Here is a 144,179-nt window from a genome sequence, read left to right as displayed (position 1 = left end):
GAGACGAAGATGGGCGAATTCGCCTCTTCCCATAACACGTTAATCGACTCTCATGAGCTCCTTTCTGATGAGGTCGCCCAACTTAAAGCCAAAATTGCGGACTTAGAGGACCGTTCTCGCCGGAACAACCTCAAAATGTGGGGAGTTCCAGAAGATATACCCGCGTCTGAATTAACAGGATATATACAGAAGCTGATACACTTGCTCCTGCCTAATAGCTCTGAAAGTGATCTGATAATCGACAGGGCACACAGGATTGTCAAGCCTAAGCACCTGCCGGATGATGTACCAAGAGATGTGCTGGCGAGGGTGCATTTTTTCCACATTAAGGAGCAAATCCTTATGAGCGCAAGAAAAATGGGAACTCTCCCGGCCCCATATGAGGGGGTGAAATTATTTGTGGACCTCTCAGCAGCTACACTACAGCTTAGGAAGTCCCTGGCCCCTATCACTACTGCTTTGAGAGCACACTCCATCGCTTATAGATGGGGTTTTCCGGTAAAGCTTTTAATTCACAAGGAGGGCTCAATGATAGTAATCCGATCAGTAGCTGAGGGAAAAGCAACTCTAGCTTCATGGAACATTACAGTGGAACCTATTCATGAGCCTGATGTTCCTAGGCATCACCATAGTTCTGGAGATTGGCAATTGGTGGAGAATAGACGACGCAAGAAAACGCGTTAAAGGGGACATCTCCTCTGCTTCTAATGTTATGGAGCAGCAGTCCTAGTAGCCTTTGTTCTGGCTTTTGGCAGGACTCTTTCCCCAAAATGTGCTATGGCACAGATCAGTGCCTTACTTTGTGTTATGTTCTCCCAGTCATTGTTTTTGTTTCACCTTTCGTTTTTCACCTTTCCACCTTTTTTCTTTCTTTATGTTCTAGGCAGAATTTTATGCTATGTTATAATTACTGGTGTGCATCCTTGGCTGCCGGGGTTGTGCCTCCCTCCGCATCGGGATATACTTTTTGCGCCACAAGCTCTGACGATTAAAGATGGTACTAAAGCTTAGCACGTTAAACGTTAGGGGGCTAAATAGCCCTTACAAGCGCAACCTGATGTGGAGGGAGGCCCTCTCCCTGCAGTGCGATATCTTCTGTGCCCAAGAGACACATATACTAGCTGCTGATGCTAACCGTCTTAAACACAGATGTTTCCCAGTTATCCTCCAGGCTCACTGCACTAAAAAGAAAAGAGGAGTGCTGCTAGCAATCAGAAACACGGTGGCGTATACTGTGGTATCCTCCAGTGTCGACTCCGGTGGGCGGTATATTATTCACGTATGTTATCTGAACAACGTCTTATACACCTTGGTAAGTCTCTATGCACCCAACACGCATCCTCAACGCTTCCTTCAGAAGCTCCTGAGTAAGGTCCAATCCATCCAACAAGGGAGGGTCCTTATTTGTGGTGATTTTAATATAGTCCCAGATATATCTGTAGACTCATCCTCCCTTACAAGAAGGAACTCTACTACACTAACGGGCATACTCTCTAAGATGGCCCTATACGACATTTGGCGCCTACACCATGCCTCGGAACGTGATTACACGTATTTCTCTCCCTCACATCTGTCGTATTCCCGCATAGATCTTGTGCTGGTGGACAGAGCTTCACTCCTGTCTATCACAAATTCTGATATAGGTACCATATCATGGTCAGACCATGCACCTGTTTCAGTGACAGTCTCAGAACAGTATAACCGCCCTCCGAACCCGACTTGGAGACTAAATGACTATTTACTGGCAGACCTGGATTGCCAGCTAGAGGTGAAAGCCGCACTGTCTGAATATTTTCAGAATAATGTCAACTCAGTAGATAATCCTTCTATAACCTGGATAGCGCACAAGGCCTATATTAGGGGCATTTTTATTAAGCTTGGGCACAGAGCTAAAAAGAAAAGGGAACGCCTCACTAATTATCTACTGAACAAAATCCGTGCATTAGAGATTCTGAATAAAGCGTCTCCTACTCTTAGCCACTCGGAGGAGCTTTGCTCTCTTAGGGCTCAGCTGAGGGAGCACATGCTGCATAAATATGAGGGGTCCCTGAAAAAAGTGAAAGCTCTGTATTATTCCCAAGCAAATAAGGCTGGGAAATTACTAGCCAACAGAATCAAATGTAAGGCCCAAAATTCCCGGATCGCCTATCTCTGGAACCCTTCAAAAACCCACAAAATATATGACCCAAAAGGAATTGCAAACAGTTTCATGTCCTTTTACTCGCAACTCTATAACTTAGCTGATAATAAGGAGGTGGTTCAGCCTTCTGTACAGGACATAGATAAATTTCTCGACTCCCTTTCATTGCCTTCCATGTCTGAAGAGCAAAAAACTAAAATATGCATGCCCACCACACTGGAGGAAATAATGCGTATTATTAAGCGATTACCCCATCAAAAGAGTCCCGGCCCGGATGGCCTGTCTAACTCCTACTATAGACTTTTCTCAGAGATCCTAGGGCCGCACTTGCACTCATCCTTCCTGAGAATTATGTCAGATGGTCATATGCCCAAAGAGATGCTAGAGGCCACTATTGTCACTTTGCCAAAACCTGGCAAGGAGCCAACCGCCCCCCAAAATTTCCGGCCTATTTCCCTCATCAACACTGACCTGAAAATATACGCTAAATTACTGGCGAACAGGTTGGCGGAGATCGTCCCGTCCCTGATTGCCCCTGATCAAGTGGGTTTCGTTGCAGGTAGGCAAATCACTGACAACTCTAGAAGAGTGTTAAACCTTCTTGATAGAGTCAACAGTCTGCGAGTGCCCACGGTGTTCCTTACGCTGGATGCCGAGAAGGCATTCGACCGAGTTAATTGGTCGTTTGCCTTCTCGGTGCTCCAAAAGATGGGATTCCCTGCTGATGCCATCAGAGCTATAGGAGCTTTGTACAGGGGCCCTGCTGCTCGCGTATTGACCAATGGGGAACTGTCAGACCCCTTTATCCTTTCAAATGGAACTAGGCAGGGTTGTCCCCTATCCCCCCTCATATTTATTTTATCCTTAGAGCCGTTAGCACAAGCCATCAGACAAAATGGGAGTATCTCGGGAGTCCAGATTGGTGATAGGCAACACACTCTTTCACTATATGCGGATGACATAATCCTTTCTCTAACCAACCCGGCCGTATCCCTCCATGAGCTAAAAAAGGTCATACACACATATGGCTCCTTGTCATTTTATAAGCTTAATGAGAGCAAGTCCCAAGCCCTCCCCCTTTTTATACCCAATCATACCCTGAACCAGTTAAAACTCTTGGGATTGGCAAACATCAGGAGTTCAATACCTTGGGGTCCAACTTACCCCCACTATCCCAAAATTGTACGAGGCGAATTTTCCCAATTTCCTCATAGATCTCCAAAAAGAATTGGATAACATAATGAAAACTGAGCTTTCATGGTTGGGCAGGGTGGCAGCCTTTCAGCAGCATGTGCTCCCTAAGCTTCTTTATTTGTTCAGAATTCTCCCGTTGGACCTTCCCAGCTCCTTCATTAATACTGTTAACAAACTACTGAATAAGTTTATATGGAAGAAGGGCCCACCTCGCATCGCTAAATCAATAATGTCCAAATTTAGGAAAGTGGGAGGCCTAAATCTTCCGAATATTTTCGATTACTACCTTGCCACTAGAGTACACCAACTTAAGGAATGGTGGGTCGCGGATAGTTCCAAACATTGGGTCCATATTGAACAGACACTTGCCCCTACCCATAATTTGAAGGCTATATTGTTAGCCTCTCTTTTCAAGGAACCATCACCACACCCCCTCCCGTATTTACTCTCTGCCTCTTTGAAAGCGCTGGAAAAGATACCATGGAGGTGAGCACCAGACATCTGTTTCCATAGCAAAAATCACTCCAATAGAGGCGTTGCAATACCTTATCCCTGATCTCTCTCTAGAGGGATGGAAAAAGGAGGGAATAGAAACAGTGGCGGAGTTGCTAAATTTGGAGGATCTTGACTCCTTTGAAAACTTGCAAAAACGGTTCAAAATACACAAAAATGACTTTTACAAGTATTTGAGAGTTCGCCACCTCGTAGCCACAAATCCTACGCTACGGGTCCATTCACATATGGAACTCCTGTGCCAATGGAATTTAACGCAGCCCAAGTGGAAGGGAGTCCGTCCTCTATATACATTCTTAGGCAAGAAAAACTATTTGTAAAAACCACACCCATTATCTCGTGGGAACAGGATCTTGGTCGCAGCATCCCCCCAGCGCAGTGGTCCACAGCTATCACATATGCAACTAAACGACTGAAATGTGTATCTCACCTTGAAGCGTATTCGAAAACTCTACTCAGATGGTACTTCACCCCTCTGAAATTGAGCCGCATTTATCCTGGCTTGGCGCCGCTGTGCTGGAGGGGATGTGGGGGCAGAGGGTCCCTTATGCACATATTATGGAGCTGTCCCTTGCTAAAAGATATATGGTCTAGCATCTTCCAGCTAGTGTCAAAGTTAACGGGCCGTGAGCTGAACAGTGACCCGGCTTTGGCCTTGCTCTTTATTAACATTACAGAGATCCCATATGATTTTAGGACCATTGCCATGCACTTATTCCTAGCCACAAAGTTGGCCATAACTAGGAACTGGAAAAGTTCATCAATCCCGACCATACAGGAAATCATCAACTCAGTGGACACTACTAGGTCTTTTGAAAAAATGTTAGCACACAAAAACTTTGCGGTACGCAAATTTGAAAGGGAGTGGGCACAGTGGAGTGGTAACCCCAATGATCAACAGATGGTCTCTAACCCCCTATAATCATAAATGGTGTTTACATTGTCATTACTTACTTGCATTATCTTATGCCTTGATGTACACTCAGAAGCCTCTATATTCTACACAGAGTCTGCCTCTCTGCCTTTTCTTTATTTATTTTCTAGTTTCTCCGTCCATTTCTCCATGTTTATTCTGTAAGATCTGGTCATTGGATTGTACTGATGTTATACTAACCTATTGTACAGATGTAATCTTTGGAGTACATGATTCCACCTGGTATATGCAAACGACGCATATTAGTGTAATATAATATAACCCGTTGCACGGGTGATATGTACGATCCCTCTGATCTTGTATTTTCTTGAATTTAGAAAAAATCTCAATAAAGATATATTGAAAGATAAAAGGGACATGGTGTAAATAAACCAGTCGAGCAAAATCTGCCTTCCAAAAACCACAAGGCGCACCTTTCCCTCTAAACCTTACTGTGTGCCCGTACAGTAGTTTACGGTCACATATGGGGTGTTTCTGCAAACTACAGAATCAGGGCAATAAATATAGCATTTGGTTTGGCTGTTAACCCTTGCTTTGTTACTGGAAAAAATGGATTAAAATGAAATTTGAGAATTTAAATATTTTGGCAAATTTTCCTCTCCATTTGCCAATAACTTTTGTGGAACACCTAAAGGGTTAACAAAGTTAGTAAAATCAGTTTTGAATACCTTAGGGGTGTAATTTCTTAGATGGGGTCACTTTTATGGAGTTTCTACTCTAGGGGTGCATCAGGGGGGCTTCAAAAGGGACATGGTGTAAATAAATCAGTCCAGCAAAATCTGCCTTCCAAAAACCATATGGCGCACCTTTCCCTCTACGCCCTACTGTGTGCCCGTACAGTAGTTTACGGCCACATATGGGATGTTTCTGCAAACTACAGAATCGGGGCAATAAATATAGCATTTTGTTTGGCTGTTAACCCTTGCTTTGTTACTGAAAAAAAAAATGATAAAATTGAAAATTTTCACAAAAATCTCAATTCAGAAATTTTATCTCCATTTGCCATTAACTCTTGTGGAACACCTAAAGGGTTAACGACGTTTGTAAAATCAGTTTTGAATACCTTGAGGGGGCAGTTTCTAGAATGTCATTTTTGGGTGGTTTCTATTATGTAAGCCTCACAAAATGACTTCAGACCTGAACTGGTCCCTAAAAATTGTTTTTTTGAAAATTTCTGAAAAATTTCAAGATTTGCTTCTAAATTCTAAGCCTTGTAACGTCCCCAAAAACTGAAATGTCATACCCAAAATGATCTAAACATGAAGTAGACAAATGATGAATGTAAAGTAATAACAATTTTTTGAGGTATTACTATGTATTATAAAAGTAGAGAAAATGAAACTTGGAAATTTGCTAATTTTACCCAATTTTTTGTAAATTTGATATTTTTTATATAAATAAAAATGATTTTTTTCTTACTTTATTTTACCAGTGTGATGAAGTACAATATGTGACGAAAAAAACAATCTCAGAATGGCCTGGATAAGTCAAAGCGTTTTAAAGTTATCACCACTAAAAGTGACCACTTAACCACTTTCCGTCCGCCCATAGGATATAAACGTCCTATGGGTGGATCTCTATTTCTGAATGGACGTTTTAAAACGTCCGTTCAGAAACTGCAGCTGCGCGCTAATCGTGCAGCTGCTGATCGGGTTGCCTGCTGTCAGTGACAGCAGGGCAACCCAGAGAGAAGGCAGGGACAGTGCCCAGGTGTCCCTGCCTTCTAGATCGCTGCATACACAGCGCTCACCGAGCGCTGTGTATGCAGAGCAGGAAGCGCTATGCGCTTCCTGTTCCGGCCCGGCGGCCATGTGACCGCTGGGACCGGAGAGTGCAGGAGCTGTGTGAGGTCTTTCACAGACCTCGATCAGCCCTGCACTGAGGCTGTACAGAGCTGTATTGCTCTCTCTTAGAACATGGAGACACTAAAACATCATTTTTTTGGTTTCAAAAATGCTATTATTGTGTTAAAGTGAAACAAATAAAAAAAGTATACATATTAGGTATTGCTGCATCCGTAAAAACCAGCTCTATAAAAATATCACATGAGCTAACCCCTCAGATGAACACCGTAAAAAATAAATAAAATAAAAACTGTGTCAAAACAAGCAATTTTTGTCACCTTACATCACAAAAGGTGCAACACCAAGTGATCAAAAACGCGTATGTCCCACTAAATGGTACCAATAAAACAGTCACCTCATCCCGCAAAAAATTAGCCCCTACGTAAAAAAATCTCTCAAAAAATAAAAAAACTGTAGCTCTCAGAACATGGACACATTAAAACATAATTTTTTGTTTCAAAAATGCTCTTATTGTGTAAAACTTTAATAAATGAGAAAAAGTATACATATTAGGTATCGCCATGTCCGTGAAAATCTGCTCTACAAAAATGTCACTTGACTGAACCCCTCAGGTGAATGCTGTAAAAATAAATAAATAGAAACTGTGCTAAAACAACCAATTTTTTGGTCACCTTGCCCCATAAAGTGTTATAATGAATGATCAAAAAATCATATGTACCCAAAAATAGTACTAATAAAACTGGCACCTTATCCCCTAGTTTCCAAAATGGGGTCACATCTTGGGAGTTTCTACTGTAAGGGTGCATCAGGGGGCTTCAAATGGGACATGGCATCTAAAAACCATGTGGAGTTCCCTTTCTTCTGCGCCCTGCCGTGTGCCCATACAGCAGTTTATGACCACATGTGGGGTGTTTCTGTAAACCGCAGAATCTGGGTAATAAATATTGAGTTTTGTTTGGCTGTTAACCATCGATGTGTTAAAGAAAAAAAAAAATTTGATTAAAATGGAAAATCTGCCCAAAAAGTGAAATTTAAAAATTTGATCTCCATTTTCCTTTAATTCTTGTGGAATGCCTAAAGGGTTAACAAAGTTTGTAAAATCGGTTTTGAATACCCTGAGGGGTGTAGTTTCTACAATGGGGTCATTTATGTGGGTATCCACTATGTAAGCCCCACAAAGTGACTTCAGACCTGAACTGGTCCTTAAAAAGTGGGTTTTGGCAATTTTCTTAAAAATTTGAAGAATTGCTTCTAAACTTCTAAGCCTTCTAACGTCCTAAAAAAAATAAATGACATTTCCAAAATGATGCCAACATAAAGTAGACATATGGGGAATGTTAAGTAATAAATATTTTGTTTTAAAAGCAGAGAAATTGAAATTTTGAAAATTGCGAATTTTTCAAATTTTTGGGTAAATTTGGGATTTTTTCATAAATAAAGGTGAAATATTTTGACTCAAATTTATGAATATCATGAAGTACAATGTGTCACGAGAAAACAATCTCTGAATGACTTGGATAAATAAAGGCGTTCCAAAGTTATTACCACATAAAGTGAGATATGTCAGTTTTGCAAAATTAGGCCTGGTCAGGAAGGGGGCAAATGGCCCAGATGGGAAGTGGTTAAAAATGGCCTGGTCCTCAAGGTGAAATATGGCTGTGTCCTTAAGGAGTTAAACAGGCAATCTGCTGGCCACAGATTGCCTGTTATTCAGGTCCTACCTGTGTCTCCTTGGATTCCTCGTGTATTTACCTCCTGTTTATCCGACGTCTCCCTGTCTGTTCCTGCTGTGCTGTATTGCCTTCATGGTTCCTGATGCCGGCCTGCTCCAGATAATCCCTGGTTACTTCTTTTGTACTTCTAGCTGCTCCTGGCAAACGACCTCTGCTTTCTCCTGACCATTCTCTGCTTGTTCCTTTGTACTGTGCTGCCTTCCTGGTTTTGACTCGGTCCGTATTCGTTCTGTTTGTTGTCTGTTTGTCCTCCCTGCACTCACACAAAGTTAGGGACTGCCATCAAGTTGTCCCTAGTCATCAGGACTTGCGAGGCAAGTAGGCAGGGTCAGGGGCGAGGGTGGAGTGCAGTGGTCACTCCCTCCCCCCTCTCTGTGTATGTGTGTGTTCATGACCGTTACAGAGGCATTATCCATCCAAAAAACAACCCACCCCATAGCTCCAAAGCAAGCACAATGGTGAACAATTACAACAATGTAAAGTTATGGCACCAAACCCTTGCAGACCAGTCCGATGGCCATACGCAGTCTTCAGGACCGTGCCATAATCCAATGACCCTGCAGTATCAGTAAACTATTCGATGCTAGAGTTTGTAACTTAGAATGGGGCGGAGTTTATGTGCCCGGATTTTACCAACTGAAATGTTGGTAAGTATGGTAATGGCCTCTTGCATCCAATTTTTTTTTTTTTTTTTTTTTTTTTATTAAAATTTTTATTAATTTTTTCAAGTATAACAACAGGTAACAGGGATACCAGGGTTTCGGCTCGCAGGCCGTGGTGAAGCAGTACAAAGACAGAGACATCTCAGCGAAATAGTAGATACAGCCAACTACATATTTAAGTTCATTACAAAAATCAAAGCTACAGCAGTATGGGAGTGTAGGCTCAGCGGGATACACAAGTGCTATACCTAACAAGGGGAGTTCTCCTCGGACCTTCACTAGTTATAAAGGGCTATATAGGAGATGCGAGAGGATACCGTTCACGCAAAGGCCCTGTCGCTCAGAGTAGCGTAACTAAGGGCCACATTCTCATATTTTATGTTGCATTTGGATGACACTACAGTAGGTCACTTTTACGTGTTAGGAAACCTAAATTTAAGCCAAGGGGCCCATTTCTTGAGAAAAGATACATGGGTGCGGGTTTCCCAGGATGACAATTCCTCAAACTTGTGGATCTGGTCAATTTTTTGGATCCACTGTTCAATAGGAGGAGCCACTGGTTGTAGCCAGTATTTCGGGAGCTGTAGACGGGCAGCTAGTAGCATCTGCAAGAACACCAGTGGAGGTTTTCCCTCGCTCTTGTTACAGGGAAAGGATAAGAGAGCGATTTGGGGAGAGGGAGGAATTGCAGTGCCACAAACCTTATTTGCCATTGAAAAGACCTCGCCCCACCATTTTAGTATCATAGGGCAGTCCCACCATATATGCAGGAAAGTTCCTTTCTCCCCAAGACACCTCCAGCACGTGTCAGAAGCAGACCCGGCATACCTTGAAGTTTTATCAGGTGTGTTATACCACCTGGTAAGGATTTTGTAGCCATTTTCCTGGATTCTGACACAGAGGGAGGCCCTGTGGGGGGACTCCAGCAGTTTGGGTATGGCTTCAAAAGGAATCGTAGTGTCTAAATCTCGTTCCCATTGCGTCACAAAGGACGGCTTTGCGAGAATGGGTGGCAGCCGCAATCGACTGTAAACCTGTGAAACTAGTTTTTTGGGTGGTGAGCCTAGAGAGATCTGGGATTCCAGCCATACCTGCGGTCTAAGTAGGTCCCCGAAACTGATGTGTTGTTTCAGGTAAGCTCTAATATATGAGACTGCAAAGGAGTCCCGCGGGTGAGGATTTAGAAGAGTATTGGTACTCCCCAAATCCATCCACTCCCCATCTGGATGGGCAAGAGAGTACACCCGGGTGGTGGAAGAGATAAGCTCTGGTGATGTTGCGCTTCTCAGGGCGAAAGGAGCAGTATGTATGATATCAGAGATAGTTAATGTAGGAGAGGGAAATGGGACGTGACAGTGTGTAGAGGAGATCCACTTCCATACTTCAATCGTGGCCTTGAGAATCGGATACTGAGACATAAGACTCGGGAAAATTGTTTTATGACCTAGCAGGAGTGCCCTAGCTGATCCATTCAGGATATCCAGTTCTACCTGTACTGTTATTGGGGGAGGGGAAGGGCGTAACCATGCGATTGCCCGTGAGAGGAGAATGGCCTTCCCATACAGTTCGGGGTTAGGTAAGCTTATTCCTCCTGCATGCCTGGGCTTTGTAAGGAGAGCAGAGGATAGTCTCGCTTTCCTTCCGTTCCAAATGAAGGACCGGAATTTTTGCATGATAGTGTCATAATAGTGCTTGGGGACAGAGATGGGTAGGACTTGCTGAAGATAGGTAAGTCTAGGAAGTATTAAAGAGGACAGGAGGTTTTTGCGGCCAAACCAGGATAGTGTCGGGTTAGATCGGGCCAGGTTGTCTATTGAGTCAAGAAGTGATTCTTTTAGGGGAGTGTAATTGAGAGAAAAGAGTTCAGTTATCTCGGAGCTAATCTTTACCCCTAAATAGGTTATAGTGGGAGAGGACCAATTAAATGGGGAGTCCACCATCAGTTGGTGTCTGGTTGCCCTTGAGATGCCTGAACAAAGAACCAGTGATTCGCTGGCATTAATTTAAAGTCTGATAGGGCACTGTATGTACTGAGATGGGCCTGAATTCGGGGTAATGAAACTTTCGGGTTCACCGTCATTATTAAAACATCAGTCCGCAAAGGCGGCTAACTTCTGATCCCTACCTCCCAAACATAGACCCTCCACCTCCCGGTCCAATCTAATAGTGGCGAGCAGCGGCTCAAGGGCCAGTATGAATAGTAAGGGTGATAGGGGGCATCCTTGGCGTGTCCCATTCCCAATGGAAAATGGAGCGGACAAGGTACCATTAACTGAGACAGAAGCAGTAGCATGTTTATACATTGAGAAGGTCGCCTGGACAAAGGGTCCAGGTATGCCGAATCTCAACATCACCTGTTTTAAATAGGACCAATTAATCCGGTCGAATGCTTTTTCCGCATCCGTGCTAAGCAACAGCAAGGGCGAAGAGAGCTTTTTGGCGTGACAGAGGGTGTTGATTACCCTAGTCGTGTTATCTTTGCCCTCCCTGTTGCGGATAAAGCCGACCTGGTCCCCATGGATCAACTGAGGGAGGAGGATGGCTAATCTGTTTGCCAACATCTTGGCCAGGAGCTTGAGGTCTATGTTTAGGAGGGAGATGGGCCGATAATTGGGGCATAGTTTGGGGTCTTTCCCCTCTTTAGGAATAAGGGTAATGTTTGCCGCTGTCATATCTCTGGATAGGGGGGTGCCCTGAAGTGTCTGATTACAAACTTCAAGGAGGTGTGGGAGCAGGAGGTCTTGAAAAGTTTTGTAGTAGGTCAGTGGAAGGCCGTCGGGGCCCGGGCTCTTTCCTGTAGGCATTTGGTTCATTGCTATTTTGAGTTCACTCAGTGAGAAGGGGGCTTCAAGGGCTTGCTTCTGTGACGGAGACATTCAGGGAGGTTAGCGGCATCTAGGAAGGATGTCGTAGCCGAGGCACGAGTGTCTGGGTCTACACTATGGGGGAGGTTATAGAGGTCATTGTAAAAGGAGCGAAAAAATGCCGCTATCCGGGTCGACGAGAAGACGGGAGACCCATCTTGTGAGGTTAACTGGTGGACGTAGTTTGCGGATCTCCTCCCTTTGATCCTATTCATGACAAACTTAGTGGCCTTATCCCCATGAGCGAAGAATTTGTGTTGAGAGTTCATGTAAAATTTTGCTGCTCTGTGAGATAGGAGGGATCTAAGCTTGGCCCTATAACTTGATAGCTCCTGAAATTGAGGATCGGAGGGTTTAATTTTATGTAGCGATTCCAGTCTCTGGATGTGTTTCAGCGTATCATCTATGTCTTTTTCTCTAGTTTTCTTCAGGTACGTGCCTATGCTAATGCAGTGACCCCTAACCACTGGTTGTGGGCGTCCCAGAGAGTATTTACCTGAAGATCTGGGCTCTTGTTTAGTGAAAAATACTCTGTGATGTATTTAGAGATCGACTCGATTGAGTCTTGGAAACCCAAGAGGGATTCATTCATACGCCAGTGAAAACAAGTTGGGGCTTCCTGAGGGGCAAGGACTTTCATAAAAACCGGGGAGTGGTCTGACAGGTGTATAGAACCTATAGATGGATCCCTGCATAGATGTACATGTTCCTTGGAAACAAGCAGGTAATCTAGTCTATGGTAAGTGCCATGTACAGAGGAGTAGAATGTGAAATCCAGAGTATCGGGATGGTGAGACCTCCACACATCTATCAGATGCAACTCCCATAGTAGATTCCTAATTACTTTTAAAGATTTGCTGGAATGGGATGACTTGTGGGAGGAGACATCAAGTTGTGGCATTAAAGCTACGTTGAAATCGCCCCCTGCAATTACCAGACCCTCCTGGAAGGATTCTATGGTAGGGAATATGTCTGAGAACCAGCGGGATTGGTTCGAGTTAGGGGCGTATAAGTTGATAAAAGTGTAGATCTGTGGACCCAATGGAGCCTTTAAGTAGTATGAACCTTCCCTCCGGATCTAGTATCTGACTAATAAACTTGAAAGGGATTTTCCTTTGTAGCCCTATGCTGACCCCACTAGAAGCAGAGGAATTACCTCCACAATGGTACCAGTTGGAGTAGTGGGAGAAGCGCATGTCAGGGTAGCGGTTGAATCTAAAATGGGTCTCTTGTAGAAATATCACCCCAGCTCCGGCCTTTCTTAGAATGGCAAAGATTTGGCTCCGTTTTGAGGGGGAGTGAAAACCCTTGACATTGTAAGAAGTTACCAATAGGTCAGCCATTAAGACATGTGAGGGTGTAGTTACCTTGTAGCCGGTGATATTTTCCCCAAGAGAGCATTTCAAACTTGTGGAGGTCCGCTGTCTGGTGCATCACGGTATTCGCTAGAGAAAGGAGATCTCTCCATGGCAGTGGTGGAGACCAAGACCCTGGACGGGGTATAAGGGTAAAAGAAGAAAAAGTAAACAAAACATAACAAGTCAAACAAACATCACACAAGTGAACAGACATATCAGGGTATGTCATACAAAGTGAGGAGGGGTGTAGGAGGTCTTTAGACCGGTTAGGAGACCGTATAACGCCCAGGTAAGGGCCACGATCGGGTACTAGCATGGATACGTAACTTTCCCAATAAGAAAAAACATCATAAAGTCGCTACGGTGACTAGGCCCAGCTAAGGCGTCCCGAGAACTAGAGGCACACAGAGAAATGCCTACATCTGACACAGTCATGGCAGCGTTATACAGGACCCTCTACTGTTCCTGAGATAAGCTCCTCGGAGTGAGATGATGTCCTCTCTTCTTGGAGCGGGAGGACTTCGGAGTACGGAGGATTTCAAACGGGACCACGCTAGGAATATCTGGTAGGATGCCAAGGTCCTGGAAGAGTTCCCAGTTTTCAATCGGCATAGGGGACACATTCAGCAGTTCATATACCGCTGTGAGATCTGTGAAGGAGGAAACGTTGACCCTTTTGCCTGCGTACGAGAAGGTGAGTCCAAACGGGTAGGCCCACCGGTACAGGACTTTGTTAGATCGAAGCCAATCTGTCAGGGGCTTGAGGGATCGGCGTTTCTTCAAAGTTGACGGTGCCAAATCCTGGAAAACCTCGATCTTGGAGTCTTCATAAGCTAAATCCGGGTGGTTGCGCGCTGAGTCCAGAATTGCAGCTTTAACCGGAAAGTTAAGGAACCTGCAGATGATATCTCTGGGCGGCTCTGTGGGCTTTGGTTTGGGCCTCAAGGCTCTATGCGCTCTTTCTATGATGATCTCCTGCGGGTGATCAGGCCCCAGCAGTGAGCCGCAGATTTCGATGATGGCGGCTGACACTTCGCCAGGGGGGACCGTTTCTGGCACTCCCCTGAAACGCAGGTTGTTTCGGCGTCCCCTGTTCTCCTGATCCTCCAGCGAATTATGGAGGTCATTCAGGTATGTAGCGCAGCGCCGTAGGGAATCAGATACCGACGTCTGGTGATTAAGGATCGCTGCCTGGCGCGTCTCCAGGACCTCCACCCGCTCCCCCACGTGTCTCACCTCTTGCCTGCATGCGGACATCTCCGCTAAGATCGGCTCCAGTATTCTATTCAGAGCCCGGTCAAGGTATTTTCTTGTGAGCGGGAGGTCAGCGGTGGGATGGGAGCTTTCTGAGTCGCTTTCCCCCTCCGATGGTGCAGACGCGCGCTTCAGGGCTTTGGGTTGCGGGGTCGGCGCCATCTTGGGTTCTCTGGAGGCGATCGTGGAAGCAGCCTTCTTTAGGAATTTCTCCATATCTCCGCCAGATGCTTGGTTCTTGGAAGGTGCAGGAGTGTCACCTTGCCTTGCGTTCCCGATCTTGACCATTTTCTGCTGTAATTAGCTAATGTTAGCTGGCGTTAGGGACGAGTCTCCACACAGAGCAGAGAGCTATGCGACCATCTCCATCCGGCGCTAGCTCCGCCCCCCCTTGCATCCAATTTTAAAGAACTGGATTTGGTACAAATTTCACAAAAATTCTGCTGTCAAAGAATCCGAAGTTTCAGATAAATTATGCTAAAATGGCATTAGTGCCATTTTACTGTGAAAATTGGCAGGAAAAAATGAGGGAGGATCAAGATGGAAGAGTAAAGAGTGGTAGGGGGCTTGTCCTGATTGACTGTGAGACAATCAAGGGCAGGATTTTGGAAGATCTTTCAGCCTCTGGGCTGAATAGATGCCATTTTGTATGTAGCTTACAGTCTGAGTATATGTGTTTTGGCAGCTTCTGACTAAAAAGCTATTACAGACACAAGCCACTAACATAGCTGTCATAGGGAGAGTATGGGGACATAATTAGGTGGATTTAGAGTTTTACCAGGAAAAGTAATTAGGGAAGGATTGGTCATTCAGAGTTGTGTGTTTCATGCTGCTTCAATATATTGTGAAAATCTCATATTGCACTAAAAAATCTGCAATTAAATAAACTAAATCCAGCAACAACCTTATTTTTTATGGAAATAGCCAGCCAGCCTTAAAAATAAAATAATATACAAATCTACTGTACATCTATTTCTGGAAAAGGTTAATAATAACCCATAATTACAGCTTCCACAGGAGACTGAGTATTGTATACACAGCAGAAACTGTCCTTAGACAGAGGGTTGGTGGGTAAATGCACTGCAGTCACACCCTCCCACCTTATAGGGGAGAAGTCAGCAGTCGGTATACTTGTACACATCAGTGATGTCTTGTGCTAGCACGTTATACTCTACTTGTAGAATGGGGAGAAAGTTCAGAGTTATGTCTTACGTGATGGATATTCTATTCATTGCAGTTTGGTTTTTATCAGGTAAATGCAAATTATTAATCTCAATAGATACAGTATCTCTCACTATATTCCCATGTGTGTGTGTGTAAGTATACATGTATATAAGTCTATGTGATTGTGGGTAAGGATGTACATCCATTCCGATATAAAGATGTTTCTTTAATGCATTAAGTGTACTATATGTTCTCAATGAATAAATATGAATAAATAAAAATATTAAAATTTTCTTCAACTTCTTATAACAGATGATGTGCTAGGAAACGCCATCAACTCAGAAAGACATCAACTGGAGGCTAAACCTGGAGAAACAGTAACATTATCCTGTAACTATTCATCTAGTAGCTCTTCCCCATATCTGTACTGGTATCGTCAGTACTCCCACCAAATGCAGTATATCCTCAGCCGGGGGGCAAAGAGCTATTCAAGCTTCAAACGTGAGAATCCAGATTTGGAGCCTAAAAAATTCCAGTCAGAGACCAGCGATACATCCGCCTCTTTATCCATCTCCAGCCTGACCGTGTCTGATTCTGCCTTGTACTTGTGTGCTCTCGGTGATGGGGCACAGTGGTGAACATGAGCATATAGGCAATGTTAAAAACTCCTCATGCAATACACCTTCACAGGCACTAGGCGGCGCAATGCAGTCACATTTACATGATTGAAAATAACATCTGATTCTGATTTTGACATTTCTATACCGCATTTTTTTTTTCTTGAGTAGAACAACATAATTTATGTAGCTATATTAAAACACAGAGTTTGGGTTTAAGCTGACCACACAATTTCCATAGCTATAGGCCAAAAGCGATATCTTCCAACTGCCCCATACACAAATAATTTCAGTTAAGCCAAATGTGCATATATATATATATATATATATATATATATATTTCAAATCACCCCCGTTCTCCAAAATTTAAATATGTAAACAATAAAAAAATACACATTAAGTGCATTGCCACATGCAAAACGCCCATACTATTAAAATAGAAGTATATTTTTTCCCATATGGCAAATGGTGAAACGGAAAAAAAAGGCAAAATGGCAAATTTGCTGTGTTTTGGTCACTTTACCTTCATCCAAAAATTTTATGAAAAAGTCAAATGCACCCTAAAATGATATCATTAAAAAGTAAAGATCTCCCGCAAAAAAATAATAATAATTCAGTATTAAAATCAAAAGAAAAAACTACATATATGTAGTACAGGTCAGTTTTACTGTCTATTGATTTTTCCCACTTCCACCACATTTTATTCAATACTAGCTGATAAACCGGCGTTTCTCGGGTATTTATTTATTTCAATTTTATATTAAATAACAGTGACTTTCACAATGCCCGCCCCTTTAACAGTGACCGCCCCTATTACAGTGACTTTCACAGTGGCCGCCTCTTTAATGGTGACCGCCCATTTAACAGTGGCTGCCCCTTTAACCGTGACCTCCACTTTAACAGTGACTTTCACAATGGCCGCCCCTTTAACGGTGATCGCCCCTTTAAAAGTGACTTTCACAGTGGCCGCCCCTTTAACGGTGACCACCCGTTTAACAGTGACTTTCACAGTGGCCACCTCTTTAACAGTAACTTTCACAGTCGCCGGCCCTTTAACGGTGACAGCCCCTTTAACAGTGACTTTTACGGTGGCCGCCCCATTAACGGTGAATGCCCCTTTAACCTCTTGGGGACACAGAGTGTACAGGTACGCCCTGATATCCCGATACTTAAGGACACAGGGCGTACATGTACGCCCTGTGAATTTCCGATCACCGCTGCGCGGCGGGTGGTGATCGGAACAGAGTGCCTGCTGAAATCATTCAGACCTGCGGTTTGCTGCATTTCCGGGTTATTCAGGTCTCCGGTGACCTGATAACCCGGAATAGGATAGTGATCACTGGTGTGATAATACATCACCAATCACCATCCCTAGATCTAGGGAGGTGGCAGTGACATCACCTCCCAGGATCGCTTCCTATTGACTGCACGGGCGGGCAGGGGTCAACTTCCCTCAGCTCTGCTCTCGTCCTCCACACTGCATCCTGGAGCCGTGGAGAGAGGAGCCTCGTGGATCTTTGAGACCAGCACCCCTCATCTGTGCCCAGCACCCCTCATCTGTGCCCAGCACCCCCCATTTGAGCCACCACAGTGCCACTAAAAAGGTACCTAGGGACAGGTTTAGGGACAGATTAGATTAGGCAGGGAGACTTAGGGAGAGTTTAGGGGAAAAAAAGTTTTTTTTTTTTAGCATCACCCTGATCGGGTGTCTGGAGTCCACAGCACACACAGCTGTGTGACCCTAGACCACCCAGGTGTGCTGCAGCCTGCCCCCCTGCCCCCCCCCCCCCACCCCCACACACACACATTTTTTGAAAGTGCGTAATTCCTTGCAGTATCTGGTGCATTGGAAGGGCTATGGACCCGAGGAGAGGTCTTGGGTACCAGCTAGGGAGGTTCATGCCCATAGACCGGCATGGCCCACACTCCTTATAATACTATGCAAGCCCCTGCGCGTCTATGCGCATTTATGCTAATGGTTTTAAGGGTGAGTGCCGTGCTGATCACTCTGCGCTTGGCTGTGTAGTATGTAAGGAGTCATGTAATGCTGACCACATCACATGACCCCTCTGGCTCCCTATTTAACCTGTTCCGGACATAGCTCAGTATGCCCTGATGTCCCAGTACTTTAGGACACAAGGCATACCTGTACGTCCTATGTATTTCTGATCACCGCAGCTCGGCGGATTGTGATCGGAACCTGGCACGTGCTCAAATCATTGAGCAGGCACCTGGGCACAATGCGCCAGGGGGTCCTGTGACCCTTCCACCCCCCCCCCCGTGTAGGTGATCGCAGCAAACCGCAGGTCAATTCAAGTCAATTCTCTCTCAGGATCGCCTCCCATTGGTCGGCTGCAGGGGCGGGCAGTTAAAATTACTGCAGCGCTCCTCTCTTCCTCCTTTTCAGTCCGGGAGCCGAGGAGAGAGTAGCGCTGCACGTCGGATCTCAGAGCCAGCACCCCCATCTGTTCAGAGATCATCATCCAGCACCCCATTTATGCCACAGCACCCCTATCTGTGCACCCAGGTATTTAGGGAAAGGTTAGGGAAGGGTTAGGTTAGGCAGGTATATTCAGTGAAAGTTAGTGGAAGAAAAAAAACAAAACGTTTTTGATTGCATCACTCTAAATCGGGTGTCTGGGGTCCACAGCACAGCTGTGTGACCCTAGACACCCCAGGGGTGCTGCAGTTTGCCCCCTGCCCCCCCCCACAGCTTTTTGGGGGCGCAAGCAGTTTGTTTTTTGTGAGTACACTGACTGTGAATTCAAATTTTTTGCCCTTTTTTTTTTTTTTTTGTCTGTTAGGTTTAGGGTAAGTTCGCGAACACCCGTGCCCCCACACACACGAACACCAAATAAAGTTTATCATGCTTGCACACACACACACGCACACACACTCCCCTATGGCCCACCGGATGTTCTCGGCAGAGGAGGCATGCACCCAGCTTGCCTCCGAGTCCGAGAGCCCCAGTAAGGAAGAGGATGACCCCACTTTCCTTTTGTCATCCGCGTCCTCCTCATCATGTAGCGATGATGATGAGCCCCCACGGCGACGGAGATGCCGCCAGGCGGAGCAAAGGGACCGCCATGCTAGGGACCCTGTGGCCCACACGAGTACGAGCAGCTCTGGGGCTCGTACTAGTTTTCCGGCCAACCAGTTTAGTCCACCGGAGCCCCCTGCTGGTGAACTTGCCTGGTATACACCAGAGTGTTTTGAGCCCGTGATTCCTGATTTTGTAGGCCAACCAGGAATCCAGATTTCCACAGTGGGCTTCACTGAATACGACTACTTTAGTCTTTTTTTCAGTGACCACTTTGTAAATCTAATAGTGGAGCAAACAAACCTGTATGCCCAACAGTTTGTTGCTCAACACCCGGGCTCCTTTTTGGGTAGGCCTGGTGGCTGGACTCCGGTCAGTGCAGCCGAGATGAGGACATTTTGGGGCCTCGTGCTGCACATGGGCCTAGTCAAGAAACCTAGTGTCAGGCATTACTGGAGTGGGGATGTCCTCTACCAGACCCCACTTTACAGTACTGCCATGACACACTCCTAGTTTGAGGCCATCCGGAAATGCCTGCATTATGCAGATAATGCAGCATGTCCCCCCCAAGGTGATCCTGCCTATGACCGTCTGTACAAAATCAGGGCGGTCATCGATCACTTTGGGGCCAAATTTGTACAGGCCTATGTACCTGGAAGGGAGGTCGCGGTTGATGAGTCTCTCATTGCTGTCAAGGGGAGACTCCATTTCCGCCAGTATGTTCCCTCTAAGCGGGCTAGGTATGGCGTGAAACTGTACACACTTTGTGAGAGTATCTCAGGGTACACTTACAAGTTTTGTGTATATGAGGTGCGAGATTCCCGTATTTAACACCCAGAATGTCCCCTCACTCTGGGTGTTAGCGGGAAACTTGTGTGGGACCTTATGCACCCACTGCTAGATAAGGGTTACCACCTGTACGTGGATAACTTTTATACTAGTATCCCCTTGTTCCAGTCCCTCGCCGCCAGATCCATGTCCGCTTGTGGGACCGTGCAGAAAAATCAATGCGGCCTCCCTACCTAGCCCCTCCAGGTACCTATCCCCAGGAGTGTGACCCGTGCCCTTATCAGTGGAAACCTATTGCCGGTCAGATAAGTACAAGAGGGATGTCCTTGTACTGTCCACAATTCATGGTAACGGCATCACCCCTGTCCCTGTGCGAGGTACCGCGGCAACGGCCCTCAAGCCTGATTGTATCGTCGACTACAATCGGAATATGGGAGGAGTTGATCTCTGTGATCAAGTCCTCAAGCCATATAATGCCATGCGCAAAACCCGGGCATTGTACAAAAAAGTTGCGGTCTACTGGGTACAGGTTGCCTTGTACAACTCTTTTGTGCTGTCCCGGAGCGCTGGCAACACAGGGACATTTCTTCAGTTCTATGTGGCATTACTCAAGGCCCTGATCTTTTGTGACCGGAAAAGAGCAGGCCGGAGTACCTCGGGAACTGGAGGCGCCCCCGACACATCACTGGCCAACACTTTCCAGGAGTGGTCCCCCATACTGGAAAGAAGGGACGGACCCCAAAAAAGTGCAGTGTGTCACAGGAGGAGGATACGGAAGGACACCACTACTTAGTGTGACACGTGCCCCGATCATCCGGGCCTCTGCATTGACGGTTGCTTCAGGGAGTACCACACTTCCATGGAGTACTTAATTTATATCCCAATTTAGCAACTGACAATCAGATAAAAAACTATGGTTCTCAGACTTGAGACACTAAAACATATATTTTTTTTCAAAAAAAGTAAAACTAAAATAATAAAAAAAAGACATATTAGGTATCGCCGCGTCAGTAAGAATCTGCTCTATAAAAATACCCCATGAACTAACCCCTCAGATGAACACGTTCAAAAAAAAAAGTGCAAAAAAAGTTTTTTTTTGTCACCTTACATCACAAAAATTGTAATAGCCAGCGTTTAAAAAGTCATATGCCCCCCAAAATAGTGGCAATAAAACTGTCCTCTCATACTGCAAAAAATGAGCCCATACCTAAGATAATCTAAAAAAATAATTACTCTTAGACTATGGAGATAAAAAAATGTAAACAATATTTTTTTGTTTATAAAAAGATAATATAGTGCAAAACATAATTAAATATAAAAAAAGTAGATATATTAGGTGTCGCCGCATCCATAAGTATCTGCTCTATAAAAATACCCCATGACCTAACCCCTCAGATGAACACAGTAAAAAAAAAAAAAATATTAAAAATAAAACGGTGCCAAAATAGCAATTTTTGGGCCAATTTTCTATTTTTATCCGTTTTATTCCAATAACAAAACAAGGGTTAACAGCCAAACAAAACATAATATTCATTACCCTGATTTTGCAGTTTACAGAAACACCCCATATGTGGTCGTAAACAGCTGTATGACCAAACAGCAGGGCGCAGAAGGAAAGGAACGCCGTATTGTTTCTGAAAGGCAGATTTTGATGGCTTTTTATTTTGGGCACCATGTCCCATTTGAAGGCCCCCTGATGCATCCCTAGAATAGAAACTCCATAAAAGCGACCCCCATCTAAGAAACTACACCCCTCAAGGTATTCAAAACTGATTTAACAAACTTTATTAACCCTTTAGGTGTTCCTCAGCAGATTTTTTCAAATGGAGATGAAATGTCAGAATTTCTATTTTTGGTAACCTTGGCAACCTTTTGGTAAACCAAAAATAATATGTACCCTGAAAATAGTCCCAACAAAACTGCCACCTTATCCCATAGTTTCCAAAATGGGGTCATTTTTATGGAGTTTCTACTCTAGGGGTGCATCAGGGGGGCTTCAAAAGGGACATGGTGTAAATAAATCAGTCCAGCAAAATCTGCCTTCCAAAAACCATACGGTGCACCTTTCCCTCTACACCCTACTGTGTGCCCGTACAGTAGTTTATGGCCACATATGGGATGTTTCTGCAAACTACAGAATCAGGGCAATAAATAGAGCATTTGGTTTGGCTGTTAACCCTTGCTTTGTTACTGATAAAATAGAAAATTTGCCAAAAAATCTAAATTCTGAAATTTTAGCTCCATTTGTCATTAACTCTTGTGGAACACCTAAAGGGTTAATGACATTTGTAAAATCAGTTTTGAATACCTTGAGGTGTGCAGTTTCTACTAGAATGGGGTCATTTCTGTGTGGTTTCTATTATGTAAGCCTCACAAAATGATTTCAGACCTGAACTGGTCTTTTGTACTTCTAGCTGCTCCTGGTAATCGACCTTGGCTTTCTCCTGACCATTCTCTGCTTGTTCCTTTGTACTGCGCTGCCTTCCAGGGAGGCCGTACTGGGCCACCAATTAAGGGGAGGCCGACATGACAGGGTTTTGGCTGCAGAAGGGTAGGTGGTGCGTTGAGGGTTAACAGTTTTAAAAGTTAGAGTAGTGAAGGAATGAGCTGGGAGGAGTTAGGTATAGGCGGGAGAAAAGTTTATATAAGGTCAGGTCAGGGGCAGGTCAGTACCTGCAATTTCTAGTGAACTGTCGAGCACATCATGGAGCCTGTGGAGGAGCTGATCCAGCGTCTGCGCGCGGCTGCAGAGGAACATGGACCTGGATGGCTGCAAGAACAGGTGTCCGGAGTGTTGCAGGGGGCGGCGGTGAGTAACACCTAGCTCACCGCCACAAGCTAGACGGCCGCGGCGGGTACGGCCGCCGGCGCGCCTGAGCCCTGACATGGCCCCCAGGTCCAGACGCAGAGTGCGGAGCCCCTCCGGGGACCCTCCGCGCCGGGGGGCTGTAGCAGTGCCCAATACCAGGCCCTCCCGGCGCGGGAGGAATCCTGGTGCACATGCGGGGCCTTTCTCTGAGCAGGCGGAATCCTCCCCTGTCTCCAGGCTATCAGGGATCCAGGACCAGGAACGGCGGCTCCTCTCACCCGTGGGGAGGCCGCTCGGCGCCACAGTGGGACCCGATCTGCCGCGGCTGTGCGCACGGATTCTGGGGACGCGCACAGGCCGCAGGATACAACGCCGAGGAGAGATGCCGCCGCCACGTGCGCATCCAGCATGGACCACTGCTGGGATGCTGCTACAGCCCGGATCCTCGCCGCAGGATGGAAGAGGTGAAGAGAGGCCAGAAGTCAGGAGCGTCATTCTGGATCCAGGATCTTCAGCTGCGGGGTCCACAGCCCCCCGGCAGCTAGGTGAGGCCACTGGGAGCGGGCATGACCTTTTTAGATTAGGCCCCAGGGCAGTGGGGGGCCCACAGGGGGATTTAGGTAGGGATTTAGGACAGCTTTTTTACAACCTGGCGGGTTGGGTGTCCGGTTTTGGGGCGTCTGGGGTCTCACCAGTCACAGCATGGGGGGCAGGACCTGTTGGCAGTGGGGTGTCTGGGGGTAGGCTGCATGGGGGGGATGCTGGGGGGAGCGGTGACCTGCCTGGGATTGTGTCGGTGGGTGCCGGGGCGGCGGTTGGGGGTAATAGTGAGGCTGGGGGACTTAGCGCCGGTTCAAGCATGGAGGTTGGGAGGTCTGGCGAGGCAGTTTCAGTCTCGGTACAGGCGGGAGGTGAGGATGATAGGCTTAAGGTTGATGATTCTGCACGTGGCGAAGTATATGTCTGTTTTGAAGGGCCTTTAGGGGCCCATTTGAAACAAGACGTGCGTGAACGTATCTGGAAGGGGGAGTATGTGGAAATTTTTTCCCTGCTCCCCCTGGAGCGTTTTAATTTGGAAAGGGGAAAGCGGGATGATGGCAAAAAAGAGGAAGAGGAAAAACGTAGGTTCCGCTTAATCCCACGTACTTTTTCAAACTGGCTTCAGGCGTTCGCGATTTTGGCCAGCGTGATAGGGGAGAAAAAGCCGGAATGTTGTTCGGCTTTATTCTGTTATATGGACGCTATTGGGGAAGCGTGTCGGGTATACAGCGGATCTGGATGGCTGCGCTACGATGAGCAGTTCAGACAGAGGATGGCGGTGCGGAATAATATAAGGTGGGATCATAAGGATATTGGGCTATGGATGCGGGTAATGGCACCTGTGAGCCCGGCCCAGTCCTTTCGGGGGGAGGCAGGAGGGTCAGGACAGTCAGCTTTTACAGTTGCTTCCGCAAAGGGATTATGTTTCCTTTTTAACGAAGGGAACTGCAAATTTGGGGCAAAATGTCGTTTTAAGCATGAATGCTCCTCCTGCGGCGGTAACCATGGATTTAGCCGTTGTTTTAGGGCCAATAGGCAGAGGGGTGGAGATGCCGGTGGTAAAGGGCAGGACACCGGTGCAGGTAGCAAAGATGGCCCCTTTTCTAAGTAGATACCCGGATCAGGGTGTGGCGGAGTTTTTACGGGTGGGGTTTACGGATGGTTTTCATATTCCGTCGGCGCCGTTGCCAGCTGTTTCTGGGCGAAAAAATTTACGGTCCGCTTTACAACATCCTGAAGTGGTTACGCGTAAATTGGAAAGGGAGGTGGCGTTGGGTCGTATGGACGGACCTTTTGTCGAACCCCCTTTTCCTGACTTGAGAGTATCGCCGTTAGGTTTAGTTCCCAAGAAAGAGCCAAACTCGTTTCGACTCATTCATCACCTATCCTACCCAAAAGGGGCGTCGGTCAATGACGGTATTGATCCGGACTTGTGTTCGGTGGTGTACACTTCATTTGACGCGGCGGTGGCCTGGGTCCGGCGGTTAGGGGCGGGGGCGTTATTGGCAAAGACGGACATTGAGGCGGCGTTTCGCCTCTTGCCCGTTCACCCAGATAGTTTGCACTTGTTGGGCTGTTTTTGGGGGAAGGTTATTTTGTGGATAGGTGCCTACCGATGGGTTGTTCGGTGTCCTGTGCATATTTTGAGTCTTTTAGCTCTTTTTTGGAGTGGGTGGTAGTCGACATGTCAGGTTGTTCATGCATTATACATTATTTGGATGACTTCCTTTGTCTGGGCCCGGCGGGCTCCAGGATTTGTTCTCTGTTACTAAATACGTTGAGGGCGGTTTTTCATTCCTTTGGGGTGCCACTAGCAGAGGAAAAAACGGTGGGCCCCACCACGGAATTGAGTTTTCTGGGTATAGTGATCAACACCGACAGGTTAGAATGTCGCCTGCCTGAGGATAAGTTAGTGGATTTGAGGTTGGCGGTAGACATGGCTAAGCGGTCCCTTAAAATTAGGTTAAAGGATTTGCAGTCGCTACTGGGAAAACTCAATTTTGCATGCAGAATCATACCCATGGGAAGAATATTTTGTCGTCGGTTGGCGGGGGCTACGGCTGGTGTAAAGGCCCCGCATCATTTCATTCGTTTGGGCAGGGAGCTTAAAGGGGATTTGGCGGTATGGGCTGATTTTTTACAGCATTTTAATGGGAGGTCTTTGGTTCTGGGTGACGTGGTGGAAGACTTTGATTTTGACCTTTTTTCAGACGCGGCGGGTGTATCCGGTTTTGGGGTCTATTGTCATGGGCAGTGGTGCGCAGGTACATGGCCGGAGTGTTGGGTGGATCGGGGTTGGGTTAAGAACTTGGTGCTTTTGGAACTCTTCCCAATTGTGCTGGCAGTGGTGTTGTGGGGGGACTTTTTTAGGGACAGAAAACTGCGTTTTCACTGCGACAACTTGGGGGTTGTGGACATCATCAATGGCATGACGGCGTCCTCGCCGCCAGTGATTTGTTTGTTGCAGCACTTAGTGTTACTTTGCCTGAGATTGAATACCTGGATTGTTGCGGTGCATGTGCCCGGGGTTACTAACTGTATTGCGGATGCCCTTTCTCGTTCGCAGTGGGACCGGTTTCGGCAGCTGGCGCCGGACGCGGAGCTCGAGGGTCTGCGGTGTCCGGAATCCATGTGGGGGCTGCTGGAGGAGCCATAGGTCGGTTGCTGCAGGATTCTATGAGTGTCGGGACGTGGGTAGCGTACGGCAAAGCGTGGCAGGAGTGGGTGTCGTGGTGCTCGGACCTGGGTATCGCTGCTAATGAGGGGGAGGTCCCGCTGTTACTGTTTCTAGGGCATGTTAAGGAGGCGGGCTGGTCGGTCGCGCGGCTTAATAAATGGTTGGCAGGTGTTGCATTTGGTTTCAAGCTACGTCAATGGCCGGATGTGACCAAGGCGTTCTTGGTACGTCAGGTGTTGAAAGGTTGGAGGCGCGGGGCGCGATCGGCTGATAGACGGAGGCCGGTTTCTTTTCAACTCTTGTTGCGGATTGGGGGGCAGCTGGAGCTGGTTTGTCATTCGCCTTGGGAGGTAATGCTATTTCGGGTTGCCTTTTCTCTCGCCTTTTTTGGGGCGTTTCGGCTGGGGGAACTTGTGTGCAGAAGTGTGCAGGTCATTGGCGGGGGAATACTGAGGGAGGATGTCGTCCTGTCCCATGACCAGGTAGTGATTCGTATTCGCAAATCCAAGACTGATAGGGAAGGGAGGGGTAGTTACGTTCGGCTGTTTGCAGTACCAGGTTGTTCCATGTGCCCGGTCCGGTGTTTGAGGGAGTATGGTGTTGGGGGGATGTCCCCGGTTGGCCCACTGTTGACTCATGAGGATGGCTCGTATTTATCACGTTATCAGTTTGTGGCAGTGTTCAAACGCTGCATTCTCAAGTTGGGTATGGCAGCTGGTGACTTTACGGGTCACTCGTTTCGCATTGGGGCGGCGACTGAGGCAGCAAGGGCGGGCCTGAGTGACGAGGTAATTAAGAGAATAGGTCGCTGGGAATCAGTGCGTTTTCGCTCCTATGTGCGTTTAGGTTGCATTTAATTTTGTATGTATTGATTGACTTTGTTTTCTGGTTTGTTTTGCAGGCTTCAATCCAGCGTTGGTTTGGGTGCTTGGCCACTCTTTCGTCTTTTGGGGTGCCCTTCGGGCGGATGTGCGCCCGGATGGTCGGCAACTGGGTCTCCATAGGGATGTAGCTGAAGTCCGTTGGCTTGGGGTAAGAGGCATGTTGTGGGGTGGAGTGATGAGAGAGGTTCACCGGTATGTTAGATTGACTAGGCCCCCGGATGTATTGGTTCTGCATGTGGGGGGAAACGATTTGGGCGCACGACCAGTCCGGGAGTTGATACAGGGATATCAAATTCGATTTGCTTAGGCTATGGTCCTTGTTCCCTGGCACTATCACGGTGTGGTCAGATATTGTACCGCGGTCGGTTGAGCGACTTAACAAGGCGAGGATCAAGGTCAACAGGCTGATAGGGAAATTTGTGGCCAGGAATGGGGCGGTGGCTGTTCGGCACATCGATTTGGAACGGGGTGAAGGAGCTTTTTGGAGGGCCGATGGCATTCATCTGAACGCAGTCGGAATTGATCTTTGGTCTTTGGGGTTACAAGATGGTGTTGAGCGAGCACTGAGGGTGTGGAGGAACGCGCAAGCCTAAGGTTGGGGTCAGGTTGCGCGTCGTTGGCGGGGGGAGGTCCTCGAAGTTGGTGACACTGATGCTTATGGAGGAGGGGAGGGCCTCAATGGTGGGGGCTGGACTCCCATGGTTGGTGTAGTTGGCTCGTGGAGAAGACGTCCGTGAATTGGTCTCCGAGCTGGCGTTTTACGGCTGGAGGCAGGACGGTGGTGCCAGTATGGGCAAGTGCGGTTTAATAAGTTGGGGCTTCGAGGACCTCCCTCGTCAGTGGGGAAGATAACACGGCATTTAATGTTATTTAATGTTATTTATTGTTATTTATTGTTATTTAATGCTATGGAAATTTATGCGTTATTTATGGTTATGTATTTAGATTTGGGAATAAACGGCTGCTGTGGCCATTAAATCCAAGATCGGTCTCTGTGTCGTTATTACTACTAAAATGGTAAGGTAGGAAGGGGGGAGGTCGGGGGGGGGCGTCTCAGGGAAATGTTTTACCCCCGAAATGAATAGACAATAACCTGGTCATGGTTTTGACTCGTCCGTATTCGTTCTGTTTGTTGTCTGTTTGTCCTCCCTGCACTCACACAAAGTTAGGGACTGCCATCAAGTTGTCCCCAGTCATCAGGACTTGCGAGGCAAGTAGGCAGGGTCAGGGGCGAGGGTGGAGTGCAGTGGTCACTCCCTCCCCCCTGTATGTGTGTGTGTATTCATGACCATTACAGAGGCACTATCCATCCAAAAAACAACCCACCCCATAGCTTCATAGCAAGCACAATGGTGAACAATTCCAACAAGGTTAAGTTATGTCACCAAACTCTTGCAGACCAGTCCGATGGCCATACGCAGTCTTCAGGACCGTGCCATAATCCAATGACCCCGCAGTATCAGTAAACTATTCGATGCTAGAGTTTGTAACTTAGAATGGGGCGGAGTTTATGTGCCCGGATTTTACCAACTGAAATGTTGGTAAGTATGGTAATGGCCTCTTGCATCCAATTTTTATTTCACAAATATTCAGCTGTCAAACGAATCCGAAGTTTTACATTTTGCTTCAGATAAATTATGCTAAAATGCCATTAGTGCCATTTTACTGTGAAAATTGGCAGAAAAAAATGAGGGAGGATGAAGATGGAAGATTACATGACCCTCAGAGTAAATAGTGGTAGGGGGCTTGTCCTGATTGACTGTGAGACAATCAAGGGCAGGATTTTGGAAGATCTTTCAGCCTCTGGGCTGAATAGATGCCATTTTGTATGTAGCTTACAGTCTGAGTATATGTGTTTTGGCAGCATCTGACTAAAAAGCTATTACAGACACAAGTCACTAACATAGGTGTCATAAGGAGAGTATAGGGACATAATTAGGTGGATTCATAGTTTTACCAGGAAAAGTAATTAGGGAAGGATTGGTCATTCAGAGTTGTGTGTTTCATGCTGCTGCTATATAGTGAAAATGTCATATTGCACAAAAAAACCTGCAATTAAATAAACCAAATCCAGCAACAACCTTATTTTTTTAAGGAAATAGCCAGCCGACCTTAAAAACAAAATAATATAAAAATCTACTGTACATCTATTTTCTGGAAAAGGTCAATAATAACCCATAATTACAGCTTCCACAGGAGACTGAGTATTGTATATACAGCAGAAACTGTCCTTAGACAGAGGGTTGGTGGGTAAATGCACTGCAGTCACATCCTCCCACCTTATAAGAGAGAAGTCAGCAGTCGGTATACTTGTACACATCAGTGATGTCTTGTGCTAGCACGTTATACTCTACTTGTAGAATGGGGAGAAAGTTCAGGGTTATGTCTTACGTGATGGATATTGTATTCCTTGCAGTTTGGTTTTTATCAGGTAAATGCAAAGTATTAATCTCAATAGATACAGTATCTCTCACTATATTCCTATGTGTGTAAGTATACATGTATATAAGTCTATGTCATTGTGGGTAAGTATGTACATCCATTCCGATATAAAGATGTTTCTATAATGCATTCCGCGTACTATATGTTCTCAATGAATAAATATGAATAAATATAAATATTCTAATTTTCTCCAACTTCTTATAACAGATGATGTGCTAGGAAACGCCATCAACTCAGAAAGACATCAACTGGAGGCTAAACCTGGAGAAACAGTAACATTATCCTGTAACTATTCATCTAGTAGCTCTTCCCCATATCTGCACTGGTATCGTCAGTACCCCCACCAAATGCAGTATATGCCTCAGCCAGGGGGGCAAAGAGCTATTCAAGCTTCAAACGTGAGAATCCAGATTTGGAGCCTAAAAAATTCCAGTCAGAGACCAGCGATACATCCACCTCTTTATCCATCTCCAGCCTGACCGTGTCTGATTCTGCCTTGTACTTGTGTGCTCTCGGTGATGGGGCACAGTGGTGAACATGAACATATAGGCAATGTTGAAAACTCCTCATGCAATACACCTTCACAGGCACTAGGCGGCGCAATGCAGTCACATTTACATGTTTGAAAATAACATTCTGATTTTGACATTTCTAAACCGGTTTAGTTTTAGTTTTTTTATCTTGATTAGAAAAATGAAGGTCAATGTTATCCATTCACTCCATTATTCCAGAACCCAGAATAACACATCTTTTTAAGCAAGGTTACCATATTACCATATCTGACTCTTCCCTGTTTATTCCCCTCACTCTTCAGTTTATTCAGTAGCATACATCTACCATAGGTTTTTACTAGTGATGAGCAAACCTATCAAAAGCTAAATTTGTCTGCTTTGCAGAATTTCACAAAGAAATTTGATTTGTGACAAATTACTTCATCACAAAGTGCATCTCTTTGTATGTAACGGGTGCAATGACAGGGAACGGCAAGCGTGCCACCCCCATCAACCCCTCAGATGCCGGGTTCATTGCCCATTGAGGCATCTGAGTTTACAGTTTAGGTATTTCAGGGGTTAATCAGGGTTAAAAAAAAATACTCACCTTATCCATTTGCTCGTGTAAAGGCTGTCGCGGCCATCTTGAAGACACCGCGCAAAATCTTGTGCAGTGACATGATGACATCATCACTGAGGTGTTTCTGCGCCTGGCCAGCACGCTGGCATGGTGACATCATATGTTACCCTGCACGACACTCTGCACAGTTTCTGCAATCAAGATGGCCGTGACAGCCGCATCATGCCAGTGGCGGATCCAGAGCCTGGTCTCGGGAGGGACACTTTCAGATTATTTTCTGTCTGCCGCCACAAAACAATGGTGCTTATAGAACAGACTACACAGTGTAACGGTATACTGTATATTGTGTGGCACAGTGTAGCGGTATACTGTATATTGTGGGGCACAGTGTATAGGTATACTGTACATTGTGGGGCACAGTGTAGCGGTATACTGTATATTGCGTGGCACAGCGTAGAGGTATACTGTATATTGTGTGGCACAGTGTAGAGGTATACTCCATATTGTGGGGCACAGTGTATAGGTATACTGTACATTGTGGGGCACAGTGTAGCGGTATACTGTATATTGCGTGGCACAGCGTAGAGGTATACTGTATATTGTGTGGCACAGTGTAGAGGTATACTGTATATTGTGTGGCACAGTGTAGAGGTATACGGTATATTGTGTGGCACAGTGTAGAGGTATACTGTATATTGTGTGGCACAGTGTAGAGGTATACTGTACATTGTGTGGCACAGTGTAGCGGTATACTGTATATTGTGTGGCACAGTGTAGAGGTATACTGTATATTGTGTGGCACAGTGTAGAGGTATACTGTATATTGTGTGCACAGTGTAGAGGTATACTGTATATTGTGTGGCACAGTGTAGAGGTATATTGTATATCGTGGGGCACAGTGTAGAGGTATACTGTATATTTTGTGGCACAGTGTAGCAGTATACTGTATATTGTGTGGCACAGTGTAGAGGTATACTGTATATTGTGTGGCACAGTGTAGAGGTATACTGTATATTGTGTGCACAGTGTAGAGGTATACTGTATATTGTGTGGCACAGTGTAGAGGTATATTGTATATCGTGGGGCACAGTGTAGAGGTATACTGTATATTGTGTGGCACAGTGTAGCGGTATACTGTATATTGTGGGGCACAGTGTATAGGTATACTGTACATTGTGGGGCACAGTGTAGCGGTATACTGTATATTGCGTGGCACAGCGTAGAGGTATACTGTATATTGTGTGGCACAGTGTAGAGGTACACTGTATATTGTGGGGCACAGTGTATAGGTATACTGTACATTGTGGGGCACAGTGTAGCGGTATACTGTATATTGCGTGGCACAGCGTAGAGGTATACTGTATATTGTGTGGCACAGTGTAGAGGTATACTGTATATTGTGTGGCACAGTGTAGAGGTATACTGTATATTGTGTGCACAGTGTAGAGGTATACTGTATATTGTGTGGCACAGTGTAGAGGTATATTGTATATCGTGGGGCACAGTGTAGAGGTATACTGTATATTGTGTGGCACAGTGTAGCGGTATACTGTATATTGTGGGGCACAGTGTATAGGTATACTGTACATTGTGGGGCACAGTGTAGCGGTATACTGTATATTGCGTGGCACAGCGTAGAGGTATACTGTATATTGTGTGGCACAGTGTAGAGGTATACTGTATATTGTGTGCACAGTGTATAGGTATACTGTATATTGTGGGGCACAGTGTAGCGGTATACTGTATATTGTGGAGCACAGTGTAGAGGTATACAGTACATTGTGTGGCACAGTGTAGCGGTATACTGTATATTGCGTGGCACAGCGTAGAGGTATACTGTATATTGTGTGGCACAGTGTAGAGGTATACTGTATATTGTGTGCACAGTGTATAGGTATACTGTATATTGTGGGGCACAGTGTAGCGGTATACTGTATATTGTGGAGCACAGTGTAGAGGTATACAGTACATTGTGTGGCACAGTGTATGCTATGTGTATAACATAAACATATTTCACAAGAAAACGTACAATTACTTGGCTCGGCCCTTGGGGATCTCGGACGCCATTTCAACACTTTGGTCGGGGGCTCGGCGGAGCTGATGTTGTGTTTTATCCTAATGAGAAAGATTTCATAATAAGAATTTGGAGAAGGGGCAGAGGGATAGCAGAGCAGGGAGAGGCTGGTGCTGCTAATAGGGGGCTCATACCATGGGGGAGTAATAAAGCCCACCATAATACCCCCCATAGAAATAATTCTCCTTATAATGTGACAGTGCAAAAAATACCCCCATAGTGCCCCCATAATGTGCCAGTATAAATACCCCTATATAGTGCCCCCAGTAAATGCCCCATAGTGCTCCACACCCTCCTTCCTCCTAGTGCCCCCCATAATGTACCAGTATAAAATGCTCCAGTAGAACCCCTCAGTGTCCACCATAATTTGCAAGTATAAAATACCCCTTCTTAGTGCCCCCTGTAGATGACCCCATAGTACTCCTCTCCCCCTTCCCCATAGTACCCACCACAATGTGTCCCAGTATAAAATTGTACTGTACAGAGCGCCCATATAAAATACACCTTCTTTGTGGCCTCAGCAGATGCCCCTATAGTGCCCCTAATCATGTGCCTGTATTAACCGCCCATTATGTGCCTGTATTAATAACAGCCCCCTATGTGCCAGTATTAATAACACCCCCCCCATGTGCCAGTATTAATAACAGCCCCCCCCCATGTGCCAGTATTAATAACAGCCCCCCCATGTGCCAGTATTAATACCAGCCCCCCCATGTGCCAGTATTAATAACAAACCCCCATGTGCCTGTAATAATAACAGCCCCCCATGTGCCAGTAATAACAGCCCCCCATGTGCCAGTAATAATAACAGTCCCCCATGTGCCAGTAATAATAACAGTCCCCCCATGTGCCAGTAATAATAACAGTCCCCCCATGTGCCAGTAATAATAACAGCCCCCCCATGTGCCAGTAATAATAACAGCCCCCCCATGTGCCAGTAATAATAACAGCCCCCATGTGCTAGCAATAATAGCCCCCCCATGTGCCAGCAATAACAGCCCCCATGTGCCAGTTATAACAGCCCCCCCCCTGTGCCAGTAATAACAGTCCCCCTGTGCCAGTAATAACAGCCCCCCCTGTGCCAGCATTAACAGCCCCCCCATGCCAGTAATAACAGCCCCCCGTGCCAGTATTAACAGCCCCCCCTGTGCCAGTATTAACAGCCCCCCTTTTGCCAGTATTAACAGCCCCCCGTGCCAGTATTAACAGCTTTGCGCCACATTTAATTTTTACTGAGATTTGGATTGAGGTCAATTTGACTTTGGTTCACTCAACACTAGTTCACATACAGTCCAAGATATGCTTGATCTCATACTCTGCTCTGTCAGAGAGAAAATTAGATCTCAATACATTTCAGTAAAGGTAGCGTTAATTTTGTTTTGTCCAATACAGATTTGTATCTTATTGCATATCTATGAGTTTGTATATGGTGGAGCAATGAGCTGATAGGATCACGTGCTCCAAGAAGCCCAGACCTGACTCCTCCTCATGCAGTTCTGATGTCTCCAGCTCTTCAGTTATCCTACAGCACAATACAGGGTTTCAGATGACAGCTGCTCTCCAGACATCAGAGCTACAATGAGGAAGAACCACCACATTGTCTGCATTGTACTGGTTCTCTGCTCAGGTAATGAGGAATAGGCATGTAGTGCAGAAAATATGACAAAGTAATGATGACAGTACAACTTTGCATGTAGTAATAGTTCTGTCTGTGATAAATGTCAGCTAGTTAACAGAAGGAGTGATTATGGATGTGATCTTTTCCAGGACAAGTTGTTGGAGACTCCATTAAGTCAATGAATGCTCAGACATTTACTGAAGAAGGCCAGGAAGTCACTCTCTCCTGCTCCTATACAACCACATATCCCTCTGTATATCTGTACTGGTACCGTCATTATTCTGGATCAGCTCCACAATTTATATTATATAAAGCCAATAAAGGCTCTGCTAGTAATGCTGCTCCATTTGCTGGGGAGAGATTTATATCTGAGGTGACATTAAACTCTACAGAGCTGGTTATCAGTGATGTGAAGACGGAGGACTCAGCCACCTACCTCTGCGCTCTGCAGGCAGCACAGTGTCACACATCTAACCTCTCATCCTACAGAAACCTCATTCTCTATAGATAAAGAACAAAAGAACACAAACTCTTTCTATAGGTTGTTTTCATCACCTATTTAGATCCTTAAGACTGTTGGTAATAACCAAAGGATGAGAGGGGGGGGGGGGGGGGACCCCTACCCACACTGGCCCATACTTAAACATCCCAAATAAGGACACTGACCACGTTCTTTCTTTTAACCTTTCTTTATTGTTGGGTGGTAGTCGGCCACAGCTATATCTCTTTTATTCATCCAAAAACGGCAACAGTATAAAAACCGTGCGATCCGCCAGCCGCTGGACTCCCAACGGGCAGATTTCGCCAAACCCATCATTAATAACTTTTAAGTTACAGTAACTTGCCGCCAGCTGTGACTTATAAAATTCCTCAAGCCCGCACACAGCCTCCCTGAGAACAGAACACACAGACAAACAGCAATATAAATTAACATTAAAACTTCCAAATACAGGAAACAAAAGGGAGGGAGGGTGGGGACACCTCGCTTCCGATAAAGAGGAAGAGGATAGGCGGGGACAGCACATAAGTACCCTCCTGCTACCCGCCCCCGCTTCCTGCTGTGCACTAGATTAACCCCTTAACTACTCCCACAAACTGAACTCTAAATCTAGGGCCATACAGGTGCCCTAAGGAGATAGAAAGGGAGGGGGGGAGACCCACAGTCCCTGTCTACCCTCCCTAAACAGTCGGGCAGCCACCAGACTGTTGGTAATAACCAAAGGATGAGAGGGGGGGGGGACCCCTACCCACACTGGCCCATACTTAAACATCCCAAATAAGGACACTGACCACGTTCTTTCTTTTAACCTTTCTTTATTGTTGGGTGGTAGTCGGCCACAGCTATATCTCTTTTATTCATCCAAAAACGGCAACAGTATAAAAACCGTGCGATCCGCCAGCCGCTGGACTCCCAACGGGCAGATTTCGCCAAACCCATCATTAATAACTTTTAAGTTACAGTAACTTGCCGCCACGGAGGAGACCTGCCCTCAAACAGGGCTCCGACCACCACCCAACAAGAACAGGGCTTGCTCAATCCCATCCTGAAGTCCAGAAAGGAAGATATCCAGTCCAATATCAGTCAAATGGACACCGTCAGGCCTCATTAAAGAACGGTTGTCCCCTTCCAACTGGCGGTGCCGAACAACCACACCCCCCCGGGACCGGACAAAACGGGAAACTCGCAAATTCAACGTCCGCCTGCACCTTTCTATAGCCTCCCCGTCCCTGTCACCGTGCCAAACCACCCGCGGAACAATTTCAGACCACACCAACACTACCTCCCTAAAGAAGGACGGGAACCTCTCCAAATCTGACCGCATCAGGGTCAACAGTTCCAGCAAGGGAACGGAACCAATGTCATTGCCCCCAGCGTGAACAACCAGGACCACCGGGCCCACGGCTTGAACGCCAATCTCCACCACCTGCGAGAGGAGATGCGACCACCGGAGGCCACGAATACCCCTCCATGACACTTCCACGTCTCGAAAACCGAGCGATCTCCCGCCAGGCCTACATTCGGCTCGCTGCGCCGCCCAAAAAACATAGGAATGGCCGATCAACCACACCGCCGGCCTGCCCGAACCTGCAAGAAAAAACTGTCAGAACGGAAAATAGCACTAGAAACATTGACAAATAAAAAAAAAATTCATTTTTTTTTTTTTTTTCTTTTTTTATAACAAAAGGTCCGGTCTAATGTACCGTGCAAAACAGGCCGATTTCCATCTACCTATCCTCATAATCTCCGATTCAGGTAGACCCGCCCTGGCAGCCTCAGTAGCAGCCCCAATACGAAAAGAATGAGTCCCAAATTCCTTGGGATCGGCACCACATAAAGCCAAACAAGACTTGAAAACCGAAACAAACTGAAATTTGGTAAGGGGGGAGCCGTCCGCATGCGCAAAGAAATTGCAACCCGCAGAACGCAAAGAACTATACTGTGATATCAGATGAACCGGGCATGACACACCAGGAACCGGGTGGAGGGGAATCCAGGCGCCCCTCCCAAATTGGTCCGTCTTTGAACGCCGGACCCGGATCCTAAGCGAATCATTACCCAGGACAACATCATCACTAGAAAGCCCCCCCGGTTTACGACAGGAAGGGGCAACCAACTCGCTGACCCTAAGGGCCGCAAAAAAGGCCAAACTAAAACTGCCTGAAAACAGGGCCACCTCAAAGGGAGATGAGCAAACCTGGGGAAGCAGGGAAATAAGCTTGCCGAGTAAGCCAAACGAGACCGGCCGTCGACTCTCTCGGGAAACATATTTCTTCCTCCAACCCTTTAAAGCCTGCCGAATAACGAAATGCTTGGTAACATCCGACCATCCCCGCAGCTTAAAGTGAAACGCAATGCCCGATAGACGGCGCTGCGCAACCGCTGCAGAAACCCGCAAGGACCGCAAATACAACAGCCACTCCACAGTCACCTCCAGCCGCAGATCATCCCTAGCGCCAACATCTCGTTCACCCACAATCCCCCACCATTGAACCCATGAATTACCGTGAGTCTGCCAGGTAGCAGGGGAAACCGAGGATCTGACCAGCGACATCAGCTGCTGTCCACCAAATCCCACAGGTGCGGGGGGCATTCCCGGCCCTCCCGTTCCGCTTCCGGGAGAAAGGATCGGAATTCCTGCCAACGAAAACGGGAAAGAGCATCAGCAACCTTATTTTCAACACCCGGAACATGACGGGCCCTAAAATAAACATTCAATGCAAGACAGCGAAGAACCAAGTAACGCAGTAGAGACAAGACAGGAAGAGAAGAGGAGGATAAGCTGTTGACACAATACACCACTCCCAGGTTGTCCGTCCAAAAAGACACATGTTTGTTGGACAACCTGTCCCCCCACAGCTCCACCGCCACGATAATGGGGAACAACTCGAGCAGAGTAAGGTTCTTACACAACCCCGAGGACCGCCACGACTCAGGCCACTCAGCAGCGCACCAGTCCTTCCCCAGAATGGTCCCGAATCCACGAGACCCCGACGCATCAGAAAACAAAGACAACTCAGCGTTAGACATTTCCCTGGACATGTAACACGTGTGACCATTGTAGGACAGCAAAAAGGACCTCCAGACCCCCAAGTCCTCTTTCAGGGACTTGGAGAGCCGGATGTGGTGCTGCGGAGATTTAACACCCCGTGTGGCCAAGGAGAGGCGACGGGCGAAAACCCGGCCCATGGGCATAACCCGGCATGCAAAACACAACAGACCTAACAGGGACTGAAGCTGCAACAAGGTAACCTTCACCACCGATAGGAAACCATCAATCAACCCCAGAAGCTTCTGCAACTTCTCCGGCGGCAACCTGAAAACCATATCCAACGTGTCAATCTCAATGCCCAAAAACGACAGCCGTGTGACCGGGCCCTCAGTCTTCTCACTCAAAATGGGAACCCCAAATTGCGCCATCCTCTCCAGAAAAACAGTTAACAGGGATAGGCAACCACCACCACTGCCAGGGGAAACAAAGAGAAAATCGTCTAAATAATGCAAAACTGACGTAGAACCAGACTCATAACGAACGACCCACTCCAGGAAAGACCCAAACATTTCAAAATAATGGCAAGAAATAGAACAACCCATAGGGAGGCACGTGTCGTAATAAAAAAGGCCATCAACACAACAACCCAACAAGTGGAAACAATCCGGATGAACCGGAAGAAGCCGAAAAGCCGATTCGATATCCGACTTAGCCAGCAGGGCCCCCTTGCCCGCATCCCTGACCAACGCAACCGCCCTGTCAAAGGACACATAAGACACAGATGCATCCTCCGGAGAGATGCCGTCATTAACCGACGAACCCTTAGGGTAAGAGAGATGGTGGATCAACCTGAACTTGCCTGGCTCCCTTTTGGGGACCACGCCCAACGGGGAGACCCTCAGATTAGGAAACGGCAATTCAGTAAACGGGCCCCGGACCCTACCCAGAGAAACTTCCTTACCGACCTTTTCCCTGAGAACCTCGGGGAGATCACGGGCCGATTTCAGGTTATCCGCAAAATACGGGAACCGGTTCAGAATAAAAGGGATGAAAAAACCAAACGAAAAATCAACACGGAGCTGAGCAGCCGCCTGCCTATTGGGGTACCTGTCTAGCCAGGGGCCCATCTCTGCTACGCTCACCGGGGTCCTTCTGAGCCCCATGCTCGAACTGCTTGGACAGCTTAACTGGGGGGCGGGAGCATTTATTAGCCGGGTGGGAACCACCACAGGCCGAGCACTCGTGCTTGAATCTGCACAACCCTGCGAACCTGCAGTTGCCTTCATTAAATAACCAGCACGATCCGGATCGGCGGACGGCCACCGGTCCCGGGGAAGGAGATCCCCCTGAACCAGCGGCCGCCCCTGGAAAGGGGGCTGGTCTCTGTGACACCATCAATCTCAGCCACACATCTGTGGCCTTAACCCCCCAACCTATCTCCGGCTGCAAACCCAAACGGCGCCTAAATTCCTCATCATAGCGCCACCATGCGCTACCCCCATGGGACTTGTAGGCACTATAAATGATGTCCTGATAAACAAACAACTCAGAACAGCGCTCGGGGTGACGCTGACCCATAATGCAACCCAACACCGAAAAAGCCTGCAACCAATTGTTCATGGTTCTGGCAACTTTGGGCCTCCGCTCATACGGCTTGTCCGAAAAACGCCTCTCCTTGTCAACAGTATGTTGATCCACTGATATGAGAGACCAAATATCCACATAATGGTTATCCCAAATTTTCTCCTGGACGGACTCGTCCAAATGGGCACCCAAAAGACTAACCCCACAAAAACACGATTCTTTATGCACCCCCGCTAACACAGGAGCTGGCTTAGCAGGAGGCGGCGGAAGGGACAGGTCAGCAGTAGGCTGCAAACGATCGACCAACAATTTTAACAGTGTAGCCATATCAGAACCCCCACCACCCGCCCCCCATGCACCCGTAAATTGGTACTCACCGGACGGAGGCGGTATTGGCGCTACCGCGGGACCAGGCACGGGAACCTCAGGCTGTAAAGAAGGTGCCAGAACCAGGCTCTGAGCCCTGGAAGACCGACCAGACGTCCGCCTATTGCGCTGGACACGCACACGCCGCACAGACTCCCCAGACGCGGCAACGGACCCCTCCGAGGACGACGGGGACCGCCACCTTGAGGATCTGGATCGCCTGCTCCATGCTGAGTCACCAGACCTGCGACGCGACCGGTGCCTGTGGGATCCATGGCGCCTTCGGCTCTCATGAGAGGAGGATGAAGAGCTGGACCTTCCCCTGCGGGCACGTGACCGTTCGGGCGCAGGAGGGGGAGGAGGTACGAGTGGCTGAGACAGTGCAGTGATAGGGGAAAAAAGCACTTCAGCACCACTAGGGGTCACTGCAGGCATCATGGCCAGTGAAGGAGCAACAGAACTAACTCCCGGCTGCTGCTCAGTAATAGCAGGGGGCAGAGTGATTTGAGTGGAAGGGGGGGTAGGGGGGAGACTCTGGGAAGAATGGCTGCTACCCTGTGACCCCATCCTGCTGCCTGCACGTACACCTAAACTTCCACTGACCTCGTGTGAGGAGGGAAGAGCCTGGGGCTGGGAGGGGGGAGGAAGGGGCGGAGCTACCGCCCTCTGCACAGAGCCGGCAGCCAGAAGCTCCAGCGATCCTGCAGCAGCACAGATACGGGAGCCCAAGGTAAGCTGAGAAGGAGGGGGGCTATGGCCGAGACGTACGGGGGGGCGGATAAGCCGGGAGGACCGCCTGCCCTCCGCAGGAGCAATCGGGACATCACATGGCTGCATCGGAAACACCGCAGCCGGCGCACTGACAGAAGGAGGTGAGGGGTCAGGGGAACCCAGACTACACAAAAACGAGCGCAGCCACCCCTCACCCCCCTCCGCCATGCGCGCCAACAAGACCTCCCTCAGACGGGCATCACCCGCAGCCATCGCAATCTCTTGTACAGACAGAGCGCAGGTGCAACTCACCAGGACACCTCGCTTCCGATAAAGAGGATAGGCGGGGACAGCACATAAGTACCCTCCTGCTACCCGCCCCCTCTTCCTGCTGTGCACTAGATTAACCCCTTAACTACTCCCACAAACTGAACTCTAAATCTAGGGCCATACAGGTGCCCTAAGGAGATAGAAAGGGAGGGGGGGAGACCCACAGTCCCTGTCTACCCTCCCTAAACAGTCGGGCAGCCACCACAAGTGACAAAATACTTGTAGAGTTCTACAGATGTAGCTGAGCTAAATATGCAACCTATATCCAGGGCTGGGGCAAGGTCCACCACCAACAGAGGCTGAGCTGCCCAAGTGCCCCCCCCCCCCCCCCAACTTGTGGAGTCTTTACTGAATACTGTTGTAATCACACATAAATATGCAGAGTTTAATGTACCAATTAACTATAGCTGTAAACAAATGCACAACCTCTTTAGATCCATATAAAGATAGAAATAAAGTGCACAAACAAGTCATATAAGACAATAACCACATAATCTTAATATAAATAAACATAATCCTGTCAACAAGACAGAATAAAAACTAGAAAGTTTTGCAGGGGTACGGGTAGATGGGGTGGTAGGACAAGGGCTGATGGGGGAAGCGGGGCTGGGTTCTATCATCTAACCCCCCTCCCCCCATCAGCCCTCGACCCCCCCATCTACCCCACCAGACATTTAGATGCTATTTATTCCTGCAGCTCTAATGCTCTGATGATCACTAATCAGTAGATGACTCAAGTCAAGCCACCCCCGCCATTTAGATATGATGGTTTGTTATTAATCATCATCCACCCCAACACACCCCCCTGCGTACAGCGCGTCATGGCAAAGTGCGCGCTGTACACAGCCAGTCAGGCAAGCGACTGAGCAGAGATCAGAGCAGTGGAGGCGCGGCAGCGGCAGCGACGTGGTCAGTGGCCTGCCTGCCGCCCAGAGGCTGGGGAGATGGCCTACGCCCTGAGGCTGGAGCCTCCCCATCCTCTGTGTCGGCCTGGCCCTGTCTATATCTATTGTTTTAGTGATTTAGTGATTTCATTTAATAAGAATCCCTTGGTGGTTCGGTGTGTCTAAGTTCCAATATTATCTCTGGTGTTTCATTGATCTTACTAATACTATTTCTTCAGAAATGGGTTTGAAGAAAGACCCGAATACACTGTTTTTCAGGTTTATGTTGTGCAGTTGTAAGACTGTGAACCGGGGAGGGACCCCCAGGATACAGCGAAGTCATGGAATAAGGAAAGCGACACGGACACCAGCTCCTGATGCAAAAACAGTAACTTTACTGAACAGGGGAATAAACAGTAGTATTAACAGTAATGACAACCGTGGTTGCAGAGAGTATATATCACATATATATCAAATACAATAAACACCTCATGTCACATTCCTTTCTCTTGCCCCCAAATGACACTGTTCACGTGCCCTGAATACTCCCAGCCTAGATGCTGGAGTGGCCTTGTAGTGTAGCAACAGTGGAGTGTCCAGAATACCCTATACCCCAGGCTCAGAGTCACAGTACCAGCCCAAATGAACAACCGTACCCAAAGCAGCATACACAACAGAGCCCGCAAGTAGATACTGTGCCGCAGGGTAATGGACCTGACCGCTGGCGCACACGGCAGAGCCTACAAGTCAATAACCGTGGTTGCTCCAAACCGACAGCAAGTCCCTGCCACAACATGTGATCCTGCAGAACCTGTACTCTGACCCTCTGTTCCGATCAGCTTCCTGACGCCGATACTCATTCCTGCGAACAGAATCCGGATCCACACGGTTCTCTCATGCAGCTCACAAAATGGCGGACTTCTTCTTCTCCAAGCTGAGCAACTCCACCTCTCCTGGTAACTCCAACCGTTCCACGGCTCTTCCAGCCTTCTGGGACCCAGTCCTCTCTCTCTCTCTCTCTCTCTCTCTCTGGGAAGCCTTCTGGATCGCTGACCCTGGCCTGGTCCTTATCCGATGGGGACTTACACCAACTCGCAGGTCCTTCCATCCACCATGAGGCTTCACAGGGTCTGTAACCACATTCCACGGTTCAACTGACCTTCCGGGAACCGATCCTTTCTCCTTTGGCAACATCTGCATTGCTGACAGGCATCAGTCACTTCTGACAGTCACTTTGTCCACTCCAAGTCCCACAGACCTGAGGATGGCACTGGATCCTGTGTTCAGACTCAGCACAAGCATGTCTCCTCATGTCACCATTTCCTGCTCAGTCTTGCACACAGCATGAGTCATCATCTGTTTTGCATATCTAGATCCGGCAATAACTTTGCTGTGTGGGGAAACAGTCATGACAGTCTCAGAAACAGCATTCAAGAATCAGTGGCTGTTTCTCCATCTTACACATTGACAGCAGGGAAGTAAGTACCATAGCGGCAGACCATGTTACTGCTATGGGGCCCAGAGCAAGAGGGGGCCCAGTCTTAGTTGGGATTATCTCCACTTCTACTGGAGGTAACTTGGTCAGGACCAGAGATAGCCTTGCAGTTCGTCCGGCGGTCGGTTCACGGCGAACTTCACATGTTCGCCGAACATGCGAACATATGGCGATATTTGCACCTGCTATATTCTTTTACATTGTAAAGAACTTTGACCCATGACACATCCATCAGGTGGTACAGGACAGCCAATTGAAAAGTTTCAGCACATGGACATACCCCCTACCTTATAAATAGACATTCAGTCTTTTGTCAGTGTGGAGCAGGGACAGACTGTTAGGGACACAAATCGCTAGCTAATAGGTCCACAAAAGTCCTTTTAAGGACTGGTATAGGTGTGCAGTACATAGGGGTGTAATACACTTATAATATACTTTCTAACATAGAAAGCATATTATAGTGGATTTGTATTGTGCAGAAGTTGTGTGCGGTTCTGCAGCGATACCACAGCTACACAGGGTGTCAAACGCAATTACAAAAAAAAATATTATAACTGGGGTGAAATACCAGTTGCCCCCCAAAAAAAACTGATAGAAGCGGGGTGTTATATGCCAATATTATACTTTCTTTATAGTGTATTTGGGTATTGCAGCATTTGTTTGCTGTTTTGCTGCATTCCCTCTGCTACACACAGAGACAAACGGTACTGGAAAAAAATTATAACTGGTGTGATATACCAGTGGCCCACCAAAACAACTGATAGAAGTGGGGTGTTATATACCAATATAATTTCTTTATAGTGTATTTGGGTACTTCAGCATTTGTTTGCTGTTTTGCTGCGTTCCCTCTGCTACACACAGTGACCAACGGTACTGGAAAAAATAATTATAACTAGTGTGATATACCAGTTGCCACCCAAAAGAACTGATTGGGGTCATTTAAAAAAATGACAGACAGAAGAAGAGGCAGGCCCTTCCGCAGGGCTGGTAGGGGTTGGGCAGGAGCACCAGGCCAGAGCCTAAGTGGGAAGTTGCAGAAGGTGCGTGCGATTACGTCAAAGGACGCACCAGACTTGGTTGAGTGGCTCACTCAGCATTCCGCTTCTGTACCCTCCTCATCCTCTCTATCTGCACCCTCTTCTCTCTCTGCTGTGTGCACCCCCAAAGATACCACCACCACCATATCCCCTCCTCTCAAGTCAGAGGAATTATTTTTAGATCCATTCCAAGACATTTCCGATGCTCAGCCATTCTTGGCATTAGATCAGGAAGAGGCGGTAGCAACAGCCACCACCCAGCAGACTGACAACAGTACCTAGATCAGCCCAAAGAGGTTAGTCCCCTCTGTTGCTGCCTACTCCAAGATCTCTAATGTTAGTGGTGGGGAAGGTGACGATGATGACATTTCGATGGACGTCACGTGGGTGCCCACAAGAGAGGAAGAAGAGGGGCGTTCAGAGGGAGAGATGGAGCAGTAGATAGGGAGGAGAAGCAGGCAGAACTTACATTGCACAGGAGGCAAAAAGCAGACTGCAAATGTATCAGAAGTGTGCCATCTACCATGCACTGTCACATCTGGCGCTCCAAGGACGCCGACACATGGCTCCACAGTGTGGGCTTTTTTAACGTGTCCGCTGCTGACAATACTGTTGCCATCTGCAGCCTTTGCTGTCAATGTATAAGTCGCAGTAAGCCAAACACTCACCTAGGGACGACTACCTTAAGACAGCACCTGGCCTCCCATCACTGAGCCCAGTGGGAGCAACGCCATCAGAACGCACAAAGCCACACTCCCGGCGTTGACCGCCCTGCCTTTTCTCCTTCTCCTCTCTCCTCCCAATTGTTCTCCACTCCACCTTCCACCGTGCCATCCTCGCATTTATTTGGCAAAAGGCAGGCTTCCGTGGCCCAAATGTTTGAGCGTAAGAAGATGATGATGCCGGATAACCCTCTTGCCCAACGGCTGACCGCTGGCTTGTCGGAACTGCTAGCCCGCCAACTACTGCCATTTAAACTGGTGGACCCGGAGGCCTTTAGAAAATTTGTGGCCATTAGAACACCACAATGGAAGGTCCCCGGAAGGAAATATTTCTCCCAGAAGGGCATACCAGAGCTATATGGCCACGTTCAGCGGCAAGTGAATGTATCTCTGGCACACAGTGTCAGTGCCAAGATACATCTGACCACAGACACGTGGACTAGCAAACACGGGCAGGGAAGGTACATAACTTTTACTGCCCACTGGGTAAACCTTCTGACTGCCGTCAAGCATGCAACCCGTGGCACCCGTGTAGATTTGCTGTTACCGCCACGGATTGCATGAAGGCCTGCCTCTTCTTTTCCTCCTCCTACTCCATCCTCCCTCTCCTCCTCGGCTGACTCCTCTTTTTCCGCTGCTACCATCTCTTCCGCTGCACCCCCCAAGATCCGAATCCCCAGAACCTATTTGAAGTGCCAGGTGAGACGTTGCCATGCTGTGCTGCATATGTTATGCCTGGAAGCCAAGAGCCACACCGGTCCTGCACTCCTTTCAGCTTTGCGTTCACAGGCAGATCAGTGGCTTACCCCGCTCAATTTGGTAGTTGGTAAAGTGGTGTGCGACAACGGTGCCATTCTGCTGAGCGCGCTGAAACAGGGCAAAATGACACACGTGCCGTGCATGGCACACGTCCTGAACTTACCGTATTTTTCACCCTATAAGACGCACTTTTTCCCCCCAAAAGTGGGAGGAAAATGGCAGTGTGTCTTATGGGGCGAATGCTGCTATTTTTACACTGATACACCGCCGACCGCAAGCTGCACAGGTAGGAGGCAGGGCAGGCGGGCACTGGCAGCGTAACTTCCTACGTCACGTGCCTGCTCTGCCCACTTTATGAATGAAGCCGGCGACGCAGGCACGTGGCGTAGATAGTTACGCTGCCAGTGCCCGCCCGCCCTGCCTCCTGCCTCCAGCCTGCTATGATTGTAAGTAAAGGCTGCTGGATCGAACATATTTATTGTTAAACATTGCCTGCCTGCAGTTAAAGTAGATAGCATTGGTACAGTGAGCGGGGCCCAGTGCAATAGTATACAATGACTGCACTGGGCCCCCGCTGCTATTTATAAACTAGTGTAGATGCCAGCCCCCACCCCCTGTATTGGGGGTAATTCACAGTGGCTGACACTGTTATGGAGGGGATCTGTGGATGTCAAATAGCATAAGATGCTATTTATCTGTCATCCACAGATCCCCTCATAGCAGTGTTATGCCATCCACAGATGCCCCCATAACAGTGCCATCCACAGACGCCGGCATAACAGTGTCAGCCACAGACCCCCATAACAGTGCCATCCACAGACCCCCATAACAGTGCCATCCACAGACCCCCATAACAGTGCCATCCACAGACCCCCATAATGTGTCATTCACAGGCTACCATTAGTTCAAAGCACACCAAAAGCACACCTTTTGGTTCAAAACATATTTTTTCTTATTTTGCTCCTCAAAAACCTAGGTGCTTCTTATGGGCCAGTGCGTCTTATAGGACGAAAAATACGGTAGTCGTGCAGCGATTTGTTGCCAAATACCCCGGGGTCCAGGACGTCTTGCGGCAGGCCAGGAAAATCTCTGGCCATTTCAGAAGATCTTACACGGCCATGGCTCGCCTTGCTAACATTCAGCAGCGACACAACCTGCCTGTCAAACGTCTGATTTGGGACTGCCTGACACAATGGAACTCCACCTTGTATATGCTTGATAGGCTGCTCCAGCAGAAATGTGCAGTTAATGACTACCTGTACGAACTCTGCAGCAGGACAGGTTCTGGGGAGCTTTTTTTTTTTTTCACAGCGCCAGAGGCTGCTCATGCGTGACACATGCAGACTTCTGCGGCCATTTGATGAGATCACCAAACTGGTCAGTCTCAGCCAGGGCACCATCAGTGACATCGTACCTTACGCCTTCTTTCTGGAGTGTGCATTGCGTTGTGTCATTGATCAAGCAGTCAAGGAGCAGGAGCTGGAAGATGAGGAAGTCGCAATGCTGGATGAATTCCCGCGGGGGCTACTCCATCTGAGACAAGTCAACAACAGGAGTCTGAAGAGCAGTCAGAGGAGGATGGTGCCAGGGCGGAGGAGGAGCAAGAAGAGCATGCTTCAAATGTTTCTGGGATCCCTGGTGTTGTCTGTGGATGGGGGGAGGAGAACGAGGTCGACATTATCCTGGATGATGAGCAGGAGCCAGGCCACTCCACCGCTTCCAGTTTAGTGCAAATGGGGGCCTTCATGCTCCACTGCTTTAAGAGGGACTCCTGTATAAAAAGCATAAAGGGCAAGGACCGGTACTGGGTGGCAACGTACTTAGACCCCCGGTACAAAAAAAAAATGGCGGAAATGTTACCACCATCACAGAGGGCTGTCAGAATGCAGAACTTCCAGGCCTTGCTTTGAGAAATGCTGTATTCTGCTTTTGCGGGCGCTGGCAGAAGAATTTCCACTCACAGAGAAACAGTTGCGGGTACCAATCTAATAGTGCCGGCAAGAAGAGGGCGGTTTGAAGATGTGTTGTCACTTCGGATATGAGATCATTCTTGCAGCCAACCCATCGACAGCCTTCCTCCGGATCCAGCCTCAGGGAATGCCTAGACTGACAGGTGTCCGACTACATCGGGTTAACGGCCGATGTGGATGCTCTGAGAAGCAATGAACCCCTGGACTACTGGGTGGGCAGGCTTAACCTGTGGCCAGAGCTGGCACAATTTGCCATAGAACTGTTGGCTTGCCCCTCGTCCAGTGTCCTGTCCGAAAGGATGTTCAGCGCAGCAGGCGTGATCGATAAGCGCACTCGCCTAGCTCACGACAGTGTGGACTACCTCACATTTCTAAAAATGAATGAGGCAAGGATCTCGGAGGAATTCAACACATGTGACGAGTCGACCATATTTGAGTGAAATTCCTCATGACAGCCCACAAATATCCGCCACCACCCAGAACAAATCATGGTCCCTGTCTTAGGTAAATACAGCAGCATAAAAGGCCTTTTATGTCCGTTGAATGCCTAATTTTTGGGGCCTGTACTGGCCAACAGTTACATATTTATCCTGTGACCGCCTAATGTACCTCCAACACAGAATCCAAAGTTCTTTGCTGTCAGGTGAACGCCTATTGGCTAATTTTTGGGGCCTGTACTGGCCAACAGTAACATTTTAATCCCGTGGCCGCCTAAAGTCCCTCCAGCCACAGAATCCTACAAAATTCTTGATCATGCTGAGTTAGGCCGAGCTATGTGTTTGACTTAAACTACACCGTAAACTTAACATCTTCCTGCTGCTGTTGTCATCATCATCCTTTGTAGCTATGTGAAGGTCTCATACTACACCGTTACCTTTACCTGCGGCTGTTGTCCATATCAAGCTGATTTCTGATGTGTAGTCCTTATATTACACTGTTAACATATACCTACTACTGCTGTCTGTCCGGACCCTGCTGAGTTTTCCCCTGGACTAAAGGGTCCTTACTGCTAAGTTCTCTGTTAAAATCACACCAAAACATAAAATTATTAAAAAACTAAAGGAAACGTAATAACTGAAAATAACTATTTAGTTAAAAAAATAATATAAATAAATTTTCTCTATGGCAATTTTTGAAGGTCTTCCTGCAGATCCATTAACTCTTCCAGGTCCTTCTTATGCATGCTTTCAAATTGATGCAGCTTTGCCGTGGCTTTCTGCAGCTTTGACGTGGCTTTCTGCATCTGGTCCCATATTGCCCTCACCGCTTTCAGGTGATCCTCCTTTATTTTATTTTTTTATTACTGTTTTGGAAAAATAAATAAAAAATTTGTTACAATTAGGAATTCGAGTCAATTATTGCATTTTGTGGAGTATTTGGTTTAGTGCTGACGATTTACATCTAAATTGTTATGTATACAATATTTACTATAATTATATATTATGTTATTTAGTGACAGTTTGCTAGAGTATAATGTTGAGTTTTTGGTTATTTAATATTAGTTTTTGTAGATATAGTTATTGTGCAGTGCTGTTGTTTTATATTATATTACTGTAGTTTGTGTTGTCTCATCATTGTTGGCCCTTGTATATTCTTCATGACCTGCTCTATAATAGTATGGAACCGGTAATTACTATCTATTACAAAAAAAATTGAAATTGAAATTTAGAATATTAATTATTTCCCTTTACATGACCATGAAGGTAAAAAATGGGCCTGGGGTTGGTTCCAATCTACCTTCCTTCATACCCCTTTCCCATCGCCACTTCTCAGAGTGGGAGATATTTTACATACTGCCCCTAAAGCCTTACAAGATAGTCTTGCCACACACCTAAAGAACTCTGATATTAGACTGAGAGAATTGTACACAGACAATACTCCTCCTTCACTATATAAATTGAGAACGATGTTGGCAATTTCTTCCTCCCATACGCTCAATAATCCAATATATTTCATCAAAACGTACCTTTCCCTCCACATTTCTCTAGGAGACTTGATAAGACCACTAACATGGTTTGAAAGCCTGTTAGAAAACCCACAAAACCCCCAAAAAATCATATCGAAATTTTACAGCAGATTCAGATCCCACACCTCGAATGTCCTGCCTTCCTACATAAGCCAATGGGAGAAAGATCTAAAGCATACTTTCACAACTAAAGAGATTGACATCATCCTACAATCTCCACATAAATCTTCTAGATGCGTTTGTATTCAAGAGAACGGCTATAAGATTATGTCTAGTGATGGTACAAGACGCCAGACATCGTTTCTAGATATTCAAGCTCTGGATGCGATAAATGTTGGAGATGCCTATCAGACAGAGGCTCCTTCATACATGTATGGTGGAATTGCCCCAACCTTTTTGCTTGGTGGGAGAGAGTATTTCAAATAGCCAATCATACAGACGTGGACAAAATTGTTGGTACCCTTTGGTCAATGAAAGAAAAAGTCACAATGGTCACAGAAATAACTTTAATCTGACAAAAGTAATAATAAATTAAAATTCTATAAATGTTAACCAATGAAAGTCAGACATTGTTTTTCAACCATGCTTCAACAGAATTATGTAAAAAAATAAACTCATGAAACAGGCATGGACAAAAATGATGGTACCCCTAGAAAACACAGAACATAATGTGACCAAAGGGACATGTTAATTCAAGGTGTGTCCACTAATTAGCATCACAGGTGTCTACAACCTTGTAATCAGCCATTGGGCCTATATATATGGCTCCAGGTAATCACTGTGTTGTTTGGTGATATGGTGTGTACCACACTCGACATGGACCAGAGGAAGCAAAGGAAAGAGCTGTCTCAAGAGATCAGAAAGAAAATTATAGACAAGCATGTTAAAGGTAAAGGCTATAAGACCATCTCCAAGCAACTAGATGTTCCTGTGAGTACAGTTGCACATATTATTCATAAGTTTAAGATCCATGGGACTGTAGCCAACCTCCCTGGACGTGGCCGCAGGAGGAAAATTGATGACAAATCTAAGAGACGGATAATCCGAATGGTAACAAAAGAGCCTAGAAAGACTTCTAAAGAGATTCAAGGTGAACTTCATGCTCAAGGAACATCAGTGTCAGATCGCACCATCCGTCGTTGTTTGAGCCAAAGTGGACTACATGGGAGACGACCAAGGAGGACACCATTGTTGAAAACGAATCATAAAAAAGCAAGACTGGAATATGCCAAACTACATGTTGACAAGCCACAAAGCTTCTGGGAGAATGTCCTGTGGACAGATGAGACAAAAATCGAAGTTTTTGCCAAGGCACATCAGCTGTATGTTCACAGACGAAAAAATGAAGCATATCAAGAAAAGAACACTGTCCCTACTGTGAAACATGGAGGAGGCTCTGTTATGTTCTGGGGCTGCTTTGCTGCGTCTGGCACAGGGTGTCTTGAATCTGTGCAGGGTACAATGAAATCTCAAGACTATCAAGGAATTCTAGAGAGAAATGTACTAGCCAGTGTCAGAAAGCTTGGTCTCAGTCGCAGGTCATGGGTCTTGCAACAGGACAATGACCCAAAACACACCGCTAAAAACACCCAAGAATGGCTAAGAGGAAAAAATTGGACTATTCTAAAGTGGCCTTCTATGAGCCCTGACCTCAATCCTATTGAGCATCTTTGGAAGGAGCTGAAACATGCAGTCTGGAAAAGGCACCCTTCAAACCGGACACAACTGGAGCAGTTTGCTCATGAGGAGTGGGCCAAAATACCTGCTGAGAGGTGCAGATGTCTCATTGACAGTTACAGGAAGCGTTTGATTGCAGTGATTGCCTCAAAAGGTTGCGCAACAAAATATTAAGTTAGGGGTACCATCATTTTTGTCCATGCCTGTTTCATGAGTTTATTTTTTTACATAATTCTGTTGAAGCATGGTTGAAAAACAATGTCTGACTTTCATTGGTTAACATTTATAGAATTTTAATTTATTATTACTTTTGTCAGATTAAAGTTATTTCTGTGACCATTGTGACTTTTTCTTTCATTGACCAAAGGGTACCAACAATTTTGTCCACGTCTGTATATGCGGAGCAGATCTGGTTCCTTCACCAGAAATTGCACTCCTGAGTCTTCTTCCACCTGATCAAAGGATCTCTAACTGGGAACTTCTAAAACACTTGCTAGCTGCAGCAAGATTCCTAATTCCGAAGCTATGGCTTTCTACGGAAGTCCCTTCCATTAGCCAATGGTTATTGAAGGTTGACCAAATTCACAGGTACAAAGAAATCTCATCTTGGGAACTGATAAATTTCCAAAATTTCAAGAAGTTGTGGAGAGACTGGAAGGTGTATAGGAGCCTCCACGAATAGCTCCGAATCCATGCTCTAAGCTAGGATTTCTAAATCCAGTAGGTTGGGTTTCTGGATTCTTTCTACGAAGATCTTTTAACTCTGTTTAAGGTCCTTCATCCTTAATACCTGCACTCATCTGCCTTCTGCTCCCATACCAACTCATCCTTACATACTATGCTAACTCATTCCGGACAAAAAGTTAAATTTAACAAGATATGTGTAATTGAGTATGCTACTATATACATCTGTTAAGAGATACCCAGTGACGTTATTGTTACCATTTTTAGTTACTATTTACTTATACTAGTATCGTGAGGCTTGGGCCTCTACTTGTACTTTTAAAAAAATAAAAAATGGGCCTGGGGTAGAGAGGGTTAATGTTACTGAATACACTACGTGCAGAATTATTAGGCAAATGAGTATTTTGACCACATCATCCTCTTTATGCATGTTGTCTTACTCCAAGCTGTATAGGCTCGAAAGCCTACTACCAATTAAGCATATTAGGTGATGTGCATCTCTGTAATGAGAAGGGGTGTGGTCTAATGACATCAACACCCTATATCAGGTGTGCATAATTATTAGGCAACTTTCCTTTGGCAAAATGGGTCAAAAGAAGGACTTGACAGGCTCAGAAAAGTCAAAAATAGTGAGATATCTTGCAGAGGGATGCAGCACTCTTAAAATTGCAAAGCTTCTGAAGCGTGATCATCGAACAATCAAGCGTTTCATTCAAAATAGTCAACAGGGTCGCAAGAAGCGTGTGGAAAAACCAAGGCGCAAAATAACTGCCCATGAACTGAGAAAAGTCAAGCGTGCAGCTGCCAAGATGCCACTTGCCACCAGTTTGGCCATATTTCAGAGCTGCAACATCACTGGAGTGCCCAAAAGCACAAGGTGTGCAATACTCAGAGACATGGCCAAGGTAAGAAAGGCTGAAAGACGACCACCACTGAACAAGACACACAAGCTGAAACGTCAAGACTGGGCCAAGAAATATCTCAAGACTGATTTTTCTAAGGTTTTATGGACTGATGAAATGAGAGTGAGTCTTGATGGGCCAGATGGCTGGATTGGTAAAGGGCAGAGAGCTCCAGTCCGACTCAGACGCCAGCAAGGTGGAGGTGGAGTACTGGTTTGGGCTGGTATCATCAAAGATGAGCTTGTGGGGCCTTTTTGGGTTGAGGATGGAGTCAAGCTCAACTCCCAGTCCTACTGCCAGTTTCTGGAAGACACCTTCTTCAAGCAATGGTACAGGAAGAAGTCTGCAAGGTAAGAAAAACATGATTTTCATGCAGGACAATGCTCCATCACACGCGTCCAAGTACTCCACAACGTGGCTGGCAAGAAAGGGTATAAAAGAAGAAAATCTAATGACATGGCCTCCTTGTTCACCTGATCTGAACCCCATTGAGAACCTGTGGTCCATCATCAAATGTGAGATTTACAAGGAGGGAAAACAGTACACCTCTCTGAACAGTGTCTGGGAGGCCGTGGTTGCTGCTGCACACAATGTTGATGGTGAACAGATCAAAACACTGACAGAATCCATGGATGGCAGGCTTTTGAGTGTCCTTGCAAAGAAAGGTGGCTATATTGGTCACTGATTTGTTTTTGTTTTGTTTTTGAATGCCAGAAATGTATATTTGTGAATGTTGAGATGTTATATTGGTTTCACTGGTAAAAATAAATAATTGAAATGGGTATATATTTGTTTTTTGTTAAGTTGCCTAATAATTATGTACAGTAATAGTCACCTGCACACACAGATATCCCCCTAAAATAGCTAAAACTAAAAACAAACTAAAAACTACTTCCAAAAATATTCAGCTTTGATATTAATGAGTTTTTTGGGTTCATTGAGAACATGGTTGTTGTTCAATAATAAAATTAATCCTCAAAAATACAACTTGCCTAATAATTCTGCACTCGCTGTATGTAATGTATACAGAATTAGAATAATGTGTGCACATATTTAACCTCCTGGCACAGGGTAGTAACTAACTCCTCCTCAGAGTCTTCGTCAAGAGCTGGGGTGGGGATATCCTCCTCAGAAGGAGCTGTGGTGGTGGTGTCATGGCCTTTTGAGGGTCCTGGCTCTTCTCCAACATTGCCCACATCAGGTGGGGTAGTGGCGAGCACATTCTGGGAGGGGCCCGCCTGCTCATCCTCCTCCTACTCCTCTGTGGATACCTCCACCACATCCAAATCAGACCAGGAAACCCAGCGCTGCCGCCGGCACAAGGTTGGAATGGGAACCCCTGTAATCACACAATGTTCAAAATTAGACAAACAGCTCGGAAATCATAACAAATGCTAATTAAGGCTAGTTTCACACCAGCGGCATGGACCTCCAGAACAGACTGTACAGCCTGTTGGATCCGTCCTGCCGCTAGTGTATGTGTGGACCAGTACTACTGCTTGGGCCCCATTGACTATCATGGGAGCGGGACAGAGTTCCAGGGCCGGAACGACAAACCATGCCCAGATGCGGGCAGTATAAAACGTCGACATGACGGCATGGTTTGCAGAGTGCCGGACCCGGAACTTCACCCCCTCCCATGATAGTCAATAGGGCCAGAGCGGAAGTACAGGGCCAAAGGTACACTAGTGTCATGACCGATCCGCCAAGCTGTTCACCCGCCGAAACAGCCTGGCGGAGGTCCATGCCGCTAGTGAGAAACTAGCCTAAGTGGGGGATGTATGTAATGTAATAATGGACGGGGCCTTTTACTGTAATACAGAATGATGATTGCTGTTTATGTATATATATATATATATATATATATATATATACACACACGTACACACGTATATTTATCATTATGTGTGTTTGCAAAGTACGAAATCAGCCGGTTATATCATACATCACTACCGTGCGGTGTGGATAAATATATATATACACTCACAGTGAGGTAGAGATGTATGAGGTAAATGGATGATTTGCTAGGTGTCACACCAGGTAATAACTAAGTAATATTTTTTTACAGGTGTATATATACACAGTACAGATTGCTGGCGATAGAAAAAAAACAAAAAAAACATTGTACTTGGGCATACTGCCTTACTGAGCTCTGCGATCCAGTCAGGGTGCCTCCTCTTCAGGTCTGACTATTTTTTAAATATGGCCAGATCAGTGTGGGTGTGGTGAAACTTTTTTTCTAGAAGATCCTTGACCCCCTTGATAATATTCTGCTTCTATACCTGTTTCCGGCTATCATACCCCTTCTTCAACATTCGCTGCAGGATAAAGATGTAATTGCAATTTTTTTAAATACACGTATTAAGAATAAATGTCCTCAACAACACAGCAAATTATTTAATTGTCAGAAGGGGAAATATTAGATTTAATGTTACCAATATAAGATCAGATTGTATTCCTATTGTATGTGTATAGTGTGTGAGCAATCATATATTGGCCTGCTGAGCTGAGATCTACGGTACCCGTCTAGTGAAGTGACAGTACGTTATGGGGTGTACAGCTGGTTCGCTTTCCCAGCAATTACTGGTGGTCAGACAAAAAAATCATAATTCTCTAGACCAACAAGACATGAACAGTAATCTAAAGACTATGTGTGTCAGGAAAACGAATGTGCATGATATTTCTTTCTTGTGTTTACATCCATACAGTGCTGCCCATAATTATTCATACCCCTGGCAAATTTTTACTTAAAGTTACTTTTATTCAACCAGCAAGTCATTTTTTTGACGGGCAAATGACATAGGTGTCTCCCAAAAGATAATAAGACGATGTACAAGAGGCATTATTGTGGAAAAAAAAAAACATTTCTCAGCTTTTATTTACTTTTGAGCAAAAAATACAAGATGTTCCGGAGGAAAATCTCAGAGGAAGTGGTCGGAAGCCAAAAGTGATACCTGTGCTGGCCAGGAGGATAGTTAGGTGAAAAAGAATCCAAGGATCACCACCAAGGCCATCCTGGTGAATCTGGGCTCTGCTGGTGGCAATGTCTCAAGGCAGACAATCCAACGGACACTGCACACTGCTGGGTTCCACTTCTTCAGATAAGGCACACAAAGGCTCACTTGGCCTTTGCAAAAGCTAATCTGGACAAAGAAGACGACTTCTGGTCTTCTGTGTTGTGGTCAGATAAAACAAAAATTAAATTGTTTGGTCACAATGATGTTTCCTTCATTTGGCGTAAAAAAGGAGAAGCTTCAACCCAAAGAACACCATCCCCACTGTCAAACATGGTGGTGGGAACCTGATGCTTTGGGAAGGGGTTTCAGCCAATGGACCAGGGAACCTAATCACAGTAAACAGCACCATGAAAAAAGAGCAATACATGAGGATTCTCAACGACAACATCAGGCAGTCTGCAGAGAAACTTGGCCTTGGGCACCAGTAGACATTTCAGCATGACAATGACCCAAAACACACAGCAAAATTGGTGAAGAAATGGTTAGCAGACAACAACATTAACGTTTTGGAGTGGCCCAGCCAGAGTCCAGACTTGAATCCAATTGAGAATCTGTGGAGGGAGCTAAAGATGTGGGTGATGGAAAGAAGACCCTCCAACCTGAAAGATTTGGAGCTCATTGCTAAAGATGAATGGGCGAAAATGCCTGTGGAGACATGCAAAAAGCTGGTCTGCAATTATAGGAAGCGTTTGATTGCTGTAATAGCCAATAAAGGCTTTTCTATTGATTATTGAGAAGGGTGTGAATAATTTTGGACTAGACACTTTTTGCTCAAATGTAAATAAAAGCTGAGAAATGTTTATTTTCCACAATAATGAGATAACCTTTTGCGGATACAAAAGGGGGGACATGGTGTCAGGGAACACCCCCCCCCCCCCCCCACACACACACACACCTTGGTATGTGCAAGGGCATATTTGGATGTGAATGGGTTAAGTTTGTTTACTTACTTGCAATGTGTGCTGGGCTGAACTTGTCTTCATGGGCACGTGAAGATCTTAATTCGTCTTCTGGTAACGGTCAGCATGAGTTACCTGTAAGAGAAATAGATTTCAGTTACTTGCTGCACATACAGAAGTTGACAGCGAAGAATCCCCCAACCCCACCCCCCTTTAGGTTTTGTTTTCGTCACAGTGTTTATACAGGGTTATAGTCAGTCTTTGAGCGGACTAGTTTGGGTCTTAGACAAGGTTTTGGTTTTAATGAGTTCATATGATATAAATAATTTTGATTGTCTAAGAAAAGGTAACGTAAAAACACTGTGGCCTTTATATATCCCAAAACAATGTTAAATTTATAAGAATAAAATATCTTATTTTTTAATCTGACAGAGTCTCAGTCTCTTTTGTGTCTAATTTGGTTAGTGGTGGAATATGACACCATGCCTCTTGTACATCGTCTTATTATCTCTTGGGTGACACCTATGTCATTTCCCGTCAAAAAATTACTTACTGGTTGAATAAAAGTAACTTTAAGTCAAAATTTGACAGGGGTATGAATAATTATGAGCAGCACACAGTACATGCTACAGACAAAGTAATGTGATGTCAAAACAATTCTTATTTCAACAATCATGAATATCTAATCAAACTTGATAAAAGATGAAGTTATATGCATTGTGCAAATATATTCGCATATTAGTTAAGATTTGTGCACTCGCAAATATTTTATAACACTCTTGATTATTAAACAGATATTGTTCAAACTTGCATAAAAAGTGTAATCAAATACAGTAGTGTACTTACAGTTATCAGGAGTTCCTCCTCTTTTTCGCTGAATCCATTGGCCACTATTTTTCAATCTTCCAACTTTTGCAATGTTTGAAAAACGCGGTCAAGCACGCTAAGCCCCGCCCATAATATGCAAAAAAATTGCATAATGCGAATATCACGATACTGAGAATATTCGAGAATATTTAACGAATATATGTCGAATATTCTATCAAATATTTGAGAATTAGCGCAAATTCAAATATTACCCCTGCCGCTCATCTCTTCCTCAATGTCGCGAAAATTGTTGTCAACCATCTTTTCTAATCGCATCCAACTTCGGTCTGATGGAAACAGTTGCTGTAGTAGGTTGCCCTTTTTTTGCGCATGCGCGTACGTGAAAAATGATATTGCCGATATTTCGCATTGAAAAAATAATGAATGGAGATCGCAAATTTGAATAATACATCTGGTGACTGTCCATGTTGTGGGACTAATTGTGCACTTCTAATAATTATTTCTTGGCTGCAAATATGAGCTGAAGGTTTTTCAGGTTCGCCTGCTATTAAAATGAATGGGACCTGCCGCGAACTTGCAGTTCGAAAACATTTGATCGCGTTGGCGAACCGTCCCGGCAGATGTTCGTCCATCACTAGTCAGGACTCTACCCTCTAAAGCAGACATGCTCAAACTGCTGCCCGCCAGCTGTTGCAAAACTACAACTCCTAGCATGCTCGAACAGCCTACAGCTATCAGCTTACAGCAGGGCATTGTGGGAGTTGTAGCTTTACAACAGCTGGAGGGCCGCAGTTTGAGCATGCCTGCTCTAAAGGAACAACTTTTAGCAAATAAAGACGTGGAAAAATGGCCCAAGCGTCACTAAAAAAGGGTTTAGGTATAAACCCTTCTGTCCTGTGTGGGGGGCCTGGTTTGATCCTTGCTATAGGGCCCTTACTTCTCTATATACGTCACTGACTGACTTAGAATTATGTTTAAAGATTATGTACACACATTTTTTTGATTGCATCTTACTCATTTTGGGCTAAAAATATTTTTTTTAATTGATCTTTATTAAAAATATTGAGCTGTTCTGTTTGTTTAGCTGTGTGCATCCTACTTTAACTTTCACTTTGTGCCTGTCATCTAACAAACCTTATTTCTAAATTACTAAAAAGCTATAAACACTTATGTACAGTTGTGCTCATAAGTTTACATACCCTTGCAGAATTTATGATTTCTTAACCATTGTTCAGAGAATATGAATGATAACACAAAAACATTTGTCACTCATGGTTAGCGCTTGGCTGAAGCCATTTATTCTCTTACGTCCTACCAGCAGCACAGATGGGGTTAACTGCCCCCCTGTGGACTGGTAGGACCGGCAGAATTTTTAATGAGCCCAAGAACCAATAAACGATCTTCAGCTCCCTGAAAGGGAGGAGATCACCCCCCAGCCCACCATGTTTTTTTCTGTCCTTTGGACAGGTGGACTGGCGGATCGCTCCCCTTCTGGGAGCTGAAGAGATACCTGGGGAGTCCCATAGGGTTAATTTGAGCCTGGTATAGGCCCTATTACTTCTCTGGGCTGGTTTCGAGTGAGGCCCCGCCCAGAGCCTGTCATTCAGTGCTCTGGTTGCGTCGCTTTCACAAGCTAGCTCCAGAGTTCCCTTGTGCTTGATATATATTCTAGTATATCGCTTGGCTTGTTTTTTTTTCACAGCTCTAATTTCTTCAGTGCTGGTGGGCGCCCATATGGTCTCGTTTTCACCTCCACTTGATGTTTGTAGGTGTTATGACCTGTTTGTTCTTTTTCTTACAGTTATGGCTTCCCCTAAGAATCCTGATCAGCGGAAGTCTGTGGCCAAAACAAAACATTTGGCCTGTTATGAGTGTAACACTCCTCTAGAGGACAACTACCCTTACTCTAGGTGCGAGAGTTGCCGCACACAGTCATCCACGGAACCCACGATGCAGGAGATGTTTCAATGGACAAAGACCTACGTGGATGATTCCATTAAGGGAGTAGTGCGCCTGCTGAATGAGAGGCTACCAGGATCCTCTCAGACTCCCATGGAAGTGGCTGCATCGGTCGAGAGACCTACTCCCTGTTCGGTGGGGTCTTCTTCCGAGGAAGAATTAACTTCTTGCTTTTTTCCTCCAGAGAAAACGCAGAAGTTGCTGAAGTCCATCAGGTCGGGGGACCAGGATGTTGACATGGGGGAGTCCTCCGATCCCGCCGGACGGACACAGCGTGTCTTTAGAGCGGATGAGACCCTCCTCTATGTGATGCGTACAGAGTGGAGAAAGCCTGAGAAAGGCCCAGTCCTTACCAGGAAGTTTAAGCTCATGTATCCGATGGCTAAACCCTTGGTGGAATCGTGGGGTTTCGTTCCCAAGGTGGACATGGCAATAGCCAAGTTGTCCAGGCGCACTCTGGTCCCTGCAGACGATGGGTCTAGCCTGCATGACCCTCTAGACCGGAGGGCAGAGTGCACCCTTAGAAGGGATACACGGCGGCTGCTGCCTCCGCATCAACATCAATTGCGGCCACTGAGGTAGCCTCCTTTTACGCTCCAAGCTCAACCAGATCCAGACGGATGTGGACCAGAGCGTTTCTAGAGACGACATCTTGGCAGCCTTTAAGTCAGCCAATCTGGCTATGGATTTCTTGGTCGATTCTACCCAAATGCAGCTGAAGCTGGCCGCCAAGACCATGGCTCTGGTTTCAGCTGCCTGCAGACCGCTTTGGCTGAAGCCATGGATTGCGGACAACGCGTCCAAGTTCAATCTTTGCGGGCTCCCCTTCGAACCAGATAGGCTGTTCGGGTCCGAATTGGACAGAATCATGGAGGGACTCTCCGACAAAAAAGGGAAGAGTCTCCCCCAGCAGCACTTTCGGGGTCGCCCCAGGCAGGATAAGAAGGACAGAGGCCGTTCAGGGCAGCAGGCTAGGCGCAGAGTTTGGGGGGGGCCCGTCTCGTAGATTCTCGAGACGCTCCTGCAAACCCACCAGGGAGGCAAAACCCTCCTGACTATGGGCCTCTCCGAGGCTCTTGGATAAGCCCTGCTGCCCCTGCAGTATCTCCTCTAGATTTTCCCGTACCCCTCCCCCAAATCCCCGTGGGGGGCCGTCTCTCCCACTTCAAGGATGTTTGGGCCCAGCAAATTGCGGATCCCTGGGTTCAGGATATAATTTCTGCCGGTTACCGGGTAGATCTCATCTCCCCCCCTCCGGAGAGATTCATCACAACGCGAAACTTCGTCCCTGTCAAACAAAGGATCCTAGAATCCTATATTCAGGACTATATCTCCAAGGGAGCCCTGGAGGAGGTGCCGGCAGGGGAGAGAGGCCTAGGGATTTATTCTCCAGTGTTCCTGGTTCCCAAGAAGACGGGAGATCTCCGGATGATCATCGACTTGAGATTCCTCAATCGATTTATAAGGAAAACCAGGTTTCGCATGGAAACCATAAGGTCAGTCAGCCATATCCTCAACTCTGGGGACGTCATGGCCACTCTGGACCTCAAGGATGCGTATCTTCACATCCCGATCCATTCCACTTCCCGGAAGTTCCTCAGGATCGCGGTCCAGGTTTTGGGGGTTCGCAGGCCCTTTCAGTTCGCCGCGCTTCCCTTCGGAATCTCTTCTGCCCCCCTTATCTTCACCAAGGTGGTGGTGTCGGTGGTGGCAGCTTTGAGACTTCAAGGACTAACTATTATTCCCTATCTGGACGATTGGCTTTTCATAGCCTCTTCAGTTCCAATCCTTACCCACCATCTTCAGATCGCAATCTCCTTTCTCTTCCGCCTAGGCTGGATCATCAACTGGCAGAAGTCGAATGCGAGCCCATCGACTTCAATCCATTATTTAGGATTCGCGGTCGACTCTGTGGAAATGTCCCTCCAGTTGACTCCAGAAAGGAGAGCGCGGGTTCAGGATCTGGCAAGGGTCCTTTATGTCCCTTGTCGAGTCTCTATCCGGACTCTCATGAAGATGCTGGGGCTCATGTCAGCGGCTGCGGACGCAGTCCCTTGGGCACTATGGCACCTCCGTCCTCTTCAGTCGGAGGTCCTACGCTTATGGAACGGCAGCCCTGCGGGGCTAGATTCCCTGTGCTCCCTGTCCGGTCAAACCCGGAATTCCCTCAGATGGTGGTTCCATCTGCCAGCAGGGAAGTCTATGACCCAACCAGCTTGGATCATATTGACTACAGATGCTTCCCTTGTAGGCTGGGGCGCTCACCTGGACGGATCCCCAGTACAGGGATCTTGGTCTCCTCTGGAGCGGCATCTTTCTTCCAATCTTCGCGAGATGCGAGCTATCCGGCTAGCCCTCCTTCACTTCGCCCCTCAGATTCGGGGCAAGGCAGTGAATGTCCAGTCAGACAATATGACTGCGGTTCTCTATATAAACAAGCAGGGAGGCACAAGATCATTGCCCCTTCTATCAGAGATCGGGGTAATTCTTTGGTGGGCAGAGATGAACCTTTCCCATCTATCTGCCACTCATATTCGAGGCTCCCTCAATATGATAGCGGACCGCTTAAGTCGAGGATTACCGACCATGGAGTGGTCTCTGCATCCGGAGATCTTCAGGCAGTTAGTTCACAGGTGGGGTATGCCAGAGGTGGATCTCATGGGAACCAGGTTCAACGCCAAGGTGCTGAGGTTCTGTTCCCTCTACCGGGAAGACAACCCCCTGGCGATAGATGCTCTGTCGATATCGTGGAGGTTCAAGCTGGCTTACATCTTCCCTCCGTTTTCCATGATACCGAGGGTATTGATGAAAATCCCTCAGGATCAGGCCTCAGTAATAGCCATCATACCATTCTGGCCCAGGAGATCCTGGTTTACCCAGCTCATTCAGATGAGTCAGGGACAATACTGGAGGCTCCCCCCGGAGCAGACCCTGGTGTCGTGGGACACTCATCTCTGCCCATATCTGCACAGGTTCAACCTGACAGCCTGGAGGTTGATCAGTCCTTTCCCAACATAGAAGGGCTTTCCGAGTCGGTCCTGAGAACTTTGTCGCATTCTCGAGCAGAGTCTACAAAGAAGGCCTACTCCAGGATTATGAGAATCTTCATGTCATGGTGTGATTCCAAACAGGTGGCGTCTGCAGATCCGCCCCTTCCTGCGATATTACAATTTCTTCAAGATGGATTAGATAAAGGTCTTTCTCCAGCTACCTTGAAGGTACAGATTTGTGCCATCTCGGCCTGTCTCAACAGGTCGCATTCTCGGGACCCACTCATTAAACGCTTCCTGAAGGGAGCTGAAAGACTAAAGCCTACTATACTGAAGCCCATTCCCCAGTGGGATCTCTCAGTAGTGCTCAGGGGGCTAGCATCTCCCCCCTTCAAGCCTTTGGAGGAGGTCGATTTCAGATTTCTAACTTTAAAGATGGTTTTTCTTCTGGCTGTAGCTTCAGCCAAAAGGATTTCTGAATTGCAGGCGTTCTCTGCGATTCACCCCTATATTATCTTCCTACAAGACAGAGTACTCCTGAAGTTCTTACCCTACTTCAGGCCTAAGGTGCCTACCTTCCAAAATATCAACCAGGTAATCTCCTTACCAGTTTTGTTTTCAGCCTCCTCCTCTGATACTCCAGCAAGAGACCCGCTGGATATTTCAAGGTGCCTCCAGGTCTATGTGGATAGATCCAGAGAATTCAGGATAGATGAAAATCTCCTTATCCTGTTTGCCGGTAAGTCTAAAGGCCATAAAGCGTCTAAAGCCACCATTAGTCGCTGGATCAAGGAGGCCATTAGGGAGGCCTTTGTCTCCCAATCCCTAGATCCTCCGGAGTTTGTGAGAGCCCATTCTACTAGGGCTGTCTCCACCTCTGTTGCGGAAAGAAGACTTCTTCCCTTAGAGTTGATCTGTAAGGCGGCCTCCTGGAGCTCGGAGTCAACCTTCATCTCCCATTATAGGATAGATGCTAGGATGGCAGAGTTTTCGGCCTTTGGGCAGACAGTTCTTAGTTCTGCCAGGCATGAGGACCCTCCCTAGGGGATTCTTCTTGCTATCTCCCCATCTGTGCTGCTGGTAGGACGTAAGGGAATCGTTAATTTCTAACGATAATTTGTTTTCCCTTAGTCCTAACAGCAGCACACAAATATCCCACCCTAAATACATTATGCTTGTTAAAAACACGGTGGGCTGAAGATCGTTTATTGGTTCTTGGGCTCATTAAAAATTCCGCTGGTCCTACCAGTCCACAGGGGGCAGTTAACCCCATCTGTGCTGCTGTTAGGACTAAGGGAAAACAAATTATCGTTAGAAATTAACGATGGTCAAACAACTGTGTTTACTCTTTTTAAATCATAATCAAAATGCAAACTACCCAAATGACCCTGATCAAAAGTTTACATACCTTGGTGATTTGGCCTGATAACATGCACACAACTTGACACAAAAGGGTTACAATGGCTATTAACCCCTTTAGGACACACATATTTCACCTTAAGACCAGGCCATTTTTTGCAAATCTGACCAGTGTCACTTTAAGTGCTGATAACTTTAAAACGCTTTGACTTATACAGGCTATTCTGAGATTGTTTTTTCGTCACATATTGTACTTCATGACACTGGTAAAATGAAGTAAAAAAATGCATTTTTATTTATAAAAAAATACAAAATTTACCAAAAATTGGTAAAAAATATCAAATTTCCAAGTTTCTATTTCTCTACTTCTATAATACATAGTAATACCTACAAAAATAGTTATTTTACATTCCCCATATGTCTATTCATGTGTGGATCAATTTGGGAATGATATTTTATTTTTGGGGGATGTTAGAAGGCTTAGAAGTTTAGAAGCAAATCTTGAAATTTGTCAGAAATTTTCAAAAACCCACTTTTTAGGGACCAGTTCAGGTCTGAAGTCACTTTGTGAGGCTTACATAAGAGAAACCAGCCCAAAAATGACCCCATTCTAGAATCTACACCCATCAAGGTGTTCAAAACTGATTTTACAAACCTAGTTAACCCTTTAGGTGTTCCACAAGAGTTAATGGCAAATGGTGATAACATTTCAAAATTTAGATTTTTGGGGAAATTTTCCATTTTAATCCATTTTTTCCAGTAACAAAGCAAGGGTTAACAGCCAAACAAAATGCTATATTTATTGCCCCGATTCTGTAGTTTGCATAAACACCCCATATGTGGCCGTAAACTACTGTACGGGCACACAGTAGGGCGTAGAGGGAAAGGTGCGCCGTATGGTTTTTGGAAGGCAGATTTTCCTGGACTGTTTTTTTTTTACACCATGTCCCATTTGAAGCCCCTCTGATGCACCCCTAGAGTAGAAACTCCATAAAAGTGACCCCATCTAAGAAACTACACTCCTCAAGATATTCAAAACAGATTTTACAAACTTTGTTTACCCTTTAGGTGTTCCACAAGATTTAATGGAAAATAGAGATACCATTTCAAAATTTCACTTTTTGGGCAGATTTTCCATTTTAATCAATTTTTGCCAGTAACAAAGCAAGGGTTAACAGCCAAACAAAACTCAATATTTATGGCTCTGATTCTGAAGTTTACAGAAACACCCCATATGTGGTTGTAAACCGCTGTATGGGCACACGGCAGGGTTCAGAAGGAAAGGAATGCCATACGTTTTGGAAGGCAGATTTTGCTGGACCGTTTTTTTTTTTTGACACAATGTCCCATTTGAAGCCCCCCTGATGCACCCCTAGAGTAGAAACTCCAAAAAAGTGACCCCATTTTAGAAACTATGGGATAGGGTGGCAGTATTGTTGGTACTAGTTTAGGGTACTTATGATTTTTGGTTGCTCTATATTACACTTTTTGTGAGGCAAGGTAACAAGAATTAGCTGTTTTGGTACCGTTTTTATTTTTTGTTATTTTCAACATTCATCTGACAGGTTAGCTCATGTAATATTTTTATAGAGCAGGTTGTCACGGACGCGGCGATGCCTAATATGTATACTTTTGTTTTATTTATGTAAGTTTTACACAATAATTTCATTTTTGAAACAAAAGAAAATCATGTTTCAGTGTCTCCATAGTCTGAGAGCCATAGTTTTTTCAGTTTTTGGGCAAATATCTTGGTAGGGTATAATTTTTGTAGGATGAGATGACGGTTTGATTGGCACTATTTTGGGGTGCGTATGACTTTTTGATCGCTTGCTATTACACTTTTTGTGATGTAAGGTGACAAAAAATAGCTTTTTTTACACATTTTTTTTTTTACAGTATTCATCTGAGGTCATGTGATATTTTTATAGAGCATGTTATTACAGACGCAGTGATACCTAATATGTATATATATTTTTTATTTATTTAAGTTTTACACAATTATTTCATTTTTAAAACAAAAACAAAAAAATCAAGTTTAGTGTCTCCATATTCTGAGAGCCATAGTTTTTTCAGTTTTTCGGCGATTTTCATAGGTAGGGTCTCATTTTTTGCGGGATAAGTTGACAGTTTGATTGGTGCATTCAACTTTTTTGATCACTTTTATTACCTTTTTTGGGAAGTAAGATGTGCAAAATTTCAATTTCATCATAGTTTTTTATTTGTTATGGCGTTCACCGTTCGGGTAAACTAACATGACCATTTTATAGATCAGGTCGTTACGGACGCGGTGATATTAAACATGTGTAGGGAAATATTTATTTTTTATTTTTAATCACTGATAAATGTGTTTTTAGATTTTTTTTTCACTTTTTTTTAACCCAGACCCACTTGGTTCTTGAAGATCCAGTGTGTCTGATGTGTGAATAATACAGTACAGTACACTATATAGTGTATTGTACTGTATTTTACTTACTCTTTGTCAGAACAGATCTCTGCCTTTAGCACAGATCTGTTCAGCACCATGGACAGCAGGATGCCTGAGAAGGCGTCCTGTTGCCATGAGAACCTTCCCCGTCTGCCACAACTGAGCAGACTGGGAAGGTGAAGGTGTGGAGCTCCCTCCCCTTGGTGACACAATCCTGTCTGGGTGCTGCAAAGGTACAGCAGCCCCCCGATGGGAGAGCGAGGGAGCTCCTTGACTGTTAACCTTTTCCATACAGCCATCCGTACGGACCGCGGTATGGAAAGGGTTAAACGGCTGACATCGCAGCACAGATGTCAGCCGTTTATAACAGAGTGTCAGCAATGTGCTGACACTCTGGTATACCCACTGGACACCAATGAATATTCAAGAGGAGACAGGCGGGGGATCGCGATCCCGCCTGCCGCACCGCCTGCCTCCCGCACCGCCAGCACTGCCTGCAACCCCCCCTGCACCACTCGCCAGCATAATTATCATTCAGGGGTGCAGGGGGGTGAAAAATCTATATTTTCTGCATTTTAAAGTGACCGCGGGGATCAGAAACTGCAGAATTGACCTGCGGTTTGCTGCGATCGCCAACATGGGGAATCACAGAACCCCCCGGCGCATCTAGCTAAGGTGCCTGCTCAATGATTTGAGCAGGCACCGGCTTCCGATCACCGCCCGCCAGACGGCGGTGTTCGGAACCATACATGACGTACCGGTACGTCATGTGTCCTGAAGAGGTTAAAGATAACCATCTTCGCCTGTGATCTGTTTGCTTGTAATTAGTAGGTGTGTATAAAAGTTCAATGACTTTCTTGACTCCTGAGAGACCCTATCATCTTTCATCCAGCGCTCCACTGATGTTGTTTGGATTTTAAGTCATGGGGAGAGCAAAATAATTGTCAACGGATCTGCGGGAAAAAGTAGTTTAACTCTATAAAACAGGAAAGGGATAAGAGAAAATTTAAGGACTTGAGAATGCCATTCAGCAGTGTTCAAACTCTAATTAAAGGGTTTGTCACTAGAATTTCCACTATTAAATTGGCTGACATTAGCAATGTGCTAATGTCAGCTGCACCTAACTATGCTATTCTTGTGATTATTCATGCCACCGTTACTGCAGAATTCTTACTTTTATAATATGCGAATTAGTGTGGCACCTGCTCCTAGAGGCTCAGTTCGCCCACCTCTTTCAACTCCCTTCTACTCTTGATTGACAGGGCCAGGCAGCGTTCGCATCCTGTGTGCTGGGAAAATCTTGCGCCTTTCAGTATTAGGCGCAGGCACGGTGAGGGAAGACGCTCGCCGGCTGCACCTAGAGGCTAATTAGCATATTATAAAAATAAGAATTCTGCAGTAACGGGGGCATGAATAATCACAAGAATAGCATAGTTAGGTGCAGCTGGCATTAGCACATTGCTAATGTCAGCCAGTTTAATAGTGAAAATTCTAGTGACAGAAACCCTTTAAGAAGTGGAAAAGTAGGGGTTCTGAACCAAACCATGGTTAGGTAGACCAACTAAACTTTCAGCCAGAAAAATTATTTGGGATGCAAGGAAAAACTCTAACAAATAACTTTAGGTGAAATACAGGATTCTCTGAAAGAATGTGGAGTGGCTGTTTCAAGATGCACAATAAGGAGGCATTTGAAGATAGATGGGCTGCATGGTTGAGTTGCCAGAAGAAAGCCATTACTACGCAAATGCCACAAAGTATCCCGCTTACAATATGCCAAACAGCACAGAGACAAGCCTCAAACCTTCTGGCACAAAGTCATTTGGAGTCATGAGACTAAAATGTAACTGTTTGGACACAACCATAAACACTACATTTGGAGAGGAGTCAACAAGGCCCATGATGAAAGGTACACCATTTCTACTGTGAAACATGGCGGTGGATCGGCGATGTTATGGGGATGTATGAGCTACAAAGTCATAGGAGATTTGGTCAGAATTGATGGCAATATGAATGCAGTAATGTATCAACAAATATTGGAGGAAAATTTGCACTCATTATCCCGGAAGCTGCGCATGGGGCGTATTTAGACATTCGAACATGACAATGAACCAAAACACAAGACCAAATCATTGGCTACAGCAAAATAAAGTGAATATTCTAGAGTGGCCATCTCAGTCTCCAGACCTCAATATCATTGAGCCACTCTGGGGAGACCTCAAGCATGCAGTTCATGCAATACAGCCCAAGAATTTAGGGGAATTGGAGGCTTTATGCTAAGAAGAATGGGCAGCTTTACAATCTGAGAAGATAAATAGTGATGAGCGGCATAGACAATAGTCAAATTCACAATATTTTGCAAATTTTTGGCCGAATATTTGCCATAAATTAGCAAATTCGAAAATTCGTGATCTTGTCATTGTTTACTTGATTACGAAAATCGGCAATGTAATATATTTGCAATAATTTTGCAATAAATTCGCGATTACAATATTCAACATTATTCACAACGTGCACAACGTTCAGGAGTAACTCTTGACTATTCCTCTTTACAGAACTGTTTCAGTTCAGCAATATTCTTGGGATGTCTGGTGTGAATCGCTTTCTTGAGGTCATGCCACAGCATCTCAATCGGGTTGAGGTCAGGACACTGACTGGGCCACTCCAGAAGATGTATTTTCTTCTGTTTAAGCCATTCTGTAGTTGATTTACTTCTATGCTTTGGGTCGTTGTCCAGTTGCAACACCCATCTTCTGTTGAGCGTCAGCTGGTGGACAGATGGCCTTAAGTTCTCCTGCAAAATGTCTTGATAAACTTGGGAATTCATTTTTCTTTCGATGATAATCCGTCCAGGCCCTGACACAGCAAAGCAGCCCCAAACCATGATGCCCCCACCACCATACTTCACAGTTGGGATGAGGTTTTGATGTTGGTGTGCTGTGCCTCTTTTTCTCCACACATAGTGTTGTGTGTTTCTTCCAAACAACTCAACTTTGGTTTCATCTGTCCACAGAACATTTTGCCAGTACTGCTGTGGAACATCCAGATACTCTTGTGCAAACTGTAAATGTGCAGCAATGTTTTTTTTTGGATAGCAGTAGCTTCCTCTGGGGTATCCTCCCACGAAATCCATTCTTGTTTAGTGTTTTACGTATCTTAGATACGTAGATACTCTTGGATTCTTCTTCACCTCATTGAGCAGTCTGCTCTGTGCTCTTGCAGTCATCTTTACAGGCTGGCCACTCCTAGGGAGAGTAGCAGCATTTCTGAACTTTCTCCATTTATAGACAATCTGTCTTACTGTGGACTGATAAACAGCAAGGCTTTTGGAGATATTTTTATAACCCATTCCAGCTTTATGCAAGTCAACAATTCTTAATCGTAGGTCATCTGAGAGCTCTTTTGTGCGAGGTATTCATCACATAAGGCAATGCTTCTTGTGAAAAGCAAACCCATAACTGGTGTGTGTTTTTTTTTATAGGGCAGGGCAGCTGTAACTAACACCTCCAATCTCATTGATTGGACTCCAGGTGGCTGACATCTCACTCCAATTAGCTCTTGGAGATGTCATTAGTCTAGGGGTTCACATACTTTTTCCAGCTGCACTGTGAATGATTACATGGTGTGTTCAATAAAAACATGGTAACATTTAATTTTTTGTGTGTTATTAGTTTAAGCAGACTGTGATTATCTATTGTTGTGATATAGATGAAGATCAGATAACATTTTATGACCAATTTGTGCAGAAATTCATATCATTCCAAAGGGTTCACATACTTTTTCTTGCAACTGTATAGTACTATATTCTAAATATTCGTGAATTCTCTAAGTGGCGATATTTGTGATTAAAATTTGCAATTTGAATTTTCGCACTCAACACTAAAGATAAAGAGCCTCATCCACAACGATCACAAAAGACTTCAAGCTGTCATTGATGTTAAAGGGAGCAATACATGATATTAACCCCTTAAGGACACGGCCATATTTCACCTTAGGGACCAGGCCATTTTTGGCAAATCTGACCAGTGTCACTTTACGTGGTGATAACTTTAAAACGCTTTTACTTATCCAGGCCATTCTGAGTTTTTTCTTTTGTCACATATTGTACTTCATACCACTGGTAAAATGGAGTAAAAAGAATAATTTTTTATTTATTAAAAAATACCAAATTTACCAAAAATTGCCAATTTTTTTTTGCAACATTTAACATTTTAACCCAATTTTTCCACTAACAAAGCAAGGGTTAACAGCCAAATAAGACTGTATCTTTATTGCCCTGACTCTTCTGTTTACAGAAACACCCCATATGTGGTTGTACACTACTGTATGGCCACACGGCGGGGCGTAGTGCAAAAGGAGCGCCGTGTGGTTTTTGTAAGGCTGATTTTTATGGACCGGTTTACTTACACCGTGTCCTGTTTCAATCCCCCCTGATGCACCCCTAAAAGTGACCCCATTTTGGAAAATACGGGATAAGGTGGCGGCTTTGTTGGGACTATTTTTAGGGCACATATGATTTTTGGTTGCTCTAAATTTCATTTTTGTGAGGTAAGGTTACTAAAAATTGAAATTCTGAAATTTCATCTCCATTTGCCATTAACTGTTGAGGAACACCTAAAGGGTGAATAAAGTTTGAAAAATCAGTTTTGAATACCTTGAGGGGTGTAGTTTCTTAAATGGGGTCACTTTTAGCGAGTTTCTACTCTAGGGGTGCATCAGGGGGGCTTCAAAAGGGACATGGTGTTAATAAAAAAAGGCCATCAAAATCAGCCTTCCAGAAACCATGTCAGTCCTTTCTTTTTGCGACCTGCCTTTTAGTGATACAGCAGTTTAAGACCACAAATATGACGTTTCCGTAAACTGCAGTATCAGAATAATAAATATTAAATTTTGTTTGGTTGTTAACCTTTGCCTTGTTTTACTGGAAAAAAACATATTGAAATGGTAAAGTGCCAAAAATAGCTGTTTTGGCACCGTTTTAAATTTTTGGGGGACCGTGTTAATCTGGGGGGTTAGGTCATGGGATATTTTTATAGAGGAGTTGATTACCGATGCGGCGATACCTAATAAGTCTACTTTTTTTTACAATTATTTAGGTTTTAGACTATAATATACTTTTTGATACAACATTTTTTTTGTATCTCTAAAGTCAGAGTCATTTTTTTAAAGTTTTTTTAGCCAATTGTATTAGGTAGGGGCTCATTTTTTGCGGGATGAGGGGATGAACTTAATGGCACTATTCTGGGGGCTATATGACTTTTTGATCACTTGCTATTAAACTTTTTGTTATGTAAGGTGACAAAAAAATTCTTTTTTTGCACCTTTTTTTGGGGGTGGACCGTGTTAATCTGGGGGGTTAGGTAATAGGGTATTTTTATACAGGAGATTATTACCGACACGGCGATACCTAATTTGTCTAGCGTCCGAAGCTGATCAGCGGTGGGGTGGGCGATGCACTAACAGTGGCTGGACGCTAAAGAGTGATGGCCACTGTCAGCGTACGCAAAAAATAAATAAAAGTTTGCGCCCCAAAAAAAGGGTGAGAGGGGGCAGGCTGCAGCACCCCTGGGGGGGGTCTAGGGTCACACAGCTGTGCTGTGGACCCAAGACACCCTAAGAGGATGATGCAACACTAAAAAACTCAACTTTCCCTAAAGTCTCACTGCCTGAACTAAACCTTTCTCTACCCTGTCCCTAACCTACCTTTTAGTGCCAGATGGCACTGTGGAGGATCAAAAGAGGGGGTGCTGGGCACAGATCAGGGGTGCAGGATCTGGAGATAGGGCAGCAGGCCACCAGAGACCCGAATAACCCAGAAACGCAGCAAACCGCAGGTCTGAATTGGCCTGCGGTTTGCTGCGATCGCCAATGCAGGGGGGTCACAGGACCCCCCCCCCTAGGCATTGTGCCAGATTTCCTGCCGAACGATTTCAGCAGGCACTCTGTTCCGATCACCGCCCGCCGTGCGGTGGTGATCAGAACTACACAGGATGTACAGGTACGCCCTGTGTCTTTAAATACCGGGACATCAGGGCGTACCTGTATGCCCTGTGTCCTTAAGGGTTTAAGAACTGGGGTATGTAAACTTTTGATCAGGGTCATTTGGGTAGTTTGTGTTGTGATTATGATTTTAAAAGAGTAAACACAGTTGTTTGACAATAAATAAATAAAGAAAGAATGAGGAGAGCGTTAAATAAGGGACGTGGCCCTGGTCATGGTGCTGCTGCTGGAGCTCCTGTTGCAGGGAGAGGATGTGGTCGATCTGTGCCAGCTACACGCCCAAGTGAAACAACTTCCTCAGGTGTGAGTAGGCAACAAAACCTGCAGCGGTATTTGGTCGGGCCTAATGCAACTCTACGAATGGTGAGGCCAGAACATGTATAGGCGATAGTAGATTGGGTTGCTGTCAGTGCCTCCAGTTCCTTTACATTGTCTCCCACCCAGTCTCCTGCTGAAAGATCAGAGTTGGCACCTGTAGCCGATGTCCATCATTCTTTCACCTCACTCCCTTGCAAATCAACCAAGCAGTCTGAGCCCCAAGTCATGCAGCAGTCTCTTCTGCTTTTTGATGACTCTGTTAGCAGGGTTTCCCAGGGCCATCCACCTAGACCTGCCCCAGAAGTGGAAGATATTGAGTGCACCGATGCCCAACCACTTATGTTTCAAGATGAGTACATGGGAGGACCATCGCAGCACGTCTCGGATAATGACAAAACACAGGTGCCAACTGCTGTGGCTTTCTGCAGCGTGCAGACCGACAAGGAGGGCAGGAGTGAAGACTGGGTGGAAGATGATGTGGAGGACGATGAGTGACCTGTGTACTTCGGAGGAAGAGGCGGTGGTCACACAGAGCCACAAGCACAGCAGAAGAGAGAGCAGGGTGCAAAAGTGGAGCGGCAGTCCCCTAGACAGTATGCCTGCTACTGCCCACCGCAGCAAGGGACCGAGCACACCAAAGCCAGTTCCAAGGAGGTCCCTGGCGTGGCAGTTCTTCAGACAATGTGCTGACGACAAGACACAAGTGGTTTGCACGCTGTGCAATTAGGGCTTGAAGCAAGCATAAACGTTCTCAATCTGAGCACAACCTGCATGACCAGGCATCTAAGTGCAAAGCACGAGCTGTAGTGGAGAAGACACCTAAAAAACCAAGAAAGGTCTCCTCCTGCTTCCTCTTCAGCTGCAGTCTCGTCCTCTTCATCCACCTCTGGAGTGATAGTGCCACCTGCCACCCCGCAAACAGAGGATCTGCCAGCAACACCACCATCCTGGTCACCAAGCATCTCCACAATGTCCCATGAAAACGTTCAGCTCTGCATCTCCAAAACACTGGAGCGGAAGAGGAAGTACCCCCCTACCCACCCGCGATCCCGGCCCTGAATGGCAGCATTTCAAAATTACTGGCCTTTGAAATGCTGTCATTCCGTTTGGTGGAGATGGAGAGTTTTAAAAGCCTTATGGCGATGGCTGTCCCACAGTACGTCGTGCCCAGCCGCCACTACTTTTCTAGGCGAGCCATCCCTTCCCAACCAAGTGGGGTACAAAATTAGGTCTGCCATCTGTGGCACCTCACCGCACCTCACTACGAATACGTGGACCAGTAAGCACGGTCAGGGACATTATATCTTCATACCAGCACACTGGGTAAATGCAGTGGAGGCTGAGCCTGAGGCGGATAGCAGTTTGGCGCATGTCCTTCCACCACCGAGGATTGCAGGGCGCTTCTCTTTGCCTCGTGTTGCTTCCTTATCCTACTCCGCTTCCTCATCCTCTACCGACTCCTCATTCAGTTTGATTCATTCAATCTGTTTGGGGGACAAACCCCACACTGTGCAGGAGCTGTGGACGGGCCTTGAACAACAGACTGATGAGCGGTTGGTGCCAGTGAGCCTCAAGCCCAGCCTGGTGGTGTGTGATAATGGGCGATATCTCGTAGCAGCTCTGGGACTAGCCAGTTTGACGCACATACCTTGCCTGGCGCATGTGCTGAATTTGGTGGTGCAGAGATTGCTTAAAAATTACCCCGATATGTCAGAGCTGCTGCATAAAGTGTGGGCCGTCTGTGCGCGCTTTCGGTGTTCTCACCCTGCTGCTGCTTGCCTGTCAGCACTGCAGTGTAACTTTGGCCTTCCCACTCACCGCATCATATGCGTCGTGCCCCCAAGGTGGAACTCCTCTTTGCACATGCTGGCCAGACTGTGTGAGCAGCAGCAGGAGATAGTGGAGTTTCAGCTGCAGCACGCACGGGTGAGTCACTCTGCGGAACAGCACCACTTCACCACCAATGACTGGGCCCCCATGCGAGACCTGTTTTCCTTGTTGCGCTGGTTCGAGTACTCCTCCAACATGGCCAGTGCCGATAATGCCGTTCTCAGCGTTACTATCCCACTTCTATGCCTCCATGAAAAAATGCTGCTGGCGATGATGGAAGAGGATGTGGCACAGGAGGAGGAGGAGGAAGAGGGATCATTTCATAGGGTTTCCGGCCAGTCATTCACAAGTGGCTCTGAGGGTGGGTTCCTGCACCCACAAAGGCCAGGTACACAATTGTCCAGCCAGGGCACTGTTCTGGAGGATGAGGAGGAGGAGATGGAGGAGGAGGAACCATGTTCACAGCAGGTGGCACCCAGATCAGCTCATGGTCATCACTGGTGCCTGGCTGGGAGATACAGAAGACACAGTCGATACACCTCTCACAGAGGACAGCTTGTCGTTGCCTCTGGGCGATTACATGCTGCAGTGTCTCCGCAACGACCGCCGAGTTGCCAACACTCTAACTTGTGCTGATTACTGGGTGGCCACGCTGCTGGATTTCCATTACAAGGACAACATATTGTCATTAATTCTGTCACTGGAGCATGATCGTAAGAGGCGCGAGTACAAGCGCACGCTGGTAGATGCGCTGCTGGTGGCATTCCTACCTGACAGCGGGGGCACAGTGGAAGCACAAGGCGAAGGCAGAGGAGGAAGAGGTCACCATCACAGCTGGGGAACCGCCAGCACCTCAGAAGGCAGGGTTAGCATGGCTGAAATGTGGAAAAGATTTGTCAGCACGCCACAACAACCAGCACCACCAGCTGATATGGAACGTCTTAGCAGGAGGCAGCATTTCACCAACATGGTGGAGCAGTATGTGTGCACACGCCTACACGTACTGAATGACGGGTCTGCCCCCTTCAGCTTCTGGGTCTCCAAATTGGGCACATGGTCTGAGCTTGCCCTTTACGCCTTGGAGGTGCTGGCCTGCCCTGCAGCCAGTGTATTATCTAAACGTGTGTTTAGCACGGCAGGGGGCGTCATCACAGACAAGCCCAGCCGCCTGTCCACAGCCAATGAGGACAAGCTCACGTTCATTAAAATGAACCAAGCATGGACCCCTCAGGACTTGTCCATACCTTGTGCAGAATAGACATGTATACCGGCCTTACCCAGCCATTGTTATACTACAGCGCAATTGCTCATTGTTGTATTTTTGATATTTCCCACTCTTTTGGGGTGTACCCTAATAAAAATAATTTTTTTTTAATTAAAACCAAAAACTGTGTTGGCTACCTCGTCCTCCTCCATCGCCTCCTCAAACTCCTACTCCATATGGACCTCCACCTCATAAATCAAGTTTAATTTTTTTTATTTGTACTTATTTTATATTATTTAATATTTTTGGTCTGTTACATTTTCGGGTGAAATTCATCAATTTTTCTGTGTGATATACCACTCCTATACCTAGTAGACAGCTTAATAAATTACACTAATTTTTCTTTTACATTTTCAGGTGACATTCAACAATTTTTGGCTATGATGAACCCCTGCTCTACCTAGTAGACAGGTTAATACATTTCACAATTTTTTCTGTTACATTCTAGGGTTGACATTTTACAATTTTTGACGTGAATAAACCCGTGCTCTGCATAGGTGACAGGGACCAAAATTTTTAAAAATAATCTGTCCATTGGTGGGTGACATTAACCCATTTCTGGCGATAAAAAAAACCCTAGGTGATAGGGACTTAAATTTCTCAAATTCGTCTTTAATTGTCCCATTCCTTCGATCCTTCTGCTTTCAAAACTTTTCCCACATTTCCGCTCGATCAAAATTAAATTTCATCTATTTATCTCTCTTAGATGTGGTCTCTCTTTCTCACGCTCCCTCTCCTGCATGGAACCCTGATTCACCGCTAACAGTGATCAACATGGTAGGCGCAGAAAAGAACATCGAAAGTTGATAGAGCCAATATCACAGGGACGTGCAACATGGTGGGGCAGTATGTTTGCACATGCCTACACGAACTGACTGATGGGTCTGCCCCCTGCAACTTCTGGGTTTCAAATTGGGCACATGGCCTGAGCTTGCCCTTTACGCCTGGGAGGTGCTGGCCTGCCCTGCAGCCAGTGTATTGTCTGAACGTGTGTTTAGCACGACTGGAGGGGGTTATCGCAGGCTATATTTCCCAATGTTTTGGGGTGTACCCCAATTTAAAAAAATATATATAAAAAAAAAATGTAAAACCAAAAAGCAGTGTAGGCTACCTCCTCCTCCTCCTCCTCCACTGCCGCTTCCACCCACACTGCCACATACACCGCCTCCTCAACCTCCTACTCCATATGGACCTCGTCCTACTAGATCAAGATTATTTTTATTTTTTTTTACATATTTTATGTTATTTAAAGTCATTTCCCTATGCACATTTGTTTGCAGAGCACTTGCCATGCTCTTAACCACATTTTGATGCCATTTTCAGCCCTCTAGCCCTTTCCATTTTTACAGTCATTTTAGTGCTCAAAAGTTCGGGTCCCCATTGACTTCAACCCGAACATCCAGGTGTCTGCTCAACTCTAGTCAAAACCCCAAAAACCTTGGCGGAATTCATATTTTTTATTTTTATTTTTCAAAAAACCTTGGAGGAATTTTTTTTTTTTTTTAATTATGCCGCAAAAATAATTTTTTTTCCAGTTTTACAATATAAGATATGGTCAATTAAATGGTGGCATTAAAAGATGCATCTGAATGGTGGCATTAAAAGCCCTCATATAGCTTTGTAAATGGAAAAATAAAAAAGTTATGGTTATTGGAACGTGGGGAGGAAAACTCCAAAATGCTAAAATTTAAATAGGCCTTGAGGCCAAAGGGTTAAAGCCCGCCACAATGCCTTTGAGTAGTTAGAAATCCCCCAATAATGCCTCCAGTAGTATTAAAGCTCCCAGTGTGCCCCAGTTCTAAATATGCCCCCTTATAGTGTTGCGAGTAATATCAATGGCCCACAGCACTAATTACGCCCCAACATAGTATTCCCCATTAGTAATAATGCCTACCTATAGTTCGCCATTGTAATAGAGCCCCTGTAATGTTTGCCAGCAGAAAGAAACACCCCCTTATAATGCTGCAATTAGCAGTAAAGTCCTGTTATAGTATTACCAGTAGAAAATATGCCCCCTTTTAGTGCCTCCGGCAGTACTACTGTCCCGTTAGTGCTTACAGTAGAAAGAAAAATATGTTTACCCAAAAATAGTAATCCCCTTGTGTGAACCAGTAGGAAAAAAATGTGGAGTGATGATAATGATGATATAATGATCATGTGTATGAGCTCACCTCTGATAGGCTTCAGGTACGGCAATACAGCTGAATATCGAGAATGAAACATTGCTAGCTGCAATGGCAGTCCCGGGTACCCACTCACCCTGTGGCGCATACCACAGGATGAGAAACTGCTTTAAACCATTGGCACCGATGTCAGATCTGCACATGCAATAGTTCCCTTGTCCATCTGCAGTTTAAGTCCATAGAGCCCCCTGACAGACCAGACTGGTCACATTGCTGCCGATCAGTGGCCGCAGTGCCATCCTGCAGGGAAGAGGAGCTCCTACGAAACATGAATTACACTTATGAAATCATCGGACATTGGTTCTGATGGTTTGATAGCAATAAGTTAGTACTTGCCTTTATATACTGTGACACAGTGAGGGGTTGTATCTGGCAAGGCAGATATTTTCCTCCCAGCATGTGCGGCTGGGTTGATTTCCAGCCAGGTGAGGTCAGATACCGGACCAGAGTTTAGGTGTCGGTCCGGGTTTTGGCAGCACCTGGCTGTCCTTAAATAGCCAGCTGGACTCAGGAGAGATGTCTCTCTTTTTGGGATCTGAGGCTTTGTGCCCTGCTGGAGGGCTCAGAGCTGCACGCTGGGGAAACAGGCCCCCTAAAGCCTGCTGTCGACTCCTGGAGGCAGAACTGCCGGCAAAGTGACTTGTGTTATATGAACTTTCCATTGTGTGTGAATTAACACCAAGACTGCAAAGTTCCGTGCTGTTTTGTGCAATTGGCTCAAGTGTCAATAAACACTGTCATTTTAAGTTAAAGGGGTTGTCCGGGTTCAAATACCCTTATTTTCACCCCGGCAGCCCTCCCGAGCTTAGCATCGTAGCATCTCATGCTCCGATGCGCTCCAGTGCCCTGCGCTAGATCGCGCAGGGCACGGGCTCTTGTGTTTTCAATAACACGCTGCCGGGCGGTAACTTCCGCCGAGCGGTGTGTTCGGTGACGTCACCGTCTCTGAGGGGCGGGCTTTAGCTCTGCCCTAGCCGTTTTACTGGCTAGGGCAGAGCCAAATCCCGCCCATCAGTGCCGGTGACGTCACCGGGGTTCCTGTCAGCCCCATAGAGAGCCCCGGTACGTCACCGGAACTCAGAAAAATGCCTTTGCCTTGTGCAATTTAGCGCAGGGCAAAGGAGAGCATCGGAGCATGAACTGCTCCGATGCTCATGTCAGGGGGGCTGCCTGGGTGAAAATGGAGGGCTGTCCAGGTTCAGTTCTGAACCTGGACAACCCCTTTAAGAACTTGTATTTTACCTCTGTACTGTGCCCGCTTACCCTATCTACCGCTGCGAAACCTCACAATACTAACCAATGTTTGAGTCAGTAAAAACGATACATATAAACCCTGACCCTGGAAACGCTCCAATCTGACTGGGAACACCAAACTATATGCGGGGCAATGCTAGCTCGATCTGCCTGGGACAGCGGAAATTTGCAGGTACTGTTTATGAAAATCAGGAGCAGTCCAATCAAATTCAGAACAGTTGGCAACTACGCCTTTATCTGGACTTCCCAGCACATACAGTATGGAGCAAGTAATGCTGTATATAGCGGCAAACTCCTTTAAAATTAATTCCTTTCAGCTGCAAGATTTTCATTCTCCACTAGATGGAGCGCTTTTACTTCACAGCTGGTTGTACATTTCCTTTTGAAGGCATTAGAGACGTGCTACAGTGCATTGTGCAAGGAGAACCCAAACAGTACCTGCACCTCCTCTTCTCTGGAGTCCTTATGAGAATATGGTTACGGGACGAAAGAAATAAACATGGGGCCGCATAGCAAAACCTGCAATGAGCCCTTACTTCACCACAACTACTTTCAGCAGCAAGTTAAGAAAAACGTATAATTGGTTTTGCTTATGCACAGGACTAATGCTCACAGTGATGTCACAGTACATGAATATTGATATAATGATTGAAAAGTGTGCACACTGATGCAATCACAGCAGAGTAATGTACATAGTGATGTAATTATAATGAGATAATGTAGACAGTGATATAATATTAGTGGGAAAATGCACACAGTTATGTCATAGTACAGAAATAACCATGGGTAACCATGCAAATCGATGTAAAGAAAAAAGAAGGACAGCACTACCTGTTGAGATGTTCTCACTCAGTCCATTCAGTGGCGGTGCCAGTGGTGTCGGATTCTGACGTTAGGTCCCCAAAGTACAAAAATTGAAGAAAAAAAGTAGCACTCGAACTTCTCAATGTAATATCTGTGTTTATTCCTCACCCAACATGTGGCGTTTCGACTCCAGTGCAGCGTTTCGACTCCAGTGCTTGATAAAGACTCACTGGAGTCGAAACGTTGCACGTTGGGTGAGGAATAAACACAGACATTACATTGAGAAGTTTTCAAATTAGCCCCCAAATTTATACAGGCCCCAGATCATCCCCCCAAATTTATACACACCACTGTGTCATTCTTCTGCTACTCCCAATGTTGCACCCGCTGTGCTCCACCATGTCCACAAATACTATACTGTCAGAAATAATAGTGCCATACAGTCCCCTCATAGTAATAGTGCTCCCGGACTGCCCTAATTGGCAGTCTGGGAGTGCCAGTAGATAATGCCCCCTATAGTGTCATCCCTAGTAACGGTATATAATGCCCCCCTCTGTAGTGCCAGGTATAAATAATGCCCCTTCCTTGATTACACCAGTAGGTAACGCCACCCTTTGTAGTGGCAGATACATATATATTGCTCTCCCTCTTGGTGAACCTAGTCGATAATTCCCCCCCTTTGTAGTACCCGACATATATAATTCCATCACCCCCTTGATGCACCCAATCGATGATGCCTCCCTCTTTAGTGCAAGTCTCAAACGAGACCCAGCACAGGAGGTCACTGTTATGTCATCACAATCTCTTGCGTCGACTCATGCAGCCTATGAGGCTAAGCAGCCACAAATGATCCAGGGCTGTTGTTGTGCCTTCCATTATGAATAGCGAGGTGGCACCCTAGGCGGGCGCCTACCCGTCATCCTGGAAAGGGAGCTGAAAAATGATTCAACAAGGTCTTATAACTTGTTATATGCTGGAGCAATGAGATGATAGTATCACGTGCTTCAAGAAGCCCAGACCTGACTCCTCCTCATGCAGTTCTGATGTCTCCAGCTCTTCACTTATCCTACAGCACAATACAGGGTTTCATATAACATCTGCTTTCCAGACATCAGAGCTACAATGAAGAAGAACCACCACATTGTCTGCATTTTACTGGTTCTCTGCTCAGGTAATGAGGAATCTGCTGTAATGTGTATGCATTGCAGAATATTAGAGATGTTATTATAACTTATCATGTAATATCTGTCATATATCTGTGATAAATAAGGACAGGACAGGTAATTAATAGAAGTAATTATTATGGATACTTTCTTTTCCAGGACAAGTTGTTGGAGACTCCATTAAGTCAATGAATTCTCAGACATTTACTGAAGAAGGCCAGGAAGTCACTCTCTCCTGCTCCTATACAACCACATATCCCTCTGTATATCTGTACTGGTATCGTCATTATCCTGGATCAGCTCCACAATTTATATTATATAAAGCTAGTAAAGGCTCTGCTAGTAATGCTGCTCCATTTGCTGGGGAGAGATTTATATCCGAGGTGACATTAAACTCTACAGAGCTGGTTATCAGTGATGTGAAGACGGAGGACTCAGCCACCTACCTCTGCGCTCTGCAGGCAGCACAGTGTCACACATCTAACCTCTCATCCTACAGAAACCTCATTGTCAGTTTCTAAAGCAGAGACAGGGTTTCTGTAGATTGTATGCATCACCTGCAGTTGCAAAAAAAAAAAGTAAGTTACCTGCATTAGTTTAATGTGGTCTGATTAATATCTAAGTCACAGTTATAGACAAACACAATCAAAATTTTGTGGGAACATTGAATTATAAGTGTATGACATTTTTTACAGAAGAATGTAAAAGTGGCATTCAATGATCAGAAGCTAAAGAGATGTTGGTCAGTTCAACAAGACAATGACCCAAAGCACACAAGTAAGGGTAGGTTCACATTCGCGTTATGATATTCTGTTATAGGTTCACACAGAATTTTAGGACGGAATGCTTTGGTTCCAATATACATAACAGAAAAAAAGTCAAAAGGCTTCAATTTTGCATTCCATCCTAAAATTCCTTCATATTCCGTTATAACAGAACTTATAACAGAATTCCATAACGCGAAGCAAACCCGCCCCCTTTTTCTTTTCTTTTTTTATGACCGATCCTGAGTCTTGATCTTAACCCTGTTAACCTGGTTATATTGGAGTATAGTGGCAACAGTTACTGTTGGTTGTAGGCTTGTCCGAAGAGGTGGGTTTTTAACTTTGTTTTGAACATTTTTACTGTAGTTGAGCTTCTGAGATTTTGAAGTAGAGAGTCCCAGAGTATAGGAATGTGATGGAGAAATCTTAGAGGAAATTAGAGGATTAGAGACTGTGTGTGGGAGAGGAGGTTACAGGTGTATTGAACGAAAAGGTTGTGTATGGCCTTGTGTGTCATAGTGTTTTGTATCTGATCATTGGGGAGCCAGTAAAGGGATTGGCAGATAGAAGTTACAGAGGAGTAATAGGGGAGGGGTGGATTACTTAGGCAGCAGAGTTGAAGATAGATTGGAGGGGTGCAAGAGTGCTAGATGGAAGGACACAGAAGAATGTTACAGTAGTCCAGGCAGGAGATGATGAGGGCATGTACAAGCATTTTTGCAGACTCCTGGTTGAGGAATGTGCAGACCCAAGAGATATTTTTGAGTTCCAGGTGTCAGAAGGTGGAAAGGTTTTGGATGTGCAGTTTGAAAGACAAAGCCAAATCAAAGGTTACCCCAAGACAAAGTACAAGGTTGACCCTGGAGAGTGTGCAGCCATTGACTGAGATAGATAGTTCTGATGGGGAAAGAGTAAGATTAGGGAAAGATGATACATTCTGTTTTCTACATGTTATGTTTTAGAAAGCAAGAGGAGAGAAGGAATATATAGCAAACAAGCATTGTGGGATTCTGGATAGTAATGAGTTGAAATTTTGACCAGAGAGGTAAATTTATGTGTCATCAGCATAGAAGTGATACTGAAAGCCATGGGACACTATGACCTGTCCCAGGTCAAAGGTGTAAATTGAGGAGAACAGGGGTAATAGGACAGAGCCCTGAGGGACACCAACAGAAAGGGGACATGTGAGTGGGATACACTAAATGTCCGGTCTGTGAGATCTAAGGTGAACCAAAAGAAGAGAAGATTTTTTAACAGAAGGGAGTGGTCAACAGTGTCGTAGGCAGAGAGGATAGGCCAAGGACGAGGAGCACAGAATAATGTTTTTTGGCTTTGGCAGTTGGTAGGTTGTTGTTGAATTTTAGTGTTGAGCGAATCAAAGCATGCAAAGTGGAATTCGAATCAAAGTTTAGGAAAAATTTGATTTGCCATGAATTTAAATTTCCTTGCGCTTTTTCCTAAAATAGTGGCTCAACGTGTTACAAAGGGAAAGTAAGAAGCCCGGGAATGCAATATGACCCATAATGCCATGCAGCCAGCCAATCTACTGTTATCCAACCACCCATGATGTCATAGCCCTATGAAAGCCTCATCTTGCACGGTCTCCACCATTTCAATGTGAGCTAAGCATAGGGAGAGACGGTGCAAACAATATTGTGCTAGGGACAGTGTTGCTGAAAACTGGTAAAAAAAAAAGGAATATTAATAAGGGAGAGTGCAGGGAGACTGTAGGGAGACTGCAGGTTGAGTGAATTCATCCGTTATTGTACTCATACAGTTAGTGGAGGAGATTTATCTAAACTGGTGAAAAGGAAAAACAGCTTATTTGCCCATAGCAACCAGATTCCAATTTTCATTTTTGCAGAGCTCCTTTGAAAAAATAAAGGTGGAATCTTCTTTCTATATACGACTGAGCAGCATGTTTTACTGTACTCACATTGTTAATCTATTATGTTAGCAAAACAGTTATGTTGGGTCCGTATTCCAGGACGGTGAAATTAGTGTTGGGCGAGTCTCCTCCCCGCACAGCCAATAAACTTGCGGGGAGGTACTGGCCCTCACTAATGCCGTAGCCATGTTGGTTACTGGCATTACAGTGATTGGCCGGCCGGAACGCGTCATCGGGTGCTATATAGTACCCGATGAAACGTGGTTAGGCTCAGTTTTAGTCAGGGAGAGCTGCAGCAGAAGGGACAGATAGTGTTGTGACAGGAAATGTTTAGTGTTGAAAGGTGTTAGAGACCCAAAGTTCTTTTAAGGACTATTGTTTTGTCTGGCTGCAATATATATTATTAGAAAACCTATAACTGACCTATACGGGCCACATATAAACCACTACACCACCTATTAGAAAAGGTGTATGCTCCTGTTGCATAATAATCAACCATCAAATAGTAAAAAATGTAATCTTTATTAGTATCGCATACAATATTTTTGTTACATTTCATAATAGTATTAAAAAGACATTTAGAAGTCCACACCGTACAAAAATGAGGGACAACTGGAAGGAAGTTGGCTGGATACAAATGGCGCAAAATGCATAGGGGGTAAGTACAGTATAATACATATAAAGTGCAAGATATGTATAATTCTATACAGACATAGAAATATATAAAATAAATCAATAGGCTACCAAAGACTCCAATGAAATATAAATAACTCCCATTTGATGTCTAATATGTAGTTATAAGGCCTTGAGAGCATATAGCAAGTAATTTAACGTATGATAATACATATGGTGAGAGAGGTATGTGGCATGCAATCCCCTATGAAACCAGCAATTCATGAGCCAGAAAATACATCTGTATAAAGTGCAAATGCATAAAGAACTACCCAACGATGTCAGAGCATCCAACTATGTCATAAAAGTCTGTGAACAATATCCATCCCAGTGTCCCTCACTTACCCTTACCCAACGAGTTTCGCTAATTGGCTTTGTCAGGGGAAATTGCTTCCAGTCGGTTAAGCACCACCCTGTCTTCCACAAAGTCCAGTCTCAGTAGCCAAGAGTCTGGTCAACAGAATCCTCACCCTGATCCTCCTTACTCCCACCATGAAGAGTCTGCAAACAAGTGATCTCACACTCGGATATTCCGAGGAGCTCTTTTCAGCGTCATTCCTTCATTTGGGCCTCTCGCCAAACCCGCTTGAAGAGCGACATGAGGAAATCACTGATTCCCAAACTCTTGAGCAATTAAGGCTTGTGGACACTAAGGCTTTCCACGGCCTGATGGCGGCGGCTGTCCCTCGTTACTCAGTCCCTAGCCGCCACTATTTTTCACTGTGTGCCGTCCCCGCCTTACACCAGCATGTGTCCCGTAACATCACCCGTACCCTGACCAACGCAGTTATTGGGAAGGTCCATTTAACGACTGACAAATGGACAAGTGCTTTTGGCCAGCGACGCTACATTTCCCAGACGGCACTCTGGGTGAATGTTGTGGAGGCCAGGAGCGAGTCTTACCCTGGGATGGCACAGGTGCTACTAACGCCAAGGATTGTGGGCCCTACGTCCATCAGGATTTCCGCCACCACCTACATTAGTGGCTACAACCCCCCATTCTCCTCCTCCACTTACACCTCTGATTTCTCATCTTGCAGCACCAGTCAGCCATCAGTCAGTAGCTAGAAGCAGTGTAGCACTACAGTGGGGAAGCGGCAACAGACCGTGCTGAAACGAATATCTTTAGGTGAAAAACGGCACACCACCGCAGAGCGGTAGCAGGTTAAAAGGGAACAGACTGAGCTGTGGCTCTTGACACTCAACCTAGAACCAGGCATGGTTGTGTCTGATAATGGCTGTAACTTGGTGGCGGCTTTGGAGCTTGGCAAGCTCACACACATACCATGCCTAGCCCACATGTTCAACTTAGTGGTCCATCGGTTTCTCAAAACCTACCCCAATTTCCCTGAGCTACTAGTGAAGGTGCGCCGCGTGTGTGCCCATATTCAAAAGTCATCTACAGCTGCCACCGGTCTGGCAATGCTACAGCAGTGCTTGCAATTGCCAGCTCACAGACTGTTGTGCGACGCGAGCACGCCCTTGATCCTAATGTTTGAGGGTCACCAGCAGGCCAGCAATCATAATTTTTCAAGGGTGTGTATGATGCCCTGCTTTATGTGTAACAAAGGGTGTATTGGAGTGACGGTTTCTTGTAATTTTTGGCAGCCCTTTCACTTAGTGCATAGGCTTTATGAGTGTAGGAGTCCCACTACCTGAACAATTGTACCACAATGTGAATGAGGTCCTCTTTTATGTGATATACAGGTTGTATCGGAGTGCCTCTTCCTTGTAATTTTTGGCAGCACTTGCACTCTTTATACAAGTAAATTTACAGGAAAGAATGTTTCCTAACAATTTTTCCTCTAAAGTCGATGTTATCTTCGGTTTAGTGCATATTATTGTCAGTCTGTAAAAGTGGCATACTACTCGGACAATATAGTTCCCAGCAGCGACCTGGGAGTCCTAGGTGCATCCAGACATCCTCCCCATGCTGTTCTGAAACATTTCAGTGGTGTTTCCATCAATTTCTGACTTTTTTATGTGAACCACCCTCCCCTCTTCAGAGCAGGGGGTGCCTGGTTTAATGTTTGGGTTCTCCCATTAACTTCCATTGTGCTTGGGTGCTCTGCAGAGCACCCAAGCATCCCATAGTGTTCTACTCAAGCACCCGAGCACTTTGGTGCTCAATCAACACTAGGTGAAAAATGTCTCCCTGTTCAACTGTGCAGTGAAGCGAAATTTATCATTGTAAATGCATTCTGTTAGCTGTTGCGTTACATAGTGTCGGCATTAGGCCACTGTTAAATATTTTGCCCTGTTCAAATGAGCAGTGGAGACAAATGTATCATAGTGAATGGATTCTGTTAGCTGTTGTGTTACATAGCATCAGTATTAGGCCACGGTTAAATATTTTGCTCTGTTCACATGAGCTGTATAGCCAAATTTATCATAGCGAATGCATTGTTAGCTGTTGCGTTACATAGTGTCAGTATTAGGCCATAGTTAAATATTTTGCCATGTTTAAACAAGCAATGAAGCCAAATTTATCACAGCCAATGCATTCTGTTAGCTGTTGCTAACATTTATGGTTGGAACTATGACGGTATTACCAGACAAATCGCTCCACCAACTGGACTAAAATGCATCATTCCTAGCTACCACGTTCTCTTAGTGAAAATTTTATTCTGTGTTACACAGAAATTGTAAACAAATTCTACATCACTGTGCAGCAAAACAAAATATTAACCCATATGGCGGCCAAGGCGCCCGCTGAATGTGACAGTAAATGTACTGTCGGCAGTCAGGAAAGGGTTAACTTTGAAGCCTTCACACTGAGAGGCCCGGGTATATCTGATTTATAGCGATTCATAACTAATTCGTAGCAAATCTAATTTCTTGTCGGAGTTTGGCGAATTGGCTGAATCTAATTTTTCAAAACGTCGCACTAGTGACTTTGGTGAGCGCAGTTAAGTGATGGGGTCGAAAGCCAGATTGTACACGGTTAAAGAAAGAGCAGGAAGAGAGGTGGGAGGACAGTTCAAGGTGAAAATATTGTTAAAGTAGCTTTGAGGTATACGGAAGTAGAGGTGGAGGTGACAGATAAATGAAGACTGGTCAAGGAAAGGCTTTTTGAGGATAGGTAAGATTGTAGCATGTTAAGCATGGTTAGTGGTTAGTAATAGGCTGAAAAGATGAGTTAGGGCAGGGATAAACACTGGTGAGGTTGAGGATGAAGTAGAATGGGTTTAGATCAAGTGCACAGGTAGTGAGATCTGGAGAGTAGGGTGGAAAGTTTTTCTTCTATAATGGAGAAGAAGTGGGTTTTGGGGGAAGAGGACTGTAAAGTTGAGTAGATGGACTACGTGGACTGTAGGCTGAAGCTTTCTCTGATGTTTTTAATCTGTTTTAAGTATGTGGCAAAAACTACAGCCGAGATGAGAAGTGAGGGAGGGGGTACTGGAGGATGGTGAAGAAACTTGAAAATGTTAAATACGTAGTTGTTTAGGGTTGGGAGACAGGGAAGATATGAGAGATGTAAAGTAAGCCTGTTCTGGATTTGAAATTGTTTGGGATAGCTTTGAATGAATGATCATTCAAAACAGCTTTTTGTATTTACTCAGGTTATGTTTGTCTGATATTTAAATTTGTTTGATGATCTGAAATATTTAAATATAACAAATGTGCAAAAACAAATTAAATCTGTAAGGGGCAAATACTTTTTCACAGCACTGTATGTAATAAAAGTGCTCATTAGAATGCTCCTCCTCAACACCAGTGCAAATCTTATAGGCAGCTACAGGAAACGTCTGGTGGAGGTGATTGCTTCTAAAGGGAAATGTATAGGTTAATAAATTCAAAAGTTCACTTATGTTTTCCCTGCACTATGGATTTTACTCAATGTGCTCAATAAAAGACATCAATAGTACAACTGTGTTTGAGTGTTATTAATTTAGATGGTCTTTCTCTATAATTGTGACTGATCGTGTGATAAAAATAAGACCACATGGTATTAGTAATCAATGCAGAAATCTGGGTCATTCCAAAGGATTCACTTACTTTTTTCTGGCACCTGTATATAACACTTTTTCCATTTGGAAACAACCTGTTACCAGAGACAATAATAATAATCATTGCACTTTTTATCAGTCATATTATTAGTGTTTCTGTATTTGGTTTTGTGTACTGCTCTTCCCAATATTAAATATATTTTTTCCATTTGCTTTTGTCAGGGTAAATTTTTGCGGATTTTCACTGTAGCGGTACCTTGGGGGCTCTGTAAATGTGACACGGCACCAAAGAACCATTCCAGCAAATCTGCCCTCCAAAAGCCAAATGGGTCTCTCATTCTGCAATGTGCCCATATAGCAGTGTACAATCAAATATGGAATGGTCCCATTCCCATATTCAGGAAAAAATGTATAACTAATTATGGGGTGCTTTTTCTCTTATTACCCCTTGTGAAAATGAAAAATATGAGGCTAAATCAACGTTAATTTAAAACAAATTACGTGCTATTTATGATTCGAAGTAAGCCACTTTTTGGCATAGTCTTGACGCAGTTTTGGTCGCAAAGGGGATTTGCGTCCGAATCTGCAAATTTTCTGAGGTGGCGGCCGGCCAGTCTTTTTATTCTGTAGAAAATGACTTAATCTACGCCAGCAAGGGAGCTGACGTGGATTTAAGCGAAGAGTCTAAATCGCTGGTCTGTTTCTAAATTCTATGAAAGGCCTCTGGAGTTAGGGTACTTTCACACTAGAATTATTTTTTTCCGGTATTGAGTTCCATCCTAGGGCCTCAATACCGGAAAAAAACACTTCAGTTTTATCCTAATGCATTCTGAATAAAAAGCATTCCATTTAGTATGCATCAGGATGTCTTCAGTTCAGTCCCTTTACGGTATTTGGGCGGATCCGCCATTAACTCCCATTGTAATGTATTAATGCCGGATCCGGTACTAAGTGTTCCGGAAAAACTGATCCGGTTTCCAGTCTGCGCATGCGGAGACCTTGAAAAATGAGAGAATAAATACTGTATCCGTTTTTCCGCATGACACCGGAGAGACGGATCCGGAATTTCAATGCACCTGTCACATGGATCCGCATCCGGATCTGTCTACAAATTATATCCGTTTGCATACGGATTTCCGGATCTGGCAGGCAGTTCCGGCGACGGAACTGCCTGCCGGATTCTTACAATGCAAGTGTGAAAGTACCCTTAAAGCACTTACTACACCCCTCAATAAATATGTCGTGTAGCCCTAGCCTAAAAGTGGGTGTTACAGCAGTAGAGATGGCCCGAACTATTCGCCGGCAAACAGTTCCCAGCGAATATCGCATGTTCGGTTCGCCTCCTATACATCATCATTGAGCAAACTTTGACCCTGTACCTCACAGTCAGCAGACACATTCCAGCCAATCAGCATACCCTCCCTCCCAGACTCTACCACCACCTATCAAAAAGCAAGGACAGCATCCATCTTAGATTAATTCTGAAGCTGCAGTGTCACAAAGTTGTACTCGCAATGCAATTAATAAGGTTATATTATTCGCATTGCGATTGCAACTTAGAGCTGGGTTCCTAATGGTTATATTGCTAGAATATAACGAAGATTGAGAATATAGTGCTATATTCGTTGTCAATTCTAGCAATACAACCATTAGGAACTCAGATCTAAGTTGTAATCGCAATGTGAATAATGCAGGTTATATTAATCGCATTGCGAATTCAACTTAGAGCTAAGTTCCCTATGGTTGTATTGCTAGAATCGACGAATATAACGAATATAGCACTATATTCTCAATCTTCGTTATATTCTAGCAATACAACCATTAGGAACCCAGCAGCACTAAGTTGAAATCGCAATGCGATTTATAGAACTTGAATTAATCGCATTGCGATTTCAACTTTCTCAAATCCGACAGTACATTCTAGCATGGAGACGTTCCCATGGTGATGGGTACGCTCCAGAAGCTCTAAGTTGAAATCGGAAGGATGTCCATCTTAATGACTCCCACTCTGCCAAACCATGAGAAATGTTTCAAGGAGTATTTCTGTAGGTCTTCCAATACTTTTTTTTGCAAGGGTAGATAGTTGAGGGGGTAAAGCAGGTGGAGCTGCCTTGGAATTTGTAAGCCTAAGTACGTTATACTAATATTCTGCCATTTAAAGGGAAAGTTACTTTGAATCTGAGAAGCTACATCTGCCGAGAGTGAAATATTGAGCATCTCACTTTTAGTGGGATTCATTTTAAAATTGCTAAGAAGGCCAAACGTTTGGAATTCCTGTAGAATAGATGGGACAGCAACATGAGGGTTTGAGATGTACATAAGGAGATCGTCGGCATAGAGGGCTAATTTTTTGATGTGTGTTTCCTAATTTTATGCCTGTGATGTCCGGGTTAGCTCGCAAAGCATTAGCTAGATGTTCCATTGCTATTACATACAATAAGGGTGAGAGTGGACACCCTTGACGAGTCCCATTTTTAATGTCAAAAGAAGAGGCAAGTATACCATTGGTATGCACTCTGGCTGAGGGGTTCGTGTACAAAGCACAAACTTTCCCTATTACTTTGGGGCCCAAACCAATCTGTTGCAGTGCTGCAATCATAGATTTCCAGTTAACTCGGTCAAACGCTTTTTCTGCGTCAACTGCAAAGAGACAAAATGAGTCCCCGCTAGCTTTTGCCCTAGAGATGAGATTTATCGTGCGAATGGTGTTGTCCCTAGCTTCCCTGCCGGGAATAAACCCTACCTGATCTCCATGAATGACACCGGGAAGTACTTTATTGAGGCAATTCGCTAAAAGTTTGGAATATAGTTTGATGTCACAGTTGATTAGGGATATGGGTCGATAATTAGTGCAAACTTTTGGGTCTTTATTAGGCTTTGGGATTACAACTATGTGAGCTTCCAGTGACTGCTTAGGAAAGGGACATGTAGGTGAGATGCTATTGAACATTCTTAAAAGAAAAGGTGATAACAGATCTTTAAAGTCTTTGAAGAAGGGTGCGGTGAAACCGTCTGGACCTGGGCTTTTTCGCCCTTTTAGTGATTTCAGAACCTCTCCTAGTTCATTGCCTGTAAAATCTTCCTCAATCTCTGCCCCCATCTCTATAGGTATCATGGGAAGAGCTGTATCCTCTATGTATGAGTTTATTCGCTTATCAAGCACCTCCTCCTGCATGTCCGCGAATTGCCCCCGTATGTCATATAAACCCTCGTAGTATGTTTTGAAGGTCTCCACTATTTGCCTCGGATGGTGTACTAAAGTACCTCTAGCATCCCTTATGGTTGGGATATAGCTAGCCTGCTGTTGGGGGTGTATATAACGTGCTAGAGCCCTCTCGGGTTTATTGGAGTGCGCAAAGAGATAGCTTCAAAAGCGTTCAGTGTTTCTATAAATAGAGTCTGAGAGTAGACTTTTAAGCTGATCTCTAACCGATGTGAGTTCAAAGAGGGTGTTTGGGTCTAGTGATTGTTTGTGTGACTGTTCAAGGGTAGCTATCTGCATCAATAGTTGCCGTATCTTTTCTCCCTTCTCCCTCTTGAGTCTAGCTCTGTGGCATACCAAGACACCCCGTAGCACGCATTTCAATGCTTCCCATTGGAGAGGAAGGGCTGTTTCGTCTAGTAAGTGATTTTCTAAAAATTGTTTAATGTTAGATTCTATGTCGGCCCTGCATACACTGTCTTTCAACAATTCAATCTCCATGTCCATTCTTTGGCTATCAGGCCTGGAAGTTCTAGAGATAGGAATATTGGCGCATGATCTGACCATATTGGGGTGCCTATATGTGAGCAAGGAGAGAGGGATAACGCATGATGGGAGATTAGAAATCTATCTAGGCTGCTGTAGGATTGGTGCGCTGGGGAGAAGTAGGTGAAATCTTTATCTTTAGGGTGGAGTATCCTCCAGACATCTACCAGCTGTCTAGCATGTAGCAGATGTTTGGTTCTAGTAATTGTTGACCAGGGGACTGACGTTCTACCCGTAGAAGAGTCTAGCGAGGGCTCCATGATCATATTGAAGTCACCTCCCAGCAACACCACTACCTCAGCGAAGGTGTCCAACTTGGTCAGAATACCTGATAGAGCTTTGCTTTGTCTGGTGTTTGGTAGGTAGAGATTCCCGATGGTGTACACTCTCTCATGGATCCGCAGCTTCAGGAACAGGAACCGACCCAGGGGATCCGTTTGTGACTCTAGAAAAGTATAAGGCAGAGATTTATGAAGAGCAATTGAGACTTTTTGGAACATGGTCTTGTTTAAAATGCATTTCTTGCAACCACAGTATTTGCGCTCTCTCTGTGCATGCCGTAAAGATCCCTGAGCGTTTCTCCGGAGTGTTAAAACCCCGAACATTTAAAGAGGCCAGTTTAACGCTAGTTGGGCCCACCATCATGAGAACCTCAAGCATTTACACTCAGATGCACTCAAGAGTGCTGCAACGGGAAAAAGTCAAGGGATCGCCCAAACTGCTCCAAGATTATGTAGTGTCTTAAGGAGGTCTGGTTTTCCCTGACTATTGGGATTAGGGAGTTAGGGTAAAGGGAAAAGAGGGATAAGAGAAAGAGAAAGGAAAAAGTAAAGTAAAGAATCCAGTAACCGTCCCAAGTAGAGGGACTGACTCGTCTTTTACAACGGTAGGATGAGAGTTACAGTAGGAGACGGTCTTCCAGTGACAGAACGAGGAAGCCGGCACAAGGCTGAGAAGCCTTTGAGAACTTTGGCTTATAGGTGAACATGACAAATGTTCTCATACAAAAATCAACATTCAGCAAAACATTGCCTAAACATTGAACTCTGGATGAGAAATAAATCTCTGTGAAACAAAAAAGAGTTAGCACAAGGCATGTATGAAACTCAATTGGAGAAGAGAAGGAAAGATAAGTGGATGAAAACATGCAACTACACAAGCATTATCATTCACGACGTCTGATCTCTTGCTTCTGGGAGTGTCTGTGGGACACTGTGAGAGACATTACATATTAGTCCCTGCATCTAATTCACGTGGACTGCTGAGGATTCGCCCTCCTTGAGATTGCTCTCCTTGGTTTACCACCTGTGGAGCGGGATTGCAGGGCTGGAATAATCTGCCAGTCAGGTAGCTGGATTGGTGGCAGGTCCAATGCTGTCAGAAACATGTCAAGGTCGTCGGGATCTCGCAATTCCACACGTTGTCCGTTCCTTCGAACTATAAACTGGAATGGGAACCCCCAAGAATACTGGATGTCCTTTGACCTCAAAAGGTCCAGTAAGGGTTTGAGTGCCCTTCTTTGGGCCAAGGTGGTTCTTGATAGGTCTTGAAGTATCTTCAGAGTGGCCCCATCAAAATCAATTGTGGTAAAATTGCGTGCCTTTTTCATTATTTCCTCCTTTACCGCATAGTAGTGGAGGCGGCAGATCATGTCCCTGGGCCTAGAGGGATCCGGGCTGATGGGAGCTAAAGCTCTATGTGCTCTGTCCATTTCCAGCCAGTCTGAGATAGGTTCCCCTAGGATAGTGCTGAAGAGTCCCTGTAATGTAGGCATTAAGTCCTCCGTTTTGGTGGCCTCAGGGAGTCCTCTAATTCTGATGTTGTTTCTTCTATTACGATTTTCAATATCGTCGTGCAGGCGGTAAAGGTGGCTAATGTGACGATCTCTTACTTCCCCTTGATTAATCAGATCATCAACCTGAGCTGCTGTGTGATCATGCAGGGATGCCACTTCCTCCAGTTTCTCCTTAATAGCTTGCACATTAGATTTAATTGTGGACAACTCTTGCTTATATGAGTTTTCCAACCTCTCCACATACCTTTCCATCTCATGCTTAGTAGGCAGGAGTTTAATATACTCCTTTAAGTCCCAGTTCTCTCCTGAGTTCCCTCCTTCTGCCATTTCTGTGGTACCTGGGGCTTGTGCTGCAGCGTAGCAGAGCTGGGAGGATTGAGCTGCGTCCCAAGATGGCGACTGCCGCGTGGTGCCGCTTTGAAGGTGATCCTGTTTGGTCTGGAGCGGTTCAGGTGAGCGCCTTGCCTTTGTGCTTCTCGGGGTCTGTTGTTGTGGCCCCTGAGTAGTCAGCTGTATCTCCGCTGTCGAGGAGTTAATATGACGGTGCTCCGGAGTGAAGGGAGCTGCGCTCGGGTTGCGACCTGTCTTATCTCCAGCCGTCCCCGCTGTAAAGTACCTGTGTAACCCACTTATGTCGCTGGAGAATCTTGATGAGGGATCACCCGCTAGTGACCTTTTGCGTGTGCGCACCATAGGAGCTTTTTAGGGCTCTTTTAGAGGAATTGCCCCTGTGTCCTCAGCCTTGTGGCGGGAGCTCCACAATCGTGTGTCCTCACACCGCCATAGTCAGGCCACGCCCCCGACAGAAATGTAAATTTAGGCATGAGTGCTCCGTGTGTGGAGGCAGCCATGGGGCCAACAGGTGTTTTGTTTTAGAGGTGGTAGACAGAGAGAGGGAGATGGGTTTCCAAAAGGGCCAGACTCCAGTGCAAGTGGAAAGGATGGCAGATTATCTAAATAGATATCCTAACCGAGAAGTGGCAGAATTTTTACGTTTTGGTTTTGAGTTAGGTTTTCATATCCCCTCTCACCCCTTACCAGTGGTGGAGACCCGGAGAAATTTGCGCTCGGCATTATAATTCCTGGAAATTGTGTCAGAAAAATAACAAAAGAGGTTTCTTTGGGAAGGATGGATGGTCCGCTTGTTACGCCGCCCATGAGTAATTTGCGTATCTCCCCTCTGGGTTTGGTCCCCAAGAAGGAGCCGAATAAATTTTGGCTTATACATCATTTATCCTTCCCTTAGGGTGCGTCGGTCAACGAGGGCATAGACTTTGAGCTTTGTTCGCTGGTTTATGCTTCCTTTGACGCAGCTGTTGAGTGGGTGAGAAGGTTAGGACCGGGTACCCTATTAGCAAAATCTGACATCGAATCGGCATTCCGACTGTTACTGGTTCACCCGGATAGTTTATATTTGCTGGGTTGTTTTTGGAATGACGGTTATTTTGTGAATAGGTGTTTGCCAATGGGCTGTTCAGTGTCTTGTACCTATTTTGAGCATTTCAGTTAGTTTTTGGAGTGGGTAGTTGTTCAGGAATCGGGTTGTTCATCTATTATTCACTACCTAGACGATTTTCTGTGTTTAGGGTCGGGAGGGTCTAGAGTTTGTTCCTTGCTGGTATCTACATTGCAATCTGTTTTTGAGTGGTTTAGGGTTCCATTGGCAGTGGAAAAAACTGTGGGGCCAACAACGGAGTTACGTTTTCTGGGGATAGTCATCGATACCCTGCAGATGGAATGAAGGTGTTGGATTTGAGGGTGGGGGTGGCGGCCGCATTGAGGGTGAAAAAGATTCGCCTGCGGGAATTACAGTCTTTGCTGGGCAAATTGAATTTTGCCTGTCGTATTCTCCCTATGGGCCGCATCTTTAGTAGGAGGTTGGCTTCCGTGACTGGGTGTATTGTGGCTCTGCACCATTTTATCAGGCTGGGCAGGGAACTGAAAGGGGATCTCATGCTGTGGGATTAGTTTCTGTAGCGTTTTAACAGCAGGGCGCTAGTTATGGGTGGGGTTGTTGATAGTTTTGATTTTGATTTGTTTACAGATGCTGCAGGTGGGGTTGGTTTTGGGGTGTACAGCAATGGACAGTGGTGTGCAGGTGAGTGGCCAGAATCCTGGGTATTAAATGGCTGGGTTAAAAATGTGGTGTTGTTGGAGCTCTTTCCAATTGTGTTGGCGGTCTCGCTGTGGGCTGAAAAGTTTAGGGACCGGAAAGTTAGGTTTCATTGTGACAACTTAGGTGTAGTGCAAGCTATCAATGGTTTGACTGCCTCTTCTCCCCCAGTGATTTGTTTGTTACAACGGTTGGTCCTTATGTGTCTGTCTCTTAATGCTTGGGTGGTGGCGAAGCACGTGGTAGGGTCTTCTAATGGTATCGCTGATGCACTTTCTCGTTTGCAGTGGGAGCGGTTTCGCCGGTTGGCCCCAGATGCGAGTCCAGACGGGTTGGTGTGTCCGGAGTCGCTGTGGGAGATCTTGGAGGTACAATAGGGGATCTGTTGCAGGCATCATTAAGTGAAAGCACATGGAGGGCATATAATAAGGCCTTGAACACTTGGCAACGGTGGTGTGATGACCTAGGGGTCGATGTGATGGGTGGGGAAATCCTGCTATTACTGTTCATTGGTCATGTGAAGGAACAGGGATGGTCGGTTGCGCAGATGAATAGCTGCATGGTGGGGTTGGCCTTTGGGTTCAAGTTGCGGAATTTCCCAGACGTCACTAAGTCCTTTTTGGTGCCACAGGTGTTAAAGGGGTATAGGAGATTTAAGCGGGTACGAGACACTCGTCTTCCAGTGTCTTTTTCTCTGTTGCTCCAGTTGGGGGAGCGAGGAGTCAGAGTGCTTTTGTTTACATATGTGCAGTTAGCGGCGGTTTAAAGGTGTGGGAGTCTTTCTAATCATTGTTTTGCTTTTATTGTCTTGCAGGTGCCGCCCCGTTGTTAGTGTGGATTTTGGGCCACTCATTCGTTTTCTGGGGGGCCTTGCAGGAAGATGTTCGGCAAAATGACATTGTGCCAAGGAAATCCTGGAGGGAGGCTAGATCTGTGGATAGATTGAATAGGGCCATGATCCAATTAAATCGGGTGATTGGGCGATTTTGTGCCAAGCATGGGGCAGTATCGGTGCGGCACCCTGAGTTGGAATCGGGGACCGGAGGTTTCTGGAGAGATGATGGGGTCCACCTTAATGCTGGGGGCATTGATCTGTGGTCGCTGGATTTGCAAGGAGGCGTGGAAAGAGCTCTCCGTGTGTGGCGAACCGCGCGAGCTTGTGGATTGGAGTCAAGCTGTGCATTGTTGGCGGGGGGAGGTCACAGAGGCTGGGGCTACTGGATGGTACAGGTGAATGAGAGGGCCTCATTGGTGGAGCTGGACTCTCAGAGTTGGGGTACCTGGTTGGCTTAGTGTGGCGTCCATCAGTGGGTGTCCCCGAGCTTGTGGTATGCGGCTGGGGGCAAGATGGAATTGTCGTGGTGGTTTTTGGTCGGTTAAGGTGCATTTAGGCGGCTTCTACGACCTCCCTCGTCAGTTCTAAGTCAAAGGGTTATGTCATTAACATTATAATTATTTATGTTGTTTATGTTATTTATATTATTTAATAAAAAACGGCTACTGTGGCCGATTTATTCCGAAAAGTGGCTGCGTGTGGTTATTTGGGATGGTGAGAGGGTTGGATGGGTTAGTTTAACGGGTGGTTGAGGGCCCGAGCTTAGCCAATAACTCTACTCAAGTGAGGCAGGACAGAACTGCAGGTTCGGGGGAGGCCGGCATGAGGGGTTTTGTGGAGCGAGGGCTGGGGTTAGGTTAGGGTTAATGAGGACGTGAGGCGGGGAGTGGCTAGAGAAGGGGCGAGGGGCCGAGATTTTATATAGAAAGGGGGTCGGTGAAACGGGCGCCATTTTAGGAGAGCAGGGGACGGCATCTCCCCTCCTTCCACCCTTGTTTGTTGCTGTTTCAAGGGAGGCTAGGCGCTACATTTATCAATTTAAAAAAAGGGGAAACTAGATAGTAGCGTTTGTCTTCTTTGCTCAGTATTAAGGGTCAGGTGTTAAAGGGCATTGGTGTACCGTTTTTCCGGATGAGGGTGTCACAAAGTCGGGGTCTTTAAGTCTGGATTAGGTTTTACGGGGTAAGGGATTGTGCTACTGACTGTAGGGAGTTGTGTTTGTCGCGGCAGTCGTGGCGGTGGGAGGTCATAGAAGCTGGGTCTACTGGATTGTACAGGTGAATGAGAGGGCCTCAATCGTGGGGCTGGACACTTAGAGTTGGGGCACCTGGTTGGCTTAGTGTGGCATCCATCATTGGGTGTCCCGAGCTTGTGGTACGTGGCTGGGGGCAAGATGGAATTGCCGTGGTGGTTTTTGGTCGGTTAAGGTGCATTTAGGCGGCTTCTATGACCTCCCTCGTCAGTTCTAAGTCAAAGAGTTATGTAATTATCATTATAATTATTTATGTTGTTTATGTTATTTATATTATTTAATGAAAAACGGCTGCTGTGGCCGATTTAATCCGAAAAGGACAGGTTATATTTTTTTGCGGACCGCGGAACGGAGCAATGGATGTGGACAGCATACAGAGTGCTGTCTCCATCTTTTGCCGCCCTATTGAAGTAAATGGGTCCGCATCCGAGCCGCAAAAGCTACTGCTCGGATGCAGACCAAAACAACGGTCGTGTGCATGAGGCCGTATAAGAAGGTACCTGGTGGTTCAGTGTTTCAGATAATATCTAAAATAATCCTAAAAGTCACTGTGGCCTAGGGCTCATGCAGAAAACAACATTTTCTTTCAGTATTTTTTGTGGACCACATATGGAGCCCTCATTTCAATGGGTTTGCAAAAAAAAAAAAAAAAGTTACTCCATGTGCATTCCTTTTCCGTATGTCTGTATTTATGTTCTGCAAAAAAATAGAACATGTCCTGTTATTGTCCGCATTACGAACAGGATAGAACAGTTCTATTAAAGGTCAGCTGTTCCCTTCCACAAAATACAGAATGCACACCGACGTCATTCTTATTTTTTGCGGTTCCGTTTTTTGCAGACTGCAAATGACATACAGTTGTGTGCATGGGTTTTTAACTAGGAGACCCTTTTTTGGGTAAGCCTCAATAGTGGTGGAACCTATCTTTTCACCCCTCTCTATTAGGGCTCATGCACATGACCTTATGTATTTTGCGGGTCACAAAAAATTGATCTGGAAAGAAAATAAGTTTGTGTGCATAAGCCCTTAGCCAGAGAGGAGAGACACTACATAGACCAACCTCTGCTCTGGAGATATTGACAGAAACACATAATACAAAAACTAATTAGGAAAAATGTCCTCTTTACACAGACAGCTTTTTTTTTCTTTCTATATGAAAATAAATCCATTTTATCTTTACCACATCTCCTCTACTAAGGATATATATATATATATAGATATATATATATATATATATATATATACACATAGGGATTGCTCTCTCAAGTAGGGCAGCAGTGACGGATACTCGTGCAGACCACAGGGTTAAAGTCCAAATGATGCAGCCATCTTCCCAGACTTTCTCCAGGCATTACTCTCCCCAGACTGACAGCCTGGACTATGCTTTATTTCCCCTTAACGATCCCAGCTGGCTTTAGCTGGGGATCCCTCAGGCTAGGGGAAAACCTGTCTCGGAATGGGGTGAACTGGGGCGTTCCCTCTACCAATCCTACCTTCTCCCAGTCCAATAAAATCCAGCCCATAAACTTAATAACACTGTCTCAGCAACCTACACATTGCTGAGACCATTCTAACCTTCTGGATTTTATTTACCTCACCCAGTTGAGGAAGCTGGGTGGGATATACACCTCTTCCAGGACTTTACCACACACTTTTCTGTTCACCTTACTGATATATATATATATATATATATATATATATATATATCAGAGCATGGCTGTGTAGTATGTACAGTAGTTCAAGTACGAAAAGTGGTTTGGAGGTTTGTGCTGTGCAGTTTTAAAGATAGATTAATATATTATTATATATCTTTTGAAAACACAATGAAATCATTAATACATTTTCCATTCATTAGAAATCCAGCTGTTTAGAAATTGCTTTTCACACAAGAGTTGCATTTTCTGTAAGCTGAAATGTCTCCAGTCTCCACTAGATGGCAGTGTATCTCCCATCAAAAGTTTTGAAAACTTGCGACAATGCATTAAGCAAGGACAAGAGACTTGTACCTGCAGCTCATCTTCTCCTCTTGTCCCCATACCAATGTAGTTAAGGTATTGTAAATGGGAAATGTACAGACACATACCAGTCATTTCTATTTTTTTATAATCTTCTTAATGAATACATATGTCAGCGCAGGTCCTGCAAGAAGAGAAAGAAAACGATAACGGCTGCGCGATCAAGTGGATGAGGTGAGTAATTTTTTTTATTATGTTTTAACCCTCAATAGACATTTTACTTAGCATTCTGTATTAAAGAATGCTATTATTTTCCATTATAACCATGTTATAATGGAAAATAATAAAGTCTACAAAACACCGAACCCAAAAACGAACTTCAGTGAAGAAGTCCGGGTTCGTGTACCAACATTCAGTCTTTTATCATGCGCGCGCAAAACGCATTAAAACACTTTGCACTCGCGCTGAAAAAACTGAACGCAACGCAATCCTACACAAAACTGACTGAAATTGCATGCGCATTGCGTGGGTTTCCCGCAATGCACCCGCAACGCATCCGGACCTCTTCAGCAACGCCCGTGTGAAAGGGGCCTAACTTCTGTTTAAAGGCTATTTTGAAGGTATTATTGATTTTGTAGTATGTATAGCTATAGCTGTTTGATCACTTTGAGGAGGCCAAGCAACCAAAAAAATGGGCGCTGGAATATAAAAAAATAAAATAAAATTACACTGTAGTGGTCAATGTAGAGGAAAAAAATGATATTTTATAGTTCTGGCATTTTCTGGCAAAACAACGATATATATATATAGCTTTCACGTGGAGCAACATTCACTTACTGTTGTCAAAGCCTCGCTAAGCTCCAATCCATAATCTCGCTTAAGCTTCAATCCATAATCTCAATGCAACACAACAAGATGTATAAATGTCTATAGATACTTGCTGAGTCAATCAAGAATACTCACACTACCAGAGGTAATGTACTTTTGTATTTTCGGGTCTGTATTGTATAATGATCCAACAGTATTGGGTCACAGGCCTCTTTTCTTAGGAGAACGCTGAGCTGATTCCTACCCGTACTGCGTGACGTTTCGGGGGTCATGACCCCTTACTCATGCGTACTCATGATCATATAATAAAGACCTCTGGAAGTCTGAGTATTCTTGATTGACTCACCATGCATCTATAGACATTTATACATCTTGCTGTGTTGCATTACGATTTTCTGTCCCAAATTTTTTTTGTTGTTGTTTTGATTTTCATTTGTGTTATTACTCAATACAATGTATAGCAATATGCAGTGAGATTTTACATGGGATTATAGATCATATAACCTTCCAATTAAATAACTTAAACCAATAACTATTAACTAGAATAAGACACGTGGACACATAAATGCATAGATAAAATTAGGCCACGGCCAACTTTATTAAAGAATAGCTTACACAATAGATAATAACCAAATAACTTTAAAACCACACATTAGACCAGCCATAAGCTCGGCCTAAATACCATAATCAACTCATCCACTTGACGGTGAGCAACTTTTCCCACCGGACCATGCCAACTAAACAGCTGGCATGGGCCCCATCCCACCCAAAGCTATTTCAACCATAGTTTGCAAGTCCAGATTAAATATATCTAACCCAATCTTCGAGAAATAAATTTTATCAGAAAAATACAAGCCACCTTCCAGGTGCACGTGTCTAAAGAAAAATCCCCAAACCAGCAGCATAAAACATGCCATAATCCTGTTTATGCAAATTCAAAATTTATTCAAATACTTAACCTCTTAAGGACACATGACGTACCGGTACGTCATGATGTCCTGGTACTTAAGGACACATGACGTACCGGTACGTCATGAATGGTTCCGATCACCGCCGCTCGGCGGGCGGTGATCGGAACCCGGTGCCTGCTCAAATCATTGAGCAGGCACCTGGGGCAAATCCCCCGGGGGGTCCTGTGACCCCCCCATGTCGGCGATCGCAGAAAACCGCAGGTCAATTCAGACCTGCGGTTTTCTGCGTTTCCGGGTTATTCGGGTCTCTGAGGACCCGATAACCCGGAACAGGATGGTGATGGTGGTGTGATTTCACTCCACCAATCACCATCCAGCGATCCTGAGTGGTGATGGTGACATCACCACTCAGGATCGCTTTCTGATTGGTCAGTGGGCGGTCCGGCGGCAGATTCAAAAGAGGCAGGCGCTCCTCTCCTCCTCCTTTTGTGTTCCGGAGCCGGAGGAGAGAGTAGCTGCCTGCACGTGTCTGCTGCAACCGCTGCATCGCTGCCTGCACCCGATCTGTGCCCCCAGGACCCGATCTCTGCCACCAGCACCCCCCCATCAGGTACATAGGGACAGCTAGGGAAAGTTTGGGTTAGGCAGGGAAAAAAAGGGAAAGTTAGTTTTTTTACTTTTCATTGCATCACCCTAGTTAGGGTGTCTGGGGTCCACAGCTCAGCTGTGTGACCCTAGACCCCCCAGGGGTGCTGCCACTTGCCCCCCCCCTGCCCCCCCTCCCCCCTTCCCCCACTTTTTTGGGGTGCAGGATTTTTATTTTTTATTTTGTGTACGCTGACTGTGGCCGGCACTCTTAGCGTCCGGCCACTGTTAGCGCATCGCACACCCCACCGCTGATCAACTTCGGACGGTTGATCAGCGGTTTTTAATTTTTTTTTTCACCTTTTTTGGCCTTTTTTTAGTCAGTTTTTTTTTTTTTGTGTTAGTTTTAGGGTGAGTTCGTGAACACCCGTGCCCCCACACACACGCACACAAAATAAAGAGTTACACACACGCACATACACACGCAGACACACACTCCCCTATGGCCCGCCGGACGTTCTCGGCCGAGGAGGCATACGCCCAGCTTGCCTCCGACTCCGAGAGTCCCAGTGAGGATGAGGATGACCCCACATTCCTGTTGTCATCCGCATCCTCCTCATCATCTAGCGATGATGATGAGCCCCCAAGGCGGCGGAGACGCTGCCAGGCGGAGCAAGGGGACCGCCATGTTAGGGACCCTGCGGCCCAGCCTAGTACGAGCAGCTCTGGGGCTCGTACTGGTTTCCCGGCCCACCAGTTAAATCCACCGGAGCACCCTGCCAGTGAATTTGTCTGGTGTAGCCCAGAGCGATACGAGCCCGTGATTCCTGATTTTGTAGGCCAATCAGGAATCCAGATTTCCACAGTGGGCTACACTGAATATGACTTTTTTCGTCATTTTTTCAGTGACCCACTGGTAAATCTGATGGTGGAGCAGACGAATCTGTATGCCCAACAGTTCGTCACTCAACACCCGGGCTCCTTTTTGGCCAGGCCCGGTGGCTGGACGCCGGTCAGTGCAGCCGAAATGAGGACATTTTGGGGCCTCGTGCTGCATATGGGCCTGGTCAAGAAACCCAGTGTCAGGCTGTACTGGAGTGGGGACGTCCTATACCAGACCCCACTTTACAGTACGGCCATGACATGCTCCCGGTTTGAGGCCATCCGGAAATGTCTGCATTATTCCGATAATGCAGCATGTCCCCCCCCGAGGTGATCCTGCCCATGACCGTCTGTACAAGATACGGCCGGTCATCGATCACTTTGGGGCCAAATTCATGGAGGCCTAAGTACCTGGAAGAGAGGTCGCGGTTGATGAGTCTCTCATTGCGTTCAAGGGGAGACTCATTTTCCGCCAGTATGTGCCCTCCAAGCGGGCGAGGTATGGCGTGAAGCTATACAAAATTTGTGAGAGTACCTCAGGGTACACTTACAAATTTCGTATATACGAGGGGCGAGATTCCCGGATTCAACCCCCAGAATGTCCCCCCACTCTGGGTGTTACCGGGAAACTTGTGTGGGACCTTATGTTCCCACTGCTGGATAAGGGTTACCACCTTTACGTGGATAACTTTTATACCAGTATCCCCTTGTTCCAGTCCCTTGCCGCCAGATCCACGTTCGCTTGTGGGACCGTGCGGAAAAATCAACGCGGCCTCCCTGCCCTCCCCCTCCAGGTACCTATCCCCAGGGGTGAGACCCGTGCCCTCACCACTGGAAACCTGTTGCTGGTCAGGTATAAGGACAAGAGGGATGTCCTTATGCTGTCCACAATTCATGGTAACGGCATCACCCCTGTCCCTGTGCGAGGTACCGCGGCAACGGTCCTCAAGCCCGATTGTATCGTTGCCTACAATCGGTATATGGGAGGAGTTGATCTCTCTGATCAAGTCCTCAAGCCATATAACGCCATGCGCAAAACCCGGGCATGGTACAAAAAAGTTGCGGTCTACTTGGTGCAGGTTGCCATGTACAACTCTTTTGTACTATCCCGAAGCGCTGGCAGCACAGGGACATTCCTCCAGTTCTATGAGGCAGTCCTCAAGGCCCTGATCTTTTCGGACCGGGAAAGAGCAGGCCGGAGTACCTCGGGAACTGTAGGCGCCCGGATCGTCCCTGGCCAACACTTTCCAGGTGTGGTCCCCCATACTGGAAAGAAGGGACGAACCCAAAAAAGGTGCAGAGTGTGTCACAGGAGGGGGATACGGAAGGACACCACAACTCAATGTGACACGTGCCCCGATCATCCGGGCCTCTGCATTATTGGTTGCTTCAGGGAGTATCACACTTCCATGGAGTACTAAATTTATATCCCAATTTAGGACTGACATCGGATAAAAAAAACTGGTTCTCAGACTTGAGACACCCAAAAAAACTAAAATAATTTATTAAAAGTATACATATTAGGTATTGCCGTGTCAGTAATAATCTCCTCTATAAAAATACCCCATGACCTAACCCCCCAGATTAACACGGTCAAGGAAAAAAAAAAAAAAAAAGGTGCAAAAAAGTTTTTTTTTTGTCACCTTACATAACAAAAAGTTTAATAGCAAGCGATCAAAAAGTCATATAGCCCCCCAAATAGTGCCAATAAAACCGTCCGCTCGTCCCGCAAAAAATGAGCCCCCACATAAGATAATCGGATAAGAAAAAAAAAAAAAATGACACTTAGACTTTAGAGATACAAAATTATTTTTTTTGTATCAAAAAGGATAATATAGTCTAAAACCTAAATAATTATAAAAAAAAGTAGACTTATTAGGTATCGCCGTGTCCGTAAGAATCTCCTCTATAAAAATATCCCATGACCTAACCCCCCAGATTAACACGGTTAAAAAAAAAAATGAAAACGGTGCCAAAAACTCAATTTTTGGCACTTTTTCATTTCAATCCGTTTTTTCCGGTAACAAAACAAGGGTTAACAACCAAACAAAAGTTAATATTTATTACCCTGATACTGCAGTTTACAGAAATGCCATATTTGTGGTCGTAAACTGCTGTATCAGTAAAAGGGAGGCCGCAAAAGGAAAGGACCGACGTGGTTTCTGGAAGGCCGATTTTGATGGCCTTTTTTATGGACTGGTTTATTTACACCATGTCCCTTTTGAAGCCCCCCTGATGCCCCCCTAGAATAAAAACTCCCTAAAAGTGACCCCATCTAAGAAACTACACCCCTCAAGGTATTCAAAACTGATTATACAAACTTTATTAACCCTTTAGGTGTTCCTCAACAGTTAATGGCAAATGGAGATGAAATTTCAGAATCTCAATTTTTGGTAACCTTGCCTCACAAAAATGTAATATAGAGCAACCAAAAATCATATGTACCCTAAAAATAGTCCCCCAAATAATGCCACCTTATCCCATAGTTTCCAAAATGGGGTCACTTTTAGGGAGTTTCTACTCCAGGGGTGCATCAGGGGGGTTGAAACAGGACTCGGTGTAAATAAACCGGTCCATAAAAATCAGCCCTCCAAAAACCAAACGGCGCACCTTTCACTCTACTCCCCGCTGTGTGGCCGTACAGTAGTTTACGGCCACATATTGGGTGTTTCTGTAAACGGCAGAGTCAGGGCAATAGAGATACAGTCTTGTTTGGCTGTTAACCCTTGCTTTGTTAGTGGAAAAAATGGGTTAAAATGGAAAATTAGACAAAAAAATCTAATTCTCAAATTTCATCCCCATTTGTCAATAACTCTTGCGCAACACCTAAAGGGTTAACGACGTATGTAAAATCAGTTTTGAATACCTTGAGGGGTGTTCTTTCTTAGATGGGGTCATTTTTAGGGAGTTTCTACTCCAGGGGTGCATCAGGGGGGTTGAAACAGGACACGGTGTAAATAAACCGGTCCATAAAAATCAGCCCTCCAAAAACCAAACGGCGCACCTTTCACTCTACGCCCCGCTGTGTGGCCGTACAGTAGTTTACGGACACATATTGGGTGTTTCTGTAAATGGCAGAGTCAGGGCAATAGAGATACAGTCTTGTTTGGCTGTTAACCCTTGCTTTGTTAGTGGAAAAAATGGGTTAAAATGGAAAATTAGACAAAAAAATCAAATTCTCAAATTTCATCCCCATTTGTCAATAACTCTTGCGCAACACCTAAAGGGTTAACGACGTATGTAAAATCAGTTTTGAATACCTTGAGGGGTGTACTTTCTTAGATGGGGTAACTTTTAGGGAGTTTCTGCTCTAGGGGTGCATCAGGGGGCTTCAAATGGGACATGGTGTAAATAAACCAGTCCATAAAAATCAGCCTTCCAAAAACCAAACGGCGCACCTTTCACTCTACGCCCCGCTGTGTGGCTGTACAGTAGTTTACGGCCACATATTGGGTGTTTCTGTAAACGGCAGAGTCAGGGCAATAAAGATACAGTCTTGTTTGGCTGTTAACCCTTGCTTTGTTAGTGGAAAAAATGGGTTAAAATGGAAAATTAGACAAAAAAATGAAATTCTCAAATTTCTTCCCCATTTGCCAATAACTCTTGTGCAACACCTAAAGGGTTAACGACGTATGTAAAATCAGTTTTGAATACCTTGAGGGGTGTAGTTTCTTAGATGGGGTCATTTTTGGGAGGTTTCTATTATCTAAGCCTCACAATATGACTTCAAACCTGAACTGGTCCATAAAAAGTGGGATTTTGAAGATTCCTGAAAAATTTCAAAATTTGCTTCTAAACTTCTAAGCCTTGTAACATCCCCAAAAAATAAAATATCATTCCCAAAATGCTACAAACATGAAGTAGACATATGGGGAATGTAAAGTCATCACAATGTTTGGGGGTATTACTAGGTATTACAGAAGTAGAGAAACTGAAACTTTGAAATTTGCTAATTTTTGCAATTTTGGGGTAAATTAGGTATTATTTTGTGCAAAAAAAATTTTTTGGGGGGACTTCATTTTACCACTGTCATGAAGTACAATATGTGACGAAAAAACAATCTCAGAACGGCCTGGATAAGTCAAAGCGTTTTAAAGTTATCAGCACTTAAAGTGACAGTGGTCAGATTTGCAAAAAATGTCCCTATGGGGTTAAAATTCACATAGGACAACCACAGCAATCGAGGAACCATTTCGGAGAAATTTCAAGATCGGGCACATCGAGTCTGTGACAGATAAATATTTTTAATAACATTTTAACAATAACAGTCCTTTCTGGCTTATTTTTTTATTTTTTTCATGGAAAGCAACTATAAATAGAATAAATAAATAGAATAATGATGAATATTCAATTTCAACGAATATAAGACGAATATTCAATAGAATATTTGCGAAATATCGTGAAATCGAATATGGCACCTCCTGCTCATCACTAATAAACACCCCTAATGCTTAACCAACGCCCTAACTGTTGCTGGGGCTTCTAACCTTCCTAGCCCAGCAACAATCCAACGATAGGACATATTACTGGTCAATCAAGCCTAACCTTCCCTTCCCTAGATACAAGGCTATTTTTAGCCACCTTGACTATCCACTTTCGGCAGTAAAAATTCCCGCCAAAACGAATAGCCAGCTAACATGGGATGATCATAATCCCATGAGGATCCCTCCATATTTTCATATACGGGAGCCTGACATTACTTCTAGTGGAAGGTATAGACGGCATGTTGCCTTCTAAATAATTTTGAAACCTTTATTTCTTTAGGAGATTTGAAGCTCTGTTGCTGTAAATGGAGGTCTCTGTACAATTTTAGACCCTGTGAGATTAACATTACATGGTATTCAGTGGGAGAGAGTTAAGGGGGATACCTCAGTTTAGCAAATGGCCTTTCTCATGTAGGCAAAGATAACAAGACACTAATTAATGTACTGTCATTGTCCATACTGCCTCCATTGCTGTCTTCATTTTTTCCATCACATTATACACTGCTTGTTTCAGGGGGTTATGACCATCCTGCAATCCAGAAGAAGTGCTTGCACAATATAGGAAAAAGCGCTGGCGCCTCTGGTGAAGGGGACCGTGGGAATGCACACATGCGCAGCAGCTCTCATCATGGCCACCTCGTATTTGACCTGCAGTAGTGGTCGTAATCACTGTATACAAGCAGTGTATAATGTGATGGAAAAATGAATCCAGCCAGCAAAGGAGGCAATATGGACAATCACAATACATTAGTAAGTGCCTTGTATTAACTTTCTCTAAATGATACAGGCCATTTGATGAAGTGAGACAACCCCTTTAAGTTCAGTACAATGTAGGTGTGTACTTTATTATATACTGGAGCAATGAGCTGATAGGATCCCGTGCTCCAAGAAGCCCAGACCTGACTCCTCCTCATGCAGTTCTGATGTCTCCAGCTCTTCACATATCCTACAGCACAATACAGGGTTTCAGATGACAGCTGCTCTCCAGACATCAGAGCTACAATGAGGAAGAACCACCACATTGTCTGCATTGTACTGGTTCTCTGCTCAGGTAATGAGGAATATGCATGTAGTGCAGAAAATATGACAAATTAATGAAGATGGTATTATAATTTGTCATGTATAAGTCATTTGTCCTATGTCTGGGATAAAAATAATGATTATGGATGTGATCTTTTCCAGGACAAGTTGTTGGAGACTCCATTAAGTCAATGAATTCTCAGACATCTACTGAAGAAGGCCAGAAAGTCACTCTCTCCTGCTCCTATACAACCACATATTCCTCTGCATATAATCTCTTTTGGTATCGTCATTATCCTGGATCAGCTCCACAATTTATATTATATAAAGCCAATAAAGGCTCTGCTAGTAATGCTGCTCCATTTGCTGGGGAGAGATTTATATCTGAGGTGACATTAAACTCTACAGAGCTGGTTATCAGTGATGTGAAGACGGAGGACTCAGCCACCTACCTCTGCGCTCTGCAGGCAGCACAGTGTCACACATCTAACCTCTCCTCCTACAGAAACCTCATAGTCAATGGTTTATGAAAGAAGAACTGGTGTTTCTATAGATTTCTGCACCGCCTCTTGTGTCTATAACAAAGGAATACACTTGATACATGTACAGATCTAGTACACAACTATCAGAACTGAATTTGTCCCGTACAGTACATTATACTTCTGCAGATGTTGAACACAAAGATAACACTGAAAATGTGAGATTGGTTCTTGTTTGGAAGTCACAGAATAAAAAAGAAAGAACACTGAGATTTTCTATTATTCGAAAGAAAATGCACCTATATACTACAAATTTGATGTTTTGTCTGTTGTATTGTGTTTCTAGAGGTCCCTTTTGATCATCCAGTAGTAAACTGGCAAAGTTTCAGAGCTCTATTTACCTTTGTAACACTTATTAATGACTGATTTCCTTATGAAAATGCTCCCCATGTTTGGTACTGAGTGTACCGTCATCAAGAACACAAAGGAACAAGAAGAACAGCCAAAAGAACCCTAATGTAACCCAACTTTTTTTCAATCTGCGCATGCGTTCCTTCCCCTTCAAAAGCACAAACAATCCATCCACTCAAGGTCAATAGCTCCCTCCATGTTTACCCAGAGATGCAGAACAAAAAGATCAGTATCAATCAACCTTTGTTAGGTCATAGCATAATATGTTAGGAGATATATTCAACTGTAAAATATATACACACACATATATATATTGCAGGTTCATTGTGAAAACACAAAGGTGCAGCAGTGCTTCTCACAGCATTTTGCACCTTGGGCTTTCATCAGCTCTGCCCTGTTTTTCCAGCTTGAAGAGTATGGATCCCTAGAAAGTACAGTATATGTGATAACTACGGAGCATGCTGGAAATGTGAAGCAGAACAATAGCGAACCAAAGGTGCAGATCTCTATGAAAAGCACTGCTGCACCTTCAAGTTTTTAGTAGGTCCCCTTAAAAACTTTGAAGACACAATATGACTGAATTGATCAAGATGGCCGCTCTTTATTCATGTATGGCTCTAAAATGTTATTCTTCTCTTACACCTTTAATAGATGTCAGCAGAACACCCTCTGACAGTTCTCTCCAGATTCCTCCATACACATATATTCTCAGCTTGGCCAAGCATGCATGTGTATTCATTAGAGGGAGACAAGGAAGCAGCTGGCCGACTCTTCTTTATCTCCCAGAACAACAGGCATTACATTTCAACACATCCAAACCTTCTTTCCCCTCCCAGAAGTATTGTATTAGCAGCATTAGTGACTGCTGTGGGGCCCGCAGAGGCAGGGGGATCTAGACCTTTAGTCCCTTTGGTCTCCCCTGCCAAACTGTATATATATATATATATATATATATAAAATAGAAAAGAGAGAAGCAGCACACAAAAATGTGGGTGCAAAAAAATCCTCCAAGGGGACCTGTGACCAAGGTCCCAAGTATGGATAATATGGCAAAAAGAAGGCAGCACTCCAAATAGTTGTGAAAAAGTGGACGGTTTATTGATGAGTGAATAAACCGTCCACTTTTTCACAACTATTTGGAGTGCTGCCTTCTTTTTGCCATATTATATATATATATATATATATATATATATATATATATAGTATCTGAACAGGGGACCCTCCTGCCCTTTGGTTATGGTGGGCAGCTTGTAGCTTACGGTGTTTGCACCACATGCAGAGGAGGCTGTAGCCAAATTAGCAGCAATTACAGTACTTTCTTTGCCAAAGTCTGCAATCCCTTTCTGTTGGCTAAACCTTCTATGAATCCTTTCCCTTCTGAGGGCTGGCACATAAGTTGCTTGTGGGCTTTAGGAGGGTGGAATCTCCCTACCGTGGCTTCTCCTTGCTGCTCTAAGGTGTTCACTCCTCAGCAATCAGCCGATAACTCTCAGAATCGTCCTCCTAGAAGGGAAGGGTGGAGCCAGCCCTGTCTAGCCTCAGAAAGAGCAGGATCTGCTCTGTTCATTGGAAGAATGGGGCTAGATAAGTATTACTAATTTAGGAAATCTACTCTATATTTCCTTTAAGCTGAAATCTTTGTATTCTCCACTAGATGGAGCACTCCCACCTTACAGCTGGTTATTCATCTCCAGTTTAAACTTTTGGAGACTTGTGACATACTGCAAGGAAAAGAGAAATAGGTGTATGCCCACATGGGATGTAAAGTACAATAGGAAAAGTTGGCTGCAGATTTTGTTATGGATCAGCAGGAAACAATATGACTTCGGGTCCATTCACACAACCGTATGGTCGCTGTGCCCGTGTTGCGGACCACAAATTAACTTGAATCTGTGTGGTGAAGAAGCAGGGACTCGTAAGCCCAAGAAAGCACTTCCAAGTGTTTCCATGGGCTTTCGTTCTGTGCCTTCGCTCCGCAAAAGATAGGATATGTTCTATCTTTTGCTGTATTTTTCAAATTGCGGACTCGTTCAAGTCAATGCGTCCGCATTCGCAGGACAGGGTTCACGCGGCCAGTGCCTAATATGGGCACCACGGCCATATGGTCGTGTGAATGAGCCCTGCTAATAAACATGGATTATATGTGGTTTCTGCTGTGGAAATGTCTATGGCATTCACCCTAGGAATTATAAAGGGTGAAATCCGTAGTGAAGATCTGCAGCATAGATTGACATGCTGTACATTGTAAACTAACTCCGCAGGTCAATTTACACTGCAGTTTTTTTTTCCACAAGATGTGGATGAGATTTCTTAAAATCTTATCCTGGCACTGTACAAAGCTGTAGACTTTCCAAATGAGGTTCCTTGCCATTACACTATGCGTCATCTCCTGTAAAGTGGCGGCATAGTGTAGTTAGAAGTACTCGCTCCATTCAAATGAATGGAACCAGTACTCGTTATTACACTGTACTTCTGAATTGAGATGCAGTGTAATGGAGAGGAAGCAGGGCTCACATGGAGTGCCATCTCCTCATCAAACAGCTGATTCATAACCTATCCCGAGGATGGGTCATCAATTTAAATCGCTGCACATCCACTTTAATCCTGCCTCAAGAAAACACTTGAGAGACAAGACAGCAGTGGTCAGTGAAATTCAACATCACAGACACTGCTGCAAGGCGAGGGTCAACAGCTCAGATACCACCACCTACCTAAACCATTGCTAGACCAGAATAACATTAAAGCAAATGTGTCATCAGAAATTGACCTATTGTTTAATTCATGCATTTATGTTTAACATATTTCTAAAGAATTTTGATGATACTATTTTTAATTTTCCATGTCTCAAGATCTTTTTTTAAACAAAAACCATAAAGTCCTGAAGTTTTTGCCCTGGCTACTAAGCCAAATAATTGAGTCCACTTCTTGACCTGTACAGATCACTTTACTGTAGTTTTATATCCAGCAGCCACATCCCTCACACCCTGTACAAAAGACATCAGCAACATCCCTCCCACCCTGTACAGAAGATGTCAGCAGTCACATCCCTACCACCCTGTAGAGAAGATGTCAGTAGTCATATTCCTCCCACCCTGTACAGAAGATGTCATCAATGATCCCTCCCAACCCTTACAGAAGATGTCAGCAGTCACATCCCTACCACCCTGTAGAGAAGATGTCAGCAGTAACATCCCTCCCACCCTATACAGAAGATGTCATCAATGATCCCTCCCAACCCTTACAGAAGATGTCAGCAGTCAGATCTCTCCCACCCTGTAGAGAAGATGTCAGCAGTCATATTCCTCCCACCCTGTACAGAAGATGTCAGCAGTAAGAGCCCTCCCACCATGTACAGAAGATGTCAGCAGTCAGATCCCTCCCACCCTGTACAGAAGATGTCAGCAGTCACATCCCTCCCATCCTATACAGAAGATGTCAGCAGTCAGATCCCCCCCACCCTGTACAGAAGATGTCAGCAGTCAGATCCCTCCCACCATGTACAGAAGATGTCAGCAGTCACATCCCTCCCACCTGTACAGAAGATGTCAGCAGTCAGATCCCTCCCACCGTCTACAGAAGATGTCAGCAGTCAGATCACTCCCATCCTGTACAGAAGATGTCAGCAGTCAGATCCCTCCCACACTGTACAGAACATGTCAGCAGTCAGATCCCTCCCACCCTGTACAGAAGATGTCAGCAGTCAGATCTCTCCCACCCTGTAGAGAAGATGTCAGCAGTCACATCCCTCCCACCCTATACAGAAGATGTCAGCAGTCACATCCCTCCCACCCTGTACAGAAGATGTCAGCAGTCACATCCCTCCCACTCTATACAGAAGATGTCAGCAGTCAGATCCCTCCCACCCTGTACAGAAGATGTCAGCAGTCAGATCTCTCCCACCCTGTACAGAAGATGTCAGCAGTCAGATCCCTCCCACCCTGTACAGAAGATGTCAGCAGTCAGATCCCTCCCACCCTGCACAGAAGATGTCAGCAGTCAGATCCCTCCCACCCTATACAGAAGATGTCAGCAGTCAGATCCCTCCCACCCTGTACAGAAGATGTCAGCAGTCAGATCCCTCCCACCCTGTACAGAAGATGTCAGCAGTCAGATCCCTCCCACCCTGTACAGAAGATGTCAGCAGTCACATCCCTCCCACCCTGTACAGAAGATGTCAGCAGTCACATCCCTCCCACCCTGTACAAAAGATGTCAGCAGTCACATCCCTCCCACCCTGTACAGAAGATGTCAGCAGTCAGATCCCTCCTACCCTGTACAGAAGATGTCAGCAGTCACATCCCTCCCACCCTGTACAGAAGATGTCAGCAGTCAGATCCCTCCCACCCTGTACAGAAGATGTCAGCAGTCAGATCCCTCCTACCCTGTACAGAAGATGTCAGCAGTCAGATCCCTCCTACCCTGTACAGAAGATGTCAGCAGTCAGATCCCTCCTATCCTGTACAGAAGATGTCAGCAGTCAGATCCCTCCTACCCTGTACAGAAGATGTCAGCAGTCACATCCCTCCCACCCTGTACAGAAGATATCAGCAGTCACATCCCTCCCACCCTGTACAGAAGACATCTACAGTCACATCCCTCCCACCCTGTACAGAAGATGTCAGCAGTCACATCCCTCCCACCCTGTACAGAAGATGTCAGCAGTCAGATCCCTCCCACCCTGTACAGAAGATGTCAGCAGTCACATCCCTCCCACCCTGTACAGAAGATGTCAGCAGTCAGATCCCTCTTACCCTGTACAGAAGATGTCAGCAGTCACATCCCTCCCACCCTGTACAGAAGATGTCAGCAGTCACATCCCTCCCACCCTGTACAGAAGATGTCAGCAGTCAGATCCCTCCTACCCTGTACAGAAGATGTCAGCAGTCAGATCCCTCCTACCCTGTACAGAAGATGTCAGCAGTCAGATCCCTCCTACCCTGTACAGAAGATGTCAGCAGTCACATCCCTCCCACCCTGTACAGAAGATGTCAGCAGTCACATCCCTCCCACCCTGTACAGAAGATGTCAGCAGTCACATCCCTCCCACCCTGTACAGAAGATGTCAGCAGTCACATCCCTCCCACCCTGTACAGAAGATGTCAGCAGTCAGATCCCTCCCATCCTATACAGAAGATGTCAGCAGTCAGATCCCTCCCACCCTATACAGAAGATGTCAGCAGTCAGATCCCTCCCACCCTGTACAGAAGATGTCAGCAGTCACATCCCTCCCACCCTGTACAGAAGATGTCAGCAGTCACATCCCTCCCACCATGTACAGAAGATGTCAGCAGTCAGATTCCTCCCACCCTATACAGAAGATGTCAGCAGTCACATCCCTCCCACCCTGTACAGAAGATGTCAGCAGTCAGATCCCTCCCACCCTGTACAGAAGATGTCAGCAGTCACATCCCTCCCACCATGTACAGAAGATGTCAGCAGTCACATCCCTCCCACCCTATACAGAAGACATCTACAGTCACAGTGCTTGTTTTTGTCAGTGAGCTGGTGCTGCTGTTTGGTGCTTGTGTTTTCCTCTAACTCTGGGCAGAATGTTGGGTGTTATGTCTTCTAATATATGTATTACCTTCCTCATACTATTTTATTATTTTTCATGTAAGTATAATATAGTTATTATTACTGACACATCTGTATATGTGTATTGCTGTTTGTACTGTTGTAAAGATAGAGGGGTCTGGCGTGCTGTTGTCCATGGAGTCGAGCACAACTGTATTGCGACTGAACAAAACTGTTGTAACACTTCATAGTATAAAGTCTATTACGTGTGATTTTAGAACAAATTACTTTGTTACATTAATCAAGATGTATTATCATTTTTTTTATTTTTTTTATGTTAACAGGTTCAGTGCTGGGAAATGTTATCACCTCAGAAAAACAAAACATGAATGCTAAACTTGGGGAATCAGTAACATTAACCTGTAACTACTCAACCAGCAGCTCTTCCCCATATCTGCACTGGTATCGTCAGTACCCCCACCAAATGCAGTATATCCTCAGCCGGGGGGCAAAGAGCTATTCAAGCTTAAAGCGTGAGAATCCAGAACTGGAGCCTGAAAAATTCCAGTCAGAGACCAGCGACACATCCACCTCTTTATCCATCTCCAGCCCGACCGTGTCTGATTCTGCCTTGTACTTGTGTGCTCTCGGTGATGGAGCACAGTGGTGAACATGTACTTATATAAAGTGTTAAAAGCACAATGTAATATACTGTTACAGACGCTAGGTGGCGCAGTGCAACAACATCCACATATTGGTATTCTAACTGCTCTGTATTTTATAAATTTTACCCTGTTCATAGTTCTTATTTTTAGGATGTGCATCTAAAAAAAAAAGTTTAAAAAATGAGTGGTCTTAATAATATTAAACGGCGACAGATAATAACTCGTATTGGGAAGTAGTTTATTTGTTTATTACTTCAAAGATATTTTAAATGTTTTAGAATAACATTTCCGAATGTCCTTATGATAGTCCACAATGAGGGGAATCTATTAATACTGGTGCTCTTTGTGTTCAGTATGCCAATGTGCCTCCGTGTGCGGCATGCACTAAATTTATCAACAGTGTGAATGTTTTGTTGACTAACCCCTTCCTGCCTTACTGCATACCATTACATTGTGTGAAATATGTAATTTCTGAGAGCCACCATAACAGTATAGTGCAGTGATAGCTGTGTACATGGCATCATTTGCACCTGTGCAATACAGCCAGCACCCTGCTTTTATGGATTTGATTCAAAATATTGTAACCCCAATGCCGGCTGTTAAGCCCCTTAGGATGCATAGATCAATAATGACTGCAACATCTAAATGGTTAAACATTAGGAGGGGCCCCTACCGTCAACCCAGTGGTTCCCCCCTCAAAGGACTTCAAGGTGCTATTGGGTTTCTATGACAGCCAGGGACCTAAAGGCATAATACACTGAAACACAGAGGCATTGTAGTGTATTATAGAAGCACCCAAATGACCGTATGGTAAAGTCACATAGTGGGACTAACAAAAATTGTAAAATGATTAATAGAATTTTCAGGAAAAAAAAAAAAAGAATAAAAAATTCCAAGTAAAAATAGATATCACATCTGTAACTACCTGAACAATAAAACTATTGTAGTGAACCTTGATAAAATTGTTAAAAACAAGGCCAGAACTGCTGATTCTTTTTGGCAATCCTGTCTCCTAAAAAGTTAAATAAAAAAAGATCAAACAGTCATGCATACGACAAAATGGTATCAATGAAAACTATCACTGATTGTGTAAAAAATCCACCATAAGGCGAACTCCATAACAACAAAAGCCCCCAAAAAACAATGGCAGAAATACTTTGATTTTCCACTCTCCCTAAAAAATTAATACATTATACATTATGTGTACTCCAAGCTGTTACAAAATATGTCTCAATCCACAAAAAACAAGCCCTCAATTTGATAGAGCAATAACCCCCCCCCCCCAGAAAAAAATAATATAAATATTGCATTATTAAGCACCAAACTACTGTACACACTGTAATTACCCCATCACAAACTACTGTAGTAACTAGTAACCATCCCACTGCTATGGATGCCATGATAAGGGGAAGCCTGGTGCTGAATTCCTGTTCCCAACATGAAGTAGCAACATTTTCCTACAAGCTGGGTCCTGGCTTGAATGTGGTGGCACTTATTTGTGGCTAGGTGACATTTTTGACATCAGGCTGAATTAGTGAAAGCTTGAGTAGTCCAGCACTCTATAAATTAAAATAGTTCACATCATTACACAAGGTCGGAATTTCATCTCTTTGCTGATGTGTTTCAGGCAGTAACGGCAGGTTCACATCAACATTATGAATTCCGTTATTGTTTTCTGTTATAACATGGCTATAACGAAAAATAACGGAATTCAAAACGGAAACATTTAGAGGCATTCTATTTTGATCCGTCATAATAGAGGTCTATGGGAAAGCATAATGGATCCGTCTGGTTCCCGTTATTCAGGATGGAAAATAAAATCCTACAAAGACAGAATGGTGTTCCCCTACATTGCCTCATATGCATTGTTTCCACACGTTGGAACTCTAAGCTCCACATGTTGGACCGGCTGTATAAGCAGAGGAAACCTGTGACCTATTTCTTCATGATTCAGACGGACTACTCCCCAATGTAACTTCGACGTTAGCCAGTGGCAGCTCATGCGTGTGACCTGCCATTTTCTCAGGCTCTTTGAGGAGGCCACTTTATTTATCAGTAGCCAGGACTGTAGGATAAATTATTTAGTTCCACTCCTTCACATCCTGGAAAGGAGGCTGATAAATCTGACTGGCGAGGGGAGAGAAGACGTGGTGCCTACATCTTACGGAAACCTGAGCCCTGTGGAGGCTGAACTGGCACAGGAGGAAGAAGATATAAATGCCCAGGAATTCTATACAGAACTGGGTGGTTTATCTTCCCAAGCGACAGAAGAGGAGCAGGAGGAGCTAGAGGGCGATGATGAAGATGACGCGGATGACCCCGACAGAGAGTGGTAGTATGCACTGGAGATGGAGGCAGGGAGGCATTACAATTACAAGATCTAAATGTAGTGTCTTGAGTTCTACTGTTGTTTTTCTTCGATTTGATTTCACCAAACATTTAACTGATCGCCGATCACGATCATTCAAGATTTTTTAATAATGCGTTGGACAGTTCTTAACCCAATTTTAGTAGTTTCTGCAATCTCCTTAGATGTTTTCTCTGCTTGATGCATGCCAATGATTTGACCCTTCTCAAACAGACTAACATCTTTTCCACGACCACGAGATGTGTCTTTCGACATGGTTGTTTAAGAAATGAGAAGCAACTCATTGCACCAGTTGGGGTTAAATAACTTATTGCCAGCTAAAAGATAATCTCTCATGCAGTAATTATCCAATAGGAGGCTCATAACTATTTACTTAGTTAAATCCAGGTGGCGACTTTTTTGTGGACGGGCAGTGTATATAATAACACACACTATATACCCCACACATAGTCTATAGATGAAAGTTTTTCTCCTGTTGGTCAGGAGAAGCTTTCTTTGTCTAAATGCCATAATTTGCTGGTTCATTTAGCGTTACCCATGGTGCACCACAGGGAGGCTAACCAACTGTACACCCCATACTGTACCATCACTTCACTAAACAGGTACATCTGCTCAGCTGGCCAATATACGATTGCTCATACCCCACACACATACAAAAGCAATACAATGCAATCTTATAACGGTAACTTTACGTACATGTGCCGCCAGTGGCCGTATTGCACCCCGCATACAGCGGGTCCACAATACACAGCCACCGGCGTGTGCACCCTGCATCAAGGATCACGTACGCATTCACTTCAATGGGTCCGCAATCCAGGAGATGCGGTGTGGAACCTCACGGAAGCATCTCACTTTTAGCGGAACGGACATATCACGGACCCTTTCAAGTGAATGGGTCTGGAATCCGTCTGCAGTAGACGCTCGGATGTTGCCCATGCATTGGGGACCGCTATTGTGACACCACTGCCTCAGCGTCCTGCGATGAAATTGGGCGGATGCCACGCTCAAAGAAATCACGGATGAGGCGGACACCCCGGACACCTGCACCCGCCCCTCCATGGGTAGAGGAGCGGCCCCGTGCTGGCAGCGGTCCAGCACTAGAACCCACTCCCATTTCCACTCATGATGTGGTTTTATATATACACCCAAAAAAAAAAAAAAGAAAATAAAGAGGGAATTTGAGCAAACTTTATTAGGGCGGGGACAATGGGGCAATAATGAACTAAAATATAGAATAAACCCAAAAACTGTAAAACAATATTTTTTTTTCACACACAAAAGACGCAGACACTAATCACAAAATAAATAAAGCCTAAAACACTAGGACTTTTATTTTTTTTCACAGATGGATGAAACAGACAGCTAAACACTACACTATCCTATATCCCTATCTAACCTAAAGTACACCTTGCTCTGGAAATTATCAGCTAAAATATTCCCTAACTAATAATCTAATCTAGCTAACTGGATTATATATTTAAGCTAACTCTATAACCTACACAGGGCCGGCACCACCCATAAGCAGAGTAGGCACTCTGGAGTCCGAATCCCAAGCAGAAGCACCCGGCCGCCGCCTGCGCCCCACCCCCTATTTGGAATAATCAACTCCATCTGTTCCTGTACTTGCCGTCTGGATGCAGCGAGTGCGAGCATGAGTTTGTTCAGTCACTTCGGGCAGAGCGAGCGGCACGCAGCTGACACACACCTACGAGACCCTGGTGTATTTAAATCTCATTTAGTCTGTCTTTTTCCTGGGATTTAATCTCACAACCTTTCACATCAGAGGCAAGGCATTTACCCACACAGCTATGAGAGCTGTACAGCCAGTTACTTTAAAAAATAGTGTACATCCATACACACGACAGCTGCCCCAACACACCCAGCACTGCTACATCCATACACTGTGTACTGGGGCAGCTGTCATGTGTATGGATGTACACTAGGTATCAAAGTTATCTACAGTAGAAGTCTTATATTTTTTTTTTGTAACTGCCTATACAGCTATCATAGCTGTGTGGGTAAATGCCTTGCCTCTGATACAGAAGGTCATAGGTTTGAATCCCAGCTTAAGCTTTTCTGAAAGACATGCTAAAAAAGAACACGAGCACCAAATCTTCAACACAAGAAGCTGGCATCACTGACATGGAGGTAGGCACAAAAGTTTTTATTTTATTTTTTATACCGGACTGTTACTTTACTGCCACGGGGGAGGGGGGGCTATTGGCGCCATGATACACATTGAGGGGGGAGGAGAGAGGCACTTGATCCCAGAGGTGGGTCTCGCGGGATCACGCGCCGAAGACACATGATCTTGGCAAGAGCCAAGGCAATGTGGACCTGGAGCACAGCGAGGAGCAGAACCTGGTGAGCACCCCTGGCAACCGCACTCTGACAACCTGCACTAGGTTGTCAGAGTCTGCAGGACAGTGACTGGCAGCGGGATGGCACACACTTGTGTACAGGGGTCAGGGCACACCTGCTGCTTGACTAGGGGCCATAGATTCTGACTGGCACAGGGTGCCCAGCAGTGGCACATGGAGCCTAATAGGTGGCACAGACTGTCTAAAGGGCTATGAATGGTACAGGGTGCAGGACAGTGCCAGACTGGCAGAGGGCACAAGGCAGCATACTGTTTTATGTTGCCCTGGTAGCACGGGATTTCAGACAGTGGCTGAATGGCGCCTGGCAGTGAATAGGTGGCACTGCTCGTGTTTGGTGTGCCAATCTGCTGAACAACGCAGAGTGATTGGCATCACTGGGATGGTACTATGGTACTAGGTGGCAGACAATGGCCTGATATTATATATACATGACCATAGTCAGACTGGCACAGGATATGCGACTATAGTCAGACTGGCACAGGGTACATGGCCATAGACTGGCACCATAGTTAAATGTTGCATGCAATAGGTGGCTGAAAAAGGGGCGGGTAAAAGGGTGTGGTCAATGGGCGGAGTCAAGGGGGCGGCAAAATTAACTTTTACCTAGGGTGGCAAATCCTTGCACCAGCCCTGAACCTACACTACCCCCTGCACTAAGCTCTATCAGCTAAACTACAGTATTTCCTACTAACCTACGCTATCTAGCACTAACTATCTGGATAATATATTTCTGCTAACTAACTCTGTAACCTACACTACACCCTGCACTGTACCCTATCTTTTACAATATGCCCTAACTAACCTACACTATCTAACACTAACTATCTGGATTATATATTTCAGCTAACTATCTCTATAACCTGCACTACACCCTGTACTGGACCCTATCAGCTATTCAGCTACGCAATTCCCTATTACTATCAAACACTAACTATCAGGATTATTTATATGCGATTTGGAATGTAATTTGAAAAAGCACAGTATTCAAGCTCCTCTGTCTCTCACATGAAACTTCACAAAATGGCTGCTCATTAGCCCACAAGCTAGAAGAAGGGAGGGATGATCACCTGATGTGTACTGTGTTTTAAAAAAAAAAGGAATATTCGTCATTACGAATATATAGCACTATATATTCTTAATATTTGCAAATGATCTAAGTGCCGATATTCGCGATAAGAATTCGTATTATTACTAATCGGAATATTGTGACAAATGGCCCGTTACTTCTGGCAGCGTGCTGCTGCCACTATCCTGATGCTGCCACCCGCCTGATGCCACACGCCTGCTGCCTCTACTGCCATCTGCTCCTACTGTGATCTGCCACCAACTTGTGCTATTACTGCCACTGCTGGTCCACCCCCCCATTCTGGGACCACTACTGTGACTCTTCATGCTGTTTCCACCCTCACCAGTCTGTTCTGGAGCCACTATTATGACTCTTCATGCCGTTGCCACTTTCACCAGTCTGTTACGGGGCCACTATTATCCCTGTTTGGCCATGTTGACACCACTTTTTATTTTTCAGTTCTTCTGAGCTGTCATAAGAACAGAAAAATAAAAAACAAAACGGATCCTGTAGTTTGAGCGTCCATAAGGCCTCTATCACACAGTCAGTATTTTGCATCAGGATTTGATCATGATTTGGAAGCTAAAAGCAGGAGTGGGTCCAAAACACAGAAGACATGCACATTTTTCCATCAAGTGTCATCTATGTATTGGACCCACTCCTGTTTTTGCCCTACCAATACTGATCAAATAGTTATGTAAAAACTGTCTAAATACCAAAGGATTTGATCATGATTTGGAAGCCAAAAGTAGGAGTGGGTCCAAAACACAGAACAGATGCAAATATTTCCATGTCATTTTATCTCTGTATTGGACCCACTTTTGCCTTACAAATACTGATCAAATGCTGACCAAATACTGAGCATGTGAAGAAGGATGCTCAAAATGCTCAAAATTTGTCTGTTCTTCTGAAGAATCAGAAGAAGGGAAAAAATAAACAGTGACGTCAGCACAACCTTACTGCTAACACCCTCCCCACTCTGTCATGGAGCCACTACTTGAATCTTGGGCCACTGCACAGTTCAGTCCATGCCGATAAATTAGACTTGGCACTAACATTAACCTGTAAGGCTGAGTTAACACTTCAGTTATTTAGTCAGTTATTTCCATCAGTTTTTGTAAGCCAAATTCTTGGATTAGGTATCATGAACAGATGTACACCTATTCTGTGGGTTTTACCCACACCTGCTTTTGGCTGACAATAAATGATGAGAATAACTGACCAAATAAGTTAAGTGTGAACGAAGCCTAATAGTGACGCACAGCTAACAGAAGGGATTCAAAAGCATGTGTTTGCACTGCCACAAAATTGATTAAAAGAAAAAAAAATTCCCACTACTTTATTCACGCTGCCTCCATGTCTTTATTTTGTTTCACTAAAGAGTCATTTGGATACAGCTCCTGCAGGGGCATGTAGCACTTTTTTGCTTTACTGAAGGCTGCTGTATGCTTTTCTTTTGGTTTGACGGAAGGGATTAGCTAGGACTGTTGGTGACCTGCACAATGATGTGCACATCCATATATATGATCTGCCTGTCATACTGACGCACAGTAAATGTTTCTCTATCAGAAAGGATTAGATATGCATATTGGTGCAATGCACATTGATGTACACCAAGACACACTCTCCCTGCAGTTTAACTGCAGCCTGGGATAGACCTGATTTAACGCTCTTTGTGATGAGTTAGTTTGTAATGAACCAAATTTCTGGGCAAAATTCAGCAAAGTGTCCGAATAAACTTTTTGAAAACCTCACTTATCTCTACTTATGGCACGTCACCCCCCCCCCCTCCCCCCCCCCCCCCCCCGTCCTGGCTGAAAGAAACGGTACTCACGCTCATGATCAGTTAACTGTGCATACAATTGCCCTAAGATACCCATGTTAACATTTTCATCAAAGAATACTGGAGCAGCAATCCTCATACCCATAAGAACCCCCCAATTCCAACATTTGTATCATGAATTAGCTGTTGGTGCTGCTCATGTGGGCCAGTACCTACTGTTCTGTGAATTATGAACCAGGTTATTATGCTGTCTATGATCACATATAGCAGCTGTTTTCCACCTGATTCTTTTCATGCCCCTCCTTTAACTCACACATATCTGACACTCTATATAGCTTCCAGTAAAGCGATTTCAGTGGATATTGGTATGTTGTTCTGACCACTGTAGCCCGCTGTGAGAAATTTACTGTGAATTCCTTGGAATTCTCATAATCCTCTAATACAGGTCCTTCTAAAAAAAATTGCATATTGTGATAAAGTTCATTATTTTCTGTAATGTACTGATAAACATTAGACTTTCATATATTTTAGATTCATTACACACAACTGAAGTAGTTCAAGCCTTTTATTGTTTTAATATTGATGATTCTGGCATACAGCTCATGAAAACCCAAATTTCCTATCTCAAAAAATTAGCATATTTCATCCGACCAATAAAAGAAAAGTGTTTTTAATACAAAAAAAGTCAACCTTCAAATAATTATGTTCAGTTATGCACTCAATACTTGGTCGGGAATCCTTTTGCAGAAATGACTGCTTCAATGCGGCGTGGCATGGAGGCAATCAGCCTGTGGCACTGCTGAGGTGTTATGGAGGCCCAGGATGCTTCGATAGCGGCTTTAAGCTCATCCAGAGTGTTGGGTCTTGTGTCTCTCAACTTTCTCTTCCCAATATCCCACAGATTCTCTATGGGGTTCAGGTCAGGAGAGTTGGCAGGCCAATTGAGCACAGTAATACCATGGTCAGTAAACCATTTACCAGTGGTTTTGGCACTGTGAGCAGGTGCCAGGTCGTGCTGAAAAATGAAATCTTCATCTCCATAAAGCTTTTCAGCAGATGGAAGCATGAAGTGCTCCAAAATCTCCTGATAGCTAGCTGCATTGACCCTGCCCTTGATAAAACACAGTGGACCAACACCAGCAGCTGACATGGCACCCCAGACCATCACTGACTGTGGGTACTTGACACTGGACTTCAGGCATTTTGGCATTTCCCTCTCCCCAGTCTTCCTCCAGACTCTGGCACCTTGATTTCCGAATGACATGCAAAATTTGCTTTCATCCGAAAAAAGTACTTTGGACCACTGAGCAACAGTCCAGTGCTGCTTCTCTGTAGCCCAGGTCAGGCGCTTCTGCCGCTGTTTCTGGTTCAAAAGTGGCTTGACCTGGGGAATGCGGCACCTGTAGCCCATTTCCTGCACACGCCTGTACACGGTGGCTCTGGATGTTTCTACTCCAGACTCAGTCCACTGCTTCCGCAGGTCCCCCAAGGTCTGGAATCGGTCCTTCTCCACAATCTTCCTCAGGGTCCGGTCACCTCTTCTCGTTGTGCAGCGTTTTCTGCCTCACTTTTTCCTTCCCACAGACTTCCCACTGAGGTGCCTTGATACAGCACTCTGGGAACAGCCTATTCGTTCAGAAATTTCTTTCTGTGTCTTACCCTCTTGCTTGAGGGTGTCAATGATGGCCTTCTGGACAGCAGTCAGGTCGGCAGTCTTACCAATGATTGCGGTTTTGAGTAATGAACCAGGCTGGGAGTTTTTAAAAGCCTCAGGAATCTTTTGCAGGTGTTTAGAGTTAATTAGTTGATTCAGATGATTAGGTTAATAGCTCGTTTAGAGAACCTTTTCATGATATGCTAATTTTTTGACATAGGAATTTTGGGTTTTCATGAGCTGTATGCCAAAATCATCAATATTAAAACAATAAAAGGCTTGAACTACTTCAGTTGGTGTGTAATGAATCTAAAATATATGAAAGTCTAATGTTTATCAGTACATTACAGAAAATAATGAACTTTATCACAATATGCTAATGTTTTGAGAAGGACCTGTATATGTCTGTAACAACAATGGGTGTCCGAACAACGATGGTTGTCTATTTTATTTTATTTTTTGCATCAGCCATGGATACTGCGATCACTTCCACACTTAACCATACTGCTGTTTGCTGGAACGAGAAGGTCTGGAAATGGACCAGTAAATATTCCTGCATTACTTTGAAAGAGCCTGTGCAGTGCCCCAGTGCAGAGGGTATCTGGAAATGTTTTGCAACATAGTGTGCACCCATCTGGGGAAAGCATCTGTGCTTCGTAAGAAGTATTGCTCGATGTACTACAGCTCTTATTTTGCACTCAAGTAAAGGAGAAGTTTATTCTTCTACCTCTGGCATGGTTTCCTCTCTCCTGCCACACCATACGCTGGCCATTTCACTACTATACTGTATCTCCTGCCAGGCACCCATACAACTATCAACAAGGACACCAAGTTCGGGGAGTTCCCCAACTAAAGGGTACACCGTCCTCTCACTGCACCAGAGCCAGGCAGCAACTACCTGATGGAAACCACTGTCACACATCCTATAGTCAGGGCCAATACCATTCCTATCCTCAGCTCCGGCTCCTCAAGGAGCCATACTTAAGGCTCCACTATCATAATTCTTTGTTGAATTGCATGTCATGTTATTAGACAAATTCACGCATTACACTACTGCCCTCCACAAAGAGGACAACTTGACTGGCAGCAGGGGATGATACGCTGGGCTTCATTCTTTTCTTAAACTGCTCTGGTAAAATGAAATCTGAGCTCTCATTGGTTGCTATGGCCAACAAAGACGGCCTTACTATAAAAGGGTTTTGATAAATATGACCCGATAACAGGGGCATAGCTAGAAGTGACTGGGCCCCACAGCAAATTTTTGTATGGCCCCCCTTCCCCCCACGCTTCGCAACCCCCTCCTCCTGTGAAAACTCCACTCCTTTGGCTAGTCATGATATTGACCAGACCAGGCTGCCACGCCATCCTTTTCCTATATGATATATATATAAATATATATATATATATACACACACACTCACACACACTGTCTGTCATGTAGTGTCATTTTACATAGCGGCCTCCCCTTTCTGCCCGCTGTTCCGCCATGTACTAGTGCTCATCATGGCACATATAAGCGCACACCCTCTGCATATATAAGAGTAACAAAATAAGTAGTAGTAGATGGCAGAACAGCAAGCAGGGGGGCGCAGACAGGGGCGAGAGTGGCGCAGACATGGACCAGGGGGGTGCAGACAAGGGCTGGGGGCGCAGACAAGGGCCAGGGGGTGCAGACAAGGGCCTTGGTGGCACAGACAAGGGCCGAGGGGCACAGGCTAGGGCCAGGGGGGCACAGATAAGGGCCAGGAGCTGCACTGAAAGGGCCAGGGTGGCGCACACAGGGGCCAAGGGGGCACAGACAAGGGCCAGTGAGGTGCACACAGGGGCCAGGGATGCAGACAAAGGCCAGGGGGGCACAGATAAGGGCCAGGGGTGCAGACATGGGCCAGGGGGGCACAGATAAAGGCCAGGGGCACAGACAAGGGTCAGGGAGGGGGAACAGATAAGGGCCCAGGGGTGCAGACAGTGGCCAGGGAGGCGCAGACAGAGGCCAGGGGGGTGCAGATAAGGGCCAGGGGATGCACTGAAAGGGCCAGGGTGGTGCACACAGGGGCCAAGGGAGCACAGACAAGGGCCAGGGAGGCGCACACAGGGACCAGGGGGGGGCACAGGACAGGGCCAGGAAGACACAGATAAGGGTCAGGGGCGTAGACAAGGGCTAGGGATGGGACACAGACAGGGGCCAGGGAGGTGCAGAAAGGGGCCGAGGGGGCACATAAAGGGCCAGGGTGGTGAACACAGGGGCCAAGTGGGCAGAGACAAGGGCACATATAAGGGCCAGTGCCCAGGGGTGCAGACAAGGGCCAGGGAGGTGCATACAATGGCATCGGGGGCACTAATAAGGGCCAAGGCCCAGGCGAGCAGACAGGGGCCAGGGAGGCACAGACAGTAGCCTGGGGGGCGCAACCACGCAGATAAGGGTCATGCCAGGGATATGCTGAAAGAGCCAGGGGTGCAGACAGGGGCCATGGAGGTGCATACAGAGGCCAGGGGGGCAGACAAAGAACAGAGGAGGCACAGGCCAGGGCCAGGGGGTGCAGACAAGGGCTATGGACAGGGTACAGATAAGGGCCAGGGCCCATGGGAGCAGACAGGGGCCAGGGATGTGCAGACAGGGTCCAGGAGGGGCACAGAAAGGACCAGGGTGGCACACACAGGGACCAAGGGGGAAGAGACAAGGGCCAGGGAGGCACAGACAGAGGCCAGGGGTGCAGACAAAGCATGGGGGATCACTAATAAGGGCCAGGGCCCAGGGGAGCAGTCAGGGTCCAGGGAGGCACAGACAGGGGCCAGGGGTGCAGACAAAGGCCCCGGGGGGTTTAATAATAAGGGCCAGGGGAGCAGACGGGGGCCAGGGAGGAGAGGACAGTGGCCAGGGCAGGCACAGACAAGGCCCAGAGGGTTAGGCCAGTGATGTGCTGAAAGAGCCAGGGAGGGGCAAGGGAGGCACACAGGCAGCAGACACAGACACATACCTGAAAAGCCTGATGTGCGCTGCTGTGCCGCTCCTTTTGCCTGCCGCGCTGTTTCTCCCGCCTGCCAGTCCCTCCTCCTCCTTAGGTCAGGTCTGAACTGGTTAGGCATGCCTAATTAGACCAGCGCAATGCCGGCTTGTACCGGCTTGCGCTGCCTGACAGTAAGATGCACGAGGGGGGGGGGGGGGGGGAGCACCACACTGTATGTGAAGATGTGAAGGGCCCACTGCTTTATGTGAAGGGGCCGCCCAGCGCTGTCCCCTGTATTAAATAATCTGACTATCTGAGACTGACTGACCTCCCCCTTGTCAGCCCGGGTCCCGAAGCAGCCGCTTCCCCTGCTTCCCCGGTAGTTACGCCACTGCCCGATAAGCATTTTCATATACAAATCACACAAGGTTGAGTTTTTCATGCCTCACCCTGTATATGAAGCTGTTGTTTTCCATAAACCATAACTGTCTTCTGACTGGATCGGGATTAAAATTATGATGTGGAGCTAGGGCCTGTCTGAAACAATAACCAGGCTTCCTTGTCCATCATGCTGTTAAAATAGATAATCTCCACCCTTAGGGCTGTATTACACTCGCCAATATTTTGGGCGATAATTGTTAACGAACGTTTGCATGAGTGTTCGTTACCGATCATCTTGCAGTGTAATACTGCCGCCGATTGCCTGATGAACAAGAAAAGGCTCATTCGTCAGGCAATTCTGATTTTTAAGCATGCTTAAAAATCTGTGCTTGATGGTGGCAGATCTAACCATTAGGCTGTATGGGGATGAGAGATGGCATAGAGATTATCAGAACACTGAGCTAAAAAGCTGCCTCATCCTCCTCTCTTCTCTGCTTGTCAGAGATTATGATCCTGAAAACAGCTGATCTTTAGCTGAATATGTGAGAATGGAGTTAATGAGGAGACATGAAGTACAGAGAGAACGGACAGGACAGACTGTGATAATGTGGAGCTGTTGTATTGGAGACTGCATACAAGTGCTGTTGCTCATTACCTCATCCTCCTCTCTGTACTTCATGTCTCCTTAAGAACTCCATTCATATAGAGATTCAGCTGAAGATCTTATCAGCCGTATTCAGGATCATAATCTCTGACAAAGCAGAGTAGAGAGGAGGATAAGGCAGCTCTTTACCTCAGAGTCCTGAAATAACCTGTCCTGTTTAGTCATCTAGGGACCAATATCTGCACTGGTATAATCTTTACTCCCAGCGATGCAGTATACTCTCACTAGAGAGGCAAGAACTATTCAGAGTGATAATCTAGATCTGGATCCTGAAACATTCCAGAGACCAGCGATACATCCACTTCTTTTTCCATCACCAGCCTGACCGTGTCTGATTCTGCCTTGTACTTGTGTGCAGTCAGGGGCTGAGCATAGTGGAGATCTTGTACTGTACTTGTATCCAATCTTTCAACCTTCTTTGTAGTACCTCTTGACAGACACTAGGTGGTGCAACAGATTTACACAGGGGTCAAGTCCTGGGAAAAAAAGTGTGGGAACTCACCCAAGATCCACTGCAACCCCCCCCCCCCCCCCCTCCAAAAAATAAAAAAGCACAGAAAATCTAGCATGCTGTAATTTGTGCCGCTGCGGACTAAAAAAATAAATAAAAAAAATAACACTTTTAGAAAAGTTTGTCCTGGGATTCGATCTCATGACCTCTACACAGGAGAAGCCAGGCATATGCCCTCACAGCTATGAAAGCTGTCTAGCTTGTTACCTAAAAAAAAAAAAATATAAGACTTCTACTGTAGGTAACTTTGCCCACTGTGTATGGATGTAGCAGAGCTGGGTGTGTTGGGGCAGCTGTCATGTGTATGGTTGTACACTAGGTATCAGTACACTAGGTATCAGTAGAAGTATCAGAAAAAGAAAAAAAAAACACTTTTAGAAAAGTTTGTCCTGGGATTCGAACTCATGACCTCTACACATTACAGGCAAGGCATTTACCCTCACAGCCATAAAAGCTATTGAGGTAGTTGCTTAAAAAAAAAAAAACTAAGACTTCTACTTATACCTAGTGTACTGATACCTAGTGTACAACCATACACATGACAGCTGCCCCAACACACCCAGCTCTGCTACATCCATACACAGTGGGCAGCTGTCATGTGTATGGTTGTACACTAGGTATCAGTAAACTAGGTATCAGTAGAAGTCTTATAAAAAAAAAACACTTTTAGAAAAGTTTGTCTTGGGATTCGAACTCATGACCTCTACACATCAGAGGCAAGGCATTTACCCTCACAGCCATAAAAGCTGTCTAGGTAGCTGCTTAAAAAAAAAAAACTAAGACTTCTACTTATACCTAGTGTACTGATACCTAGTGTACAACCATACACATGACAGCTGCCCCAACACACCCAGCTCTGCTACATCCATACACAGTGGGCAGCTGTCATGTGTATGGTTGTACACTAGGTATCAGTAAACTAGGTATCAGTAGAAGTCTTATAAAAAAAAAAAAAACACTTTTAGAAAAGTTTGTCTTGGGATTTGAACTCATGACCTCTACACATCAGAGGCAAGGCATTTACCCTCACAGCCATAAAAGCTATCTAGGTAGCTGTTTAAAAAAAAAAAAATAAGACTTCTACTTATGCCTAGTGTACTGATACCTAGTGTACAACCATACACATGACAGCTGCCCCAACACACCCAGCTCTGCTACATCCATACACAGTGGGCAGCTGTCATGTGTATGGTTGTACACTAGGTATCAGTACACTAGGTATAAGTAGAAGTCTTATTTTTTTTTTTTTTTAAGCAACTACCTAGACAGCTTTCATGGCTGTGAGGTTAAATGCCTTCCTCTGATGTGTAGAGGTCGTGAGTTCGAATCCTAGGACAAACTTTTCTAAAAGACATTCTAAATGAATGATCTCGTAGTGAAGGAGATGATGTCATTAGGGGGCGGGGCGCCATGAGAGGAGTCGCAGGCAGCGGCACAGACAGCTTCCTCTCAACTGAAGCCGCCCCTCCTCCCTTAGCCTGCCCTGCACAGTGCGCTCCGTCTCCCCCTGTGAATCTGATTCAGCCGTGTTCTCCTGACTTGAGGCTGAAAGGGGAACGGCGTTCCTGCCATGAAAATAGTGCAGGAACGCCGTTCCCATGCGTTCCCCTCCACTCGACCCCTGGATTTACATTTATCATAAGTTTTTATTTATTTTGATCAAAGTGCTTATACGGTATACAGCAGCATTAGAAATGATCATGCTCATCAGTCCCAATTCCTTGTGGGGCCGCCACCACTTTTTTTTTAATCATCCCAATCTAAATACAGATTCATAGGGATCCAATTAACTTATACTGCAAGTATGTTTCTGGCACATGGGAGAAATGGTTAAAAGGATTTTTCACGCATCTTGTATTGATGATGTATCTTGAATATTGACCTGTGTGGGTCCGACATAACACATCTCCATCGATCAGCTCTTCCATGCAGCCTCTGGCATCAAAACTAGCCATTTGAACTGAGCCAAAACCACAGCTTATTTTAAAGTTTAATGGCCATGCCAGCTTACTGCAGCACACCTACTGTACCATTCACTTTAATGGGAGCTGAGCTGTAGTTGCACTACCTCAGTACAGGTGGTATCTGCAAATGGTTTGTGATGTTATGTATTGTAATGATATTTAATGTAATGTACACCCAGTGTGGCCTAGTATGGTTGGCTTGGACAGGGTTAACCACTGTGGCCTAGTATGGTGGCAAGGATAGGGTTAATCACCCTGTTCCATATCTCTCAGGAGGGGATGTAGTGGGCTGGTCCTACTTTCTGACTAGAGAGAATGTAGACTAGTGTGTGAAGAGGGAGGAAGCAAGTCCATGTGCTCCTTCTCCTTAAGCCTCAGGATCCAGTGACTAACTGATCTGAAGATATTACTTCAGCTTCAGCAAGAAAGGGGTAAAGAAAGAACTTAGAATGTACAGGGCCAAGCATAGGAGTCAGCAAGGTAACCTGTGCACAGCTAACCAGACTTTGCTGCTTGTGAGGAACTACAGTTAAGACACCTGTTACACTTAACCACATCCTGGCCAGATGTGCCTCTAAAAACCTGTCTTCTGCAGTGGACACTACAGCTATAATTGCTAGATTACAATTTCTAACCAGAGTTTCTAGTGAGAGAGACTTTAGCAAGACAATATACTAATAGTGCCTCAATACCACGTTATCTGGGCAAAGAATTTTCACTGTATCCAGATTGTTGGTGGATGTACTACAACCTCTATTTAGCACTCAGTAAAAAGAGACGTTTATTCTTCTAACTCTGGCCTGGTTTCCTGACTCCTACACAATATGATGGCCAACCATAAAAGGTGGATTAGACATGCTCAAAGTGCCAACTATAATATCCTCACCAGGTATCAAAGTCATCATGGTACATAGGCCAAAAACACCAGACTATAATGCACTGTTGCAATTTCATAGTAGGCAATATGCACCACTTATTATCTAAAATGGAAAATCACAATTAGTGGACAATTTTTTTAATCCAAAATTCTTTGCTGATTCATTTCATAACGCATCATTTTAGAACTTGGATCTCCACTTTTTATATTGAGCTTCAAGTCTGCACACAAATATCTCATACAAAGCCATTTGGGAAGTGGGTGGGGTGGTCAAAACTAATGTGAGGCAGGCAGTTGTGATTTACAATGTATCTCCCAATGATATGACAAGACTGGATGAGGTTTTTGGGTATCTAGTCTCCAGGGACAAACACAGAAGTTTAAGAAGAGAGTTTTAGTGGGAACACATCTTAGTCCACATTTACTAATCTATGTGCTCTCAGACCTTGGCATAAATTGAGCCAAAATGTGACACAATATGTCTCATTTTGGTGCATCTACACGTAGCTTTAGAGAAAGTATCTCAACCTAGCCTGTAGGAAAGGGGGTATGGCCTACTATGTGATCTTTTTGCCCAAAATTTGGCATAAAATTCTGTCTCAGACAACTAGTATTTAATAAAGTTACAGGAAAGTGTCTGTCCTTGCATCATATTTATCATCCAGCCTGAGCCATTGTGATGAATCTGGTTTATGTCTAGACATCCTAAGGTTACAACATCTTTAAGATTAGTAAATCTGCCCCCAATGAGCTTAAGTGGGGCAGAAAGAATTCTATCATAAAACTTGATGGCTTCTCTTGAAGAGATAATGAAATTAAAGATTTTAATACCTAATAGTGTTGAGTGTGAATATTCGAATTACGAATATTTATCTTGAATATCGCAACTTCGAGAATTCACGAATATTTCAAATATAGTGCTATATATTCGCTATATTGAATATTCGTCATTTTTGTAACATCTGAAAACAAGATTCATCTCTGCTTCTTGCTTGTGGGCCAATGAGTCATTGCCCCACAAGCAACTTTAGCAGGGAGTGGGACGAATTATTTTTTCAGATGTTAGAAAATGACAAATATTTGATATAGCGAATATATAGCACTATATTCAATATAGTGCTATATTTTTTTTTTCTAGAATATTCGTCATTTTGTCATGATTTCCTCCTGATTAAGTTGCTTGTGAGCCAATGACTATGGCCCACAAGCAAGAAGCAGGGAGGAATCATGTTTTCAAATGTAATAAAATGATGAATATATTAAAAACGAATATATAGCACTATATTCTATAGTGCTATATATTCGTTTTTTAGAATATTCGCCATTGCCGAATATTCAAAAAAAATAATATATAGCACTATATTCTTAATAGTGCTATATATTTGTTTTTTAGAATATTCATAATTTTTTTTCCATCTGAAGTCATGATTCCTCCCTGCTTAAATTGCTTGTGGGACAAACACTTCACTTAAGATGGAAAAAAATGACGAATATTCTAAAAAAGGAATATATAGCCCTATATTCTATAGTGTTATATATTTGTTTTTGACCCACTTCGCATTACGCAAGTTTTACATTTCAGATTCTTTTTCAATCGCGAAATATACTCGAATAAGAATATTTGCGAATATGTGACGAATATTCTGCCACATATTCCCGAAATATCGCGAATTCGAATATGGGACCTGCCACTCATCACTATTGCCTAAATAGAACATAATGCATGCTGTATTAGAAGTTATTATATTTAACTGACAATTACATTTGAAACATAAAAAATAAAGAAGTTCATTAAAGTAGAACAGAGAGACATGATGAAATACAACATCACAAAACCAATGCCTTTATCTGCATTTTATATATTGAGTTCGCCAACACTCCCACATCCAACCCACAAACCATCAAAACTACAGCTGCACAACATCAGAACGAGCCAGATGAGAGCCCTGTGAGAGGTGAACATGATGAGAGTTGTCATGAGGACGTCTGCAGTCTTTACTATTCTCATCACAGGTGAAATGTCCACCAGAAACATTTGTGTATTACTAGAATAGAATAGTATCATGTTTAGTAGTTACGGTACTCTAATAATAAATATAATAAACTAATAAGAGTACTCGTATGTAATTATTCTTATCTGAGCATTAATAGAAATTGTAGATATTTAATTATTAAACTAAAAAATAATCATTTGTAAAAAAAAATAATCCATTACTTAACACAAGAAGTTAAAGTAATGAGTAAATGGAACAGGTGTGATATTGTGTGAGCATGTGTTATATGTGTTATTTCAGGAGCCCTGGGACAGAACTCGGTACATCAGGACCCGTATATTACTGTGGCAGAGGGAGAAGATGTGCAAATAAACTGCAGCTACACTGGCACAGAGTACAGTCTGCGGTGGTACCAGAGTGTCAGCACCCACAAAATCCAGCCAATTTTTCTCTTAAGCGCTAATGGCTATAAATTCGAAGATCAGTTCATGATGTTTCTGGATACCAAGAAGAAGTTCACCTATCTCTATATAAACACAACACACGTGGAAGACTCGGCAGTGTACTACTGTGCGATGGAGGCACAGTGATAAACTCCAGCAGGGGAGCAGTATAATAAGCTGTCAGCTCTGGAACACATCATCACATATCACTGGTGTTTATATAGCTATTATTTTATCTCTTTATTTTCTGGATGAAGCTGTGGCCTCGTCAGTGATGTTGACAGAGAAATAAGGAAAAAAGCATGTGGTGCCTGGATTAGTTTTAGATTGTTGATATCAGTAAAAGAACTGTAATAAGAAATAAATTTGCTGCCTCATGATTAACACATACATCATATAGTACATAACAATGGCTTTCTAATAAAGCTAGAACCATCCATGTATCTCACATGGATCCAGAGATTCATGGATCCATTCATTGCTCTCTCCCTGTCAATTCTCAGGAGGCATATCTTTATGCTGCAGCTCTCTTCCTATCTCAGCTCTGGGGTGTGTCTTTTCTTCTGTAGCTCTCTCCCCGTTACAGCTCAGGGTGCGTGTCCTATCTACTGCAACTCTCTCCCTATCACAGCTGTGGGTGTGTCCTTTCTGCTCTAGCTCTCTCCCTGTCACAGCTCAAGTGGCATGTCCTTTCTGCTACAGCTTTTGCCAGGGTTCTACAAACTGTGTAAAACTACAAATGTCAAGTTGGAGTCCAAATAATTGGATAGTCAATAGCAAAACTGAGGTCAACAACTGGTTGAAATACATCTAAGGGTGCGTTCACATCACATTTCATCCCTCTGTTTGATGTATAAATTAGAGAAAAAAAAGATACAAAATGCAGCACACCACGCTCTTGTATCCTGCAGAGTCTGGTAAAAAAAAACATATAGTTTTTTTCTCAATGGTAAAAAGTGAAGGCTGGGTGCAGGCTCAAAGGGAATAAGCTTACCCAATATCCAAACGTACAAAATAGAGCAGCACCCTAAAAAATAAGTGAAAAAATTAAGTTGTTTATTCATCCAATGGTGTAGCGATGTTTCGGCTCTATCCAAGAGCCTTTCTCAAGGCTCTCGGATAGAGCCGAAACATTGCTACAAAATTGGGTGAATAAACTACTTCATTTTTTCACTTATTTTTCGTAGTGCTGCTCTATTTTGTATGTTTATACATATATATATATATATATATATATATATATTATTTTTTTGCAATGGAACTGGTGAATGTATGCCACTGTATGGTATTAGTCTGTCTCACCCATTTAACGTATTAGTTTTTTGTATACATACATTAAATAGATGGGAAAGACGCGATGTGAACCCAGCTGAATTTGCAAATCAGAGAAAATATCTGGACGCTCTGAGGCTGGGTTTGTACACTGCTTTTTTGTCAAGGTAATAAACCTCAACAGAAAAGAACATTAAAAAAACATGCTTTTTTAACCAAAATTGGGGTTATTTTCAGGTGAAGCATGTTAAATCAATGTGTTTCACCCATAAATACACATAATTCCCTCTTTGAAAAACTGCATCATTTTCAGTAAAAATTCAAGTGACTTTTATGATGCAGATTTCCCCCCCCGCCATTATAAGTGGTCATATATGAAATCATTTGAAAGTGGGTTTTTAAGGGCAAAAAGGTCTGCTGTTGAATTGCATGGGTTGGAGGTTAAAATTTTTGCTCAAATTAAGTAAGAATTTGCACTCGCAGATATTTATTATATGCAGGCTAGGCATAAAATACAGAGTTCACTGGGCCCGACTGATTTCTTTTAGATTATTGACTAACGCTAAGTGTAAGAAAAGGAAAATATTAAAAATGTGCAATGCAATTTTGGCAGAATAGTTCTGAGAAATGGGCAGTAGAGATTGGCTAGACAATTTTACTCAAGATGAGTAAGGTACAGAATTTTCTCCAAAGATATTGAAAATTGCTCTTTGAACTTTTGAAATCTTTGAACTTTATACAATTCATATGGCCTACTACACAACGAAAATTGCCACACTTTGGAACTAATAATTTAAGTAAATGTCCAAGAGGTAACAACACAAGGGCAGATGTGATACACTTGTTTTGGAGGTGCCCAGAGCTGGTTAGATATTGGCATGATATTAAGAGTACAGTACATGACATCCACCCGATACCGATATCTAATAGACATTGGTACATGTGATTTGAGAGGAAGTTGGGGTATGTCTAGCAAAAAATCTGATAAGAAAGTGTTGGTCAAAATTGTGTTTCTAACTAGAAGAGCTACCACAACTAGGAGTAGAATATTCATGACGTATCCTCAGAATAGATCATCAGTAATAGATTAGTGGGAGTCCGACTTCTGGAACCTCTGCTAATGAGTTGTAGTACTGTGGCCTTCTCCTAGGCCAGTGTCATCACGTTCATTGGTCACATTGCCTACAATATGTGCAGCTCAGTCCCATCCAATACCAAGCACAGTCATGTTACAATTCACAGTGCTGCTGCCCTTTCAAATAGATGATCAAGTGTGTGCTGGAATTTAAACCCCCTCCAATTGAATATGAATGACCTATCTTGAGGATAGGTCATCAATATTGTCATCCCGGAGCACCCCAGAAGACAATAGTTAGAAACAAACGAGAAACGGAACCATGCAGGAACCTGGCAAGGCATGCAACAAGAACAGTACAAGGTACATTACAAAGTGTCAAAGAAAATCTGCACTATGTGCATTGACATCAGTCCACATTTTCAGAGACTCATCTGCTGATGCAGTAATGCAGGGGACTTTCAGGTTTTTTTTTGTGGCAGATTCTCTTTAGACAATCTTAGATCAACGACATTGCCATTGAAACTTAAAGGACACCTGCCACCATGAAAATGCAAATTAATCTGAAGGCAGAATTTTATAGAACAGGAGGAGCTGAGCAGATTGTTATATAAAATTTAGTATAGCTTTTATATAAAATATAAAAAAATTAATTTAAGTTCTCACTCATTTTGGACTTTGCAATCAAGAAGGTGGTTCTATCAGTGATTGACAGCCTTCCCTCTATGACTGTGTATACAGAGATAGCTGTCAATCACTGATAGGACTACCTCCATGACCCCATAATGAACAACTTATACTGAATCTTATGTATCAATCTGCTCAGCTCCTCCTGCTCTATAATATGCTGCCTTCAGCATAAACACCATGATCAACATGAAAGTTTCCCTTAAAATACAAAATACTATGCTTTTGTAGCGGTCAGCACAAATAAACTCTTATGTAGACAGGGCCAGGCAAGATAACTATGCAGAAAATTGGCCCTGTCAATCATGAAGGAGGGGAACGGGCTGGCAGACATTGGGACACACCTCTTAATCACTGAATTCATAGGTTTCATTCAGTCCCATTGCCACAAGTGTATAAAATCCAGCACCTAGCCATACAAACATTTGTGAAAGAACGGCTCATTCTAACGACCTCACTGAATTCTAGCATGGTACTGTAACAGGATGCCACTGTTGTTACAAGTCAGTTTGTAAAATGTCTTCCCTACTAGATATTTGTGAACTAAGAGTGATATTATTGTAAACTTTAGGCGTTTAGGGACCACAGCAACTTAGCCATGAAGTGACAGACCACGTAATGTTACTGAAGTAGGGTCACCAAGCGCTGAGGGACATATTGCATAAAAGTCACCAACGCTCTGCTGACTTGTTAACTGTGGAGTTTCGAACCTACTGTGGCATTAACATCCACACAGAAAGTGTGCCCTGGGAGCTTCATGACATGGGTTTCTATGGCCAAGAGGCTGCATGCATGTCTTACAAGACCCAGCACAATGGCATGTATCAGATGAGGTGGTGTAAAGCATGCCACCACTAGACTCTGGAGCAGTGGAAACTAGTTCTTTGGAGAGACAAATCATGATTCTCTATCTGGCAGTCTGATGGATGAGTATGGTTTTGCTAAATGCAAGGAGAACATTGCCTGCCTGACTGCATTGCACCAACTGTAAAGTCTGGTGGAGAAGGTAAATGCTATTTTTTGTATTTTAGGGGTTGGCCTAGGTCCCTTAGTTCCAGTGAAGAGGAATCTTAACCCTTTCGCCACCAGCACCGTATATGTATGCCACTGGAGCGATGAGCAAACATGGAGTTCACTTGTACATGCAGCGGGCATCATGGCCGGTGAGTCTCCGTTCATAGTAATCATGTGAGATCACGAAATCTAAAGGGCTTCCGGGCTTCTTACCAGCATCCCCTGCTACCAAAGAGGATGCCGGTAATTGATTTAAATGTGCTAGGTCTCGCTGAAGAGACCTAAGGCATTTAAGCTGCAATTCTTATTTTGGCCAGCAGAAATTAGCAATTCTGACATTTAAATGGACGTAAAAAATCCACGAATGTTCAGAATTAAATATGAGCTTTAGAATCATAACAAAAAAGTAAAAAAAATGTTTAAAAATATATAAAATTAAAAAATATTAAATTTTAAATCACCCCCATTCCGTATAAAAAAAAACAAACGCATGAATAACAAAAAATATAAACATCATGGGTATCACTGCTACTGAAAATGTCTATACTATTAAAATATAAAAATATTTTTTCAATACGGTAAATAGCGTAATGGAAAAAGTGTCAAAATGGCCAATTTGCAATTTTTTCATTGCTTCTCCAAATGTAATAAAATGTGATCAAAAAGTCACACACACACTCCAAAATGAAATCAATAAAAACTACAGATTGTCTCACAAAAAATAAGCCCTCACACAGCTCAAAAGATGTAACTATAAAAAAGTTATGGGGGTCAGAATATGGTGATGAAAAAAAATATATTTTTGATCAAAGTTGAAATTAATTTTAACACTATTTAGACAAAAAAAAATTATACATATGTGGTATCATTGTAATTAGAGTTGAGCGAACACCTGGATGTTCGGGTTCGAGAAGTTCGGCCAAACTTCCCGAAAATGTTCGGGTTCGGGATCCGAACCCGATCCGAACTTCGTCCCGAACCCGAACCCCATTGAAGTCAATGGGGACCCGAACTTTTCGGCACTAAAACGGCTGTAAAACAGCCCAGGAAAGGGCTGGAGGGCTGCAAAAGGCAGCAACATGTAGGTAAATCCCCTGCAAACAAATGTGGATAAGGAAATGAATTAAAATAAAAATTAAATAAATAAAAATTAACCAAAATCAATTAGAGAGAGGTCCCATAGCAGAGAATCTGGCTTCCCGTCACCCACCACTGGAACAGTCCATTCTCAGATATTTAGGCCCCGGCACCCAGGCAGAGGAGAGAGGTCCCGTAACAGACAATCTGGCTTCATGTCAGCAGAGAATTAGTCTTCATGTCATAGCAGAGAATCAGGCTTCACGTCACCCACCACTGCAATAGTCCATTTTCATAAATTTAGGCCCAGCACCCAGGCAGAGGAGAGAGGTCCCGTAACAGAGGATCTGGCTTCATGTCAGCAGAGAATCAGTCTTCATATCATAGCAGAGAATCAGGCTTCACGTCACCCACCACTGCAACAGTCCATTGTCGTAAATTTAGGCCCAGCACCCAGGCAGAGGAGAGAGGTGCCGTAACAGACAATCTGGCTTCATGTCAGCAGAGAATCAGTCTTCATGTCATAGCAGAGAATCAGGCTTCACGTCACCCACCACTGTAAGAGTCCATTTTCATAAATTTAGGCCCAGCACCCAGGCAGAGGAGAGAGGTCCCGTAACAGACAATCTGGCTTCATGTCAGCAGAGAATCAGTCTTCATGTCATAGCAGAGAATCAGGCTTCACGTCACCCACCACTGCAACAGTCCATTTTCATAAATTTAGGCCCAGCACCCAGGAAGAGGAGAGAGGTCCCGTAACAGACAATCTGGCTTCATGTCAGCAGAGAATTAGTCTGCATGTCATAGCAGAGAATCAGGCTTCACGTCAGCCACCAATGCAACAGTCCATTGTCAGATATTTAGGCCCAGCACCCAGGCAGAGGAGAGAGGTCCCGTAACAGAGGATCTGGCTTCATGTCAGCAGAGAATCAGTCTTCATATCATAGCAGAGAATCAGGCTTCACGTCACCCACCACTACAACAGTCCATTTTCATAAATTTAGGCCCAGCACCCAGGCAGAGGAGAGAGGTCCCGTAACAGACAATCTGGCTTCATGTCAGCAGAGAATCAGTCTTCATGTCATAGCAGAGAATCAGGCTTCACGTCACCCACCACTGTAAGAGTCCATTTTCATAAATTTAGGCCCAGCACCCAGGCAGAGGAGAGAGGTCCCGTAACAGACAATCTGGCTTCATGTCAGCAGAGAATCAGTCTTCTTGTCTTAGCAGAGAATCAGGCTTCACGTCACCCACCACTGCAACAGTCCATTTTCATAAATTTAGGCCCAGCACCCAGGCAGAGGAGAGAGGTCCCGTAACAGCCAATCTGGCTTCATGTCAGCAGAGAATTAGTCTGCATGTCATAGCAGAGAATCAGGCTTCACGTCAGCCACCAATGCAACAGTCCATTGTCAGATATTTAGGCCCAGCACCCAGGCAGAGGAGAGAGGTCCCGTAACAGAGGATCTGGCTTCATGTCAGCAGAGAATCAGTCTTCATATCATAGCAGAGAATCAGGCTTCACGTCACCCACCACTGCAACAGTCCATTTTCATAAATTTAGGCCCAGCACCCAGGCAGAGGAGAGAGGTCCCGTAACAGACAATCTGGCTTCATGTCAGCAGAGAATCAGTCTTCATGTCATAGCAGAGAATCAGGCTTCACGTCACCCACCACTGTAAGAGTCCATTTTCATAAATTTAGGCCCAGCACCCAGGCAGAGGAGAGAGGTCCCGTAACAGACAATCTGGCTTCATGTCAGCAGAGAATTAGTCTGCATGTCATAGCAGAGAATCAGGCTTCACGTCAGCCACCAATGCAACAGTCCATTGTCAGATATTTAGGCCCAGCACCCAGGCAGAGGAGAGAGGTCCCGTAACAGAGGATCTGGCTTCATGTCAGCAGAGAATCAGTCTTCATATCATAGCAGAGAATCAGGCTTCACGTCACCCACCACTGCAACAGTCCATTTTCATAAATTTAAGCCCAGCACCCAGGCAGAGGAGAGAGGTCCCGTAACAGAGGATCTGGCTTCATGTCAGCAGAGAATCAGTCTGCATGTCATAGCAGAGAATCAGGCTTCACGTCAGCCACCACTGCAACAGTCCATTGTCATAAATTTAGGCCCAGCACCCAGGCAGAGGAGAGAGGTCCTGTAACAGACAATCTGGCTTCATGTCAGCAGAGAATCAGTCTTCATGTAATAGCAGAGAATCAGTCTTCATGTCATAGCAGAGAATCAGGCTTCACGTCACCCACCACTGTAAGAGTAAATTTTCATAAATTTAGGCCCAGCACCCAGGCAGAGGAGAGAGGTCCCGTAACAGACAATCTGGCTTCATGTCAGCAGAGAATCAGTCTTCATGTCATAGCAGAGAATCAGGCTTCACGTCACCCACCACTGCAACAGTCCATTTTCATAAATTTAGGCCCAGCACCCAGGCAGAGGAGAGAGGTCCCGTAACAGAGGATCTGGCTTCATGTCAGCAGAGAATCAGTCTGCATGTCATAGCAGAGAATCAGGCTTCACGTCAGCCACCACTGCAACAGTCCATTGTCATAAATTTAGGCCCAGCACCCAGGCAGAGGAGAGAGGTCCCGTAACAGACAATCTGGCTTCATGTCAGCAGAGAATCAGTCTTCATGTCATAGCAGAGAATCAGTCTTCATGTCATAGCAGAGAATCAGGCTTCACGTCACCCACCACTGTAAGAGTAAATTTTCATAAATTTAGGCCCAGCACCCAGGCAGAGGAGAGAGGTCCCGTAACAGACAATCTGGCTTCATGTCAGCAGAGAATCAGTCTTCATGTCATAGCAGAGAATCAGGCTTCACGTCACCCACCACTGTAAGAGTCCATTTTCATAAATTTAGGCCCAGCACCCAGGCAGAGGAGAGAGGTCCCGTAACAGACAATCTGGCTTCATGTCAGCAGAGAATTAGTCTGCATGTCATAGCAGAGAATCAGGCTTCACGTCAGCCACCACTGCAACAGTCCATTGTCAGATATTTAGGCCCAGCACCCAGGCAGAGGAGAGAGGTCCCGTAACAGAGGATCTGGCTTCATGTCAGCAGAGAATTAGTCTGCATGTCATAGCAGAGAATCAGGCTTCACGTCACCCAACATTGGAACAGTCCATTGGCATATATTTAGGCCCTGGCACCCAGACAGAGGAGAGGTTCATTCAACTTTGGGTAGCCTCGCAATATAATGGTAAAATGAAAATAAAAATAGGATTGAATGAGGAAGTGCCCTGGAGTCCAATAATATATGGTTAAGGGGAGGTAGTTAATGTCTAATCTGGACAAGGGACGGACAGGTCCTGTGGGATCCATGCCTGGTTCATTTTTATGAACGTCAGCTTGTCCACATTGGCTGTAGACAGGCGGCTGCGTTTGTCTGTAATGACGCCCCCTGCCGTGCTGAATACACGTTCAGACAAAACGCTGGCCGCCGGGCAGGCCAGCACCTCCAAGGCATAAAAGGCTAGCTCTGGCCACGTGGACAATTTAGAGACCCAGAAGTTGAATGGGGCCGAACCATCAGTCAGTACGTGGAGAAGTGTGCACATGTACTGTTCCACCATGTTAGTGAAATGTTGCCTCCTGCTAACACGTTGCGTATCAGGTGGTGGTGCAGTTAGCTGTGGCGTGTTGACAAAACTTTTCCACATCTCTGCCATGCTAACCCTGCCCTCAGAGGAGCTGGCCGTGACACAGCTGCCTTGGCGACCTCTTGCTCCTCCTCTGCCTTGGCCTTGGGCTTCCACTTGTTCCCCTGTGACATTTGGGAATGCTCTCAGTAGCGCGTCTACCAACGTGCGCTTGTACTCGCGCATCTTCCTATCACGCTCCAGTGCAGGAAGTAAGGTGGGCACATTGTCTTTGTAGCGTGGATCCAGCAGGGTGGCAACCCAGTAGTCCGCACAGGTTAAAATGTGGGCAACTCTGCTGTCGTTGCGCAGGCACTGCAGCATGTAGTCGCTCATGTGTGCCAGGCTGCCCAGGGGTAAGGACAAGCTGTCCTCTGTGGGAGGCGTATCGTCATCGTCCTGCCTTTCCCCCCAGCCACGCACCAGTGATGGACCCGAGCTGCGTTGGGTGCCACCCCGCTGTGACCATGCTTCATCCTCATCCTCCTCCACCTCCTCCTCATCCTCGTCCTCCTCGTCCTCCAGTAGTGGGCCCTGGCTGGCCACATTTGTACCTGGCCTCTGCTGTT

The 144,179-nt window shown here is 45.1% G+C and overlaps 1 protein-coding gene, 1 long non-coding RNA gene and 5 gene segments (V, D, J or C); 5 read left to right on the top strand and 2 right to left on the bottom strand.

Moving 5' to 3' along the window:
* Nucleotides 1-15,622: 15,622 nt before the first annotated feature.
* LOC122928165 lies at nucleotides 15,623-16,259 on the top strand. The segment is given in 2 exon segments: nucleotides 15,623-15,709; nucleotides 15,934-16,259. Coding segments are annotated over 2 exon segments (396 nt in total).
* Nucleotides 16,260-34,109: 17,850 nt separating this feature from the next.
* LOC122928158 lies at nucleotides 34,110-34,693 on the top strand. The segment is given in 2 exon segments: nucleotides 34,110-34,191; nucleotides 34,332-34,693. Coding segments are annotated over 2 exon segments (411 nt in total).
* A 1,663-nt stretch (nucleotides 34,694-36,356) lies between these two features.
* LOC122928152 lies at nucleotides 36,357-39,673 on the bottom strand. Its single transcript, XM_044280716.1, has 2 exons — nucleotides 39,635-39,673; nucleotides 36,357-37,318 (listed from the first exon to the last, which is right to left on the bottom strand). The coding sequence occupies exon 2, from the start codon at nucleotides 37,272-37,274 to the stop codon at nucleotides 36,357-36,359; it is 918 nt and encodes a 305-aa protein (XP_044136651.1). The 5' UTR covers nucleotides 37,275-37,318; nucleotides 39,635-39,673.
* An 8,922-nt stretch (nucleotides 39,674-48,595) lies between these two features.
* On the bottom strand, nucleotides 48,596-80,025 carry LOC122923765. Of its 2 annotated transcripts, XR_006387324.1 has the most exons (4): nucleotides 79,915-80,025; nucleotides 56,728-56,811; nucleotides 53,819-54,099; nucleotides 48,596-48,834 (listed from the first exon to the last, which is right to left on the bottom strand). It is a non-coding gene; the product is annotated as an uncharacterized LOC122923765 (long non-coding RNA). The 2 variants fall into 2 exon arrangements; XR_006387325.1 differs by lacking the exons at nucleotides 48,596-48,834; nucleotides 53,819-54,099 and adding an exon at nucleotides 55,000-55,078.
* A 580-nt stretch (nucleotides 80,026-80,605) lies between these two features.
* Nucleotides 80,606-81,571, top strand: LOC122928143. The segment is given in 2 exon segments: nucleotides 80,606-81,058; nucleotides 81,210-81,571. Coding segments are annotated over 2 exon segments (411 nt in total).
* A 33,524-nt stretch (nucleotides 81,572-115,095) lies between these two features.
* Nucleotides 115,096-116,005, top strand: LOC122923741. The segment is given in 2 exon segments: nucleotides 115,096-115,235; nucleotides 115,481-116,005. Coding segments are annotated over 2 exon segments (390 nt in total).
* Nucleotides 116,006-134,297: 18,292 nt separating this feature from the next.
* Nucleotides 134,298-134,979, top strand: LOC122928134. The segment is given in 2 exon segments: nucleotides 134,298-134,408; nucleotides 134,690-134,979. Coding segments are annotated over 2 exon segments (342 nt in total).
* Nucleotides 134,980-144,179: the final 9,200 nt, after the last annotated feature.

This window comes from Bufo gargarizans, chromosome 1, assembly GCF_014858855.1.
Source record: "Bufo gargarizans isolate SCDJY-AF-19 chromosome 1, ASM1485885v1, whole genome shotgun sequence".
NCBI classification, from domain to species: domain Eukaryota; kingdom Metazoa; phylum Chordata; class Amphibia; order Anura; family Bufonidae; genus Bufo; species Bufo gargarizans.
This window is presented reverse-complemented; position numbering and strand designations above follow the sequence as displayed.

What these genes read in the sequence shown, in the direction of transcription:
- LOC122928152 (XM_044280716.1), bottom strand. Translation starts at nt 37,274, where the DNA reads ATGCCCCCCGCACCTGTGGGATTTGGTGGACAGCAGCTGATGTCGCTG.